Consider the following 144,179-nt stretch of genomic DNA (forward strand, 5'->3'; position numbering starts at 1 on the left):
AGGTATTTTTTGGTTTCCTCTTTGATTTCATCAGTGATCTCTTGGTTATTTAGTAGTGTATTGTTTAGCCTCCATGTGTTTTTATTTTTCACAGATTTTTTCCTGTAATTGATATCTAGTCTCATAGCGTTGTGGTCAGAAAAGATATGTGATATGATTTCAATTTTCGTAAATTTACCAAGACTTCATTTGTGACCCAAGATATGATCTATCCTGGAGATTCTTCCATGAGCACTTGAGAAGAAACTGTATTCTGTTGTTTTTGGATGGAATGTCCTATAAATATCAATTAAGTCCATCTTGTCTAAAGTGTCATTTAAAGCTTGTGTTTCCTTATTTATTTTCTGTTTGGATGATCAGTCCATTGGTGAAAGTGGGGTGTTAAAATCCCCTGTTACTATTGTGTTACTGCCAATTTCCCCTTTTATGGCTGTTAGCAATTGCCTTATGTATTGAGGTGCTCCTATGTTGGGTGCATAAATATTTACAATTGTTATATCTTCTTTTTGGATTGATCCCTTAATCATTATGTAGTGTCCTTCCTTGTCTCTTGTAATATTCTTTATTTTAAAGTCGATTTTGTCTGGTATTATAATTGCTACTCCAGCTTTCTTCTGATTTCCATTCACATGGAATATCTTTTTCCATCCCCTCACTTTCAGTCTGCATGTGTCCCTAGGTCTGAAGTGGGTCTCTTGTAGACAGCATATATATGGGTCTTGTTTTTCTATCTATTCAGCCAGTCTGTGTCTTTTGGTTGGAGCATTTAGTCCATTTACATTTCAGGTAATTATCAATATGTATGTTCCTATTACCATTCTTTTAATTGTTTGGGTTTTTTTTTTTTTTGTAGGTCTTTTACTTCTCTTGTGTTCCCTGCCTAGAGAAGTTCCTTTAGCATTTGCTGTACACCTGGTTTGGTGGTGCTGAATTCACTTGACTTTTGCTTGTCTGTAAAGGCTTTAATTTCTCTGTTGAATCTGAAGGAGATCCATGATGGTAATCTTGGTTCTAGGTTTTGCCCTTTAATCACTTTAAATATGCCCTGCCACTCCCTTCTGGCTTGCAGAGTTTCTGTTGAAAGATCAGCTGTTAACCTTATGTGAATTCCCTTTTATGTTAATCGTTGTTTCTCCCTTGCTGCTTTTACTATTTTTTCTATGTGTTTAATTTTTGATTAGTATGAGTCTTGGCATGTTTCTCCTTGGATATACCTGTATGGGACTCTCTGTGCTTCTTGGACTTGATTGACTATTTCCTTTCCCATGTCCAGGAAGCTTTCAACTATAATCTCTTCAAATATTTTCTCAGACCGTTTATTTTTCTTTTCCTCTTCTGAGACCCCTATAATTCGAATGTTGGTGAGTTTAATGTTGTTCCAGAAGTCTCTAAGACTGTCCTCAATTCTTTTCATTCTTTTTCTTTATCCTGCTCTGCGGTAGTTATTTCCACTATTTTATCTTCCAGGTAACTTATCCATTCTTCTGCCTCAGTTATTCTGCTATTGATTCCTTCTACAGAATTTTTAATTTCATTTATTGTGTTGTTCATCATTGTTTGTTTGCTCTTTAGTTCTTCTTGGTACTTGTTAAACACTTCTTGTATTTTCTCCATTCTATTTCCAAGATTTTGGATCATCTTTCCTATCATTACTCTGAATCCTTTTTCAGGTAGACTGCCTATTTCCTCTTCATTTGTTAGTTCTGGTGGGTTTTTACCTTGCTTCTTCATCTGCTGTGTGTTTCTCTGTCTTCTCATTTTGCTCAACTTACTGTGTTTGGAGTCTCCTTTTCACAGGCTGCAGGTTTGTAGTTCCCATTGTTTTTGGTGTCTGCCCCCAGTGCTTAAGGTTAGTTCAGTGGATTGTGTAGGCCTCCTGGTGGAGGGGACTGGTGCCTGTGTTCTGGTGGTTAGGGCTGGATCTTGTCTTTCTGGTGGGCAGGGCCGCGTCCAGTGCTGTGTTTTGTGGTGTCTGTGAACTTAGTATGATTCTAGGCAACCTCTCTGCTAATGGATGGGGTTGTGTTCCTGTCTTACTAGTTGTTTGGCATGGGGCGTCCAGCACCAGAGCTTGCTGGCCGTTGGGTGGAGCTGAGTCTTAGCTTTGAGACGGAGATCTCTGGGAGAGCTCTCGCCAATTGATATCACATGGGGCCGGGAGGTCTGTGGTGGTCCAATGTCCTGAACTCAGTTCTCCCATGTTAGAGGCTCAGGCCTGACACCAGCCTGGAGCACCAAGACCCTGTCAGCCACATGGCTCCAACAAAAAGGAAGTAAAAAAAGAAAGAAAATAAATAAAAATAGAAATTAGAAAAATTATTATAATTATAAATAATAAATTTTAAAAATTATTAACATAAAATAATACTTTTAAAACAAACAAAAAAAAGAGAGCAATCAAACCAACCAATAAAGAAACCTACCAATGATAACAAGCACTAAAAACTAAACCAAGATAAACATAAATATCAGAAACAAATCAGTAGCAGACAGCAAACCCCAAGTCTACACTTGCTCCCAATGTCCACTCCCTCAATTTTGGGACCATTCATTGTCTATTCAGGTATTCCACAGATGCAGGGTTCATCAAGTTGACTGTGGAGATTTAACCTACTGCTCCTGAGCATGCACAGAGAAATTTCCCTTTCTCTTCGTTGTTCACACAGCTGCTGGGGTTCAGCTTTGGTTTTGGCCCCGCCTGTGTGTGTACATTGCCCTCAGGCATCTGTTCCCCGCGCAGACAGGAGGGGGTTAAAGCAGCAGCTGATTAGCGGGCTCTGGCTCACTCAGATCAGGGGGAGGGAGGGGTACGGTGGTCATAATTGGAATGGGGGGCAAGCCTGCAGCAGAAGAGGCTGGCATGACATTGCAACAGCCTGAGGCGTGCCATGTATTCTCCCAGGGAAGTTGTCCCTGGATCACGGGCCCCTGGCAGTGGCAGGTGACACAGGCTCACGGTGTGGGGGGGAGAGTGACCCACGCTAGCACACAGGATTCTTGGTGGCAGTGGCAGCAGCCTTTGCGTTTCATGCCCATCTCTGGGGTGCGAACTGATAGCCATGGCTCACGCCCATCCCTGGAGCTCGTTTAGGCAGTGTTCTGCCTTTTGTCGGCAGATGAGGAAGGAATCCCCTCTCCTCGTGCACCCTGAAACCATGGTCCCTTGCCTCTTAGGCAGGTCCAGACTTTTTCCCAGACTCCCTCCGGCTAGCTGTGGCACACTAGCCCCTACAGGCTGTCTTCACACAGCCAACCCTAGTCCTCTCCCTGGGATCTGACCTCCAAAGCCTGCTCCCAGCCCCCATCCGCCCCGGTGGGTGAGCAGACAAGCCTCTCAGGCTGCCAAGCAAAGGGTCTGACATTTCTAGAACATTTCACTCAAGAACAGAAAAATACATATTCTTTAAAAGTACCATTGAAGCAGTCAACAAGATAGGTCACATGACAGATTCCAAAACAAACTTCAAAAAACTTTAAAAAATTGAAACTATACAAAGTATGTTATCTGAATATAAAGTAATCAACTGATCACTCAATAAAAGAATGATAATGCAAAAATCTCCAAACACCTGGAAATTAAACAACAGACTTCTGAATAGTTTGTGGGTCAAAAAAAAGTCTCAAGGGAAAAGGAAAATAAAAAATTGAACTGAATGAAAATGAAAAGTATAACATACTAAAATTTGTGGGATGTAGCCAATGCAGTTCTGAGAAATTTATAACACTGTTTACATTAGAGAGTTTACAAGTTTACAAATGTTTACATTAGAGAGTAAGAATGGTATCAAATCACAATATAAGCTTCCACCTCTAAAAACAGGAAAAGAAGAGCAAAGTAAATCCAAAGCAAACAGAAGAAAGCAAATGTTCGTTCAAGGTAAAAGAAATCAATAAAATTGAAAACAGAAAAACAAGAGTAAAAATCAATCAACTCAAATGGATCATACATCTAAATGTAAAATTGATGAATATACAAACTGTGGTTTATCCATACAATGAAATATTACTCAGCAATAAAAAAAAACAACTCAATATATGATACAATTAAGATGGATCTCAAGGACCTTTCAGTGAGTGAAAAAGCCAATCGCAATATGTAACGTATTTTAAAATTCTTTTATACAGCATTCTCAAAATGACAAAATTACAATATGGAGACCAGATCAATGATTACTGGGGTAGAAGAGATTATAAAGGGGAAGTGTGACAGAGCGCCTCTGGTGAGTTGGGACAGTTCCATATATTGGGTCTAATGTTGGTTATAGAAATCTAAACATCATTGAGGAAGTTGAGTGAAAATCACACAGGAGATCTCTGCACTATTTTTGCAACTTTTCAAAATAAAAAAGGATCCAACACACACACACGCAACACACACACTCACACAGACACCCCACAGATAAAAATGTCTGGATACACAGGCATGCGCTCAAGGAGAACACTATCTGAAGATGAAGTCAGAGACTGGGGTGATGCTTCTACAAGCCAAGGAATGCCAAAGGCTGTCAGAAAATCACTGGAAGGTGGGTGACAGGCATGGGACAGATTTTCTCTCACAACCCTCAGAAGGAAAGAACTCTGTTGACACCTTGATCTTGGACTGCTAGTCTCACGAACTGTGAGACAATAAATTTCAGTTGTTTAAGTCACCCAGTTTGTGGTGCTTTGTTAAGGCAACCCTAGAAAACTACAGTCGATGTAAGAGGCAGTCAGGTTTTCAGATTATACCATATTCCCAGGGTAAGACTGAACACATCTTTCTGGTGATGATAAAACAGAAAATCTGTGTAATGGACTGTCTTAGTCTGCTTGGGCTGCCATAACAAAATACCATAACACTGTGTGCTTTAAACAACAGAAATGTATTTTCTCACAGTTCTGGAAGCAGGAAGTCTGAGGTCAGGGTGCCAGCATAGTCCAGTCCTGTTGAAAACTATCTTCCTGTCTTGCAGATGGCTACCTTCTTGATGTCTTCACATGGCGGAGAGAGGGAGCTCTCTGATGTCTTTTTTTCACAAGGGCACAAACCTCATTATGAGGACACCAATATTATGACCTCATCTCAACCTGATTATCTCCCAAAGGCCCCATCACCTTAAACCATCACACTGGGAGTTAGGGCTTCAACATATTAACTTAGGTGGGACGGAAACATTCAGTCCATAACAGGCCCAACAGGCACAATTGAGTTAAGCAGGACTATATGGAATGCTGGAGGACTAAGTGACCGTTTATAAAGGGAAAGGATTTACTCGCCACCACATTAATCCCCAAAGAGATTTTAACAATGTGTGACAGCCATAAACTTGATTTGATCCTTGCTGCCAGGCTAGGATTGATTGGTTTTCATCTCTCAACTACCTTTTCAAATTTACGTCCTATTATTTAAAGTCCTGAAGCAGTTGCCCTTTCCAGTCCTGCAAAGCCTTCCCTTTCTTGCTCTACTCTCTTTATTCCAGGCAATTGTTTTCTGAGTTCATCTTTTTTCATAGAAAACCTTGACAAAAGCAGCTAAAAGCATCTAACACACACCACTAATATCCATTTGTTACAGAGTCATCTACTTCTCAAGTTATTGCTGAACAGTTTTACCAAATGTTTTGCTACTGTGTACCATATTCACTATTTTTCCAACAACCACTACCCAACTACTAAGTTGCTGACACATGAGACAGTATTTTTTAGGGTACAGCCATAACTCTATGTACCAATATCAATATCAGTCAGAACAGGCTTAATTATGCTGTGATAATAAACAATCCCTGAATCTCACTGGCTTAACAATAAAAACAGCAAAAAGTTTATTTCTTGTACGTACTGTATGTAAAATGTGGTTGAGGTAAGGGTCTCAGCTTCAGACACTCACAGGCTAAGGCTGATAGAAGCTTTTCCAGCCTGTAACTGCACCATCTGGAGCACTAGACTGACTCCGGCCAGTTCTTAAACTATGTGTTAGATTCTACTGCAGACATAAAACATATTCTATATTCCTTTTGTATTTCCCATAGCACAAAGTAAATATTGAATATAATTACTGTTTTATTGAGCAATAACAAAATAAAAGCCAAATGAAAACAAAACAAAAAATATTGAAACCACTCCCTCCAAATATGAAATCTACAAGCTTAAGTTGCTTATATAGTATTAGATTAAAATAATTGCCTACGTTTTCCCAAATAAAAGTGAAATGTTTCGATTTCTATCTTCTGCTCTGTTTAGACTAAATAATAAATTTATTTATGAATTTATCATCGGTAGATAATAAAACCATGCACTGATCACCCATTATATTCCAGATATTATATTATAGGCACTATAAATACATGAAGAATATAGAGGAGTATTAAGACATTACTTCATAAGAAAAAAATATGAAATATATATCCTATTCTCAATTCCTAAAGACCTTAAATCATTATAAGTTCTACTTGTTTTATTAAGAAAATAAGGTAAGTATAAAAAGTATACAATTAATCTGTGATTTTAGGAAGGGCTAATCTTAGGGAAAAAATCACTAAGTAAATAAAGGTTATTCTTGTATCATCTTTTCTCGTTTTCCCTTACTGAATACTCTTCCTGTCTTTCTACCCCATCAGCCTGGATTCCCCAGAATTATATCTTATTGTCCAAGGTAATTACAGGAAGCTGTGCTAGACATTACTTCCCTGCAGTGAACCATTGTGAACTTTCTTAAATTCTAACCAAAACATGCCCAGAAAAATTCCAATTCCTACCTTATGACATAAATCCACAAGAATGCAAGCAATTGCAATGTGATTGCTCATGAGTTGCTTTTGATTAATTTAAACAAAGACCGTCTCTATTATTAGAAGAAAATATACCACAAACATAAAATAAATATATATATATAGGTTCTCTCAATCTAAAGAAGTCACCAAGAGTATGTTTAAGGTAGTAGGGCAGATAATTTTGTCCTGAAAAGGAAGATGATAAGGAAATTGATTTTATTATGCACATGTGTTTCAAGTTGTGTTATGCTACTTTTACACAGATTCTATCAATTCTGTGTAGACATTATTGTCACCAAATGACAGATGAGGAAATTGAAGATTAGAAATTTGTGCAATAATTAACAGAGCTAAGTTGTTTAACTGTTATTGAAAAGTTTTAAAACTTTTATTTCTATTCCATTACACTTTCAGCCCTTATGAAACTATGTTATATAGGTAGTTAAACAGCAGGCATTTTATAGCAAATAATTCAAGATTATAATATGTACCAATGCCCCCCTAAAATTTTAGCCAGTAGAAAATATATTTTGATATAAGAAATTCACATAAGAAAAGCTGAAGAAACATATTAGTTTTCTATTAGTATTGTATCTAATTACCAAACATTTTGACACTTGAAACAACAAGTATTTATTTCTCACAGTTTGGTAGGTCAGAAGTCCGGCGTTCTTTGGCTGGTTTTGTCTACTCTGTCTCACAAGGCCAAAATCAAGATTTCAGCAGAGCTGTGCTCCTCTCTGGAGGCCCTCAGGAAATCTGTTTCCAAGCTCATTTTAGTTGTTGGCAGAATTGCACCTTGCAGCTGAGGTCCTGTTTCCTTGCCGGCTGTCACCTGAGACCCACCTTGGCTCCCAGGGGCCTCTTCCCCTGTACTTACAAGTGGGTCCCTACATTTCAGAACTAGCAACCGTGGGTGGAATGCTTCTCACAATTCTCTGTCTCCTCTGCCTCCCATTCTGTTGCATCATCTCTCTCTCTCAACCTCAGCAGGAAAAGGTACTTCACTTTAAGGGCTCCTGTGATTGGATTGGACCCCATAACAACCCAACTCAAATTCTATCATCTTAATCACATCTGCAAAGAACCTTTGGAACTGTTTACTGTATTAACAGGTTTCAGGTATTAGGGTATGGATATCTTTGGGAGATGAGTATTATTCAGTCTAACACAATTTCATTAATAACCATAAAATGGGAACAGTGCAATCTTTTCAAACTGCAAAGAAAATCACCATTCAGAATTACTCCAATTCTCCCTCTATAATAGCATAACATCCTATTCTTGTGTCTTTGGACAATTCTTTTGAATCAGTTGTCATAATTACAACTGAAACTCATTTAAGTGAATTAAAAAATAGTTTGGCGTTTGCTAAATATATTCAAAACAGACTTGACTACATATTATTGAAATGAACTCTTTAATACGCTAAATTCTGGGTCACAAATATTATTTTTTCCTTCCAAGTATGTTTAGCACCCAATTTTCTATATTGCCATTTAAAAGGAAAGGATTTGCTTAGAACTGTATTATGATTTCTTTAGATGTAAATTTCAAACATAACTTCTGTTTAGTCTGAATGAGAGAGGTGTATGTCATGAAAGTTACCCATCTACATTCTATAAATAAAAGGGAATAACACAACTATAATGGAATAAATGCCAGAAGATGTTGCTTTCAAAAACAGTAGATTACTAATTCACCTTTTTCTGAATTTATCATTTCAGCACTTAGCTACCTTCTGACAAGGGAATTTCTTAAAAATGTGTATGACATTTAACTGGAGAGAGTTATTTGTCATTGAATAAGTTAATGTCATTTCTTATTGCCTCAGTTTAAATGGTTGATCTAATTTTTATTTGCAATGTACAATTTAGATGACTCATTATATTGGTTAATGTCTAAATACTTTAAAGATTTAGATAAATGTGCTTTCAGTTGTCAACATAATCTAATGGGGCATATGGTAAAGAGATTAAACAGTTGACTACATCCCATGATAGAATACATTTACTTTATACTCTCCCTTCCATCTTGTTTATTCACATCTCCTCTAAATCTTTTCTAGAGCCCACTTTACATCTCCATATCTACAACAATTTCATGAAATTATCAGCTGAGCTCCTTGGATTGATATCCCAATTTTCTTCTTTGTTTTATTCTAAGTTCCAGGGTTTATATTTATTCCTTCCTTTTATCTTCCTCATTCAAATTACACCTCCTTTCATAGATTGCACTGAAAATGAATTTCAGTGTTCTTTATGAAAGCTACAGATAACACTCTCTTATTTATGTACCTTTTACTCACTATAATTTCCATGGTTTATTAACATTTATATATATTAATAGGTAACTTATTTATATCTATACATTTCTCTTGACATTAACGTCTTCAATACTTTTTGATAGTTTATATACTACTTTTCTGAAGATAACACATCTTTATCACCCTTTTCTGATGTATTTGCCATTAAATATAGTTTTTTAAATTGTAGATAAATTGTCACAATATTAAAAGTGTGTTTGTGTGACAGAGACAGAGAAAGAGAGAGAACTTGCTGAATAAATCTGATTAATCAGTTTTGTCCTGCACAGAGAATGCTGCTGTAAGTTATTTCACTACTAAATATGATAACTCATTCATTTATTTCCTCTTTGCTACTTTGCTTATATCCAGTAACATTCAGGCCAAATAATCTTTCATGGCACCATTACATTCCTCTTTCAACTTTTTCTTTCTTGGAAGACTGACTTATACTGGCCACTCTCACTAAACCAAATCATCATTGGTTGCTAGCATGAAATATGTCTGTAACTCCCAAACGTGACCTGACATTTCTCTTTCCTCAGTCTTCACCCCTACCTATTAATTTGCAACGCAAATAGCTATACCCTCCATATGGGAAGGATCTTATCCCTATTTATCCTCACACACTCTGTCCATTCAAACTCTCATTTTTCTCATACTAGTGGATGTATATAGTCACATATATTGAGAAAAATATTTTATAAGGTGTTATCTTCTTACACAAACGAAGAGAAATGGCTTACAAAAAATATGTATGAGCATTTAATGAACCACAAAAACACAGAAATAGTAAGTTGGATCAAAGGAAAGATAAGTTGCTACGGTTAAGTTGCAAATTTATTTCTGATTTCCTGAAAGTCAATATGAAAAAAAAAAAATTCTATTAGTTAGTGGCTGTATAGCCTAGGACTTTGTCCTCAGAAATGTCCACTTCATGTTGGCCATGAAGTTTTATCTCTTTTTTTGGATAAAACTCATGGACTTTTTGTATATATGATGGGTTGAAATCCATTTATTAATTATTCATTTTTATTTTTCTGTAATTATCCTATTTTAGTTTATCAGGAATATCATGATTGTCATTTTTATTTCTTTCCTTTGTAACTGGGCTTTCCTTTGCACATCTTTGTGTTGGGTTATTTATCTTTTCCTTCTTAATTAGTAGGCCCTCTTCATCCATTAGGAGTATTAAATCTTCATTTGTATTATGAAAGTATATTTTCCAGTTTTTCAAATCTTATTTTTATTTTTGTGTACTTTTGTGTACTCCTCTTTGGGTATTTCTTCCCATGCAAATGTCTTTTTTATGTTCTACACTGTCAGATTTATGTTCTACACTGTTTTCTTCAGTTCCTTCAAGTAGGATAAAAGGTATGGCTAGAAAAATCCTCCCTACACCTAGGTTGTAAACAATTTCACTTAACTATTATGATTATTTTTAATACTTCTACATTTACTTTTTAATCTCAGATCTATTTGAAATTTATCACAACATATTTAACAAGGAATGTATACGACTTTCTCTTTACTATATGGTCAGTTACCACTTCCAATATTATTTATTACTGAAGAATTGATCATGGCACCAGTTAAATATTAAGATCTAGTAGGTGCTTGGACCTATCCTATAGGATGCAATACACATTTACCTGAATCTGCAAACAATATATGATACCATTTCTCCTTTAGTTGGAATACATAGGTATAGGAACCAAGAGATGGAAAAGAAAGTAGTTCCTCTCACCTGTCTCTCCAGTGTCCCTTCACATTTATTTCCCCATTTTTATACTTTCACCTGTTAGTTTAGAGATCTAGTTCTAAGAGAATAAAGTTTCTGCCCAGGGGCACAATAATTGTTCCACTTAGCTTAAAGTCAAGACTTCTATCCTAGCCATTTGAACTTTTTGAGTCTCTGAGGGTAAGAGAAGAGTTTACTACACTGATGTGGGTGATCAATCCCTATTATCAAGGGGAGTTTGGGTTCTGCTACATAATAGAAAAAAAGAGAACAGATGGATTCTAGAGGATTCTCTAGGGTACCTTTGGTACTGTACATCCAATGGTCAAAGTTAGTGGGAATCTATATCAACTCAATACAGGCAGGAATACTAATGCTCAAAAGTTTTAGGAATAAGGGTTTTGAGCCACTCGATCAAGCACAGAGCCCTGAGTTGGTATCCTGCTGAGAACAAAGGAAAATATAAAGGTTAGTGGATGAAAGAGGTCATAAATAACCATGGGAAGATTATAAGAACTGCCTCAATGTCCAAATTCAGGGTACTATTTAGACACCACTCACACTGAATTCTATGTAAATGGCACACACTTGGAGCACAAAACTAGTCATAGAACACAGTGTAAAAGGTAACCCCTGAACTATGTATGATTCCCTAGCTAACAAGGACTCTGATAATGACACAATTTTCTTCCTTGCTGTATATCGTGTATGTGCCCCACTGGTGCCAATAAAAATTAAATTAATAGGTCACAAGATATCAATTTGAGATTGTACCTGAACCATAGGAAAAATGATTACCACCAAAAGATGAATGCACTCTTTTGTGAGGACAAAGTGAACCATCTCTGTTTGTAGGATAAATACATACATTATGTTACTCTTGCCATTTTGGCTTCCTATTAAACTTATTTTTTGTTGAATTTCCTAATGAGTGAATTTGGGCAGAGTCTGTGGAATGGTTGATTCGAAGATGATTCCAACTCCTACTGAGTATGTCTTCCAGTGTTGCAGATTCTGGAATGCTAATTTCTATCTTTCCCAGATTCCCACGTAGCTAGGGTCATGGATATGATTCAGAGTCCACAAATCAAATACTCTCACGGGAGCATTTAGCTGTAAAACAGGGTTAAATGTGAAGAAAAGCAAGATGTGAAGCACTGCTTTGCTGGGACTGATACTGTCAGAAGTGGCATGGTTCTGCTCTCAGTACACGCCTGAGGATTTCATACCTTTCCAGAGGAGTTATCGAGGCTTTAACCATCCTGCACGGGCAGAGTGACACTTGGGTCTGAAAGCTATTTCTGGAGGCATGAACTATAGCCTACTATTCTGACCTTCAAAAAATTCTGCGAAAGATCTAATATGTGACACTAAATATCTTCAAGCTTACTAGTCACTATGATTTCTGTTGTGTGAAACCAAACGCTGAGTGAAACAGACAGTATTTTCTCTTTATAAAATTTGTACAGCCTTTACCAAAACAAATTTCTTTTAGAGATACCATACTAAGCAAGGGAAGAAAAAATTACCTATTGAATTCTAATTTTAAAAAATAATAAAATACACTCAAGAAATTAAAGAGGAAATAAAAAAATACCCAGAGACAAATGAAAACAAAAACATGATGATAAAAAACCTGTGGAACACAGCAAAAACATTTCTAACAGGGAATTTTATAGTGATACAAGCTTACCTCAGGAAACAAGGAAAAGCTCAAATACACAACCTAACCATACATCTAAAGCAACTAGAGAAAGAAGAACAAAACACAAAGTTAGCAGAAGGAAAAAAATCATAAAGATCAGAGCAGAAATAAATTAGAGACTGATAAAACAATGGAAAAGATCAGAGAAACTAAAAGCTAACCAGCTTTATCTGAAAAGATAAACAAAATTGATAAACCTTTAGCCTGGCTCATGAAGAAAAAAAGGGAGAGGGTCAAAATCAATTAAATCAGAAATGAAAAAGTTTAAGTGACAACTGACACCACAGAAATACAAAGAATCGTAAGAAACCAGTACAAACAACTATATGCCAATAAAATGGACAATCTAGAAGAAATGGACAAATTCTTAAAAAGTACAATCTCCCAAGACTGAACAAGGAAGAAATAGAAAATATGAACAGACTAATTACCAGTAGTGAAATTGAACCAGTCATTTAAATACGACTGACAAACGATAATTCCCAACAAACAAAAGTCCAGAACCAGATGGCTTCACAGGTGAATTCTACGAAACATTTAGAGAAGAGTTAACACCTATTTTTCTAAAACTATTCCAAAAAATTGCAAAGGAAGGAACACTTCCAAACCCATTCTATGAGGCTACCATCACCCTGATAGCAAAACCAAAGATATCAAAAAAAAAAAAGAAAAGAAAAGAAAAAGAAAATTACAGGCCAGTATCACTGATGAACATAGATGCAAAAATCCTCAACAAAATATTGGGTGGGCCAAAAAGTGCCTTCAGTTTTTTAAGTAAAAATAAAACACACATTTTTCATTTTCACCAAGAACTTTATTGAACAATGTATTCACCCTTTTGTTCCACTGCCTTCTGCTATTTTTCAGGCAACTTCCATTATTCCCTCTTCCCAAAACTTTTTATCTTTTTCAGCAAAGAACTGTTCCAGGTGCCTTTTACAGTCCTCCGGGGAATTGAACTGTTTTCCATTAAGAGAATTTTGTAAAGGCCGAAATAAATGGAAATCGGAAGGTGCAATGTCTGGTGAATATGGAGGATGAATCAGAACTTCCCAGCCAAGCTGTAACAGTTTTTGCCTGGTCATCAAAGAAACACACGGTCTTGCGTTATCTTGATGGAAGTTTTCTGTTGAGTAATTCTGGATGCTTTTCGTCAAGTGCTGCTTTCAGTTGGTCCAGTTGGGAGCAGTACTTGTTGGAATTAATTGTTTGGTTTTCTGGAAGGAGCTCATAATAGAGGACACCCTTCCAAACCCACCATATACACAACATCACCTTCTTTAGATGAAAACCAGCCTTTGGTGTGGTTGGTGGTGGTTCATTTTGCTTGCTCCATTATCTCTTCCATTCCACATTGTTCTACAGTATCCCCTTTTCACTGCTCATCACAATTTGTTTTAAAAACGGAACATTTTCATTCCATTTCAGTAGAGAATTGCATAGGGAAATATGGTCAAGAAGGTTTTTTTCACTTAACTTATGTGAAACCCAAACATCAAAGCTATTTAACATAACCAAGCTGGTGCAAATGATTTTCAATGCTTGATTCGGATATTTTGAGTATGTTGGCTATCTCCTGCGTGGTATAATGTTGATTGTTCTCAATTAATGTTTCGATTTGATCGCTATCGACTTCAACTGTTCTACCTGACTGTGGAGCATTGTCCAGTGAGAAATCTCTAACAGAAAGCTTCTCAAACCACTTTTGACATGTTCAATCAGTCACAGCACCTTCTCCATACACTGCACAAATCTTTTGTTTGTTTCAGTTGCGTTTTTACCTTTCTTGAAATAAGCATAATATGCTGAAAATGTTGCTTTTCTTCTTCCATCTTCAATATTAAAATGGCTACACAAAAATTCACCGATTTTGATAAGTCTTGTTTTAAATGCACGCTGATATGACAGCTGTCACATACAATCTAACAAAATTGTTTTGAGTGAAGTTAAAGACAACTAAGTGCTACCAGAGCCATCTTATGGAAAAAATGAACGAAACTTTTGGCCCACCCAATACTAGCAAACCAATTCTAATAATACATTAAAAGGATCATACACCATGATCAAGTGGGATTTATCCCAGGGATGCAAGGATTTTTTAATATCCACAAATCAATCAGTGTGATACACCACATTAACAAATTGAAGAATAAAAACCATATAATCAGCTCAATAGATGCAGAAAAAGCTTTTAATAAAATTCAACATTGATTTATGATAAAAACTCTCCAGAAAGTGGGCATAGAGGGAGCATACCTCAACATAATAAAGGCCATATATGACAAAACCATAGCTAACATCATATTCAATGGTGAAAAGCTGAAAGCAGTTCCTCTAAGATAAGGAACAAGACAAGGATGCCCACTCTCACCACTATTATGCAACATGGTTTCAGAAGTCCTGGTCACAGCAATCAGAGAAGAAAAATAAATAAAAGGAATCCAAACTGGAAAAGAAGAAGTAAAACTGCCATTGTTTGCAGATGATGTGATGCTATAAATAGAAAATTCTAAAGACACTACCAGAAAACTACAAGCGCTCATCAATGAATTTTGTAAAGTTGTAGAATATAAAATTAATATACAGAAATCTGTTGCAATTCCATACACTAACAGTAAAGTAACAGACTGGGAAATTAAGAAAACAATCCTATTTACCATCACATCAAAAAGAATAAAATACCTAGGAATAAACCTAAAAGGAGGTAAAAGACCTGTACTCAGGAAACAATAAGACACTGATGAAAGAAAGTAAAGTTGACACAAGCACATGGAAAGATATACCACATTCTTGGATTGGAAGAATCAATATTGTTAAAATGACCACACTATCCAAGGCAATCTACAGACTCAATGCAATCCCTATCAAAATACCAATTTTTCACAGAACTAGAAAAAGTAACTTGAAAATTGGATGGAAACACAAAAGACCCCAAATAGCCAAATCAATCTTGAGAAAGAAGAACAGAGCTGAAGGAATCATGCTCTCTGACTTCAAACTATACTACAAAGCTAATGTCATCAAAAGAGTATGGTACTGGCACAAAAAGAGACACATAGATTGATGGAACAGAATAGAGAGCTCAGAAATAAACCCACACACTTATGGTCAATTAACCTATGGCAAAGGAGGCAAGAATATACAATGCAGAAAAGACAGTCTCTTTAATAGTGGTGTTGGGAAAACTGGACAGCTACATGAAAAAGAGTGAAATGAGAACATTCTCGAACACCATATACAGAAGTAAACTCAAAATGTATTACAGACTTAAATGTAAGACCAGATACTATAAAACTCCTAGAGGAAAACTCTTTGACATAAATCACAGCAATATTTTTTTTGGATCCACCTCCTAAAGCAAAGGAAACAAAAGCAAAAATAAACAAATGGGACCTCATTAAACTTAAAACTTTTTGCACAACAAAGAACACCACTGACAAAAGAGACAACCTACTGAATGGGATAAAATATTTGCAAATGATATGACTGATAAGGGATTAATATCCAACTTATATAAACAGCTCATACAACTCAACATCAAACAATCCAAATAAAAAATGGGCAGAAGAACTGAACAGACATTTTTCCAAAGAGGAAATACAACAGGCACAGGGACAGGAAATGCAATGGCCAACAGGCACAGGAAAAGATGCTCAAAATCGATAACCATCAGGGAAATGTAAATCAAAACCATTATATCACCTTACACCCTTCAGAATGGCTATCATCAAAAGGAACACAAATAACAAATGTTGGTGAGGATGTGGAGAAAAGGGAACACTTGTACCTTGTTGATGGGAATGTAAATTGGTGCAGCCACTGTGCAAAGCTGTACAGAGGTTTCTCAAAAAACTAAAAATAGAACTACCATATGACCCAGCAATTCTACTCCTGGATATATATCTGAAAAAAATAAAAACACTAATTGAAAAAGATACGTGCACCCCAATGTTAATAGCAGCATTAACAAATGCCAAGGTATGGAAGCAGTGTAAGTGTCCATCAATAGATGAATGGATAAAGATGTGGTGTACACACACACACACACACACACACACACACACACAATGGAATACTATTCTGCCATAAAAAAGAACAAAATTTGCAGCAACATGGATAGACTTGGAGGGCACTGTGCTACGTGAAATAAGTCATACGAAGAAGGACAAATACTGTATGATATCACTTATGTGTGAAATCTAAAAAAATACAACAAACTAGTGAATAAAACCAAAAAAAGAAGCACACTCACAGATATAGAGAACAAACTAGTGGTTATGTGGGGAAGGTGGGGAGTGGCATTATAGGAATAGGGGAAGGTGAGTTACAAACTATTGGGTATAAAATAGGCTAAAGATGTACTGTACAATAAAGAGAAAACAGCCAATATTTTGTAATAACTCTTGATGGAAATTAATCTTTAAAAATTATGTAAAAATAAAAGATTTTTTAACATAAATTTAAAAACGAAAATACAGTAACTACTGGAAACTGATATCTAGTAAAGAACTGCAAGGTGCAATAAATATTCACTAAAACTTTCATACTGACACAGTGATTAAAGAAATATTTTTAACAAAGCAAAGGATATATTATTTGTAAAGCATATTATTATTTTGCTAGGGATAATATACCAAAAAAGGCTGTTTAGCAAAAGATTTTTGTTATAACTTATTAGTGTCAAGTCATTTTTTTTCTTTTCCAAACTTTCACATTTTTATTTATTTCCCAAGCAATCCCTGATTGTTTCTCCCTCCACTGATTCCTAGTTGATATAAAAGTTGGTTATACTGTGATAACATGGATGAACTTTCTTGAGGGCATTATGCCAAGTGAAAGAAGTCAGACAAAGAAAGACAAATAGCATTTGCTCTCACTTATATGTGGAGTCTAAAAAAAAAAATAATAATAATCAACAAAAAGCCAAGCTCATAGATACAGAGAATAGATTGCCGGTTGCCAGAGGCAGGGTATGGGGGGTTGGGCGAAATAGGTGAAGGTGGTCAAAAGGTACAAATTTCCAGTCATAAAATAAATAAGTCATGGGGATGTAAGGTATGGTAACTTGACTACAGTTAATGATACTGTATCACTTATTTGAAAGGTGCTAAGAGAGTAATCTTTAAAGTTCTCATCACAAGAAAAGACATTCTGTAACTATACGGTGACAGATATTAACTAGACTCATTGTGATGATCATTTTGCAATATATACAAATATCAAATCATTATGTTGTACACCTGAAACTAAAATAATGTTGGATGTTAATTATACCTCAATAAAAAAGTAACTTAAAAGAAGATTTGGTTGTATATTTGTATTACTTTACCTCTTAACTGTCATTTTATGAATCAAATTTTCCAAATGTAAAAAGACAAAGCATTCTCATGAAAAAAAAAAAAATCAAGCAACCAAATGTCTCCTGAAAATCACGGTTCTTTGCCAGGTATTTATAACGCATTTGTTTTATAGGTGGAACCTTCTATACAGGCTTTAAAATGGCATTCCATATTAGAAAACACTTATTTGGAAGGAAGTTGTTCATTCTTTCCAAGGCTGATAATTCAGCCACTATTCACCAGCACTGGCATTTATCCTAGGTACTCAATGTTTTACTGCTCATAGTTTCACTTTTAACAGATTTTAACAAAAATATTTATCAAAAATTTTGAATTTAAAAAAAATTAATAAAATACTCAGAGAAACTTAAACTCTGGAACATTCTGACAAGCAAGGGTTTGTTGATCCCACTTTCTATATTTATTTGGGTTAGTTTCAACCTTCATCCAGGGATTCACCCTATTTTTATTCCATAAATTCCTAAAAATCCACTTCTCAATTCAGTGACCTGTGAAAAATTTTCAGCTAAGATATCACTAGTGAAATGATCCACCTTTGCTCTTGATATCATACATCAGTTGATGAAAACACTGATAGATTTTGGCCACCATGTTCTCATTCCTGGCAAGGGGGCCATACTCTCCAGTACTCCAGAGGGTACAGTTTTATATGACATTTTTGATGATGTGAACTCATGGAGTTTCCACATTGATTAGACTGGTCAACACTCCTGAGCCTTGCCTAGGTCTCTTCAGGAATATTATAGGTGCAGTAGATGATTGGCCCCTATCAGGAGTTCAGGCCACCAGTCCACGACTTGCTGCACAAACAGAAAGGAGAATGATCACAAATTTCCTTCTAATGTTGACCTGACCTACTATGCTATGGCCCTGGTTCTACAGCGGGCATAACATATGCCAAGGTACCTGCCAGAAACACAAACAAGAGCAGCAGTCACTGGGTCCAGAACCATGCCATAGATCTTGCCCCAGATCCCAGTCAGGCCCACGCAAATCTCAAGTTATTTTTTGAATAATAAAAATACCATTTTATGTAAATGGCAAAAGGGATTTTAAAAACCAATAGCTATATATACTCTGAAATAAGTTTAATATATAACAAGCAAAATTTAATATCACACATTTCTGCTGACTTCAAGCCCCTCAATATTAAGGAAAAAATAATAATAAAACAAGAATCACCCTGCAAACTACCCCCAAAATGCCTAGAAAATATGAGTTGTTCATATTTTTTATTTATAAGCATAAACCCACAAGTATCCTCCAAAACTTGAGGAATCTGTTAACATTTTCAGAAGGCGTATTTTAAACTCAGGCAAACCTTTTAAATGGTTCTCTATTCCATCTACAATGCATGGTAATACATCAGAATTCTACCTTGTTGGCTACATTTAGTTTTTCCTTCTTTAATCTCAAGAATTACAAAAGAGAAAAAACACTGACAGCAATTCACATTAAAATATTCCAGAGAGTATTAACAGACTTACACTATATTTTCATAGACTTTTAGGGTGAAAAGTAAAAAATCAAAATTATTTTAATTGTATGATGAAAAGGTGAGACTTAAAGTGCAGAACTTGAGTATTCCTCATCTCATCTCTGGGATTGTACTAAATCCATACACACACCTATACTATTTTGTTTATCTTTAATATGAGTTGGATAATAATACAGACTTCTCCTGAAGTGTTGTGAAGAATAATTAACAGAAAGAACTCCCTGAAGATTAACAATGTGCTTGGGTTCCCAGCTAAAGTTACATAAACACCAAATAGAAGTAATGCAAATAAATCTATCATACGTATTTTATACTGGACAACATAGCCATCTGGGAAGATTCAGGAGATTTATTGTACCATGGTTTCTCACCCATTGTAGTTAACAAATTTCTAAGTTATGATCTAAGACATCTGGATTAGACATTTATTACAACATTCACTCAGGTTGTGGACATTTTTTATTGCTTTGAAATCTATTGTAATAAGCATTTATATAACAAATTTAAGCCCTAAGTGTTTTACTTATATTCTTTCAAGAATCTGCTCAATTTCCCTATTTGCATATTATTATTATTAGTGTTTTCCTGGTTTCAGAATTCATAGATAAATTTATGAAAATCACATTTAATGAATGTTCTTAATAAAATGGAACTTTAACTTCCATTAAGATTTCATTTTCTATAAAGGATTTAAGAAAAATGTTACTGTTTAAATTACTGTTTAAAGCAAATCTTGTTATGTTTTTTACACTTTATGTATTTTCCTCATTTTTCAAAGAATGTATATACCCAGAAAAAAATAGAAGTCTTTAATGCATATCTTTTACTCACTAATTCCTTTTATTGTATCACTAGTACTAGAACTAAACACTAAAGGAGATTGATTTAAAGTAAATCTAGGAATCTACAAGAGATGACTACTAATTCTATTAAAAAAGAAACAGATTGGGGATTTCACTCTGGTTTATAAGCACACCAATTTTCTTACATTTGTGTCTTTTTACAGTTTATACTGACATGCTCAAAGGTGTCTGCTAATAACCATGGAGAAAAAAGACAATAATTTAAAAAGAGCTGAAGAATTTTAAAAACTTGTATTAAAACATAAAACCATTTCTAGAGTGACAAATAAATGTATCTGCACACACAGCTTGCATTTCATTATTTTTTTCTTGTGTGATGATTAGAAAGACGAAAATTCCTCTCTCCTATAATCATGAAGAAAAGAGCATGTGTCTTGTAAGAAAAATAATAGGAGGCAGAGTCAAGACGATGGTGTGGGAAGACATGGAGTTAGCGTTTCTCCACAACTAGAGCACCTGGGGGCCACTGGTGGGGGACTCTGACACCCAAGGAGGCAGGAGGAACCCGCAAGTGAACTGGTAGAACGTGGGGGGACTGAGGGGGGAGGAGAAGTGGAGGCCAGACAGGATCGGTGCCACTGAGGCCGGAGAGCTCAGGAGAGGAAGGCGAGAGGGACTCTACAGGAAGAGCAGGTGAGGAGTGGAGGGCAATCTCCTGGCCCACTTGGGCCAGGGAGCCTGCTGAGCTCCCAAGCCGGTAACGCCCCTCCAAAGACCCATCCAGGCCGTGTGGGTCCTGGGGGCATAGGAAGGAGGCTGGGGTGATCAGGAGAAGCAGGTGGGAGGAGCCATCCAGGAGTAGTGGGAGAGAAGCAGAGGGCAACTGCCCCATCCACTTGGGCCCAGGGAGCCTGCTAAGCTCCCAGGCCAGCCCCCTGCCCTCCAAAGCCCGCTCCAGGTTGTGTAGGTACTTGGGGGCATAGGAAGGAGGCCGAGGGGAAAACAGGAGAAGCAGGAGGGAGGGGCCCTCCCAAACCAGAGGAGCAAGAGAGGTGACAAGGGCGTTTGCTCCATCCACTTGAGCCCAGGAAGCCTGCTGGGCTCCCAGGTGAGGTCCCCTGCCCTCTGAGACCAGGGGTGTGGGGCACGTCTGGGCTAGTTCTGCTCCTTGAGCCTAAGCCCCACCCCCCCCCACAGCCTCCCAGGCCTTTTCTGGCCTGTGGGTCATAAGCATAGGCCCCGCCCACCACTCAAACCTCGCCCTTGCTTAGGCCCCACCCTCAACAGCCAAGGCCTCCCCACTCCTTTTTTTTTCCTTTTCCCTCCTCCTCTTTTTTTTACTATTGTGGTACTGAGGTACCTTCCGGTTATTGATTCATCTGTATTTTTATTTTTATAATCTTTCTAACATATCTGTTACTTTCCTAATCTAATTTTATTTTTTACTTTGCTATTTTTTTGTTTGTTTTTTGCTGCCCCACACAGATTGTGGGATCTTGGTTCATGAGCTGGGGGTCAGGCCAAAGTTCCTGTGGTAGAAACTCTGAGTCCGAACCACTGGACTAACAGAGAACCTCAGACCCCAGGAAATATTCATCAGAGTAAGGGCTCACGGAGTTTCCCATCTCAGCACCGAGACCCAGCCCTACCCAATAGCCTACAAACTCCAGTATCAGAAGGCTCAGGCTAAACAACAAGAAAGACAGGAACACAATCCCACTCATAAAAAAAAAAAAAAAAAAAGAGACAGCAAAAAAATATGTCACAGATGAAGGAGCAAGGTAAAAACCCAAAAGACCAAATAAATTAAGAGGAAGTAGGCAATCTACCTGAAAAAGAATTCAGAGTAATGACAGTAAAGATGATCCAGAATCTCAGAAACAGAATGGAAGCACGCATTGAGAAAATACAAGAAATGTTTAACCAAGACCTAGAAGAACTAAAGAACAAACGGAGATGAACAACACAATAACAGAAATGAAAAATACACTAAAATCAATAACAGAATAATGGAGGCAGAAGAACGAATAAGTGAGCTGGAAGACAAAATGGTGGAAATAACTGCCGAGGAGCAGAATAAAGAAAAACGAATGACAACAACTGAAGAGAATCTCAGCGACCTCTGGGACAATATTAAACGCAACAGCATTTGAATTACAGGGGTCCCAGAAAAAGAAGAGAAAAAGAAAAGGTCTGCAAAAATATTTGTAGAGACTATAGTTTAAAACTTCTCTATCATGGGAAAGGAAATAGTCACCCAAGTCCAGGAAGCACAGAGAGTCCCATACAGGATAAACCCTAAGAAAAACACACCAAGACACATAATAATAAAACTAACAAAAATTAAATTCAAAAAAATAATATTAAAAGCAGCAAGGGAAGAACAAAAAATAACATACAAAGGAATACCATAAGGTTATCAGCTGATTTTTAAGCAGAAACTCTGCAGGCCAGAAGGGAGTGGTAGGGTATACTTAAAGTGATGAAAGAGAAAAACCTACAACCAAGATTACTCTACCCAGCAAGGATCTCATTCAGATTCGATAGAGAAGTCAAGAGCTTTTCAGACAAGCAAAAGCTAGGAGAATTCAGCACCACCACCACAAGACCAGCTTTACAACAAATGCTAAAGAAACTTCTCTAGGTGGGAAACACAAGAGAAGAAAAAGACCCACAAAAACAAACCCAAAACAATTAGAAAATGGTATTAGGAACATACATATCAATAATAACCTTGAATGTAAATGGATTAAATGCCCCAACCAAAAGACACAGACTGCCTGAACGGATACAAAAAACAAGAACCATATATGTGCTGCCTACAAGAGACCCACGTCACACCTAGGAACACATACAGACTCAAAGTGAAGGGATGGAAAAACATATTCCATGCAACTGGAAGTCAAAAGAAAGCTGGAGTAGCAATACTCGTATCAGATAAAATAGACTTTAAAATAAAGACTGTTACAAGAGATGAGGGACACTACATAATTATCAAAGGATCAATCCAAGAAGATATAACAATTATAAATGTTTATGCACCCAACATAGGGGCACATCAATACTAAGGCAAATGCTAACAACCATGAAAGGAAAAATCGACAGTAACACAATAATAGTAGAGGACTTTAACATCCTACTTGCATAACTGGACAGATGATCCAAACAGAAAATAAATAAGGAAACACAAGCTTTAAATGACACAACAGACCAGACAGATTTAATTGATATTTACAGAATATTCCACCCAAAAGTGGGAGAATACACTTTCTTCTCAAGTGTACATGGAACATTCTCCAGGATACATCACACCTTGGGTTACAAATCAAGCCTTGGAAAACTTAAGAAAATTGAAATTGTATCAAGCATTTTCTGACCACAATGCCATGAGATTGGAAATCAATTACAGGAAAAAACCTGTAAAAAACACAAATACATGGAGGCTAAACAGTGCACTACTAAATAACCAAGAGATCACTGAACAAATCAAAGAAGAAGTGAAAAAATACATAGAAACAAATGACAATGAAAACCTGATGACCCAAAACCTATGGGACACAGCAAAAGCAGTTCTAAGAGGGAAGTTTATAGCAATTCAATCTCACCTCAAGAAATAAAAATCTCAAATAAACAATCAAACCCTACACTTAAAACAACTAGAGAAAGAAGAACAAAGAAAACCCAAAGTCAGTAGAAGGAAATAAATCATAAAAATCAAAGAAGAAATAAATGAAATAGAAATGAAAAAACAACAGCAAAGATCAAAAAACCTAAAAGCTGGTTTTTGAGAAGATAAACAAAATTGATAAACCCTAGCCAGACTCATAAAGAAAAAAAGGGAGAGGACGCAAATCAATAAAATTAGAAATGAAAGGAGAAATCACAACTGACACCGCAGAAATACAAAGGATTATAAGAGGCTACTACAAACAACTACATGCCAATAAAATGGACAACCATGAAGAAATGGACAAATTCTTGGAAAGGTACAATTTCCAGGAAGAATTAGAAAATATAAACAGACCAATCACAAGTAATGAAATTGAAACTGTAATGAAAAAATCTTCCAACAAACAAAAGCCCAGGACCAGATGGCTTCACAGGTGAATTCTATCAAGCATTTAGAGAAGAGCTAATACCGATCCTTCTCAAACTCTTCCAAAAAATTGCAGAGGGAGAAATACTTCCAAATTCATTCTATGAAGCCACCATCACCATGATACCAAAACCAGAAAAAGATATCAAAAAAAAAATTACAGACCAATATCGCTGATGAACACAGATGCAAAAATTCTCAACAAAATACTAGCGAACAGAATCCAACAGCACATTAAAAGGATCATACACCATGATCAAGTAGGATTTATCCCAGGGATGCAAGGATTCTTCAATATACGCAAATCAATCAATGTGATACACCACATTTACAAATTAAGGAATAAAAACCATATGGTCGGGCTTCCCTGGTGGTGCAGTGGTTGAGAGTCCGCCTGCCGATGCAGGCGACACGGGTTTGTGCCCCGGTCCGGGAAGATCCCACATGCCGTGGAGCGGCTGGGCCCGTGAGCCATGGCCACTGAGCCTGCGCATCCAGAGCCTGTGCTCCACAACAGGAGAGGCCACAACAGTGAGATGCCCGCGTACCGCAAAAAAAACACAAAAATAGAACCCATATGATCATCTCAGTAGATGCAGAAAAAGTTTTTGAAAAAATTCAACACCCATTTTTGATTAAAAACTCTCCAGAAAATGGGCATAAAGGAAACCTATCGCAACATAATAAAGGCCATCTATGACAAACCCACAGTAAGTATCATACTCAGTGGTGAAAAAAATGAAAGCATTTCCACTAAGATCACGAATAAGACAAGGATGTCCACTCTCGCCACTCTTATTCAACATAGTTTTGGAAGTCCTAGCCACAGCAATCAGAGAAGAAAATAAATAAAAGGCATACAAATTGGAAAAGAAGTGAAACCGTCAGTGTTTCCGGATGACATACTATACAGAAAAAATCCTTAAAAATGACAACAGAAAACTACTAGAACTAATCAGTGAATTTGGTAAGGTTGCAGGATATAAAATTAATGCACAGAAATCTCTGGCATTCCTATATACCAACAGTGAAAAATCAGAAAGAGAAATTAAGGAAACACTCCCATTTACTACTGCAACAAAAAGAATAAAATACCTAGGAATAAATCTGCCTAAGGAGGCAAAAGACTTGTACTCAGAGAACTATAAAACACTGATGAAAGGAATCAAAGATAACATAAAGAGATGGAGAGCTATATCATGTTCTTGGATTGGAAGAATCAATATTGTGAAAATGACTATACTACCCAAAGCAATCTACAGATTCAGTGCAATCCCTATCAAACTACCAATGGCATTCTTCACAGAATTAGAGCAAATAGTTTTACAATTCATATGGAAATGCAAAAGACCCCAGATAGCCAAAGCAATCTTGAGAAAGAAAAACAGCTCCCCAACTTCGTACTATACCACAAAGCTACAGTAATTAATACAGTATGGGCTGGCACAAAAACAGAAATACAGATCAATGGTACACGATAGAATGCCCACAGATAAACCCACGCACATATGGGCACCTAATTTATGACAAAGGAGGCAAGAACATACAATGGAGAAAAGACAGCCTCTTCAATAAGTGGTGCTGGGAAAACTGGACATCTACATGTAAGAGAACGAAATTAGAACACTCCCTAACACCATACACAAACATAAACTCTAAATGGATTAAAGACTTAAATGTAAGATCAAACACTATAAAAGTCTTAATGGAAAACAGACGAAAAATACTCTTTGACGTAAACCACAGCAAGATCTTTTTTTGACCCACCTCCTAGAGTAACAGAAATAAAAATAAACAAATCGGATTTAATTAAACTTAAAAACTTTTGCATAGCAAAGGAAACCATAAGTGAGACGAACAGACAACCCTCAGAATGGGAGAAAATATTTGCAAATGAAACAACAGAAAAAGGATTTATCTCCAAAATATCATGGAGCTCAATATCAAAAAAAAAAAACAAAAAACAGTCCAATTAAAAAATGGGCGGAAGACCTAAATAGACATTTCACTAAGGAGGACATACAGATGGCCAAGAGGCACATGAAAAGATGCTGAGCATCATTATTAGAGAAATGCAAATCAAAACTACAATGAGGTATCACCTCATGCCGTCAGAATGGCCATTATCAAAAAATCTAGAAACAGTAAATGCTGGAAAGGATATGGTGAATAGGGAACCCTCCTACACTGTTGGTGGGAATGTAAATTGAAACAACCACTATGGAAAACAGTATGGAGGTACCTTAAAAAACTAAAAACAGAACTACCATATGACCCAGCAGTCCCACTACTGGGCATATACCCTGAGAAAAACCTAATTCAAAAAGAGACATGTACCACAATATTCATGGTAGCACTATTTACAATAGCCAGGACATGGAACCAACCTAAATGTCCATCGACAGATGAATGGATAAAGAAGATGTGGCACACAGATACAATGGAATATTGCTCAGCCATAAAAAGAAGCGAAATTGAGTTATCTGTAGTGAGGTGGATGGACCCAGAGTCTGTCATACAGAGTGAAGGAAGTCAGAAAGAGAAAAACAAATACTGCATGCTAACGCATATATATGGAATAAAAAACAACAACAAAAAATGGTACTGATGAACCTATCTGTAGGGCAGGAATAAAGAGGTAGGCATAGAGAATGGACTTGAGGACATGGAGTGGGAGGGGGAAGCTGGGGCGAAGTGAGAGTAGCATCGACATATATACACTACCGAATGTAAAACAGCGGTCTGGTGGGAAGCAGCAGCATAGCACAGGGAGATCAGCTCAGTGCTCTGCGATGACCTAGAGGGGTGGGATAGGGAGCATGGGAGGGAGGCTCAAGACAGAGGGGATATGGGAACATGTGTATGCATATACGGCTGATTCGCTTTGTTGCACAACAGAAACTAACACAGTATTGTGAAGCAATTATACTCCAATAAAGATCTATTAAAAAATAATATAGTCTGTGTCTTGGGAAAGGGATTATGATGCATGATTTGAGAGGGAAAGATAAGTATACGGAAGTGCTTGAGATCTGAATTGTGGCTGGATAAATTGGAAGACATCACTTCACACGTCACAGAGGACTGACTCAACCAGAGCTTGATAATATATTGCATTATTCTCTCTCACACAGGACTAGAATTTGTGGAACAAAAATGAATACAAGATAATTCCTAATTTCAAGGAATTTATTATCTGATCATTCATGTACTCATATTTCACAATATACAAATAGAGAACTACAGATTAGAGTGTGATTTTGTTTTTCTGTTGATGAGGAAAAAATCAGGGAAAACTTTAGGTAAACTTCAAATGACCTTGAAAGATAAATTAGATTTTGGCAGAGAAAAGACATTCCAGGTGGAAGACTCAGCATGAAAATGAACAAAAGATATTGTCTAGAAAGAAATATGGTCACAGGTGTATAATATAGCAGCAACTTGAATAATGACTGTGGATATACTCTGGGAAACCTGTGCATTTTACCTTATTTTCTGAATTAAATTTAAAAACTTAAGAATTACAGAAGGCCTACTATGAAATTTAAGTCTCTCTTTTACATCCCAAGTCAGAGAACCAAGTCACAGGGTTCTTATATAGCTTTCCAATACATTCTTTGTACACACAAGTATATACATTATTAATTCCTGTTTTAACTTTTATGCAAACAGTAGCATAAGACATGTTATTCTCAATTGTGATTTTAAACACAATATCTCTCTCGGATTGATTGTTCCTTATCAGTTACAGTCTTCTGAAATCTATGTAAAATGAAAGTTGAGTTAACTAGTTTTAGTTAAGTAGTAAGAGTTACAGTCTGATTGCAACGATCTGTAGACTGATTATCTGAAAGTGGAGGCATCTTGTGTAGACTACTATCAAGTTGTGGTGGTGAAAGGGAGAGGCAAAATGAGATAACTGCTCAAAGAGCTATTTTAGAAGATAGTAAATACAATTGAACTAAACCAGCTTTGGTGGTAAAAAGGCTGCTATCCAACTCCAGATTCCAACACTTATTAAGTCTACAACTTTGGGATAATTACCATTCTTGAGCTTCAGTTACCATGTGTGTAAAATGGAGAATAATAATAGCTAATTCGGAACTTCCCTGGTGGTCCAGTGGGTAAGACTCTACGCTCCCAATACAGGGGGCCCAGGTTCGATCCCTGGTCGGGGAACTAGATCCCACATGCATGCCACAACTAAGAGTTTGCATGCTGCAAGTAAGAGTCCACATACCGCAGCTAAGATCTTGCGTGCCGCAACTAAGACCCGGCACAGCCAAATTAAATACTTTTTTAAATAAATAAATAAGCTGTTTAAAAAATAATAACTAATTCACAGAATCTTTGTCATGTTTAAGTGAATGTTTAGTTCCTGGCCAATAACAGGCATTTTATGTATTTCATCATTATTTACTAATTATCATTTTAAAACAGAAGCCTATGTTATTAATGTCTCTTAATTATATATGTGATATACTCATGTTTAGCTTTTAATATTGTTTTATATATGTAATTTTTTATTTAATGATTTCAGTTATATAAAGTAGAATACAGTGATTCCTGGTTTCATTAGGGTGATGTTAGCTGCTGGAACAAGCAAACTCCAGGATATCAGTGGCTTCATACAATGGTTTATTTTTAACTTATGAAGTAGCCTAAAGCAGCCCAATGTTTCTGGTTAGTGAGTGCCTTTCCCCCACATAATGACTCAGAGACTCAGATCCTTAACACCTTGTGACTCCCCAGTCTTCTGGGCCTTAGAGTCCTGTGCTTCTAAACAGCAGAAACAGCTGTGGAGAAGCCTCATCTGATCCTTAAACGCCCTCTTTAGAAAAAGATACTCTTTATTGCTGTTCATACTTCACATAACTATAAATGCATGTGAGAAGCCTAGCCGCCTTTCAATGACACTCTGCACTCTCCTAGAAGAAGGATCATACGTTTTCATCAACAGCTAGCCATTTCGATCATAATAGTCCAATAACATCATTCACAAACGAAGAAACTTAAGACCTAGCAATTGTTAGTTCAGCAGGAATAGTTACTGTTTGCTTATGGTGTTTCCTTGATCTAACGTTCTTTGGTAATGCAATGGGTAGAATCTCATTAAACCGTGGACAGTATGAAAGGAGAAAGTGTTAGATTGTAATAGGCAAATAATAATGTTGGTCAATATATTTACATTTAATTATAGGATATGGAGTTTCATTTTTCCTTTTTAAAAATAATTATTTAGTATTAAAGAATTATCATAAAATATGACATTGTTAAGAAGCTCTCTGATTTTGGTGCTGAGTCTTCATTTAGGAATTTAGCACCTAGGTTGCATACATCATGATAATGAAAAAGCTTTATTCTTTTTTATGCTGCCTGCAGTAGAAAAATGGGAATTGCCTGTGCTGCATGAGCCACAGTGTAACTATGAACAATACAGTCTAAAAGGAGGGAGTTTAACATTTTCAAAGCCGTATTTTTAAAATTTATCCCAAAGTTCTCCATTTGTCAGCACAAATATTTTTCTAAGTATACATTTGAAAGCCTTTACATCTTTGCATCTACATTCAATCATTGAGGCAGCAGGAAAATTATGCTCTACATGCACAAAATAATGCTATGTTATTCAAAGAAGACACTATAAAGCTATTTAAAGAGGATATTATGATATAGGAAAAAGATCTATGTACAGGTGTCAATCACTGGCATCATCACTAATCTACTGAGTTATTTATTATGAAGATGAAATTGTTTTCAAATCTTGGTTGAAAAAATGGACAAGGAATACTGAATTGTATAAACAGAAATATTTATTTATTCAACCACCAACTGAACACTCACTACATGCCAGGCACTTTTTTGGACACTAGGGATACAGCAGGGAACAAAATACGTGAGTTCCCCACTTGCCCATTTTTCTTTTATTTTATAAAACTAGAACTCTTTCTTTAAGTAACAAACTAAGAAATACTACACATAATCAGACAGCTATCTTTGAGGAATGAATTTTCTTGGGTTACCTACTTTGAACATCAGAACTTTCACCAAGAGTGAAAACAAAGATAGCTGTTTTAATTAGAATATTAACATTAATTAGAATAGCCACCAATGCCAGCAGAGAGAGTGCACCAAATGGCAAGGGCCAACCCTGTCATACAAAGGCACAGCCAGAAGAGGGAGATGAAGCAGGTTTGTGAGATGCGCTGAGAAAATATCCTTGAACATACTACGCTTCCAAGTACTAGGACTTCCAGAAATACTTAGTGTGGACTTTTAAAAAACTGTAGAACATTATGAATTTTTGATTGTAAGAATTTACCAGTTGCTAAATATATAATTTTTAAGTTATTTTTCTTTGAAGACATTGTCTTCTGATATATGGTAGGTAGTGTATTTAGAAGTTAAGTGAGTTGATGCCAGGTTTCTAGTGGAGAATTTAGTCAAGACATGTCTTACCTCTCTATAAAGTAATCTTGGCTTTTTGGGTAATGAGTTACACATATTTGGATTATAATTCAAAATTACTAGGCAATTTAAAAGTGAATTATCCTTTAACAAAACCAATTTTGAGGGGATAAGTCAGTTTTTAAAGTTAGTAACAAGGGCTCAATATATTTTTAGAAAGTGGAAGACTGGGTGAATGAAGGATACTATAATTTCTACAAAATTCATGATAAGTATAAAAAAATGTTCCAACTGTGCCTTGGCTTATACTTAATACATACAATAGAAAAATATTTTATGCGTCAAAAGTTTATATTTTTCACTCATATATTATGCTATTGCTTATATATTCTATTCCATTATTCACTGGTAAACTTAAAGTTTATGTGCCTGTGTGGAAAATAAATACAAGTGATATTTAACTATAAAATGATATTATATATATTGAAAAACATCTATTTGTTTGGTTTATGGGTCTATTGTTGCAAAGGAATTTACATATTATATTGTGGTTTTTATATTTCTACATCATCATCAACACTCTACATCATTTGCAAACATCATTAACAAAGCAAAAAGGGAATATCATAGGATTAATAGCTGAGGCGCTATAGTCCATAGTTTGTGTCCTTTCTATTTTGTGTGATCCACAAATTAGCAGTATCAACATCACCTGGAAGCACATTAAAAGTAAAATCTGCATTTTAACCAGATCCCCAGGTGACTGTGTGACCATTAAAATTTGAGAGGTCCCAGTCTGGTCTATGCAATAACCTTTCTGTTTCCTCTTTGCTAATAGGACCCATATTTTGTTCACAATTTGGGTCGTCATGTAATCATGATCCCTTCCTAGCCCTGGGCAGCAAAGCTTGATTAGACTAAGCCAAGCATGATAATTTAATTTCCTTTTCCTCTGTTTGAGTACAGGCATGTGACTGCAACCCTAAACAAAGTGCTGTAGGAAACATTCTGGGGGCTTACAGAAAAACAATGTCATTACCCTCAAAAAGGTACACAAAACAAGGACATGGCTACTCTTTTGCTTCAGATATTTTCTTTCTGCAAACAATGTCTGCAATGGCCACCACCCTTTTAAGACTGTGAAGAGAAGACCAGGAAATAGCAGAGAAGCTGAGCTACAGTCTTTAAGACCTAGAGTTCTTTCATCCAGCCCAGGAACCCCTTGGCTGCTAGCATGCTTGTCAATGAGATAATGAACACTTTCTTGTTGATGCACCTTCAGTGGGCCTGTTACTTACCCAAATAGATATATTAACTTAAAATAATCATTGGGATCAATAGCTTGATTAAACACATTACTTGTCTTTAAATCTCCACTTCTAAATCCACAGATAGGATAATTTTTGTGGATCTGTGTTAGTGAATACATACAGATCCTGAGATTCTCCCAAAAGAATGTCAGTCTCTAAATCAGAAGATTCACTTGCTGGGTTATGACTGAACTAGAAATTCAGTTTAAATTTCCCTATGTGGATTTTCCTGCTATTTAAAGATTACAATTAATTGGTTTTCTATATTCTGTTCTATCGACTTGGAGAAAAGAGCAAAACAGTAGCCCAAATTTAGATTATGTTAGTTCTGATTGAACAGATTAAGTTTTTAGTGACTTCCCTAAATAGCTCATAATAATTTAATTACTGCCAAATTTACTTTCTTATAAAAATCATTCCGGGAAAGCTCAATTTAAGAGCACTACTAGGGCTTACCTTCTAATTTTACTGTACATAGCTGATTAGGGTTTTTCAATAGAAATATGTTTTCATTAGATGTATGTTCATTAGATACGTATAATATAAATTCTACTGGACAGTATTGATCTAATTACTATACAAGCCCTTTAGGACATATTTTATTCAGGAAAACTTCATAAATTTTTAGCACACTAGGCCACTGCATGTTCACTTAGTATTTATATATGTATCTTATTTAATTAAATTTATTATTATTTATAAAAGTATGGCAGATGGTATCCTCCAAAATTTGCCACAGGATTCTTTCTGGTCCCAAATGCTAGTTCAGAACATTTTCACTTCCCTTTAAGAGGTACAGTTCATCTCCTCTTCCCTTGAACTCAGGTGTGCTTGTGACTGCTCCAACCAATAGACTAAGGAAGAAGTGATACTCTGTCACTTGTGAGGCCAGGTCAGTAGAAGGACATGCCTCTCTTTGACCGCCCCCTCTTTCTTGATGTGCTTATTACTCCAGGAACTCAGCTACTTACTGTGAGGAAGTCCAGGCTACCTAGAGGGACCACAGGTAGGTCTTAGACAATAGCCAGCATCAACTGCCGGAAAAGCGAGTGAGCAAGCTTTCAGCTGATTTCAGCCCTCAGCTCAGCTGTCTTGTCCATTGACTGAACCCCCAGACATTTTGGTGCCCAACCCACGGAGTGTGACCTGACTGAATCCCTGACCCACAGCATCTGTGAACATAATAAATGGATGTTATATGCCACTAAATTTTGAAATGCTATGAATGCACTCATTCAAATCGTAAAAAGAAATTTCATTCAATGTGTATGTTAATCTAAGACGCCGCTAATAGTGAAATCAGTTGGTCAATAGAAAGAAGCTAGGCTTATTGTCAGATAAAATCAGATATGAATTCTGATTCTATGGGTCTTGTTCAAATTATTTCAACTTTCTGAGCTACAGTTTCCTTATTTAAAAATAGAGATAAATATTCCTATTTCAGAGTTGTGAGGAGATTATGATTAAATATACAACATATAACTTAGTGCCTAGCACACAGTAGATAATTAATATATGTTTGCTACTGTAACATGTTTTGGATGACTAGGAACTTTATAAGAATAACATCAATAGTAAATCTGAGCATTGACTTGAGTGTTTACTATGTGCCAGGTACTAGGCATGATGCTCGGCATGTGTTGTCTCAAGTAGTAGTTAATTTATTTAATACATTACAGCATTTTATACACATTTGATTTATGTCTTAGAAACTCATACAATTAATTAATTCAATAGATAAGCATGTTTTTGTCCCAAATGCTGTGTCAGCTATTGCTAATTAAAATGTATAGGATTATCTTTAAAATACAATTGAAAGATCAAAATATAGAATACTGACAGAAAATCTTAAATTAGTTTAAATATCCTTTTTACAGACAAGGAGTTCCAGTTTAAAGAGTAAATCGACATTTCTAGTAACATAAGAGAGTAAGTAATACTAAATAATTTCAATGTGGTACAGCCAGTGGCTGTCTTGTGCAAAAAATATGTATTACATAACCTGTAAATATTTGGGTTTAAAATGTGTAACTAAATACCAGAAAACAACTGGTTAAGTTTTAATATACTACATATATTAGTATGGACTCTATTGATAAAGACTCAAAATACTGCACTAATGATCCATTATTCCTTCATTTCACATTTGAAAGCATAGGCTGAGAAAACTAATCATAAGAGCACAAGCCCCTTAAGAAACTTGTAACCATCTGGAATACCTTAAGCAGCAGAAAACAACATTTGTGATGTTATTTTCATCACAGGTCTTTCAACAACACTCTCTCCAGACAAGCCGGGAACTAAGAGAAATTAGTGGCCATTCAAGGACATGGCTCAAAGACAATTCTATTCCATTAGTGTATGTGTAGCTTTTCTTAAAGCTGTGATAAATTTCCCCAAAATGTGGTTTGTTGCAGACCAACATCTACTCAGATCATAAAACGGAGGAAAAAGAAAAAACTCCGCAGTTTATTTAAACAGCCTTCTTAATGCCAGAGAATGTTTAGCTGGAGAAAGACATTGCCTTTATTGTTAGCTTATGTTGAATGAATAATTCAGAGTGAAAGCAGTTGCAGCATAACGATAAAATTACATAAACCAAAGGGTAGATGCTCAATCCAAATATCTGTAGAAAAAAGTCACATTTTCTATTCTTCTGTTTACTTACAAAGTTATTTTGTTTGTACAGATGTTCCAAAAACTATCATCACATTTCTTTGCAATATTTATAACCTACTCGAAATGCTTGCTCTAAGAAATTTTTCTTCTCTATTCACTACATCCTTAAGCCTGATTTGTCTTCTGTTGTCCAGCAGAATCTGTATATTAATGACAGGCAAAGTTCAACGTAAATGACCACTCGATACCAGAATAGAGAGTGAGAAGAAGGGAGGGAATTGATAATTATCAGATGTCTCTTTTGTGCTAGGTGGCAGGTGGCCTACTATTTCATTTTTTTTCCCTCACAACAGCTTCCTGGGTTATAATACTTATTCTGATTTTTAGATAAAGATAGCTTAGTGTAATTTTTATCGTCTAAAATCACACAACTACAAAGAGGTGGAATCACATTTGAAATAAGTCTGACCCAAACCTCCTGCTCTTTCCAATACATGAGAACAACCTGAACATTTTAAGTCATCATATAAGCAGAGTAGCTTTAAGACAAAATGTTTTTTAAAAAACAGAAATTACAAAGTTTTTAGGCCCAGAGTTTAGAAATAAAATGTCCAATACTTGGATGATTTAAATAAAGTTTATTTTAAAGGTCATGACTTTTGGGGGTACTTTTCAACAACATGATTTTTCCCCTTGTTAAAGCACAGCCACATTTTAATACATGGATTTCTGGACTTACCTGCACAAGAAATCTTAGCCTGAACTCACTGCTTGGAAGTAGGCCTCTCCTCTGATTAGAGTCACGTTAAAATCCACCACATGTTAAATTGACTTAAGAATAAAAAGTCATATCTGCACAATTGCCTGAATAGCTTATTGATTCAGATTTTTTAAAATAGTGAGTTCAGCAAAATCAGAAGGGCAACAAAACCAATCATTTCAGCCCAAATGGTTCATTCCCTAGCTGCACGCAGTCACAAATAGAAGAGAGGGCTATCTCCATTAACATAAGGCTGCGCATTGTCACTTGCTGTGTGCATTGCTTATTTCCTTACTGAGGAAGAAATCAATGCTGCTACATTTTGCCCAGCATTGCTTGAAATATTCATAGAAATTTATTTTAGAGCAGGTCAATTTTGATGTGTAAATTTTTATATTCTAACTGCTTACCTATTGTAAATTATACTGTTTCTGCATAAAATAGTCATTAGTAATAAAATATTATTGTAGTCACTCTTGGTTTTTAAAATATACTAAGTTCTATACTGTGGTTTTCTTTTTATGAGTCTGTAACAAGGCAAATAATCACATAGAATTATTAAGCTTTCAAGTAAAAGAGTGTATTAAAATTCACCAGAGCCAAAATTCACATGGGTGCATTAAGTAAAGAAATATCTTAGAAATTATCTCTATTACATATTTTTTCAACTTCTGTATGGATGCTCCACTTAAGAAAGTATGTGTCTACCTATGTAGCAAACAGACTGAGTGACTTTTGAAATCTTTAAATCCTTTCCCTCATACCTCAACTCTTTAGACCTATAATGTATTTACCATTAAAGAGGTCTACATCCTGATTTACATGCCAAAATATACTTGATTTGCTATAAGTTAAAAATAAGAACTTATTGGGGTTGGAAAGTTACCATATTTTTGACCTGATAAACAAAATACTGACATAAGCCATTTTCATTATTTCAGTACAGAAAAGTATTATTATTTTATTCAGAGGACCATAAGCAGTAGCGGATCGTTATTTAGAACACTTTGACACTCAGGCATCTGAGTGTCAAAGAAAAAGCTAGAAAACAAGGGGGACCTCAATTTTCATTTAATATATGACATAACTGTAGCTAAAATAGAACTAGACAAAATCATAATTTCTTTATCTTCAAAAAACCTCAAGCAATTATTGCCCAGACAGTTAACCTTTAGCAGAAGATAGAAATGACCTTCTGGCAGCTAATACGTATTTTTTTCAAAATTTTGTTTTTAAAAATTTGTGTAGTCAATACTAAATAGCCTATTAGTCCAATTCTAAATTATCACCAGTAAGAACAGTTATGCCTTTAACTGATCTATATTTTATATTACATGAGATACATTTATATCTGCTACATCAAAATAAAAAATAAAGAAGCCATTATATAACCTGTTATTTTATACATTCTTGTCATTTGAAAATTCATAGAAAATGAAGACTTGCTGCTCTAAATCTGAGATGCAGTTGCCATGACAACCGAGAGGCACAAGTGGTACTGCATACCACTATTCAAATGGTATTTGAATATCAGAAAGAATCTACTACATTATGTATTATTCTTTCTCTGCATTTAAATAATAATTTAGTCCTTTGTTTTTAAATAGGTATATTTGTTATAATTTTAACACAGGAGGTTGGTTTAAGATAAAGTATGTAGATAGGTAACAAATGAATCATTATAACAAATTCTATGCTTTTTCTGAAATTTCTGATTTGCATACATAAGCCACAGTGAAACATTTCTTCTTTGTATAAAATAAAAATGTAAATAAATATAATATTCAGTGATTTAAATGGTTCTGTGATATGATATTCACCCTTATGTAAAGCTTTCAATGCACATATCTAAGCCTAACCTCTCCTCAAATCTTTATGATCACACTTCCAACTATGCTTTGTTGTCTCCACTGGAGTGTGCTCATAAGCACTTCAACCTATTTCCAAACCGAATATATTAGCTTTCCCTAAACCTGCCTCCTTGCATATTCCTTAGATTTTGCTACTGGCAACACTGTCTTCCCAATTACTCAGGTTCAAATATCAGAGTAATATTTGACTTTTTCTTCTCCTTGTCATCATTATTTAATTCATTGACTAATCCTATTGAGTCTACCAGGAGAATAAAAATCTATTGTTCTTTTAATTTCACTATTGGTTCAATATTTATTTTGTACTGTAAGAAAAATTAATTTTATATATTAATAAAAGTTTACCTATTATATGTTAAATACATGTATTCCCTAAAATAGGAGTTATTGTAGTGACACAGGAATGGAGAGATGGAGCAGTGGAAGAGGTCAGAGGGGCAGGTGACAAGGCTGGAAAAGCATCCATATTATGCTGCTTGGTTTTATTCTGTGGTTATGAACAAACCAAGAGAGATTTTTCAGAAGAGAAATTACTTAAGAAAATTTTAGAGAAATTAATTCTCATAGAAATATGGAGAATGACTTAAAGAGAGAGATTAGTGGCAGAAAACCAGATAGAAGTCTCCTACTATAGTTCAAGAAACAGACAATGAGGATATGAAAAAGGTGCTAGTAGTGAGATTTTAAAAGATTTGATGAATTGAAAACTTGTCTTGGTGCTTTAAAGCAAGAAGACACATTGAGTAAAGAAAAGAAGAGAGCAGTATTGTGTCTTGAAAGATAGCAATTTGATAGAGAAATGGGGAAAATGGAGAGTCCTTGATACAGAAAGGAGAAACACACAAAAGAATTGAATGAGCAGTGCAGTGCTTGTTTAGGGACAATAAGATTATTTTTATAAATGAGAAACCTAGAAAAATTGGCAAACTGGAAAAATAAAAATACACTTAATATCTGTATTAAAAAGTCAGATCATAAAGAGACTTTATAAAAATCAATTGTGAAATAAATATCACACACTCTTCTTTAGGATTCTGAATTATTTTAATGTAACAGAATTTGATTAAATGAATAGCTGGTAATCTAATTTTACTAGGCAATTTTGATAAACTAATTTGAAATTTTACTAGCTATATTCATGTAAAATAAGAAAAGAACACTGAACACAACTACAATAGATGAAATTTCAACATTTTTTCAAGATGAAATAAAGAATGAAGAGGAAAGGGAATGGAGAAAAGCTGAATACCAACTGACTACAGAAGGGGAAGATAGTGAGAAGCATGGCGATTCATACAGCCGAATTAGAGAAAGGCTTAGGAACTGAGGGCACTAGCTAAAGGTACAAGTAGAGGAAAAGCTAGATACTGAAATGAGGATTGCTCAGAATTGTGTAATAAGGATTATTTAATGGAACAAATATGTCTTAGTCATGATACTAGAGTGTAATAATTATTGTTTTATTAAAACTACTTCTGACATCACTTTGGATATCTAAACACAATACTTATTATTGTTGAACAGGCATCCTAAAAGACGGAGTCATTTTCCTTAGGCATTACATATGTGCTCATTACTGAAAAACTAACTCCTTTGAATAAAAATTTTGTGATAAGTAAATTAAGATTATTCTGTTCATAAACACAGTATCACAGAAGTGGTAGTACTAATGATAATAACAATAGTAAAAGCTAATATATAAAGGTTAACCACTATGTTCCAGTAATACATTACTTCAGGCATCCCCAACCCCCTGGGCCGTGGACCAGTACCAGTCCGTGGCCTGTCAGGACCCAGGCCGCACAGCAGGAGGTGAGCGGTGGGGGAGCCAGCAAGGGAAGCTTCATCTGCTGCTCCCCATTGCTGGTATTACCACCTGAACCATCCCCCCACCCCCTGTCCACGGACAAACTGTCTTCCATGAAACCGGTCCCTGGTGACAAAAAAAGGTTGGGGACCGCTGCTTTACATGCATTATCTTATTTATTCCTCGTGACAATCCATAAGATATTATCTTCAGTTTAAAAAATCTAGAGCAGCCTTTAGAACAGGAAATACCAAGTCATTTCTACATGTTAAAAGATACTATTTTTTTAATGTATGTGACTGCCCAAGATTCAAAATTTAATATGCACTGTTTTGGACAAAGGAAACAGGTTTTGTCCTGCATTGTCAATGAAGTGTAAGTTATTTATACTTCAGCAGGTGGCAATTTGGCAATTTGACTTAGCAATGTTACTTTTTAGTACCACATTTCATTGATTCTAAGATGCACAAATTGTTACCATATTTCATTGATTCAAAGACATATTTTAACATCTCTAAAATCCAGGTGCATTTTATAACTGATATCATATATTATTTTTATGATGGTGTCTTTCTCTTTCTTCATGATGCAAAAATTAGTGGCTTATCTTACAATCAATAGTAAAGATTTGGTGAAATGTGTCATTTATCTACAGATATATTCATCTAGGAAAACACATACACACACAAATACAAGTTAGTACCATCATCGGTTGTAATGCCAGAATATTGGAAACTACAAAACTCTAAAAAAAATTGTGATATACACAAACAATGGAGTACCTTGCAATCTTTAAAAAGAATAAGGCAAAACTATGTGACCTTTATGGAAATATTTTACATTATAATATGTGGAAAAATGTCAAAAAACAATGTTTGTATAAAAATGCTATCATGACTGCTTCTGGGAGGGGAGAGTTTAGGTGATCAGAATAGGGGAAAAACTGATTTTTCATTGTACACCATTCTGTAAATACTGAATTTTTCTCCAACTGCAAGTTTACCTTTCAGGTAATCAAATACATATTTTAAAATACTTTTAAGCTATTATCCATAACAACTTACTTCTAATTTTTAAAATTCCTTCAAATTTTGAGATTGATTACTGTCACATGCTCCTGAAGTAGAATTTATTCTTCTTAAAATTAGAGTATAAAATTATTACTTTTCTTCTTCTTTGCATGTTTTTCTAAAGCTAGGTTAAATTAACTGTATGTGATGTATACTACTTATCCCATAAATATTTGGAATGCTTTGTTACATATAGTATTGGGTTTTATTTGTTCAGTTAGGCAGCTAAGTATGATGTCATTGATATGATTTCTATTTGGAAGAGCAAAATATTTTTCTTAAATTATTTCTGTTATGACTATCCTTTGGAGATAATTAAGTTTTTATTTCAACACTGGCCAATGTGATATCACTTTGCCTTTAAATTATCTGGGGTACATTTTATATCTACGGCTTTTATTGACTTTCTCCCAGATCTCTGAGGAACACCTACTTCATTTTTTTTCTCTAGTTTTAAATTTTACTTATAATGTTTCACTTGGAAATAGTCTGATGGTCCTCAAAGGGTTTTAATACATCTTTTTGAAATCTACTCTGTGGTATCTGGGAATCATTTATTTTCTTTGAGAAAGTGAAATGTACAGCACTGAATGATTATCAATAACTTCAGGGCCAAGAACCTCAAGAATTAATTGTGTATATGATGTTAACCCCAAACAGGCATCAGCAAGCTTCTAGAGCCACAGAAGCCCAAGAGCAAAGTCTTTATATATGGAAAAGAACGGATGTTGTCTCAGCCACACTGTTGCCTTCCACTTCTATTGCTTGTCTAGGAAGTACTAAAAAGCCTCTGTGGATACATCCTGGAGCTGTTTACTATCCCTAAAAAGACAGAATCTTAGTTTACAGACTTATCTAAACTTCTTCATTGACACTTTATAGTATGTGCTCCGGTGGACAATAAAAACGCTCAGTTCATTGTAAAAAGACACATCTGCTTCTTTAGGAGGTCTGTTTTACCCAGAGTTTTATATGACTATTGTAACTTTCCTCATGTTGTTCAGTGCTTTCCATTTTTATTTTTCCTTTGGAATCCTTTGGAAAAGTAGAAGTTGGTGTCCTTAGGTTTCTTTAAATTTTTCTGTCTGCTTTCACCAAAAAGTAGCAATGATAAAATCATGCTGAGGTTACTTATTTGGAAAACTATAAGTATATATACAATATTTAAAAGTTTAAATTAAATCTGAGAAATCTCGCAGAAGTGACTTAGCACAAATAGAAAGCTATAATCACATGTTGAAATGAAAAACACAAAGAAAACGTCATGCACTACTCCTCTGCTGTATTTAAGTGTAAGTGTTCCACAGAAAATGAAGTGCTGGCATTAACATCATCAATGTGTTTATTCTTGTGAAGAGTGAACATCTTAATGTCATCCTGAATAAACAATGTGGTTTGTGCTGAATTGATTTCTGAAGAGAGTACATGAAATGTAGCTAGAGGGGCCTCATTTACTCTGGTGAATAAACTTGCATGCTTCTGTGAGTGTCATATTTATATGCAGATGAACTGAACACCTGGAATATTAAAAATAAACCTTAAGCTACTTACAAACTTCTCATTGCATTTAGTGTACTGGTATATAAATACCTGCAGAGGAAAAATCATCCCTTAGAAACTAATATTTTGTAATTAGATTTTCTAATATACAAGAACATAGACTCTCACAGGATTCAGAGGAATTACACCATAAAGGTTTAAGCATAACCTTTCTTTACTGTCCTTACTTTTTTTTTTTTTTTTTTTTGCGGTACGCGGGCCTCACTGTTGTGGCCTCTCCCGTTGCGGAGCACAGGCTCCGGACGCGCAGGCTCAGCGGCCATAGCTCACGGGCCCAGCCGCTCCATGGCATGTGGGATCTTCCCGGACCGGGGCACGAACCCGTGTCCCCTGCATCGGCAGGCGGACTCTCAACCACTGCGCCACCAGGGAAGCCCATCCTTACTTATTTTTTAATTGACGTACAGTTGATTCACAATGTCACGTTAGCTTCAGGTGTACAACACAGTGATTCAGTTTTATATATATATACATATATATGTATGTGTATATATATATATGTATATATATATATATATATATATATATAAAATTTTCCAGATTCTTTTCCCATATAGGTTATTAGAGTATTGATTAGAGTTCCCTGTGCTATACAATAGGTCCTTGTTGGTTATCTATTTTATATATAACACGGTGTATATGTTAATCCCAACCTCCTAATTTATCCCTCCCCTACCTTTTCCCTTTGGTAACCATAAATTTGTTTTCTATGTCTTTGAGTCTCTGTTTTATAAATAAGTTCACTTGTGTCTATTTTTTTTAAGATTCCACATACTTATTTATTGAATTATGTATAAATCCTTCATTTTCCAGGAGTGGTACAGAACGAATTGTACAATACTGACCTTTCCCTTTTCTAAACTTCCTAATGCAACTTCAGTAGAATGATTCAGAAGAAAGGACAAAACCAGTCCTCTAAGATGTCTGAATGCAATTCAAAATAGTAACCATCAGATGGTGATGGAAGCTGAATCACCAAGGAGTTTACTTTTGATACTAAACATAAAGAGCTCTGGATATACAGGCACCCAAATTATAAACAATCTGTAAATAACAAGACATGTCAGGTAAGCCCAAGGTCTATTGTTAGTCATATTTGGAATTGGTTACATCCAAACTCCAGTATCTACATTTGAATTTGATGCTTAGAAGATGTTAGCAAGATGGAGTTTCTCCTTCCCTTGTTTCTACATATTGATTTATATCTGCTAATTTACATTATCAGCTGAAGAGTCCTTTGGAGATAGAGGTGAATTGGACTCAACCCACAATGAAGCTGTATCATATAAACATTTTGGAGGTGAACCTGAACTGACACCAGTTAAACATACTACAAATTAGGGCTCTGTTCTGATGACTGAAATTCTACCAAGATTAGAAGGTTTAAAGAGAACCAGTAATATGTCCAGTATCAAAACTAAATGTCACCAAGTCACTGGGTCACATACTTTGGTGATGATGCCGGTGGAACTTTGGGATAATATCTGTGTCTTTTTTTGTGTGTCAGTGACTCTGCAAATTGAAAGGAATGCATCATTTACAGCTGTAATTTTTTGGTCCCTAGGTAATTTTGCTGTGGAATGCTTCCTGTGTGTGACACAGACCTACACAGCTTTCAACCTTTTTCATTAAAGCTAGCAGTGATGTGTATTAATTGAAACACCTCTAATATTCACAGTTTCGGGGCTTGGTAAGGGGGTTGGGGGGGGCGGGGGGGGAGGACCAATGGCTCCTAGTTCTGCCACATTACAGAAGAAGCCTGGAGCAGTTAGTACTCAGTGAGATCAACAGTGTCTTGGGGGCTCATTGTTCCTTCAAGCCTTTGTGAAGAAGCTTGCTTTACCACTGTAATCAAAGCTGGTAAACAACAGCTTAGTTTCATTTGCAGCAATTTTGGAGATTTCCAGAAATTTAAAGGCAGAAGTTCCGGGTTAAGGATGGCATCCCTATCGTCAATCAGGTGGAAGACCAGCACATAGAGAGTCAGATTATTTCTGCAGATGTAGCTTCTTCTACATCCATGGACATGTGAAACTTGGGATTCAGAGGCTATCCATAAATACAACTAATGATTAAAATATTCAAGTGGGGAATTTTTTCCTCTATATCCCAAGTAAAACTATCTTCTGTTTCTTAATTCTGAAGCACCAGTGAACACAACTTAATTAGGTTTTCTTTCTTTCTCATATCTGTGAGTACTTCTGTTGTTTGAATTCTGAATGTTATTTGAACGAAGACCAGTTTCTGTTCCAACTTAAATCTCACACATCCTTTACCCCTTCCCTCACCTCCCAAATAGTGAAGACACTAATTTCCTTGCTAAAACTTCCCAAACTGAGTATCAGAATATGTTTAAGTATTAAGAAAAGGTTGATTTGCCTTTAAAATGCCACTGAAATAGGGCCACATTGGACATATATGCTATAGATCTAGCTAGAGAGCTAATTTTAAAAGGCCAACAAAAGGAAGACAGGATTAGAAATACATAGGACAGAAAGAATCAGACATGAAGAGATCTATGTGGACAAGAGGAGGTGGAGCAAGACACAGTATAGGACAAAACACCCCAAGTGGGATAACTGAGAGAAAGAAACAGAATCTCACAAAGTACTAAGATTCTAGTGTTGAAAATGAAGAAACAGAACATAACTAATAGGCAAGCCCATGAAGATTATTGGTTTCAGAGATAAAGTCAGAAAGGATGATCATATATGGGTATATAGGTGAACAGAGGAAAAAAGATATCAATCAATCGATCAATAAATAAATAAATTTAAAGGAGGAAATTATGTGAATTAGAAATTAGAATTAAAACTTTGCACATATTTATATATTAATCTGTTATAAACATTTGTAAATAACTAGCACTTTATAATGACCATAATGTACTTTTAGGATATAACAAGCTCTATATAGACTATAATGAATATTAACTCTATTATCTGGATATAAGTACTATTAAAAATGGTGACAAGAGACACTAGGAATTACTTTTGTATATAAAAAAATAGAAGATTCTTCTATTTATAAGATATTCATATAATTATAGGCTCAAAACGTATGAATTTAGTATGAAGATTCCTTTTACTACAGTGCCAAAGAACTTACCAGAAGTAACAACGTAAAGTTCACACCAGTGAATGCCGCCAAAACATGTTTTATAGCATCTAGTAATGTACTTTAAAGTTTTTCCAATTTCTGAGGTGAACATGATCTTGTGACTATAACAGCATTTCTTTAACTCCTAGTGAGCTTGAAAAATTTCTCAAATGCATATTGGTCATATGTATTTAATCTTATAATTGTATGCTACATATTTTATCTTTTTAGATTTTCATATTTAAAGTGTAGCAGGTAAGTAATCATTAACAGTATCTACTGTTTTTGGAAATTTTTCATTTAGCAAAATGTCCTGAAAGGTCACGCAGACAACATGGCTTGGAAGGAAACAATAAAATGATAGTTAAACTACTCTGCATAAGAAATGAACAGTTAATAAGGGGAAGGTAATGCAAAGAAAAAAAGGAAGGGGGAGTAGAGAGAAGGAAGAAAAACGGGATTAGGAAGCTCCAGCTTGAAAAAAAGGTGGCAAGCAACAATCTTCTAGTATCAGGATGACCTAGGACTCTTAAGAATAGAGAACTGTTCTCATATTCACAGCTTCTGTTGCCATAAGGAATACCACCACTTCAACGAATCAAAAGCAAATAATAATATAAGCCCCCCAAATTTGCATAACATTGGGGACAGCATTGGCCTTACCATTAGAAGCAGGATTATAACTTTAATCTCTACCTTATTATATTTTTATCATGAAGAGTAATCCCAGTTAACTTGTAAATTGGCATAGTAATTAAGGTTCTGGACTCTCAGTACTTTGTACATATCCTGGATTCCACAATAAGTAGTCTTATGAACTTAATCTTTCTAAAACTCATCTCATCTGTCAAATGAAGATAATATTGGTACCTACATTATACGGTTATTTAGTGAAATAATCCTGATAAAATCCTCAGCTCAGTGTCTGAAACAAAGTAAGCACTCATTAAATGTTAACCATTATTTACATCTTTCTGCATACATGTTTATATTATATAATTGGGAACAAAGAATTTGTCACAGAAGAGAATTTTGTATCCTCTGTTTTTCCCTAAATATTCCAATATGTGTCTTTGTTATGTGTTTCAACATTTTTCAAAACTACAATTTTGATATTATATGGATATAACTTATTTAAATGTTGTAAAAACTAACTTCTCCAACTTCTATGTGTGTATATATATGCAGGCATAGACATATATATTTGCTTGTAATATAAATTATTATTTCAATATGTACTTGTTGGATAACTAATAATAATGAAATGTTTTTATCAATTACTGGCATGGGATTACTTCATTTTGAATTGGCTATTCATATTTTGTTTTTGTTACTTTTTTAAGTTGGGCTATTGGTATTTAATCAATATTTTTAACATTACTGAAATAAGAAAATATGTATTATGCTCTAAACAAATAACTAACAGATGTACTTGCTGTATTCCATCTGTTGACAATGTGAGGATTACCTGATTTTCTCTTTCTTTATTCATTTATTTGTTTGTTTATATTCCAGAGATTTTTACAGACATAATTAAGGCAGCTTACAAAAATGTTAGCATTAAAATTATAGATCTAAAAGCAAGTTAGGACTGAGTCTAAAATAAATAACATATAATGTAACAAATGGGTCTAAACTGCAATAGAATGCAAGCTCCATGAGAGCAGAGAATCTTATTCAGTAATGTATGCCAAGATTCTACAAGAATGTCTGACACAAAATTGTTGCACAAAATATACTTTTGAGTATAAATTTTAATGCAAACAAAAATTAGAGCAATGAATAAACATATATGTACCATCCAGCCACAAGTGGCCTGAAGTGTCTAGTAGACACAAACACTACTGAATCCTCCTTCTGCAGAAGGACTATCTCGAATGTTTTATTTATGCAGTTATTTACAAGTTTACTACACATTATTTTATTCCTAAGCAATAAATTATATTAATTCCCATATCTAAAAAATTTATACTTGCTTTTTGTGTTTAACATTTATTTGCTAAGTTTCATCCTTATTGATAGTTTATTTACTGTTACTGCTCTACAGCAATCCACAACATGAATATGTAAATGTTATGGACTGAATCATGTCCCCCTCCAGATTCAAACCCTAACCCCTAATGTGACTGTATTTGGAGACAGGGCTTTCAAAGAAGTAATTAAGTTTACTTGAAGTCATAAATGTGAGACACTAATCCAACAGGAGTGATGTCCTTTTAAGAGAGACAGACATCAGGGATGCACACACACAGAAAAAAGGACATGTAAGGACACAGGAAGAACATGGCCATCTGTAAGCCAGGGAGAGGCCTCAGGAGACACCAAACTACCGACCAACTCCTTGATCTTGGACTTTCAGCCTCCAGAATTGTAAGAAATAAATATCTGTTGTTTAATACACCCAGTCAGTAATTTTTTTATGGCAGCATTAGGTTAACTAATACAGTCACTATTTTTCTATTTTCATGTTACCAGACATTGGTATTGGATTGTTTCTAAGTTTCATCACGAAAAGCAATAGTATAATTATCTTTCTTTTACTTGTTATCTTGTATATTTATGCAAAAATTTCTCTGGGCTGGGTTCAAAGAGGTGAAATTGTACCTTAGAATCTGGTCATCTTCAATTTTATCTTATATTACCATATGCTTTCTAATGTGGTTGTGTCAGTCTACACTCTCATCATGAGCATATGATTTCCCTGTTGCAACATATCTAAACATTTGGTATTGTCAGAATTTAATGTTTCCCCAATCTAATGACTGGAGAATAGTATCCCATTGTGCTTTTAATTTGTATTTTCCTAATTAGTAGTAAGACTGAATAATTTTACACAGGTTAGTGTCCATTTACGATCTCTCTTATGTGAACATCTTTATCTTTTGTCCATTTCACTACTGTGTTATCTTCCCTTACTGAATGGTCAAAGTTTTCTGTAATCTTGAATACTAACCATTAGTCAATAATACAATACAAAGGTTTTCTTTCTGTGATTTGTCTTTTATATTTTATGAGGTCCGTCACAGAATAGATATTTTAAATTTTGTCAGGGTTGTATTTATCAATAATTACCTTTGTTGTTTATACTTTTAATGATTTTAAAAACCTTTTATTATACCCAGTAATAAAAATAATCAAATTTATTGATAACATTTGTTAAATTGTGATTTTAAGTTAAGACTTTCATCTACCCAGAGACTGTTTAAATACTGTATGAAGTGGGGACCCAATTTTATTTTTTAACTTTCTAATCTAATACATAGCAACATTTATAGTTCATATTTTCCCACAATGGTACATTTAACATTTTTTTGAAAACTACAATTCTTGTGTTGCTGCTTTTTAACTATAATTTATTTTTGAATATTTATTTTGCATCAAAATCTCTTATCCAGTATTTATTAATTTTCATAATTTGTCCATAGAGTCCCTTAGGTTTTCCATATTTGCAATAATTGTTTGCAAATAATTAAATTTTTGTTTTATTACAAAACTTTTGTTGAGATCATATTATGTGAGATGATATCATGAACTCCATAATGATCAACAGTGATTAAAAAACAACAAAAAGATGAAAGTCCTTTCCTGAAGATTACATTGACACTTTTTTTCTGGTTAATTATGCAAGGGTTTTTCCTTACTTCATTAACCTCCCCTGCATCACTTCTCCTACTAATAATGCTGCCTTTCCTTTGGGGTTCCAATTGTTTCTGGTTCCATTTGTTTCCATTTATTTCCAGGAATAAATAAGAGAAGAACCAATCAGTGTTTTCAGTTTCCTAGGAAGCAGTAATTGTTTCACAGGTTGCAGAGAATATATCTAAGAATTCATTTTCACTCACTGATTTAACTGGTGTTTACTAAATCCTTACTAGTGAAGGAAGATACAAAGATTTTAAGTCAAGGTGTGTGTCTTGATGTTAATCTCTAGAGTGAGAAAAGTAAACAACTATCAATAACATTGTTCACCAAGTGAAATAGGAGCCAAGCAAGTGGGGCTACAAATGCTGCCTGAGTATATCAAGAAATGTTTCAAATAAGGGGTGACAGAAGAATAAAAATTCATGCATATTTTAGATATCAGGAACACTGAGAGGGAAAAAAAAGGCACCTGCTTTTAAAAATGCCCTAGTAACTCAATCAGAAGACTTTTCAAAATCAGTGGTAGAGTTGACCTCTTAGAGAAGAAAAATATATATAGTATACTAAAAGAGATGTTCTGGTAATTGAAAGAAAAAGGTTTGAAGATCTAGAATTTTAAAATGTGATTTCCATTCATATGGCTTTTACCAAATTTACTTTCTGTGCAACTATTCCAGATAATTCAAAGGGAAAAATCTATAATACTGGTTTCTAGCTGTCTTTTCACAGGATTGTTGAATTAGCTTAAGGAGATACATCTGCATTAGTTAGCAGTTATTTCTAAACCCTTTGAAATGATTTCATAATATTTTCTTTTATTTTTCTCTGAAAAACAAAAGAATTCAATAAAGAAAATTATAGTGGATAAAGTAAGAAACGTGGACCCTATAAAAAATGTTCAGGAATGACTTGGAGCTATTATAAATATCACCTATGAATTATTTACAAGCCAGATGAAATATTTTGCTTCCTTGGGATGAGTGTGACAATGACTTTTTCCCCCAGTCTTTTCTTGGAATGTACATTTTGTTAACAGTATTTTTTGTTTAATTCTTTTTTTCCAACCTTATTGAGGTATGATTGGCAAATAAAAATGTTATTTGTGAAACATATCATTTTTTATGACACAAAAAAACAATCAATAAAACAAACATCCATGCATTTAAGGACAAGCTTTATCAAATCTTAATACTTTTTTCTATTTCACCTGACAATTTTTTAGCTGAAAATCAGTTAACATTTATCGAATGCCTACTAAGGAAAAAAGACACAGACCTACTAGAGAATGGACTTGAGGATATGGGGAGGGGGAAGGGTAAGCTGGGACAAAGCGAGAGAGAGGCATGGACATATATACACTACCAAATGTAAAATAGATATCTAGTGGGAAGCAGCCACATAGCACAGGGAGATCAGCTCAGTGCTTTGTGACCACCTAGAGGGGCGGGATAGGGAGGGTGGGAGGGAGACGCAAGAGGGAAGAGATATGGGGATATATGTATATGTATAAATGATCCACTTTGTTATACAACAGAAACTAACACACCATTGTAAAGTAATTATACTCCAATAGAGATGTTAAAAAAAAATTTAAGTCACATAGATTCACATTTTCCACAAAAAAAAACAACAAAAAAGTTGTATTTAGCTTTACTTAGGATAAAATATTTCAACATGCCTGTAAATGCACAAAACAAAAATATACAGCCCAAGATTTATCACAAAATTATCTTGTCACCATCATCCAGGCTAAGAAACAAGATATTTGCTGACACCAACAAGCTCCCTCCCTGTCCTCTTCCGTTACTAGCTATCTCCCTTCTTCCCTCCAAAAGTAACCACAATTTTGACAATTTCTATTGGGGATATAGGGGAAATAGCAAACCCGAATAAACTAAATCAAGTCTTTCTGACTAAAGCTAACTGATGCTGGGCTTCACTCTCTCAGAAAGTCATCCTACATCTAGCTAAAAAACTTGATTTTTTATTTTAACACTTCAGGATCCCAGCCCAAAGACGGTGGATTTATCTGGGATACATTATTCCTCAAGGAAATTCCTGTAGTCCAATTTTTATGTTGCTAGTACACAAGACTGTCAGATCAGTTAAGAGTCTTGGCCTCTCAGTCACCTCTTCCAGAACTGACAAATACCGCCAAGGCTAAGGCAGCCCCAAATGCCAGATTCCCATTGACTGAATTACAGCTTCTCCAATGCTTGGTTCATTAATTTTTCAGTCTTGCTAACTTGCCAGTTTCTTCAAACAGATGACTTTCTATGCTTTGTAAACCAGCTTTTCCAGGTGTTTTCAGCAGGACTGCTGATTAAATTTACTAGTGCACCAATTCTGGAAGCTAAAATCTCATCAATATTTTTTAATAGAATTACTATAAATACAACTAATATTCCCTGTGTTCTATTTCTTTGATCTCATGCCCCTCATTTCTTTCCTTTGTCAAGACAGAACTGCTATCCTGAACTGTAGTTTTTCATTCCTCATATTTCATAATTTTACTCCATACATAATACACAGTATTGTTTTGTACATTTTTATATTTTTAAATATGTCACAATACTGAAAGTTTCATTCTAATTTTCTTACTTCAAATTATATTTGTGAAATTGATCTTTGTTGATGCATGTAGTCCACTTCAAATATTTTAACCGCTAAATAATATTATTTGTAAAAAGTATAGTGCAAATAAATCATCCGCCTCCTTTTTTTTTTTGCCACACCATGGGGCATATGGGAATCCTTCCCTGACCAGGGATCAAACCCATGCTCCCTGCAGTGGAACTGTGGAGTCTTAACCACTGAACTGTCAGAGAAGTCCCAACCCTCTCCTTTTGATGAACATTTAAATCATTTCAAATACTTTGCTCTTATACCCAATGTTCTAATAAATGTTCTTAGACATATAAAAACTTTTTTCATGGAATTAACTATGAGTAGAAATGATGAGCTGTGGAATATACATATCTTTAATTTTACTAAATTTTGTTCAATTACTGTCTAAAATGCTTTATTCTTTATTTATTCTCATCAGCCTAATATCTAAGTTTTCTTTGCTCCATATCCTTGATAACAGTTGGTACTTTCAGAATGTCAGTATTTTATTTCCAGCCTGACAAGTAAATATTTGACATTACTTTGAATTTGCAATTCTGTACACCATTCATTTTTCTTTTCATAAATGTACTGGCTCCCATAGTTTCTTCTTCTCTGAATTCCCTTTTAATATGTTTGCCAATTCTTCTACTAGTTTTTTTGTTTTTTCTTTCTTACCGGTTTATAAGATCTGTATACACTTGACATTTAGATCCTTTTTGCTTTATATTTGTGTAACACATACTGTCTTTTAGCAGTTGTTTAAATTTGTATTTGATGGTGTCTTATTTTAATAGTCATATTTATCTATGCTTTCATTTATGGTGTGCATTTCAAAATTTGTTAAATAAATTTCTCATGGGATACATAAAAGACATAGGTTAGATTACACAACAGTAAAAAAATAATCCACAATGATTTAACACTACAGTGGATATTCCATACTCATGTAAAATACACTGTGAGACACAAAGATACTGTGGGTAGTTCTCTGTGTAATGACTGCGATGCAGCCTGTTTATGCCGGCTAAAATGACATTATTCTTCTGTAACTCCTTTGTTACATTCACACCTCATGACCTTTTAACCAAAATACTTCATTGTAAAAGAAAAAAACACTATAAATTGTTGCCTAAATCTCTCAAATAATAACAAAAATAGCTCTTTGCTATGTACAAAACACTTTCAAGTAAATCATCTATTAATCCTTTCAAAATTATCCGAAACTAATGCTACTGCTCCATTGCATGGCTGGAAAAACTGAAGCTAAAATCATTTAAGCAACTTAGCACAGGTTATTCAGTTGTTAAGTAGCAGAGTGATGATTCAGTCATGTTTTCTGACTAGTCTTTCTAGTAAGTCGTAGATGAAATAAATAGTCTAACACTTACATCTTCTTACAAAAGAGTGACTTGGATTTGGGAGATCCAAAGTAGTAACTCAAGAAATAAGGTTCCTCATTTTCATAATTGAACAGTATATAAGATTATGTCAAATATATTTCCCAACTATGTTTGTCGGCGGGTACATAGCCAGCTCAAGATGTTATTTAAAACAACAAAGCATATTTCAATTGTGCTGATTTAACTGAGAGAGGCAGGAACCACCCATTACAAGTGTAACTCTATGATCTTTAGCAAACAGAAAAAAATTGAATATCCATTTATCCCAACTAGCTTGTCTTTGCTGTGCTGAATCAAAGTCATAGCAATCACTGAGAAGAACTCTGCCTCTTCAAAGTATATTAGCAGAGAGATACAAGCAGACCATGAACTGAAAAATGGTTGGAAAAAAATCAAAGTGGTTAGTCCTACGTAGTAATTTTATTTATCTATATTTCCTTCATTTCAAATGTTCCTTCCAACATATAATAGAAACATGAAGAGCATGTGAATGTTATCATATGTCATGTTTCCATTCTAAGAAAAGGTACTGATGATTTTCCTTTGATGAATAAGAACACATATTTTATGCTCTATATTTCTCCTTTATACTCTATAACTGAGTAACTTTTAGTCAAAAAGAGTTTTGTAAAACGGTTTCAAAGCAATAGTCTGAGGTTTGCTAACACATACTGTTTCCTGAGCTTTGGAATCAGATATTTTTTAAAAAAAACAAGACACAAAAAAATTCAGGCATTCCCTAAAATTCTTCAAAATCTCTAAAAAGCAGGTGAACTTTCCTATAAGGTAAAAAACTTAGGGGTATTTATTGCAAATTATAGACTTCAATATATTTACACAGAAATATTTGTTTTGCATCTGGTGATATTACCCATTCACTTTTCTCCTGAAAATTATCCCTCATTTCCCAGATCATAGTGGTCAGATGATATAAGGGCTAATAAAACAGTTTAAGAATGTTTAACTTTATCCTAATGACAATGAGAAGTCACTAGAAGGTTAAAAAGTGAGTAACATGACTGGATTTAAGTTTTAAAAATATCATTTGGGAATATCTATAGTATGGAAATTTGATCAGAGGAGCACCATGTAGTTGTGAGAAGCCCCGTTAAGAGGTATGCCTTAAGAAAAGATGGCTACCTGGAGGAAAGAGGTTTTGCCCCGGAGTTGGAAAGGCTTGAAGAGAATTAAAAGCAATTCAGTTATGCCCCCTATCCTCATCCCCTGCTCTCTGACTGTATGGAGATCAGTGACTGACACATTTGGTTAAATCAGAGAACAACTTCTCAAGCTGCATCCTTCAGTATCACAGAAGGACTGGCTGTGAAAAAATTCTCCCTCTTCCTCTGCCACCAATTTCAGTGAGCTGTTGGTAATAGTCTAAAGATTAAGTCAGAAACCTTTTTCTTTTCCATCAGAACTTCAAATAATCAGATAGGATCTAGTGATCACAGCTCACAAATGGTAGAGATGAAGAATCTTAAAGTCTCAAAAAATACTTCATATCCTAGGGGTAATATACATTTAATTTTCTTAATTTCTAAGTCTTTTGTGTGTCTTGTGTATGTGTGCGTACACATATGTGTGGTCTAAAAAATAAAGAACACACACCTCATAAAATTACTATATTCATTTTTTTTAAATGTAAAACATATAATACAGTACCTGGCACAATGGAGATGTTCAATAAATACCTAATCCCTTTTTCCCAACTAACCCTTTCTCAGCTAACAGCCAGAAGATCAGGGTTCTTGTAGAGATACTAGGTAAAAATATATACTGGTAATCCCTAAAGAATAGAGACCATAAAGAACTATAACTTTCAGTTTGCCTTAGAAGTGTCCAAGTCTAATTTGTCATTCTAAATACATCTAGATTCTTTGTTTTAACCAAATATAGAGTGGATGTTCTTTCTTCTTTAAGCCCCTATATTTAACTAAGGAGTAGCTATGCTATAGCGACCTTTTTATATATTGAAATCTTGGAGTAAAATATTTTAACTTCTCTTCCCTGGGAGTTTTAAAACAAAATTCTAATGAAAGGGAATGGAATAGAAAGTTAAAACCTAATCAACCTCCATACACTGCCAAAAATCCGATTCTCAGACACATTATTATCCTCCATACTCAGGGAGTTCCCAGAAAATCCAAGAAGAGATACTAATTCGCCACAGATCATAGAATAACTCTGGCAAAAAAATTTTAAAAGTCACAGGCAGATTGCAACTAGGCAATATAAAGAAAAGTGAACAAAATAAGGTTGTCATTTTTTAACAAGATGGCAAAGACATTGATACTCAGTGATCTGGAGATGCCATAACAGTTTGCTTCCTCTGCTCCATCCCATCTACCCCTCTGTTCCAACTCAAAGGTAATCAGATCACTTCCTTGGGGGACGTGGGTAATGGGACAGAGTTTCCATCCTATTTATATCAGATAAAATGACCTCTATTCCACTGCCACTGTGATTAAACTTGTTATAACTATGAAACAAGAGACCAGACTTAAGTATTAGAAATTGGTAAGAAATTATTCTTTACATATCACTTTACTCTTGAGATTCTTTGACACTTCTTTCCGTGAATTTCTTATGCCTATTTTCAAATCTTTTACTTTTCCTATTAAAATAATTAAAGAGATTACTAAAAAGGTCATAAGGATTTAACAAAAGAACTATTTGTCCTCCATTTCTCTTGTTACTATGGAGTGGATAGGCTCTGCTTCTATGCAATGCTGAAGATATACTCAGGAGGGAGTGGATACTGAGTGTCACTTAGCATAAAAAACATGTCCAGGAAGCTTGAAATTGGACTTCTGCCCCTTTATTTACACTCTCCTTCCCCCCAACACGCCATCCCCACTCTCTCTCTCAGGCTATATCTTAAAGGGTACTGGGGGCATGATGTTTATATCCAATAATTTCTTTGTTACAATATAACATATCACTCCTGTAAATTCCCTCAGAATGCTGGGAATTAATTAAAACCCTAGTCTACAACACTTAATTCTCATAAAAAGTCCCTTCAATCTGAACTGTGATGAAGGGCAAGGGGAATTTCTAAACTAGATCCATCCTCCCAACTGCATCTCATTACCACTCTGTTCTTTCTTGGGGGTAGGATTACCTCACTGTTATGAACTCCCCATCCAATATATGAATAATCTTATATCATAGTGGGGAAAAAAGTCAAAAAGTACCACTAGGCATACAAGAGCTAGGAAACTAAATAAAATATGCAACTTACATCTAATAAAAGCTAACAATGACCTAGAACAAGTCATTAATTCATTGTTAACTGCCTCTGCATCTGAAAATGAGTTTGACTCTGGCCTCTAATATCCCTTCAAAATGTTATAACACAAATTATATCATTAAATTTCAGTATCTTATTGATATATTGGCAGTTTCCTGAAATGGTTTTCTTTCCTTTGGTTGAAAATTCATAGTAGGCCAGAATTTTATCACACATCCTAATATTTAATAATGGTCAGTCTCTAGTATGAGAAAAAAACATGGCATATAGAACTAGAATTCAATCTTCAAATCAGACAGATGCTTAACTCAGTGTGCAATCCTTTCTCATTTCTCAGTCTGATTTGAAGGCTTCCCTTTCTGCAGCTGACGTCATTTGGGAATTATCTGAAGAAGTGAAGAGGAAGATAAAGAAGCAAATTTGGTGTTTATTAGTTTACAACACTACGTGCTGCTAGATGAAAATTCCCACATTATCCCTGCCTCCACCACTACTACCATTTCCCAGATATGTGGTTGAGTTTGAGTACAATAAAAGAAGTGCTTTGACTCCTTTCTTTCTTATTTAATTCTTATGAAAAAATCAGTAGTTTTTTTCTGACACTTAAGGGAAATAGGAATGCAGATTATGATAAAAATATTTCCAACACAGGGCTTTTCTGAAGGTCACAATCTTCTCTTATGTTGCGTGAATATACATGAGAATTTATTTTTATATTTGTCACATGAGACTACTTTTATAGTGCTAATATATGCTACATGTATATTCAAAACATGTATCTTCAAAACTAGTTATGTAGTGATAGACTGTTAAGTAATATTTATATTTTAACCCTCATGGATACATATTTTATGTTACTTCTTAATGTGATAAGAAAGTACTAAAAATGACTTCCATTGTTAGGATCAAAAATAAAAATTCTTATATAATTATGTTTGAATAAGTAAATGGCATGTTGTTGGAAACGGAGCATGGTGGGGAAGTGTGTTCCAGAAACTTTTTTAAGAAGGAGGAAGATTAAGTGTCTGAAGTCATATATGTGAGTTTTTTACAAATTTCCTATTAAGTATATACATAGTTATAAAAAATATATATTTATCCACTATAAATACTCCTTCAACGTAATTTTTTCACATATATGCACATTGGAGGGCAAGAAATACTCATTTAAATTTCTACAAAGGACTTTAAAAAAACTTAGACTGGGCTTCCCTGGTGGGGCAGTGGTTGAGAGTCTGCCTGCTGATGCAGGGGACATGGGTTCGTGCCCTGGTCCGGGAAGATCCCACATGCCGCGGAACGGCTGGGCCCGTGAGCCATGGCCATTGAGCCTGCACGTCCAGAGCCTGTGCTCCGCAACGGGAGACGCCACAACAGTGAGAGGCCCGCGTACTGCAAAAAAAAAAAACTTAGACTATTCTAATGATGTGAGCTTATACCAACCTGAAAATGCAAACATTTGTAAATTTTTTAAATGGTGCTAAAGATTAAAAAGAAGTTTTGTAACTAGCAAAGTGAAATATGTAGGGTTTACAAGATCATATATAGCATTGTAACCCATCTATACTTTTAATTTTCTTTTTTTAAAATGGTGTGTAACAAATAATTTACATTATATATAACCATTATAAATAACCTTCTATACAGAGTCATGCTAAATGATGTCGTAAAAGTATAACTTGATATATTTGCTACATTTTTCTCTCCTTTGTTTTTGAAAAGATTTACAGTTATTTCTCTATTTAGCCAGCAGATGTGAAGTGATTTCAGGATGATCTGTATCCATCAGAAAGTGCCACATGTTTCTTATTTAACTCCATTTCCGTGGGAACCTGAAGATGCCTCATGCATCGTCTCTTCAGTTTCCTGAAGAAAAATAACTTTCATTATTTTGGTACAAGGCACCCGTAGAATGTCCTATATCAAGAATAATTAGAATTTTACTTTTCAGCATCTCTCCTGCAGTATATTGACTGTCTAAAGGAGCCCTGCTGTCTGGTGTCTGATAAATGTGTTCTTGAGTGTATGAACTGAAGTGAATCTGAATCAAACAAGTTAGAGCTGTCCATGTGAAAGTATAAAGATGCACAAATGTACATATTAAGACATTCATTAATTTACTTCATGAGTATTCTACTTATTAAAATAGAGGTTACTTTGACAGACTAGCTCAAATGCTATGTCTATAGAGAATAAGAAAATATATCTAACTACATGGTTACCATGGTGTTTGCAAATTGAGTTTTAACAGCGACTATCATTTCATGAAAAATAAAGCATCAGATTAGTATTGGTTCTAAAGACTTCTGCAGACTGTAAGGGTAACAAAGGAAAGTTCATATGAAATACTGGAAGAAACAAAGACAGTAAGGGGGAGAGAGCAAATACTTTATACAAAGTGATACTCACCACGCCTGACTTCACACTGCTTTTCCACAAGTACCTGCCATTTTACAAGTGATCCCTCTGCCTAAAAGGTTTGTGCCGTTTCCCTTTCAGACAATCCCATCTTCTCTTTTCCCCTTATAGCATTTCAAAACCTCTGAAGGTTATTTTTTCATAGCATTTCCACCATACCTTAATTGTGATACTTATCAGCACTGCATGTTAATTTTATATTTATTTTCTTGCCCCATTACACTTAAGCATTTTGAATACAGTGACATCTTGTTTTTATATACATTTAAAAGGGTTTGATATAGAGATCACCCTCAAAAAACTGCTTGATGAATGAGTGAATGACTGAAAAATGATTGAATGAAGAAAAATACAACCAACAGCACCTTCACAACACTGGATAAAATGAAAGCTCTGCATTCAGTGCTAGTGTCAGAATGGATAAAGAGATTCCACTGATTCTTAAGTCAGATATGGATGGCAAAATTCTTAAGAAACTCATCCCAGCTATTATTTTAACATTAGACCATATTTCTGTATAAAAACTGTTCCCCATTTTTATTATTTAATTTGTAAAATTACAGCACTTACAGATATGGCAAACAAAATGATGCTGGACTTGGCTGAGCAATATAACATAAGGATTGTGGAGCACATAAGATACAATTGATAAATCAAACTAAGGAGCCATTGGTGAGAAAAATGAATTTAATAGCTGAATCTATAAGTAAGTATTGAAAAGTGAAGGGCTTTTAAATTAAAGAGTTTAGAACTTAGAAGTAACAGGACGGAATGGAGGAAGAACATATGGAAAGCAAAGTTTGTTTAAGGAATGCTAAGATGTAGCTGTATTACAATAAGGTGAGAATAGAAAACAAAAAAGATTAGCTTTTATCAATTAGCCCAATGTAAATTATGATGACTGATGAAAACAGTACCTGCTTAAGTAGAAAAGGAAGAAGAAATTAAGATCCTTATCTGAAAAAGAAAAAGTGGAGGTTGAAACTGGTATGAACACAGCAGAAGGTAAGTCAAAATAGCTCCAGGGTTGCTTTCAACCCATGCCACTCTGAGTAGAGACTGGCATTATGGTAGGATAATCCCAAATCAAGAATTTTCATATGATATATTTCTTAGAGAAGCTAAAAAAGTCAGTCTTGACTTGCTAATTTTGAGGAAGAATTTACAGATAAAGGTGGAGAAACCCTGATGCATTTGAAAGCTCCATCGTAAAGAGAGAGTAAGAATATTTGACACTTTTTTAATTTTTTAATTTATGAAGTTAAACCATTATGGATTTAACCATCATTAAGAGCTGAAAGTTGCAGGCTAAAATACGTTGGGCCAGAGCCAAGGTCTAGGTGACTTCCGAAGTGCTCTATTTTTGTAAAACATGCTCTTGCTGCTAAACACCACACACACACACACACACACACATTCAAATGTGAAAAAAAATACGTTGCAAGCAATGCTCTATATGGATTGAAAAAGTTCTCAAGATCATTTCTAAATGGATCTGATGCATTTTTAAGTAGCAGGTTCATTTAGAAACAAACCCCCCAAATGGTTAATTAAAACCTTGCCTTGCAAAACAGAAAAATCTGCAATAAGATCAGTAGCTCTTTAAAATGAAAAATGATGTCAGTTTTGAGAAATGATGTCCAGATTGGCAATGTGTTTCATGGTGGGCCTTCCGTGGGGACAGTTCCAGGGATGGTCTATCTCCCTCATGTGGGTGATGAGCTTCTTCATCTCACTTGTGTTAACAGCTTAAAGTACATACTTGAATATATGAATGTTATAAAGGAAAGAACTGGAAAGAATAGGAAGAAAAACAAACATAGACTCGAATTAAATATGAGGCTAATTAGTAAGGCAACAAACAGAAAAACAAGCCAGAAAAACACAAGAGGCAGAGAAAGAAGATCTAAGAATCATGAAAGTATAAACACATGTTTCCAAAGAAATATCCAAGTAGAGGAGTTAGACAACTTTCAAATGAGAAGAGGAGCTAATCCTAATAAGAACTGAGTGAGCATAGTAAGTATGTCTATGGTATCACTGATAATTAGTGCTAGAATAGACAAAATTAAACATAAAGAAAAAAAAAAGAGAGGAAATTGAAATCTGGTATGTGCTCAAAAGGGGCTTACTCAATATATACACTTATTTAATTCTCACAACTTTATGGGGTAAGCACTGGTTAAGACTGAAGACCAAAATTACCCACACAATGGGTCCTCTTATGTTGCTGGACATATAGAAATCAACAGGGAAAGATAGGCTCTCTGTGGCTTATCAAAATTCAATTATGAAGGATAAGAGAACTTAAGATATAAACTATCCAAAACTATCACAAGCCCAAGTGCAGTTTTTGTTCTGGACTTTTTAATTTAAGATAAAGCCAAAGTTGGTGAATACCTGAAGGCAAGTAGACATTTGGTAATACAATTCTGGGACAAGAGGGAATAACAATTTATTGTTCTCACAAAAATAGTTCTTGAAAACCTATAGTTACAGAATAAACTTTGAAAAGAAAGCTAAATGCAAAGGCTTTGCAATTTAGACAGAGAAAAATGTTTTATAGCAAGACTTTCAAAATGCTACCTCATATCTAAGCATGAGCAAGTCATATTGCTGAGGTATGTAAGAAAGCCAGCTCCAAAAAAAGGCTTCTGTTTTTATAAAAAACAAAACTGAAAACAACATAAAAATGAACAAGCAATTCCTGGTTTTTCATGTTAAAGTAGATGATTCTGAAAGTTGTTCAAAACAATACCAGCTAAGGTTAATAGGTTCACTGGAAGGTTGGAAGTTAGGAAGTTGGCCAGTTTTATAGAGGCATACCATTAATGATATACCAGCAAATTCTCCACAGTCATTTATGTTTTTTTGTTAACAGAATGTGTACATCACATGCCAGCTTCCTTCATATCACTGAGAACCTTCCTAGAATATTTCTTTTATAGTTTACTTTCTGATTGATAATCAAAACGATTAAACCAAATTTATTATACTGAAGTAGATGATGAGTGATAGTATTAATTATTTGCATTTTGGAGCTTTAAACATTTTGAAGAGTTAACAAACTTTTACTAAGGGTACAGGCATTAGAAATAATTTAATCATGACTTTGCCACTTAGCATCTTGAAAATTTAGTTCATTACGTGTAAAATGAACATAGTAATACCTACAGCATTGAGTGGCTCTTAGAATTGAAAGGACCTGTAAATCTACTTGAATAGAACCTGTTACACAGTGGAATTTGAAAAACAATGACACTAAGGGCTTGAAAGACAAACTGAAATGATACGTATGTCAGTAACATAAAAGCATAATCTTGAAAAAGGTAAAACCATGACTCTCATCTAAATATAATATGAACAAATTTCAAATATATAGTTTAATTCATTAATTAATGAGAGAGCTTGAAAGATGTTACATCTGGTCAATGGATTATCCTAAAGGCAGATACATATATTGTATAAGCAAACAGGAATACTGAAATTAATGGTTAATAGATAAAAGAATTTGACTCGTCCACAGGGTTTGTAGAAATCAACTGCACCTCCACTCATCAAAATGCATCTGTATGTATATGAACAAGAATTATTTGCACCACTAGCAGTTATCTACAATTTACAAGGTTGTAAAAATAGCTCAAAGATAATAAAAGACAGAGGTAAGTAGGATCTGTGCACTAAACAAGACATCCAGTAATAATTTCTGCCCATTTCCACTTGTCCACTCACACTGATTTTTCTGACAGTCTTCCCACCTTATGTTCATCATAATATCAAATAAATTTTATTATTGGTCACAGACAAATAGACTGGTCTTGTTAGGTTTGATCTGGTTATTTATGTAGATCCAGTAAGAGTTCTTACTAACCCTGTAGGCTTCCTTTAGAGTTCTTTTGCAAATCAAGTGCCATAGAATATTGAATAAACCCACAAGAACACAAAATTCATTTCCATGAAAAAGTCTGCATAAAAAAAAACTCAGATCATACTTTTAAATACCTCTATTTATTTGCTATCCAGAGGATAGGAAAACAAACCCAAGAAACTGTCTCCAGCAAAGTTCAACTACAGTGCCTCTACATTTAAGTGAATTCTTCTCTTCCAGAGATGTCAAAATTTCCTAAGGCTCCTGGCTTATCAGGAATTTATCTTCCTTACCACCTAGAAGACTCAGCCCTGTAACCCAGGTATAAGGCCAGTTTTCCTAACCCAGGTATTGGCTCTGTCAATAAAGCAAGCATTGTTATTAAAAACCAGCTTGTCACACCCAATTCAATGAGCTTCACTGAATCATATGACATTCTAGGTGTGGCTGTAATTACACAATTTGTCAATTACGCACCGGTAAAAAGGAGAAGAGATTCTTAAAAAAACCAATGCAAGCTATTTTTATTTTTCCATAAAAAGTAGAGACTCAGATTTTAAGAATTCTGCAAGGTCAGTGAGAATCAGATATCATTTTAAATGTATTATTTCAATTATAAATGCAGAGTTACTGTATTGTTTTGAGTTGCAAATAGCTTAAGAAAAAAGAAAAAGGACTTCCATGCATATCTGGAAATGGCACATTCAAACAACAATATTGAAAATAAATAGACACAATGTAATTTCTCTCCTTGGTTCACTCAATCCTATGTAATTAGTTGGGTTTTTTTTAACTTGTTTGTTTGTTTGTTTTTCTGCTGGAGCCTAGGTTACCCATACGCTTGCAGGTGGCTGACTTTTTGTGGATTAAAATGAGCCTTGGAAATTCCGAGTCAGGTCACTGGTATGGTCTGAAAGTTATCTGAGTGATGTCTGCTCAGAGGCTCCACCTGCGAGTCTACGCTTTAGTGTCAATAGTTTGAAGTGCCTGATGGAGTACTTTTCCACAAAGCTCTGAGACTTTCTTTCTTGAAAGCACATTTTCTGGGGACTGCCCTGGTGGCCCAGTGGTTAAGAATCTGCCTGCCAATACAGGGGACACGGGTTCAGGTCCTGATCCGGGAAGATCCCACATGCCACGGAGCAACTAAGCCCACAAGCCACAACTACTGAGTCTGCGCTCTAGAGCCCACAAGCCACAACTACTGAAGCCCGCATGCCTAGAGCCCGTGCTCTGCAACAAGAGAAGCCACCGCAACAAGAAGCCCGCGCACCGCAACGAAGAGTAGTCCCCGCTCGCCGCAACTAGAGGAAGCCCACGCAGCAAACAAGACCTAAAGAAAATTAAAAAAAAAAAAAAAAAGAAAACACATTCTCTGGCTTATAGCTTGTAGGAGAGTCTTCAAGAAAGCCTAATAGTAAAATAAAATCTAACTGTAGATGATATTGGATTAATTTTTGGTTGTGGTTAGTTTATTTCTGTAAGTAATACTATTAGGATAGGAGACTAAAATTCTCTATGGCAGCATAGTACAAAACTATCTTATAAGAACTGATTAGTACTTTCCCTGAGGGTAAATACATATTATGGAAAGCAGCTTATTAACAAATCTCCAGAATCTTCCCAAAATGCATACAGTTTCTAAAATAGTTATATTAATAATACTTTACCTCTATAAACTTAGGGAAGACTGAGCATATCTTCCAACCTGACAATTTTCTCCGCAATTCTTACAACAGTACAGCACATCAAACAAACCTAATGATTTCTAGCTTCTCCCTTTACATAAAGAGGAAAAGGAAGTATGTATGATTTTCCAGGAGCTGACTGGAGAATCTCAAGGAAAACTTTAAGTGGACTTTTTACAAGTTTTAGTGTAGATTTTGGAAAGCTGAAATCAAAATAGTTGTCAGAAATTTGGGCACTTGATTAGGATAGAATTGTGGCTGCCTGAGAAGCAGTAGTTGGTTTTATATTTAATCAAAGTGACAAGAAAACATTTTAAGGACAAATGGAAAATAACACAGTTGTAAAGAACTACAGCTTTTCCAAAAGTGAAGAAACTTTGGTCTTTTTTCTCATTTCTTTAAGTAGTAAAGAAGATTATAAATTCAGCATAAGACACAGAAAATTAATCTGATACAACACAGAATCTCTACTACTTAGGCAGACTGCATCAAACTGAAAAATAACCTCTCTTATTGTAGCTAAAGGTGCTAATTAGAAACTTTGGAAGTAAGTTCACCCCCAAATTGAGTGAATCCAAATGTTATCATTCATTATGCCCTTTTATTCTCTGGAACCAATGGACACTTTACGACAGCGGTTATCTCATGGGGTCTGCAAGGTCAAAACAATTTTGATAACAATACCAAGATGCTATTTACATTAAAATGTAATGTGCTCATTATCACTATCTTAAAATTAATCAAATTAATCAACAAGTGTGAAAAATGTCAGTTTCTATTTCTAATACAGTAAATATAGAGAGTTAACACATAAACAAAAGCTCTTTGAGGTCCACAAAAGTATAAAAGGTTCAGAGACTAAGATGCCTGAAAACTGCTGCATTAAGAAAACACTATACTTTTTCTTAAATTGATAAACAAAAACAGACACATAATTGTAGTTCTTTCTCACCACTGCTCCTAGTATAGTTTCATAACTTTTAACAAAAGTAACTACTATTTCATAGAAAAAGCAAGGGATTGGATAAATGAGAACTGTCTTACTAGCAGCTCCATGAATGTACACAATAAAACTTTCTAATGTCACACGTATCTCTTTTATACATTCATTACCCAAAGCTATAGCCTCTCTATAGAATGTTAAAGTAAAACGGCATATAGAATCAAAATGATGCTTAGTAACTAGGCTTTGGTAACCTTATTTAAAAATTATTTAGGTATACAATGAATGTCCATTAAGTAACTTAGGGGAATATGAGACTACGGTTTTAAATTATTTAAAGATCTCAGAAATTTCCTTTGAACTGATGTACTACAAAACATAATTACTGTAGGAATAAAAAGTTTGACAAAATATTCAATTTAGTTTAACAAATTTAAATTTTTCTTAATGTTAAATATTAACCCATGAGTAATCATGGCCTTATTGGATCAGTAAGACTATAAAAGTTTGGGAAAACAAACCCAAGTAGAATAAAATATATGTTTTTATTAAACTTAACAATAATAAATCAGCAAAAAGATCAATGAAACCAAGAACTAGTTTTTTGAAAAGATAAACAAAATTGATAAACCTCTAGCCAAGAAGGCTCACCAAAAAGAAGAGAGGACCAAATAAAAACTAAAAGAGGAGAAATAACCACCAATACCACAAAGATACAAAAAAATCATAAAAGAATACTACAAACAGTTATATACCAAAAGATTTACATATATAGAAAACAAAGTAGTGGTTACCAGTGAAGAAAGGGAAAGGGTGAGGGGCAAGATAGGGGTATAGAATTAAGAGATATAAACTACTATGTGTAAAACAGACAAGCAACAAGGCCATATTATATAGTACAGGGAACAATAGCGAATATCTTACTTTTAATGGAGTATAATCAGTAAAAATACTGAATCACTATGCTGTGTACCTGAAACTAATACTATAAATCAACTATACTTCAATTAAACAATAAAAAGTAAATATAGATAAACTATAAAAAAGAATAAAATCATAACCCTCATACAGAAAATGAACACATATCAACATTTTTATTTAACTCATTAATTAATGACAGAACCAGTAATGTATTGCAAAACAGTTCAAGGAAGGATTAAGAGACACATATTAAGTAATCAGGAATGCTGAAATGAATTTGATCAATAGATGGAAAACTGACTTCTTTGGGAGAGAGGAGAAGGAAATCAAATGGTACCTCTATAGAAGAAAATTTACTTTACCTGCCTATGAGAAAATTATATCCATTGCTATCAATTATCTACAACTTAGAGTGGTTACACAGATCAAAGGTAGTGAAGGATGAGCTAGACAGAACACCCAATGATTTTTGTGCATTTCAAAGTCATTCACAATTATTCCTGAATTTATCATTAAGAACAATTTGCCAAATTGTTCTTATTAAATGAACTGATCTCTAATTTTAGATACAGATGAATTTAATCAACAAAATTCCTACCAATTATAACTCAATGAAAAACTTAATGAAATTTACAAAATTAATACACTCAGTTCATTGAAAAATTGGATGTGGTAGAATGCAATCAGGGAGAAACTTTATTCTTCCTCATAACTTCCCCTTCCAGTGCATTCTGTAGATTGACTGTCTTTCCTAATTTTAAATGAAACCTCAGGAAAATCTCATAGATTTCTGGTTCCTTTCAGATAATATAAATCCCTGTCTGTCTAACATCAAATCTTTAACTTCTCTTCAAATCTACAATTTCCCTCTCTTCAGCTGATAAGCAATCAAAGGAAAGGAAACGCATATTTGCTTTGTCTTGATCTCCTGCCCCAAACTTTAGGGAACCCTCCAAGTTGAAACAAGAGAAGTGGGGAGAGATAAGGGTAAGAAGTCTCTGTTGCCTGGAAGGTTGTAAATCAGCACTAGTACCATTTGGATTGCCAAAAGCTCTTTCTCTTGTGAGACCTTCTTCATAGTTGCATAGCTTCCTGGAGTTCCTAAAGTGGTTGACCGTGTTCCTTCTGTCATGTGGTTGTTTATGTCCCCATCACTCATGTCCCATCTCTTATAGGCCATGCTAGACTTCCAGTCTTTCCTGTGGAGGTTACCTCACTCCTGGTTGGCAGTCCTCTTGGAAAGGGTCTTTTAGGGATGACTCACTATTGTTCAGTATTCTCTAGCACATGAGAAAACCAATACATCTGCTTTGCAGCCAGTGGAAGCTCTCTCTCAAAGCAGTACTTTTGACCTGTTCCAAGGAAACTAGCTCTGGTTTCTTGCATTTAGACTTTCAGACTTGCTTGACTTGAAGTCCACTCTCATTTGGCTTGAGACAAGGAGGAGATACTGCCTCATCATAGGAGGTTAGAAGAAACCCACAGTATACCAGCAGCTCCTTCTCTCTAAAGAAGACCTCCATTACAAATTATAAATTCAGCTTTATATTGCATGTTTTCCCCTGCTCTTTTATAGCCCACAGGTATAATATACAGGCTTATACTGGCCGATGTTTTTTCACAGTATCTTAGAATTTGCATAAATAGAAACTCCATTGATAATTTCCTCCTATACCATTTGCCTTCATAACTTTCTGCTAAAACTTAGAAAAAACCATTCAAGATCACATTTAACATGTTACATGTATTTAATTTTCACATGTCATGATTTATATTGAATTAATTTTTGTAAAGTCCTTATTTACCTTGCTTATAAAAAAATTCAGGCAGCTTGAATTATTTAAGCAAATTTCTTTGGAATAACACACATTACAAACATTTATTCATATGTCACCTTTTCAGTGTGGCCTACATTCAAATTCTTATTTAAAACTGGAGCCACATCCACTTCTAGAACATACCTACTGCCCTTCCTTAATTTTTCCCCACAGCACTTGTCATGACATAACAAATCTAACTATGCTATATATTGTACTTATTCCTCTTATTTATCTTATAGCTACATAGAAAACAGTAAGATTGTATCCCAGTGGAGATAATGATTGTAGAAGTGGAGAAAAGTCATCAGATTTAGTATATACTTCAAACATAGAGGTGACAGGACTTATTGATGTATTGATGTAAAAGTGAGAGAAAGAAATCAAATATGTGTTCTATATACTTTTTGAGCCAGAACAATCGGGTGTTTTTGTTGTAGCTGGGTTTTTGTTACTGTTGCACAAAAATTTACTGAAAAATTGAAAGAATTAAAAATCTGTGAACTTTGGTGAGGACATCAAGAGTTCCCGAGAAACTAGAACATTTGAAAAAAGCTTTGAAGGATGAGGCAAGGAGACTAAGAAGAACCAGCCAGAAGGCTAGGGGGAAAACAAAGAAAGTTGGGACACTGATGTCATTGGTGAGATATCGAAAATAGAGGAAGTAGCCAATTCTGTCAAATGCCACTAAAGTAGCACAAGAAAAAGCTGGGAAAATATCCATTGTATTTACAGATATGAAGATTATGGAATTCTCACACGGATTTGAAGGGAAAGATTAGGGCCAAATCCAGAATGAAGAAGTGAGTGTGAGGTGGGGCATAAGGAAATCAAGCACAGTAATTCTTTCGAGAACCTGAGATGGTGCCGGTCCAGAGAGGGAGAAGGCGGCAATTGGAGGGCAATGCAGGTTAGGAGAAGGGATCTATATTTGAGGAGTATTGTACTGTTATCATTAAAGAAATCTGGTCATGTTTATACACACATGGAAATGGATCAGTGTAATTACAGAATATACAAGACAGAAATAACACTTTTAAGCGTCAGTATTCTGAGCAGAAATACAATCTATGTGCTTTATAGGATAGAGCTACTGTCTATAAACAGGGAAAAGGTGTATCTTTATTACAAATCATACATGTATGATGATGACGATAATCATAATAATAGAAATCATACTAAGTACTAACTCTGTGTAGGAAGGAACAGTAAACATTTTACCTCTCTTATCTTAATTACTCATATCATTAAAATGTGTTAATCAATTATGGTTATTATTTCCACTTATAGTTGGAGAAACTGACATTTAGAGTTTAAAAGATTTGGCTAATCCTGTCACCCAGGAAATGCTTCGATGGAGGATTTAAATATAAGTTCTTGACTGCAAAACACAAACTCTTAAATCCTTGAAGTATAACATTAAGAAAAGCTAAGGGAAAAAAAGGAAGGGAGACTTTTCATCTTCATAACCAAGTCTAGCTGATAATGATATTTGACATGTGGGGAGAATTATTGGGGATTATGAAGTTTTATTTTCTTTTATAATTATATTAGAAAGCTAAGTATCACTTGGTGGATCATAATTACTCTAATTCAGATAATTTCTGGAACTTTATGAAAATGTGTGCCTTCATTTTATAACGATTACTCTTCCAAAATGACTCTCTTGCTTCAATAAAGTTACTGAGTTTCCATAAATAGAAACAACATTTACATTGGCAAATGTATTATGCATGCATATATATGATAATGCATCTTACCTCTTGTTTTTTGATCATGTATAGGAATATAAGAACAGAGTGACAATCACTGAGCATATTTCTACAATCTAGTTTACTAGTTTAATAAAAACAAGCCCATGGAAAGCATACATTGAAATATTTCACCTATGAAAGTGCACAGAACTGAAGCAGTGTCTAAAGGCCATTCTACAAGCAACAAAAATTATCATACATACATGTTAATATGCATGGCATTGATAAAGTGAGCCAGATTTGCATTCCATACATAAAACTGTCAACTCACATTTCCATGATAAATTATGAAAAGAATAAAGGGGTATTCAGGCACAGGTGCACTGCATATTTTCTGGGCTGGCAAAGACTTTATCTCGGTGTGTCTGATTCATTTGTTGGGCTAATTTTCAGAATACCTGACATTTTACCAGAAAGTTAATGACAGGTATACTTTAAAACTGTCATTGTGAAAAATATGGCATGATTTCACAAATCTACATAATATAGGCCACAAAGTATAAAATTTTTAAATTCTTATTTCCTAATACATTACAGAATTGGTAAAATCTTTATCAAAGAATCAGAAATTAAAGAAAAATATTTACTCTAGCTCTCAAAGTATTAACTTGACTACCTTAGGGCAGAACATAAACTTCTCTTATTATCTAATAATACCATTATATAAGTAAGAAGAAAACATAGTGATGTTTTTATTTTTGTATAGCTAGTTCCTACATAATAAAGAACTAGGTGTAAACAACACTTAGCAAAAGAATGTGCACCTACTCACATATTTACAGAATGTCTAATAAACATCAACATCTCCTAAACTAAATTCCTTAGAGTCTCCTCCAAATCTGTCCATTGCAAATTTCCCTGGAATATCTCCACTTACTACTTTTACAGATACTCTGTGATCTGAGATAATGTCATCCCTCTTCTGCAAAATCCTCTTAGTCTCCCTGCTCTATCCCTGTCACTGCTAATATCTATTCTCACCACAATAATTATACTGAGATCCTCTTTTTTTTCCACATTTTTACTGGAGTATAAATGCTTTACAATGTTGTATTAGTTTCTACTGTACAATAACGTGAATCAGCTATATGTATACATATATCCCCATATCCCCTCCCTCTTGAGCCTCCTTCCCACCCTCCCTATCCCATCCCTCTAGGTCATCACAAAGCACCAAGCTGATCTCCCTGTGCCATGCAGAAGCTTCCCACTAGCCATCCATTTTACATTTGGTAGTGTATATATATCAATGCTACTCTCTCACTTAATCCCAGCTTCCCCTTCCCCCCATGCCCTCAAGTCTGTTCTCTAGGTCTGCGTCTTTATTCTTGCCCTGCCACTAGGTTCATCAGTACCACTTTTTAAAATTCCATATATATGCATTAGCATACTGTATTTGTTTTTCTCTTTCTGACTTACTTCATTCTGCATGACAGATTCCAGGTCCATCCACGTCACTGCAAATAACTCAATTTCGTTCCTTTTTATGGCTGAGTAATATTCCACTGTATATATGTGCCACATCTTCTTTATCCATTCATCTGTCGATGGACACTTAGGTTGCTTCCATGTCCTGGCTATTGTAAATAGTGCTACAATAAACATTGTGGTACATGACTCTTTTTGAATTATGCTTTTCTCAGGGTATAGGTCCAGTAGTGTGATTGCTGGGTCATATGGCAGTTCTATTTTTGTTTTTTAAGGAACTTCCTTACTGTTCTCCATAGTGGCTGTATCAATCTACATTCCCACCAACAGCGCATGAGGGTTCCCTTTTCTCCACACCCTCTCCAGCATTTATTGTTTGCAGATTTTTGATGATGGCCATTCTGACCAGTGTGAGGTGATACCTCATTGTAGTTTTGATTTGCATTTCTCTAATGATTAGTGATGTTGAGCATCTTTTCATGTATTTGTTGGCCATCTGTACATCTTCTTTGGAGAACTGTCTATTTAGGTCTTCTGACCACTTTTGGATTGGGTTGTTTGTTTTTGTGACATTGAGCTGCGTGAGCTGCTTGTAAATTTTGGAGATTAATCCTTTGTCAGTTGCTTCATTTTGCAAATATTTTCTCCCATTCTGAGGGTTGTCTTTTCATCTTGTTTATGGTTTCCTTTGCTGTGCAAAAGCTTTTAATTTTCATTAGGTCCTATTTGTTTATTTTTGTTTTTATTTCCCTTACTCTAGGAGGTGGTTCAAAAAGAATCTTGCTGTGATTTATGTCATAGACTCTTCTGCCTATGTTTTCCTCTAAGAGTTTTACAGTGTCTGGCCTTAGATTTAGGTCTTTAATCCATTTTGACTTTCTTTTTGGGTATGGTGTTAGGGTGTGTTCTAATTTCATTCTTTTACATGAAGCTGTCCATTTTTCCCAGCACCACTTATTGAAGAGGCAGTCTTTTCTCTATTGTCTATTCTTGCCTCCTGTATCAAAGATAAATGTGACCACATGTGCATGGGTTTATCTCTGGGCTTTCTATCCTGTTCAACTGATCTGTATTTCTGTTTTTGTGCCAGTACCATACTGTCTTGAGTACTGTAGCTTTGTAGTATACTCTAAAGTCAGGGAGCCTGATTCCTCCATCTCTGTTTTTCTTTCTCAAGACTGCTTTGTTATTTGGGGTTTTTGTGTTTCCATACAAATTGTAAAATTCCTTGTTCTAGTTCTGTGAAAAAAGGCCATTGGTAATGTGATAGGGATTGTATTGAACCTGTAGATTGCTTTGGGTAGTATAGTTATTTTCACAATACTGATTCTCCCAAACCAGGAGCATGGTATATCTCTCCATCTGTTTATGTTATCTTTGATTTCTTTCATCAGTGTTTTATATTTTTCTCAGTACAGGTCTTTTGCCTCCTTAGGTAGGTTTATTCCTAGGTATTTTATTCTTTTTGTTGCAATGGTGAATGGGATTGTTTCCTTAATTTCTCTTTCTGATTTTCGTTGTTAGTGTATAGGACTGCAAGAGACTGTGCATTAATTTTGTATCCTGCAACCTTACCAAATTCACTAATTAGTTCTAGTAATTTTCTGGTGGCGTCTTTAGGATTTTCTATGTATAGTATCATGTCATCTGCAAATAGTGACAATTTTACTTCTTCTCTTTTCCAATTTTCTTTCTTTTTCTTCTCTGATTGCTGTGGCTAGGCCTTCCAATACTAAGTTGAATAACAGTGGCGAGAGTGGATGTCCTTGTCTTGTTCCTGATCTTAGAGGAAGTGCTTTCAGTTTTTCACCATTAAGAATGAGGTTTGCTGTGGGTTTGTCATATATGGCTTTTATTATGTTGAGGGAGGTTCCTTCTGTGCCCACTTTCTGGAGAGTTTTTACCATAAATGGGTGTTGAATTTTGTCAAAAGCTTATTCTGCATCTGTTGAGATTAACATGGTTTTTATTCTTTAATTTGTTAATATGGTGTATCACATTGTTTTGTGTATACTGAAGAATCCTTGCATTCCTAGCATAAACCCCACTTGACCATGGTGTATGATCCTTTCAATGTGTTGTTGGATTCTGTTTGCTAGTATTTTGTTGAGGATTTCTGCATCTATGTTCATCAGTGACACTGGTCTATAAGGTTCTTTTCTGTGATATCTTTTTCTGGTTTGGGTATCAGGGTGATAGTGGCCTCAAAGAACAAGTTTGGGAGTGTTCTTCCCTCTGCAAGTTTTTGTAAGAGTTTAAGGATAGGTGCCAGCTCTTCTCTAAATGTTTGATAGAATTTGCCTGTGAAGCCATCTAGTCCTGGGCTTTTGTTTGTTGGAAGATTTTTAATCACAGTTTCAATTTCAGTGCTTGTGATTAGTCTGTTTGTATTTTCTAATTCTTCCTGGTTCAATCTTGGAAGGTTGTACTTTTCCAAGAATCTGTCCATTTCTTCCAGGTTGTCCATTTTACTGGCATATAGTTGCTTGTAGTAGTCTCTTATGATCTTTTGCATTTCTGCGGTGTCAGCTGTAATCTCGTTTTTCATTTCTAATTTTATTGATTTGAGTCCTCTCCCTTTTTTTCTTGATGAATCTGGCTAAATGTTTATCAACTTTGTTTATCTTCTCAAAGAACCAGCTTTTAGTTTTATTGATCTTTGTTATTGTTTTCTTTGTTTCTATTTCATTTATTTCTGCTCTGCTCTTCATGATTTCTTTCCTTCTACTAACTTTGGGTTTTCTTTGTTCTTCTTTTTCTAGTTGCTTTAGGTGTAAGGTTAGATTGTTTATTTGAGATTTTCCTTGTTTCTTGAGATGAGCTTGAATTGCTATGAACTTCCCTCTTAGAACTGCTGTTGCTGTGTCCCATAGGTTTTGGATCATCGTGTTTTCATTGTCATTTGTTTCTAGGTATTTTTTGATTTGCTCTTTGATTTCCTCATTGATCTCTTGATTATTTAGCAGCACACTGTTTTGGCCACCATGTAGTTGTGTTTTTTACTGTTTTTTTCCTGTAACTGATTTCTAACCTCATAGCGTTACGGTCAGAAGATGCTTGATACGATTTCAATTTTCTTAAATTTTTCAAGACTTGATTTGTGACCTAAGATGTGATCTATTCTGGAGAACATTCCGTGTGCACTTGAGAAGAAAGTGTATTCTTTCGCTTTAGGAGATCCTTTTAAAGCAGTCAGATCATGTCACTCATCGGCTAAAATTCCTGCAATGTCTGCATATTTCACCTAAGTAAAAGGCAAAATCTTTTAAAGGGCTTATAAAGCCCCTAACAATCTAGCCCCTCATTATCATCCTGACATTACTTCCTACCTCACCCCAATCTTCCAAACAGGTCCCCTTCCAGTTATACTGGCCTTTATAATTCAGATTTGTCTTCCATGATCCTGCATTAGGGCCTTTGTACTGGCTGTTTCCCCTGCCTGAAGCACTCCAAGTTCCCCCAACCCCAGGGAAGGATATGGCTAACTCCTTAATCACCAATCTAGTCTTCACAAAAATGTCATCTTCTCAGTGTGGCCTACCCCGATCACCTTATTTTACTTTGCAACTCCAACTTCCTGTTGCTTCCATTTCTCTTACATTGTTTTACTTTTGCTTTTTCCAATCATATTTATTTTCTAACATTCTGTTTAATTAGTGTATTTATTATATTTGCCTACATCAATTAGAATATAATTTCCACCCAGCAAAGCATCTTGTCTCTTTTCTTCAAGGATGCAATTCGAAAACCTAAAATAGGACCCTAGAAGGTATTCAACAGATATTTTGAAGAGAATAAATTATTTTAATTTAATGCTAGTGATAAAGCATACACATACAAATTTAATTCTAAGAAGAGAAAGATAAGCAAGACAAGAAACACATAAAATATTGTTGATCTGAAAGGAAAAAGAATATATTGACTTGGATGGAAAGAAAAAATAAGTGCTTTACAAAACATTGTATTTGAGATAAGCCTTTAAAGCTTGGCATAATTTTGCTAAGTAGATAATCAAGGTGTGGGAACTATAAGAATTAATTAAAAGAGGAATTAAGAATAAAATTAAGTATTATTTGCTTTGTATGTTTTATCACTCTACTTAACAATGGGAAAACAAATATGAATAACCTGATCACTGACTTCAAATCACTTGCTGCTAGTGAACTTTGTGTGTGTTTTAATTCTAACAATCAATCAATAGTAAAATAATGTGCTAAAATAAAGAACATTTAGATGACACCTCTGAGAAGAAGTCTTCTCAGAGGAAGCTGCAAAAGAACAAAATCAAAAAATCAATTTTTCTCCATAGTCAATGAATAGACTTTATTTATATGGAATATTTATTTGACAATACTGCCAAGGAAATAAAATGGCACAGTGTCTAGAAAGGATCTCAGTTCATGCTCAGATGGATGCTCAGTGGCAGCTGATTTTATAAAGCTTATTTACCTAATATTCAGTTTGGACATAATGTTGACACCATTGCAGATTCCAAATCTATTTTTTACCCAAACAATAAGGACTGGCATCCAGGAAGATGAATAAAAGGGAAGCTTCAGACAACTCCATGACTTTGATTCCTGGACATAAAATTTCTGCTATCTTCTCTCCATTTGTCCTAGTCCAATAAAAGTGGTTGAGCAACTTAGAAAAAGACAAAAGAACCCCTAGCATTACTCACAGCTAAATTCCACGCCAATCCTAAGCTTTCCCTCTTCTAAGTAAGTCTCATTTCATCAGAATCTTCTAACATTCTAAAACAAATTACTTCCCAAAGATTTTCCACAGATGAAAGAAAAAATGGAGAAATGAGAATGACTTACATAATGCCTCAAGACCCCACAAACAGCAAACCCACTGTATCACACACTCAAAATTCTGCAATCAATCCCCAAAACTGCATAGAAAAAACCATTCTGCCTCTTTTGCCTGCAGTAGATCTGAGTTTCATTTTGATTCATTTGTTCTTTCTACCAAAGCTAGATCTTTATATGTGTTTTCAACTCCCAGAAGTATTAAAAGGAAATGAAAATAGAGCAACAGCTTCCCTTTCATTTTTTGTTGTCGTTAACCTATTTTCTCTCAATATGCATTCAATAAATTCTGAAAGAATAAATAGAATCACTGTAAAAGAAAAAAGATGCTTCCCTTCAACTTGCATACTCAAAGTGACCAAATTCTCCTTTAAAGAGCAGCCACTACATTTTATCTGTACAAGTTTTATCATTGATAACATGGATATAATGAACTTATAGGTTTTTTTAAGTTGAAGTATTTATAAATACCTTAAATAATTATGATCCTTGTAATAATTCTATAATATGAATGAGTTGGTGCATAATTACCAAGGTGAATATCAACAAAATATTTCAGTGAGGGCATTTTCCCTTGGCTTCCCTCCCTTTTGGTATCAACTGAAAGACACCATTTTCTTCTGATAGCCATCTGTTCTACTACCTTTGGGCTATTTTTTGCAGAACAAAAACTAAAATATACATGCAAACTGGCCAAGTATTTTTAAACCATGTTTAAACTTAGATGAATTAACTAATATTGGAGACAGGAGGAAAATAAAACTCTTGTTTTACCATCTTATTTTCCACTGAAGAAGCTGAAGACTAGAACTACTAAATTACATCCAAAAGAATCAGGATTAGAACCTTTGTTTCCTACACTTGTTCTGTATACTCTTTCCATTCTATCACATTCCACAGTGCCTCCCTATATTTTATGAATTCAAAAAAATCATCAAAATAGAATACTCCATAAAATTATAACTTCTCTTAAATTTTTACACATCAATATAATCTTTTAAAAAAATTTTGTTTAATCTGTAGTGCACCCTTTTAGCTATTTTAGACACTGGAGGTACTATGTAAGATCTTTAATTATTCAATACTGAACATTTTACATAGAAGAATAACATATTTCCGGAGCTTTCAGGGGGAAAAAAAAGAAAAATTCATTTAAGACAGAACTGAAAAATTAAATAGAAAAGCTCTCTTCAAGAGGAACATAATATTTTAGACTACAACTCTAAGTATCACAGGGCCCAAAATTTCATGCACTGCTGCCTTGACATTTTGAACCATACAAGGCCCCTTGCTCTCACCAGGTATGCTTCCACACAGGGAGAAAAGTTCCCACCTGGCCAGATCTTCTATCAGCTGGACCAGCTGGACCCCACCTGATCCTCCTCAACCTAATGAGTTTCACTTGCTTGCAAGTCCTCAAAACTGTTCAGATAAGCCAATCATACCCTCCCACAGGTACCCCACCCTCTTTTTACTATAAACCGTACCTCCTAAGACCCCTGTTTATTCACTGCATTCTTGAGTACCACTCTGTATCCTTGTGTGGCATGCCAAGTCCTCCTCTGGGATGTGAGTATATTTGATTAATAAGACTTCTGTTTGATTGTTGGGTGGCATGTATTTGGCCATGAAACTGTGGGTGAAATCCAATTCACCTGACTTCACTAATCAACGTCATTTTTAAGAATTCCTTGTCCTCCAAGCGGCAAACAGCCTAAGCAATGAGATGTTTGCTCAAGTTATTTTCCAGGAACTTGGAGTCAACTGCATCTAATTCAAACTGAGCTGGTTAAGACAGACAGGACCACCAACCATTCAACTGGGCATTTACAAGTGTCCTCAGTGACTTTTGACATCAGAGGGCAGAAAACCACCCTCAGAACATGCAGAGGCCTGTAGTCCAGTTATGTCTGCAATAGGATGATTACCACACTTTTACCAATCACTTTTCCCCACACTCCCCATGCCTCAGAATACCATGTTTCTTTATTCTTTATCCCATAAGTTCCCAGTGCCCCTTGCCTTTAGGGAGGTGAAGCTGAGATTTGTTATCCTGTCTCCTCACTTGGCTGCCTTGCGAATAAACCCTCTCTTTGCAGCAAACCTCAGTGTCTCAGCATTTTGGCATGTGTACATAGGGCAAACAAACCTGATTCAGTATCAGCCATTTCATACTATTTAGAGCAGAGAATCCCTTACTCACCAGCAGAGTTAATAGGAGGTGATCAAAACACCCTATAATATTATACAAAGAAATGACAAAATAAAATAATTTCTCTAAATCTACTTTGGGGTAACAACTGCTATACTTTAAGCTCCAAGTATCAGATTTTAATACCTTTTTCATCATCTAAGTTTGCATTACCTTAACTTAAAAACGATTCCAACTACAAAAAAAAAAAAAAAGAAACCTGAATTGCATAGAATAGGAGAGTAATAGACAAGAGCAACAGAAAATTCAGACCTTTCCAGATCTGCCCTAAACTCCTAAAACAGATACGCAAGTCCAGCTTGAAGATTTCCATATTCATCTAATGCCTTGTAAACATTGGTGCTTCATACAAATGATATTATAAAAATTAAGAAAACACAAAAGAGCAAAAGAAATTTGGTTTCTGTCCATTTTAGTTGTTCCTTGATTCACTGTATTATAATTTAAAAAGTTAGCTTGATTTAGATTAAGGAGCTGAATTTATGATAACAATGAAATACATGTTACAGAAGTGTGGCCAAAAAAAAAAAAATGCAACTCGTTATGACAGAGAGCATGAAAACGCCTGATTTTGATATGAATAAATTTTTCATATAATACTAGAGTTATTTAGAAGAATATAAACCAAGTTAAATTGAAGCTAATGATTTAAAAACTTTTAAAAGTCAATAGACAACATTTTATATTATAAACTTCACATTCATTTTAAAAATATTCAACAACTCAAGATCCTAAAACGTTTGTGGAAGAGTCATTTGTTTTATTCATTTTATTTATACTGTTCTATTGCATTGTAAGTTTTCACTGTGTTTAATAGCACAATCTCACTTCACAAAGCATACATTTTAAACTTGAAATTATGGAGTAAGCCTTTTTATTTAAAAAATGAAAAGTTTTTCACAATTCTTAAAATGTTATTCATTTTATATCAAACTGCATAATTTTTCAAAAACAAATGGCTTATATGTATAAATTTCCTTTCTCAATAAGCACAACCGAGAGCATATAAATTTGTTTCTTCTCACAGACTACACATCTTTATGAGGGATGTCTCCACATGTTATCAAACCTCCTTAATTTTTTTTTCTTACTTCATCCTTGTAGATTAACTTTATGAGTTTTATTTTGACCTATCACATTTATAATATATGATACTTTGAGAAAGGATGCACATGCATTTCCATCTTGACCCTGCACCTGGATAAGCATATTTTCTTGACACTGCAGCCTCTGTTAGGACTGAACTGGTAGAGATGTCTTAGAAAAATCTACTCAGAATTTCAGATGTTACCAATGTACATTACTTCAGTTCTAATTTGGGATGCACTACAATCTAGCTTAGTGAACTTAACCAAGCCATTAAGCCTTCTAAACCTCAACATTTTTTTTTCTCCAGTGAAGTGAGGAGTCTGAAACTATTTCAGCAGCAAAAAAACATTATGAATATATAATTTTGACTCACTGACTTTTAAATATTTATTTCTTCATACATTTACACAGTTCGAAAATCCAAAAGACAAAATTGTAAACAATGAGAAGTCTGACTCACCCAATCAAGATCAACCTAATTTACCTCACCTCATTCCATCAGAGGCAACCACTGTTGTTACTTTTGGGTACACCACTCTGGGGGTGCTTTGTGCAAATACAAATATATATTTATTTTCCCTTTTTATTAAAAAAAAGGTAAACTTGATATAGACAATAACCTGAAAATTGCTTTTTTACTTGGTGATGCAGCTTGAGTTCTGTAATATCAGTATATTGAAAGTTTCCTTATTTTCTTTTCCTGCTTTACCAGATTGGTATATTACTAGTTCCCTATTGATGAACACTGGGTTGTTTCCACTCTTCCGGTGTTACAGACAATATTTTAGTGAATTCCTTTATAGCTATGTCATCCCATCTATGCAGAAATGTATATCAGATAAATTCTGGGAAGTGAGATTAGTTGGTCATAAGATAAAGGTAAATATTTTGATATATTATTATAACTCTTTTTATTGGCATTATACCACTTGTCATCCCACCAGCAATATATGAAAGTAACTGTGTCCCCTTAGCCTGGCTAACAGAATATTTTCTTATTGTCTCATCCTTTGGATTATTGCTAATCTGAGAAGTGAAAAATGTTATATTGGGTTTTTTTTAATTTGCATTTCTCTTTTGAGTGAGGTTGATATTTTTTTTAATTACTCTTTAAAGTATATTTAAATTTGTTCTCTTGTGTTCGGTTCCTTCTTTCATCTTTTCATATATATCTGTGAGATTTTTACATAATTAATAAGATTAGACCTGCTTCTGATAGATGAGTTGAAAATAATTTTTCCTAGTTCGTCACTTGTTTCTACAGTTCACTTAGAGTGTTTTTTTCCTTTATTTTGCCATGCAGAAGTATTTGACCTTGGCATAGTCAAATTTATCAATATTTCCCTTTATGGATTCTGAATATTGAATCGTATTTGAAAAAAGCTTCCATACTCTAAGCTTGTAAAAGAATTTGCACATATTTTATCCTAGTATACTTACTATTTTATTTTTTACACTGAATTCTTGCTCTCTTCTAGCACATTTACTATTGCATTAGCTAGTACTTCTAGTACAATTTTGAAAAGGAATGGTGAGAGAAAACATCCTTGCTTTATAACTGATCTTAGTGAAAAAGATCAAAAAAGATTTTGCAAGGTTATTATTTATTGATTCAGTTTAATAGATATACACATATTCAGATTGTCTATTCTTGTATAAGTTTTGGCAAATTATGTCTTTCAACGAATTGGTCCATTTCATCTAAGTTATCAAATTTGTAGGCACAGACTTATTCACAGTAAATCCTTTATTATACTTTCCATGTCTTTGGGATCTGTAGTGCTGTCACCTCTTCCTCACTTCTCATATTAGTAATTTGCATCTTTTATCTTTTTTCCATAGTTAGCCTGGCTAGAGCTTATCAATGTTATTGATTGGAGTTGGATATTTCTTTCCCCCCCCCCAGATCACTTAGGCTCTGATAATACACCAGCAAGTTAGGCTCAGGTTAACTAGCTTCCCCTGAAGGCAGGCATTGGTAACAAGAACAGAGTACTCTGGACTATTTTTAAATGGGTTCCTCTTCCCCTTTCTCCGTGCCAAAAGCTTGAGGATATTTTTCTCTGAGAAGTAATGTGGGAGGCTGGTAGAGCTCCTGGAGGTAAATCCCAAAATACTGGAGGGGCCTCCGTATGAGAAAGAAACTCCCTGGCTTTCTCTGGAGTTGTTAATTTTCAAATTTGTCCATACTGGGTCTCCAACAATTTGTCATTCACAGTTCAGGTCTTCCTTCCCCAGCACTGGATCCTACAGTGGATTCTGCTTGTATGCCTCTGCTCTGGTAAGCTATTACTCCCTGTATTCACCTGTCTTTTCTCTCCAACCGTGGGGAGAGCAATTTGATCTGTGATCTCCCCTCTCTTTTGGATACAAAAAGAGCTGTTGATTTTTCAGTCTGTTCAGATTTTTACTTTTTCTTAGGACAGAGTGGTGACTTCCAAACTCCTTACTTACTCCTTACAGAAACTGCTCCAATCCTTACTCAGATTTTTTACTATCCGCTTCACTTGCTGCTCCTGGCCAACAGTACTGATGTCAGAGCTCCTAACAGTTTAATATTTTGATAACTATCTTAAATAACTTTCTTTCCAATATAGTAATTATTTTTGTTAAAAATTTTTTTCAATATAACTTTACCTCCTACATACATTATACCTAAAAAATGAAGAAAGAAAAGTAGTTGGGAGGGAGGGGACAGTGGTTGGGCACCAACATCCATATCCTTGCCAAATGCTTTCACTTCCTAAGAAAGTTTGGTAAAAACCATGGTTAGAAAAACACCTCAAGAAGATGAGAAAAGAAAAAAAGTTATTTTCCCAAGGACCTTGGGATTGGAGAAGCTGGGCATATTTCCAGACTCTCCCACTTATCTCTTTTGGCTCCAGTGCAGCAAAATATCTTCCCCTAAACACAACCATGCTTGAAGGACAGAAGTTATTTAACTCTTTGATCACCATATATTTAGACCAATTTAGTACTACACATCATTTAGTATACATCATGAATCACTCTGGTAATAGTGAAACTGCTTTAACATGTTAGGCAAACAGACACTCCCAGAATCTCCCTAACTGGCCATGTAGCATGCATTCACTTATATCATTCAAAGAGAATGGTGGGGGTAAAATATATTATATAATGTATACATTATATAATGTATATTATATACATTTTAGCAATGAAAATGCTATGTCACCTAAGTACTTCTAACTCTGCACTGGAAGAGACATGGTCCAAATACGAAATCATTTCTGACATCCTGTATTCTGAAGATAATTTTTAAAAAGTAAAAAATGTGTATGCATGTGTGCATGTATGTCTGTAGTAATTAGTTTCTTAAGTCATAAAGCTCCATATTTGCACGTCATTCCAAAAAAAGCCTGTAACAACAGATTAACTACTCATCCCATACTTGAAATTTTCTTTTCCTGACTCTGTAGTCTGGTTCTCTCTTTCTTTTCCCTTTTTCAGAGAGCTTCAACTTGGTTAAAGTCAAAGAACTTCTCAGCTCTTGTATGTTTTTACTTATGATAAACTTCTATTTCAGAGAGGATGGGGTTGAAGGAGTCCTCTGAACACCAACATTTCTAACATTAACACCCCAAATATTTAGTCACAAAAACATAAGGATCCACAGTTTTAGTTCTTGTTTTACATACCTATAGATTTCTGATTTAGGGCTTCTTAGTTTCAGTCTCTGTTGGAAATTCTCAGGCATCTCTACTCCTTTGGTTAAAGCCAATGAACCGCAGAATCTAAAGGAATAATATACACTTTACCATTTTGAACTATAATTTATTTTTAATCCAGCATGATAAACTTTCTCAAATCTTGGGATATAATGGTCATATCCTACTGAAACAATCCTTTATCACTGATAAATATATATAGGGTATTTGCTCAGAATGGTCTGGGTGCAACCCTAGCCTTCTAGTATCATTTTCTTGCCCAAAGATTTTTTTGTTGTTTTTCCTAATTCCTCCAAATCAACCTAATATTTAAGTTCTAGGTCTTTGTGCTAATCCATATTCAGACACCAACCTTTGAGGGTGATGAAAAGATCGACGGAAAAATGTCAACTGACAAAGATAAACTTTCTTAAGTGAAAAAATAAGTGAAAAACTACTAAGACAACCATACAAATTGGGAAATCCAGCATCTTCAGGCTTTCTAAGTCCCCAGTTCCCAAGAGGGTCTATTATTTCGGCAGAAGACTCTTCCAGTTGTAAAAAACCTGCTTTACCATTATGAAGAGGAATTTGTTCTGGTGACTCTTCTGGAAAACTTGGCTATGATGATGGTATAAATAACTAATGTAAATAATCTCAATCCATTTTAAAAGTTTTCTTGGACACTGAATGAATCTGAATAATCAGTCTTCAAGACAGTCCAAGGCTTTATACTTGCTTGAAATAAATAACTTGCCGGGGGATCCACAGATGAAACCAAACCTGGATTCAAAACTAGGTCACTATCCTTTACACACTCTGCTTTCCTGCCTGTGCACTGTATCGTCACTAACTTTTACAGAACTGATTTCACCTCATTAAGCTTTGAAAGTTCACCTCAAATTATACTGACAGAAGAATAGACACAGATGTAGAGTTTGCTATGCATTTATTAAAAGTCCATGAAAGAAATTCCTTTAAAATATAGGTATTTAAAATTTTTGTCTCTACTTAGCACATATCATTTTCTCATGGACACAGAAAATTATGCTAATAGTCATACTTTCTTATTTTGTTTTGGCTATCAAGAGAGAGTCAGATTTGGGAACACATTTTGCAATGCATAGGAGATTCTGGCCTCAATCCATTTATACTTTCCTTGAAGTTGCCAATTTAACAATTTTTTTTAACAATGTTTCATAAGACCAAAAACATCCATAACTTTTATGTGCATAATAATAATTTAATAACTAACAATAACTGGTTTTATTCTGTTACACATAAATTATCTTATTTAATTCTCAGATTATCCTTAGGAGGTATAGACCATTAATTTTCCACTCAGTAGAAATAAAGAGACTCAAGGGCAACCTTCTTTAAGGCTGCCTGCATGCAACTGGACTCAATGTATCCTTTTAAGGATAGACTAGGGATGCAGATTGCAGACCAGTGGCAATCCATTTGTATAACTAAAAGTAAAGAAGAAATAATGGACTATGAGGGATGGAAGAATCTATCAGACCTTTTTATAACAAATGGAAATAAATAAAAAAGCACCTAAATTGATATTTATTTAAATATGAAATAATCTGGCCTGAATTACCCAGTTAGACTATTTACATTGCCCACATAAACCAGTAAATTTTTCCATTTCCCTCAAGTTATTTCTATATATAAGATTAAATTATGCCCTATCAATCTTTATTCTAAAATATGCAATAATATAACAACAATGATTTAAAATTGCTTGAACATACTACAAGTTGTTTGAAGAATATCCTATACTTAATTTGAAAATGCCCACATCTCCACCCAGGCTTTTACTATAATTTTAGCTTCCTTTCCTATAAAAAATGCAGACATGCCATTTACTGATTAATATTTTATATTGAATATGATTTATAACATTCTCTTTTATTGGGGGCATGTCAAGCACATCAGATTTTAATGCAATGGCTATCTTGCACCATGGTACATAATTTATTTTTACTCCACCAGTCATAAATTTGACTATAAATTTGTGTCATGAAGCTGTTTTTAATAACTACACTGAAATTAATTTGTATTGACCTCAATATATAAGAGGGTTTCTGAAATATGTTATAACTGTAGATCAATAACTAATAAAATTCAAAATCACTCTGTTTGTACAAGTTTTTCCTTACTGGTAGATCCTATCAAATCAAATATTTATTGGGTACTGGAGGGGATATCTCTTTTATGTCTTAGTATTCTCTTAACTTCTAGGTGGTTATAAAAACAGCAGGAACCATGGCCTCCTTCCAGAGATACTCAGAGACTGAAGGCTCCTAGGAAGTTAGACCAACTTAACCAGAGACGTCCTGGCCAGTTTGACCGTGTCTCAGTATGGGGATGGGTTACTTTTCAAAAGGAAAACAGGAAGACCTTCAAGATGGGGGAGGAGTAAGATGTGGAGATCACCTTCCACCCCACAAATACATCAGAAATACACCTACATGTGGAACAACTCCTACAGAACACCTACCGAACGCTGGCAGAAGACCTCAGACCTCCCAAAAGGAAAGAAACTCCCCACGTACCTGGGTAGGGCAAAAGAAAAAAAGAATAAACAGAGACAAAAGAATAGGGACGGGACCTGCACCAGTGGGAGGGAGCTGTGAAGAAGGAAAGGTTTCCACACACTAGGAAGCCCCTTTGTGGGCGGAGACTACAGGAGGCAGAGACTACAGGAGACTACAGGAGGCAGACTACAGAAGCCCCTTTGTGGGCGGAGACTACAGGAGGCAGAGGGGAAGAGCACAGCAACAGGGGTGTGGAGGGCAAAGCAGGGAGAGTCCCGCACAGAGGATCGGTGCCGACCGGCAATCACCAGCCCGAGAGGCTTGTCTGCTCACCTGCCGGGGCGGGCAGGGACTGGCAGCTGAGGCTCGGGCTTTGGTCGGATCGCAGGGAGAGAACTGGGGTTGGCGGCGTGAACACAGCCTGCAGGGGGTTAGTGCGCCATGGCTAGCAGGGAGGGAGTCTGGGGAAAAGTCTGGACCTAACTAAGAGGCAAGAGACCACTGTTTCAGGGCACGCGAGGAGAGGGGATCCAGAGAACCGCATAAATGAGCTCCAGAGACGGGCGCGAGCCGCGGCTAACGGCGCGGAACCCAGAGACGGGCATGAGACACTAAGGCTGCTGCTGCCGCCACCAAGAAGCCTGTGTGCGAGCACAGGTCACTATCCACACCTCTCCTCCTGGGAGCCTGTGCAGCCCGCCACTGCCAGGGTCCAGTAATCCAGGGACAACTTCCCCGGGAGAACACACGGTGCGCCTCAGGTTGTTGCAGTGTCACGCTGGCCTCTGCCGCCGCAGGCTCAACCTGCATTCCATACCCCTCCCTCCCCGCAGCATGTGTGAGCCAGAGCCCCCTAATCAGCTGCTCCTTTAACCCCGTCCTGTCTGAGTGAAGAACAGACGCCCTCAGGCAACCGACATGCAGAGGCAGGGCCAAATCCAAAGCTGAACCCCAGGAGCTGTGAGAACAAAGAAGAGAAAGGGAAATCTCTCCCAGCAGCCTCAGGAGCAGTGGATTAAATCTCCACAATCAACTTGATGTACCCTGCATCTGTGGAATACCTGAATAGACAATGAATCATCCCAAACTTGAAGTGGTGAACTTTGTGTGATTTTTGTCTGTATAGCTTTGATTTTACCATTTTTCCTAGGGTTCGGTCTGTCCGTTTTTTGGGGGGGGGTTTTTAGTATAGTTTTTAGCACTTGTTATCATTGGTGGATTTGTTTTATGGTTTGGTTCCTCTCTTCTTTCTTTCTTTCTTATTACATTTTATTTTTTTTTACTTTTAATAACATTTTTTATTTTAATAACTTTATTTTACTTTATTCTTTCTTTCTTTTTTTCTCCCTTTTCTTCTGAGCCGTGTGGCTGACAGGGTCTTGGTGCTCCAGCCGGGGGTCAGGCCTGTGCCTCTTGAGGTGGGAGGGCTGGGTTCAGGACATTGGTCCACCAGAGACCTCCCGGCTCCAGGTAATATCAAAGAGCGAAGGCTCTCCCAGAGATCTCCATCTCAACGCTAAAACCCAGCTCCACTCAACGAACAGCAAGCTACAGTGCTGGACACCCTAACAAACAACTAGCAAGACAGGAGTTGCAACCCCATCCATTAGCAGAGAGGCTGCCTAAAACCATAAGGTCACAGACACCCCAAAACACACCACCGGAACAGTCCCGCCCACCAGAAAGACAAGATCCAGCCTCATCCACCAGAACACAGGCACCAGTCACCTCCACCAGGAAGCCTACACAAACCACTGAACCAACCTTAGCAACTGGGGGCAGACACCAAAAACAACAGGGAATATGAACCTCCAGCCTGCGAAAAGGAGACCCCAAACACAGTAAGTTAAGCAAAATGTGAAGACAGAGAAACACAAAGCAGATGAAGAAGCAAGGTAAAAACCCACCAGACGAAACAAATGAAGAGGAAATAGGCAGTCTATCTGAAAAAGAATTTAGAGTAATGATAGTAAAGATGATCAAAAATCTTGGAAATAGAATGGAGAAAACACAAGAAATGTTTAAAAAGGACCTAGAAGAACTAAACAGCAAACAATGATGAACAATAAAATTAATGAAATTAAAAATTCTCTACAAGGAATCAACAGCAGACTAACTGAGGCAGAAGAACAAATAAGTGACCTGGAAGATAAAATAGTGGAAAACACTACTGTAGAGCAGAATAAAGAAAAAAGAATGAGAAGAACTGAGGACAGTCTCAGGGACCTCTGGGACAACATTAAACGCACAAACATTTGAATTATAGGGGTTCCAGAAGAAGAAGAGAAAAAGAAAGGGACTGAGAAAATATTTGAAGCGATTATAGTTGAAAACTTCCCTAATATGCTAAAGGAAATAGTCAATCAAGTTCAGGAAGCCCAGAGGGTCCCATACAGGATAAATCTAAGGAGAAACACACCAAGACACATATTAGTCAAACTATCAAAAATTAAACACAAAGAAAAAATATTAAAAGCAGCAAGGAAAAAACAACAATCAATATACAAGGGAATCCCCTTAAGTTTAACAGCTGATCTTTCAACAGAAACTCTGCAAGACAGAAGGGAGCGGCAGGACATATTTAAAGTGATGAAAGGGAAAAAACTACAACCAGTATTACTCTACACAGCAAGTATCTCATGCAAATATGAAGGAGAAATTAAAATCTTTACACACAAGCAAAAGCTAAGAGAATTCAGCACCACCAAACCAGCTTTACTACAAATGCTAAAGGAAATTCTCTAGGCAGGAAACACAGGAGAAGGAAAAGACCTACCATAACAAACCCAAAACAATTAAGAAAATGGTAATAGGAACATACATATAGATAACTACCTTAAATGCAAATGGATTAAACACTCCAACCAAAAGACACAGACTGGCTGAAAGGATACAAAAACAAGAACCGTATATGTGCTGTCTACAAGAGAGCCACTTCAGACCTAGAGACATATACAGACTGAAAGTAAGGGGATGGAAAAAGATATTCCATGCAAATGGAAACCAATAGAAAGCTGGAGTAGCAATTCTCATATCAGACAAAATAGACTTCAAAATAAAGACTATTACAAGAGACAAAGAAAGACACTACATAACGATCAAGGGATCAATCAAAGAAGAAGATATAACAATTGTAAATATTTATGCACCCAACAAAGGAGCACCTCAATACGTAAGGCAAATGGTAACAACCATAAAAGGGGAAATTGACAGCAAAATAATCATAGTAGGGGACTTTAACACCTCACTTTCACCAATGGACAGATCACCCAAAATGAAAATAAATAAGGAAACACAAGCTTTAAATGATATATTAAACAAGATGGACTTAATTGATATTCATAGGACATTCCATCCAAAAACAACAGAATATACTTTCTTTTCAAGTGCTCATGGAACATTCTCCAGGATAGATCATATCTTGGGTCACAAATCAAGCCTTGGTAAATTTAAGAAAATTGAAATCATATCACGTATCTTTTCTGACTACAATGCTATGAGACTAGATATCAATTACAGGAAAAAATCTGTAAAAAATACGAACACATGGAGGCTAAACAATGCACTACTAAGTAACCAGGAGATCACTCAAGATATCAAAGAGTAAATCAAAAAATACCTAGAAACAAATGACAATGAAAACATGACGACCCAAAACCTATGGGATGCAGCAAAAGCAGATCTAAGAGGGAAGTTTATAGCAATAAAATCCTACCTTAAGAAACAGGAAACATCTCGAATAAACAACCTAACCTTACACCTAAAGCAACTAGAGAAACAAGAACAAAAAAACCCCGAAGATAGCAGAAGGAAAGAAATCATAAAGATCAGATCAGAAATAAATGAAAAAGAAATGAAGGAAACAATAGCAAAGATCAATAAAACTAAAAGCTGGTTCTTTGAGAAGATAAACAAAATTGATAAACCATTAGCCAGACTCATCAACAAAAAAAGGGAGAAGACTCAAATCAATAGAATTAGAAAGGAAAAAGGAGAAGTAACAACTGACACTGCAGAAATACAAACGATCATGAGAGATTACTACAAGCAAGTATATGCCAGTAAAAAGGACAACCTGGAAGAAATGGACAAATTCTTAGAAAAGACAACCCTCCGAGACTGAACCAGTAAGAAATAGAAAATATAAACAGACCAATCACAAGCACTGAACTTGAGACTGTGACTAAAAATCTTCCAACAAACAAAAGCCCAGGACCAGATGGCTTCACAGGCAAATTCCATCAAACATTTAGAGAAGAGCTAACACCTATCCTTCTCAAACTCTTCCAAAATATAGCAGAGGGAGGAACACTCCCAAACTCATTCTACGAGGCCACCATCACCCTGATACCAAAACCAGACAAAGATGTCACAAAGAAAGAAAACTACAGGCCAATATCACTGATGAACATAGATGCAAAAATCCTCAACAAAATACTAGCAAACAGAATCCAACAGCACATTAAAAGGATCATACACTATGATCAAGTGGAGTTTATCCCAGGAATGCAAGGCTTCTTCAATATACGCAAATCAACGTGATAAACCATATTAACAAATTGAAGGAGAAAAACCATATGATCAACTCAAAAGATGCAGAAAAACCTTTTGACAAAATTCAATACCCGTTTATGATAAAAACCCTTCAGAAAGTAGGCATAGAGGGAAGTTACCTCAACACAATAAAGGCCATATATGACAAACCCACAGCCAACATCGTTCTCAATGGTGCAAAACTGAAACCATTTCCTCTAAGACCAGGAATAAGACAAGGTTGCCCACTCTCGCCACTATTATTCAACATAGATTTGGAAGTTCTAGCCATAGCAACCAGAAAAGAAAAAGAAATAAAAGGAAGCCAAATCGGAAAAGAAGAAGTAAAGCTGTCACTGTTTGCAGATGACATAATACTATACATAGAGAATCCTAAAGATGCTACCAGAAAACTACAAGAGCTAATCAATGAATTTGGTAAAGTAGCAGGATACAAAATTAAGACACAGAAATCTCTTGCATTCCCATACACTGATGATGAAAAATCTGAAAGAGAAATGAAGGAAACACTCCCATTTACCACTGCAACAAGAAGAATAAACTACCTAGGAATAAACCTACCTAAGGAGACAAAAGACCTGTATGCAGAAAACTATAAGACACTAATGGAAGAAATTAAACATGATACAAACAGATGGAGAGATATACCATCTTCTTGGATTGGATGAATCAACATTGTGAAAATGACTATACTACCCAAAGCAATCTACAGATTCAGTGCAATCCCTATCAAGCTACCAGTGGCATTTTTCACAGAACTACAAAAAATTTCACATTTTGTATGGAAACACAAAAGAACCCAAATAGCCAAAGCAATGTTGAGAAGGAAAAACGGAGCTGGAGGAATCGGGCTCCCGGACTTCAGACTATACTACAAAGCTACAGTAATCAAGACAGTATGGTACTGGCACAAAAAGATAAATATAGATATATGGAACAGGATAGAAAGCCCTGAGATAAACCCACGCACACATGGTCGCCTTATTTTTGATAAAGGAGCCAAGAATATACAATGGAGAAAAGACAGCCTCTTCAATAAGTGGTATTGGGAAAACTGGACAGCTGCATGTAAAAGAATGAAATTCTATACCTAACACCACACACAAAAATAAACTCAAAATGCATTAAAGACCTAAATGTAAGGTCAGATACTATAAAAACTCTTAGAAGAAAACATAGGCAGAACACTCTATGACATAAATCACAGCAAGATCCTTTTTGATCCACCTCCTAGATAAACAGAAATAAAAACAGAAATAAATAAATGGGATCTAATGAAACTTAAAAGATTTTGCACAGCAAAGGAAATCATAAGCAAGACGAAAAGACAACCCTCAGAATGGGAGAAAATATTTGCAAATGAAGCAATTGACAAAGGATTAATCTCCAAAATTTCCAAGCAGCTCATGCAGCTCAATATCAAAAAAACAAACAACCCAATCCAAAAATGGGTAGAAGACCTAAATAGACATTTCTCCAAAGAAGATATACAGATTGCCAACAAACACATGAAAGGATGCTCAACATCACTAATCATTAGAGAAATGCAAATCAAAACTAAAATGAGGTATCACCTCACACTGGTCAGAATGGCCATCATCAAAAATCTGCAAACAATAAATGCTGGAGAGAGTGTGGAGAAAAGGGAACCCTCATGCACTGTTGGTGGGAATGTAAATTGATACAGCCACTATGGAGAATAGTATGGAGGTTCCTTAAAAAACTAAAAATAGAACTATCATATGACGCAGCAATCCCACTACTGGGCATATACCCTGAGAAAACCATAATTCAAAAAGAGTCATGTACCACAATGTTCATTGCAGCTCTATTTACAACAGCCGGGACATGGAAGCAACCTAAGTGTCCATCGACAGATGAATGGATAAAGAAGATGTGGCACATATATACAATGGAATATTACTCAGCCATAAAAAGGAATAAAACTGAGTTATCTGTAGTGAGGTGGATGGACCTAGAGACTGTCATACAGAGTGAAATAAGTCAGAAAGAGAAAAATAATAGTATGCTAACACATACATATGGAATCTAAAAACAAAACCAAAAAAAACGGTTCTGAAGAACCTAGGGGCAGGACAGGGGTAAAGATGCAGACATAAAGAATGGACTTGAGGACTCAGGGAGTGAGAAAGGTAAGCTGGGATGAATTGAGAGAGTGGCATGGACTTATATACACTACCCAATGTAAAATAGATAGCTAGTGGGAAGCAGCCGCATAGCACAGGGAGATCAGCTTGGTGCTTTGTGACCACCTAGAGGGGTGGGATAGGGAGGGTGGGAGGGAGACGCAAAAGGGAGGAAATGTGGGGATACATGTATACATATAGCTGATTCACTTTGTTATACAGCAGAAACTAGCACAACATTGTAAAGCAATTATACTCCAATAAAGATGTTTAAAAAATAATAATAAAAATAAAAGAGGTTTTTAAAGATAAAAAAAACAAAAGGAAAACAAATTGCTTAGCCTTGTTTATGGAATTATATGGATGTTGTATACTTTACAGAAAAGAAATACCGATGGTTTTTCTTTTCTAATGTAATAGTGCATTTGAAAATGAAATCGTCTGTTTATATCTTTGTCTCATCCCCTCTCTGTAGCTGGAAATCTAGAGTCTTGTGAAAAGAACTATGTCAGGAATGACTGAGGACCTCCAGGTTTGCTGCTCATGCTGCACTTTTGCTGAGCACTCTAAATTAAAAATACTGAATAGTTGCCGAGTTGCCAAAAGGAAAGAATAATGCTGAGAACTGAAGTTTTCCTGCACTAAAGAAAACATACTTTTCCGTAGCAACGAATGAGATGCAGTCTATAACCCAATCATATGTACAGAACAATTTTACCCTCCAATCCGAATTCTTGGTAAACAACTTAGGTAAGCCTGCATTAACTTCCCACTTTTTCCCATAAAAACCCCTACCTGTTTTCCTCTGGTAGGACACTACTATGGGTTCCTCCTGAATCTGAGCTCCCCGAATTGCAATTCAAAGACTCCCAATAAACTGCCTTTTTGCCTCCTTATAGTTCGTGGTCCTTTCCGTTGACAGTCTTAGCACCGATTGAACTCAGTTTTCTATTTTATAAATGAGTAAACAAAACTTCAAGAATATTGAATTACTGAATTGGAAATTGCAATAATTAATGAAGAATATGTCTGTGTATTAATGTAACAGTATTTACTGAATACCACTATACCAGATCCTCGAGCAAGTGTGGAGATAATGTGTGAAACGGAGCAGATACGTTCTCTGCCCTTGTGGAGCTTCGGGGTGTAGTGAGGAAGAGGGACGCGTCAATGAAATACCTTGCCATATGATTACAAAGTATTATTAGTGCTCTGGAAAAAAGAAACAGGGAGAACTACAAGACATAAAGAGGTGACTTCATCAATCTCATAAAACCAGGCAAAGAGTCTGTGAGAAAATGGCCTTTTACCTAAGATACGAAGGAGGAAGAGATGTTTAGTCACTTTTGATTCTATGCTGCACTTTTTTCCTCTCAGGTTTTAAAATTTCTGAATTTAGGATATAACTTACAGTCAGTGGCGCATCTTTAATTGACACTCTCTCTCTCTCTCTTTCTCTGGCACGCCGGCTCCCGCCAGTGCATTCACGCTTTCTCACGAAAGTGCGACCTCCTCAGTGATTCTCGCCGGCGCAGGCGCGTTTTCTCGCGAGAAAACGTCGGGCTCTCGTGACGTCGGGCTCTCTCGCTCTCGCCACACTCTCTCTCGCGCGCTTATTTCTCGCAGTCCTTGGATCCTCACTTCTCAGCGGCACAAAAAGTTTTATTATAAAACAGAAATAAAATATCACTATGCATCTATCACAATGGCTTAAAAATGATCTGAAATGCTGGCAAGGATACAGAGGAACTTGTACGTTGCTGGTGGGCGTGGAATGTAAAATGGTAAGACACTGTAGAAAATGTTTAGCCGGCTTCTTATAAAACAGAACATGCACTAACCCTGTGACGCAGGAATTGCACTTTTGGGCATTTAATCCAGAGAAAATGAATGTTCCCTAGCAACTTTATAAGTAGCCAGAAACTGGAAACAGCCCAGATGTCCTTCAGCCCCTGAATGATTAAACAATGATAGGTCTATACTATGAAATACTACTCGTTAATGAAATGGAACAAACTACTATTGAAACATGTATATACTGAGGACACCTAGCACTCGGATATTTGTTTTTAATGCCATTATCTGATATGAGGAGCCAGGGATCCTTCGATAAATGGCTGGTTCTAGAACTGATGAAGTAAATGTAAAAGATGAGCCTGGAACCTCTTGTGTTGTCAGCAAGTGAGGGACTTAACAACAGTAAGGAAGCGAACAAAACAGTGACAGGTGGGTATGTGAAAGGGACCCAAGAGCCAATTAGATGAGCGCCCAAAGCTGGAACAATTTAAACAACGAAATAAATAGTATTGGAAGAGAATCGAAAATACAGAATAAGTACCCGTGAGTCTATAATGATTAAGTAAATGATCGAATAAATGTGGGAGAAGAAACAAATCTCCTGCAGAAGAATTCCATGTAATTTATGCAGACACTTCACTCTCAAGGAAGTGGTGCATAACTCCCACTCATAAGTATGGACTATGGCTTAGTGACTTCCTTCCTAAAATTACCGTTTTGGAAAGGGAGAAAAAAGACTTTTCACTGGAGAAACCTGACAAATACTACCTCAGGTGATCAAGGTTAATATCAACAGTGATAAGTCATATCGATAACCTGTGCTATCCCTGACAATGAAAATGAAAATGACACTTCACCTCTGTGGTCTTCTTCCCCAAAACCCGTAACCCCAGCCTGATCATGAGAAAAAAAAACATGAGACAAATCCAGCTGAAGTACATTCATCAAAATACCTTAACAGCACTCCTCAAAACTGTCAAGGTTATCAAAAACAGAAAAATTCTAAGAAACTGTCACAGTCATGGGAAACCAAAGGAGATTTGACAACTAAACGTAATGTGGTATTCTGGATGGGGTGGTGGTACAGAAAAGATGACATTTAGGTAAGTACTAAGAAATATGAATAAAGGATCTACTTTAATGATAATGTATCGTATTTTTCATTAATTGTAACAATTATCCTGTATTAATGTAAGGTGTTAATAGTGGGAAATTGGGTGTGGGGCATGTCAGAACTCTCTGAACCATCTTCATAATTTTCCTGTTAAGCTAAAGGTGTCCAAAAATTGTAAAATATATTACCAAAAAAAGTAAAAAAGAGAAAAAATTTAAAAGCTTACATGCATTCCATTTGTACAATATTCTTGAAATTACAGTACTGTAGAGATGGAGAGCGATTAGTAGTTGCCAGGAGGAAGGGAGGTGGCTGTGGCTATGAAAGAGTCTAGCAAGGGATCATTGTGATGGAATTGTTCTGTATGTTGACTATGACAGTAGTCACATGACTCTACACATGATAAAATTGTGTGAATATACACACACACAAGTGAGTGCATATAAAACTGGTGAAAACGGAATAATGGTGGGTATAATAAACACTGAATAATATTTGTATAAATATTAATTTCCTGATTGTGTTATTGTACTGTAATCCTGCACAGTGTTAATTGGCAGGAACTAGGTGAAAGGTTTACAGGAATATCTCTGTATTATTTCTTAGAACTGTATGGAATCTACAGTTATCAATAAAGAGTTAAATTAAAATATTATTGTGCCTTACAATCATGGCAATAGATTTTATGGTGTACAATATGAAAAGTAGGATAGGGACACAAGGTTGTGAAGATCTTTCCGGAGAGAAAGAATATCACATGCAAAAAGAAGTGACCTAGAAGAGATTATGTTGCATTTATTGAACAAACATGAAAAAGAGCCCATGTGGCTGGAGTTTGAGTCTAGGAGATACTGGTTCAATATGAGATTGGTGGGAAATAAATGGTGACCATCTTGTTGAGCCTTTTAGGGCACATCAAAATTTTGTTCTTAGTTTTAAGTGCCTTTGTCAGCCAGGAAAGTGGAAAAGGTTGTTTAGCATTAACTTTTCAGTCAATGCAGCCAGGGATAAATTTATATTTTAGAAATGCTCTGATACTTAGAATTTCTTATTCTTGTAAATTGATTATATGTGCTTCTTGGCCAGGTTTTTCTATATTTATACAACAGATCCATATCCTTATTGGATATTTGACCTTGAGCTAATTACTCAACCCTTTTAAACCTCAGCTTTTCACATTATATTTACACAGACTTGCCTACCTAGTGATCACCAAACCCTCATGAGTATGTGACCAGGACCAAACAAAATAACCCATATGCAGCACTTAGCATAGTGTTTGGCACCTATTAAGCTTTACATGATAGCCATTAATTTCTGTTTCTCATAGACTTTGAAGGATTATACAACTATTATAAATTAATTATATAAAATATCAGAAAATAAGGATGAAATCAAATGAAATACTTGTTCTGGCACCTGCATCCATATCACCCTTAAATGGCCATGTACTAAACTCAATTATAATGAAAAAGGAGGATCGTGGGGGACATCTAGGAGTCTGCCACATCATCAGTCTTCCTCACGAACTGTAAGGGCCGAGAACAACACTTTTCACTGCTATATATCCAAAATAGAGAGGAGCACAAAAAATATTTGCTAAATGGATAGGTAAATTAAAGTTGATAAATAATGGCCTTCATTTTCCCTGTGAAGTAAGGTAAGGTTTTCAACAAAGAAAGGAGTGAGGGAGAGAGGATTTGAGTGGTGAATCTTTGAGATAACAGCTACAGAAACGTAAAATATAGCAGACACAAAAAAAGATTAATGCTAAAAAGTGCTTAAGTTCCAGCTGAACGTGAAGCCCATACACGTGCAGTATTGCATATTAACTAGTTTTCTGTAATATTCTCTCCAGTTAGAGCCTAGGATTAAAATCAGAGAAATGTGTAGCCAAATTGAGCCAGGAGTAAGAGCAGGCAGAACAGGAATGGTGAGAGTAGAAGAAACCAGACATATGGGTATTGATTAAGGAGTGTATTCCACATAAAAAGAGGGTGGAGTTGAGGTGGGGTAGACTGTAGATGCTTAAAAGAAAATATAGGAACAGTATTGATGTATACACAGAGTCATTATAATAGGACTAAGTGAAAGAATAGAACGTCAGAATGCTGAAAATGGTATATTCAAATTGTTCTATGCCTCATCTTTCAAGAGGACGATGATAAGGTTCAGGTAAGGTCTCAGATGCATTTTGTTCACTTTATTATCTCCATTTATTGTCGATTATGTGCCTTGTCTCACATTATTAATAATAATAATAATAATATTAATATTATTATTAAATAAATTATTCGTATCTTGGCCAAGTTATAAATTAGAAACAACTGGTATGAGCAGAATAATTATTTAGATGTGCATTTTTATGTTTACTTAATCAATTAAAATTTTGAGAGCATGCTTCATAATGTATAAATGTATTTGTATAGTACTATTTTATCAAATATATAAATAAGTCAATATAAGTATAATGGGAATACGAATCATGATATGTTTAAGAATTGGTTGCACGATCAAAACAGATTTGAGATTAATATCCAAGAGGATGAAAGAGCAGATGTCGGCATGTTTAATTAGGGTAAAAAATTAAACAGAAACCTCAATTAAATAGAGTTGAGCGACCAGAAGGGGGAGCTCTCACACCCTGAGATGAAAGCAGAGTCCAACAGGAAAAAGAAAGATTCCTCTTCTTTCCTGGCAAGTACCCAGCCAGTGAAAAGCCATGGGCTTTTTGTTTACTACCTCTCCCAACTTTCTTTTCCTCCCTATAAAAATTATCTCTTTCCTTTGCTATGAGAGGACTTGAACGTGTCTCACCATGGTTGCATATCCCTATCTGCAATTCTTTGCTGATCCCAAATAAATCCATCTTTGCTGGAGAAATATCTAGCAGTCTTTTTGTTTCAGGTATACATTAGACATTAATATGAAAATAAGTATTAGAGAAGAATTGGAGATATAGAATAGTTACTGGATATTAACCCTTATTTTAAATGTAACCTGTTATATTTGTTTAGGAAACACTTATGCTTTCTTTAATGATTAGAGAACATCTTTTAGAAGAATCATAAAAAGAAAAACAATTTAAAAAGAGGGCCAGCCTGGGCAATATAAACAAACAAATAAAAACAAAAACGCACACGCCCCTAAAGAAATCATTTACCCTCTCTGAGTCTTACTTTTCTCATCTGGAAATGAAAATAATTGGTTTCTATTTCTAGTCAGAATTTTTTTTCCCAAAAGTTCTTTAAGAAAACATAGGAAATATATATGTTAAAATGTTTTTTTTTTTTTAATTTAAGAAAAATCTGTATAAAGGGGTAAAGAAGGAAGGCAATTAGATGAAGCCAGAAGAAATAACCCTACCTATGAGGAATATGTAGCCAAAATGAGCCTATGAGTAGGATTATTAGTATATATATGTATTTTTTTTAATGTGAAATATTTTGTAAGTCATTGTCTATACAAATGCAAAGAATTATTTTTGTTACCAAACATGTGAAAGAAGAAAGATCAGATGCTTTGGTATGCAGAGAACTGATGTTTCTTACATCAGCCCTAAAGTATCAGCATGACTTAAGCTTCTATTAATGCAAGAAAGAAGTGAAGGTTTTAGGAAGATGCCTGTAGTCCTTTATGTTCTCACACACAAAAATGACACAATTCTTTAAAATGAAGTAAAGGTTATTGATGTAGCAGATCACCTCTAGAGGAAAGGGATAGAAAGAGCAATGAAGCAATAGTGCCAAAGGAGAAAGACTTAGATGGAATGGCCAGGTAAGTCACAAGTTTGAACCAAAAGAAATTTGATAGAAGAGACTGAGTCAGTCTTTTATCTTTTACGCAGCTGGTCAAAGGAATAAACCACTTCTAAAAATATAATCACTGGCTATTTTTATAGAACTCGTAAAAAGAGGAAGACTTTTCAAGTGGCTAAGATCCTTTTCAGACTTTCAATCCCATATTATCAGACATTGCTTTTTTATTCATTTACTTTAACTTTTTATTGAGATTGAACTTTCTCTCTGTATGTATTTTTTCATAGTAATGTATACATAAAACATTGTGCAGCACACAAATATAATTAAATTATATGCACTTCTTGGTGTCTTTGGAAATGGTGCCTGTAGCCAAAAAAAGTGTAATTCTCATTACTAGCAGTTTTGGTATCATTTATTCACGTAGTTGAACAGTAAAAAAAGGAGAGATCTTAAGACAGAGTCTATAAAGATGTGACAGTTTTAAAATTTTAAATCCAAAAATAACAATGTTATTTGCATTCTTTCTTTCCCTTTTTGACTTGTACTAAATAATTTTATCCAGCTAAATACTATATTAGTTTTATAATCATTTATTTACCATTACTTTATAGTTATATTTTATATGACTTTACTATCCATTTATTATTACTTAAAAGGACATTATCAATGAGCACCACTAAAGCATTTTTCTATAGTACATATACATACCTATTTGTCTTTTTGTGAACTTGTAGTTATAATCTAATTGTGAGCATTATTTGAATGAGCTAAACTCTGGAAATGATCTCAGATATTTTCCTGCATTTTTTTTTTCTTTCTCCTGATCGTACATTGAAAAATAGGACTGACAATTCTGAAAAAATTTCCCAGAGTAGCTATTCAAATGTAGCCAGCAGATGTCTTAGACTCATCCAATCAATACATTGTGTTCCTTTCTCCTCCTTGAGTTGGCACACACCATACAATGCAACTTTGTTTGGGACATTTAGATATAATATTACTTACCTGCTACTTGGTCCTTGAGGTACTGTCAGTATAATTTGAACAGACCTCTAAATGTTGACATGACCTGATTTACAAAGCAAGGGGGAAAATAATAGTTCTTTTATCTTTAGAGAGGTAGCTGTGCCTGGTTCAAGAATAAAACTATTAGACATAGTAAGGCTGAATGGTTAAAAGTAATGGCAACTAAAGCAATAAAGATATAATTCACATCTGTGAAGAAATAAACAACAGGTTTATTAAGGAAAAAATATAGCAGGTGCCAACAATATATACAGCATTGTGCAATATTTGGGTACATACAGATCTGGTATGCTCTGAATTTACTAAATTCTGATTTATCAAATAATGAAAAAAATTGCAAGGATTAAAATTATATCTGTATTCAATTGTATGTACGTATAATATGGTGGTTAGAATTTAAAGGCATGTTCAACTTTTTTTTATTTGTAGGTAGTTTATTTATTTTTCAATTTTTAAAATTTTTATACAATTTTTAAAGGTTACTTTCCACTTAACAATTATTACAAAATATTGACTCTGTGCCCCCGTGTTGTACAGTACATCCTTGAGCCTATCTTATACCCAATAGTTTGTACTTCACCCCTCCCATATTGCCCCCCACCTTCCCCACTGATAACTACTAGTTTGTTCTCTATATCTGTGTGTCTGCTTCTTTTTTTTTACTCACTAGTTTGTTGTATTTTTTAGATTCCACATGTAAGTGATATACAGTATTTGTCTTTCTCTGCCTTATTTCACTTAGCATAATACCATCCAAGTCCACAAGTCCATCCACGTTGCTGCAAATGGCAAAAGTTCATTTTTTATGGCTGAGTAGTATTCCATTTTGTGTGTGTGTGTGTGTGTGTGTGTGTGTGTGTGTGTGTATGATATATATATATCTTCTTTATCCATTCGTCTATTGATGGACACTTAGGGTGCTTCCATACCTTGGCAATTGTAAATAATGCTGCTATGAACATTGGGGTGCATGTATCTTTTCAAATTACTGTTTTAATTTTTTTCAGATATACACCCAGGAGTGGAATTGCTGGGTCATATGGTAATTCTACTTTAGTTTTTGAGAAGCCTCCATACTGTTTTCCACAGTGGCTGCACCAATTTACATTCCCACCAACAGTGTACAAGTAAGCGTTCCCTTTCCTACACATCCTCGCCAACATTTGTCGTTTGTGTTCTTTTTGATGATAGCCATTCTGACAGGTGTGGGGTGATACCTCATTGGGTTTTGATATGCATTTCCCTGATGATTAGCAATGGTGAGCATCTTCTTATGCGCCTGTTGGCCATCTGCATTTCCTCTGGAAAAATGTCTATTCAGTTCTTCTGCCCATTTTTGAATTGGGTTGTTTTTGTTTTTTGATGTTGAGTTGTATGAGGTGTTTATGTATATTGGATATTAATTCCTTATTGGTCATATCATTTGCAAGTATTTTCTCCCATTCAGTAGGTTCTCTTTTCATTTTGTCAGTGGTTTCCTTTGCTGTGCAAAAGCTTTTAAGTTTAATTAGGTCCCATTTGTTTATTTTTCTTTTTAGTTCCATTATTCTAGGAGACAGATCCAAAAAATATTGCTGCAATTTATGTCAAATAACATTCTGCGCATGTTTTCCTCTAGGAGCTTTATAGTATCTGGTCTTACGTGTAGGTCTTTAATCCATTTTGAGTTTATTTTTGTATATGGTGTTAGAGAATGTTCTAATTTAATTCTTTTACATGTAGCTATCCAGTTTTCCCAGCACTACTTATTGAAGAGACTGTCTTTTCTCCATTGTTTATTCTTAAAGGCATGTTCAATTCTTGATGTTCAATTTCTTCCCTCTGTAGATGTCTCCACTACTTTATTATAAGCAAAGTAATTTAGTCCATATGCTCCCTTTGCACTTATATCGTGTCATGAACTGTAATCAAAATTAATAAATGAGGATTCATATTTATAAAATTATTGAAACTATAAGTCAGTTGTTGAAGTTTCACAACCTTCTATGTATCATTTTTTTAAGGTTTATCCATTTTTTTGTTTTTATTATTGGTTATAAATCCCTCCAATTAGCTTTTGAAAAACCTGACAGCCAGATATGCATGTACTTTTCCAGAAGTGGAAAATAGCAGTTTTTTTTTTTACAAGTACTATAGTTATGTTAAAATTGGCACTGATCTTTAGATCTGAGTTGGCTCATTCTGTATGTTGGTTTTAGCAGTCATTTTTAATCATTTTCACAAACAGAGCTTATTGTCTCCTATATCTCCTGTGCTTGTCATTAAAATTTTGTTTGTTTTACAGCTAAAATTTATTTCATCCAGCCCTGTCATTTTACAATCAAAATATTTATAAATATACTTGTAATATGATGTTGTATAAGTCAAATAGGTACTATATACTTACAGAAAATGTTAAATAACATTGGCTTATTTATTGATTGGCTTCCCTCCCATTGCTATCTGCCATTTCTCCAGTTTCTTTATCCATAGGCAGGGTTTGTTACTTATTTTTTGCTTTATGAAGGTATTGGATACATTTTAAGCATATTTAACCTTTTGAATAAAAATGATGGAATACCACATGTAGGAAAATAAAAACTAACAATCACACAAAGACCTGGTTAAATCCAAATCTTCACTTTTTCTATGCATACAGCTGAGCACCTGGAACATGGCTGGGGAGAAACATACAATCATACTCATTGCTCTCACTTTACCAAACTCAACCGAGCCCTTAATTGTACTTGGCAAACATACATTTTTCCTTAGTCCAGTCACTTTCTCAATCCCCAAGGTGACTATTTCATCCTTGCTTCTGCTCCATAAATTTCCAAAATCATCTCCTTCACTCTCAGCTGATGACTTTGTTTCTTATTTCACTGAAAAAACAGAAATAACGAGAAGAGAGTTTTCCACCTTTAACAGCCACATCTACACCTGCCTCAGGTACTCTGCCTTCTTTACTATTATTCTAGATGAGTTCCCTGCACTCCTAGCAAATATTTATTACGCATTTGTGTAGTAGATAGCATCCGCTCTTGTCTACATGTCTACATGTCTACATGGACTAGAATCTGGTAAATCTTCTCTTTTTCTACTATGTTACTAATTGTTCCCTTTCTATTGGATTATTTTCATGATATTATTTCTTTTATTTAAAATTATTATATAAGCAACCAACCTCTCTTGATCCAGGTTCCTCTTTAACAGTTGCCTCATTTGTCTCCTTCATTTACAATGAAGTTATTTGTCACCACGTTTACCCTCCTCTTCTGTCTTGAATCTAATTATATATGGTAAATATATTTCTTATATATTATTAACTAATATGATATATGTTTAGATTCAGTGGAGATTGGAAAAGAAGATATTTCTAGCATCAGGTTGATTTGCTATGTTAATCATGTTATTTAGGTATTTTATATCCCTAATTATTATTTTCTGTTTATTTGATATTTCTGTAGTAAAGAGGTAAAATGATGCCTATTATTATTCTCCTTGTATTTTCTGAAGGCTTTGCTTCAGGGTGTTTGATGCTGGGTTCTTTTCTCAGAGTTATTCATAAATGATGCTCATAATTATCTGTCATACTGTATTAGTTGCTAGCATCACCATAATAAAGTACCACAAATGGTGAGTTAAACAGAAGAAATTTATTTTCCCACAGTTCTGGAGGCTAGAACTTTGAGATTAGGTGCCAACAGAGTTCATTTCTTCTGAGGCCTCGCTCCTTGGTTTGCAGAAGGCCACCTTCTCCTTCTGTCTTCATATGGTCTTCCTTTTTACCTGTCTGTGTCCTTATCTCCTCTTCTTAAAATGAAACCAGTCATATTGGATTAGGGCCCACTCTACTGACCTCAATTAACCTGAAATACCTCTTTAAAAGCCGTATCTAAGGGATAGTTTGGGATTAACATATACACACTACTATATATAAAATAGATAACCAACAAGGACCTACTGTATAGCACAGGGAACTATATTCAATATTTTATAATAACCTATAAGGGAAAAGAATCTGAAAAAATATATATATATACATGTATGTATGTATATATATATATATATATAACTGAATCACTTTGCTATACACCTGAAACTAACACAACATTGTAAATCAACTATTCTTCAATAAAAAAAAATTCTTTTTAATTCAAAAAAAGCCCTATCTACCAATAACAGTCACATTCTGAGGTACTGGGTGGTGGGGGTTAGGATATCAATATATGAATCTGGGGGGGAACATGATTCAGTCCATTACATATACTTTTCATAATTAAAATCTTTCCTCTTTGCCTATTTAATTTAATCATAAAATTCACTTTGTTCATGTTAAGATCTCATATTCTCCTGCATTCTAGAGGCTTTTTTTAAGCTATTTTTAAGCTAAATGTTGGCTGTTATTATTTTTCCTGATTATAAGATCTATAAGGCCATATTACAGAGAACTGGGAAATATAGAAAACTAAAATTATGATGACAATATTATCCATAATTCCAGAAGCATGTTAGTGTTAATCAGACACTTTCACATAAACTCACATGTGCATGTATAGGGCTTCCCTGGTGGCGCAGTGGTTGAGAGTCCACCTGCCCATGCAGGGGACACGGGTTCGTGCCCCGGTCCGGGAAGATACCACGTGCCGCGGAGCGGCTGGGCCCGTGAGCCATGGCCGCAGAGCCTGCGCGTCCGGAGCCTGTGCTCCACAACGGGAGAGACCATAACAGTGAGAGGCCCGCGTACCGCAAAAAAAAAAAAAAAAAAAAAAAGTGCCTGTATACACACAGATACGAATTGAAATCATAGTGAAAATTCGGTCTTGTTTTATACTCTTGTTCAGTTAGATGCTAGCAATCATCCCTATGATTGCTTTTTTTAAAAAAATCAGTGTTAATACATGAATACCATTCTTCTATATGACTGTAATTTTGCTGATAATTTAGATTTTCTACTTGTACATTGAATAAGCGTGACTTGTGGAATATATTTTTACATTTGTTTTCCTGTCACTGAATACATATTGAGCAGGCTTTTGGCTCTTCTCAGAACTCGCAGTAATAAAAATACCCAGAGTAATGTATCCTTGTAAAATACTTCCCTGTCTTGATAATTATTATGTCCAGTGCCATGTAATATCAAAACTCTGAAATGGTTTAAATATTAACTGAGGGGCTTCCTCAGGAAGTAGTAGAAATATAACCATTTTTTTTTCTTCTACCTTTTCCAACCTAAACCTCTCATTTTTCATTATGATAATCGTGGTTTCTGACCAGCTCGTGGGAGAATGAGTGGAATAGGACTCCTTACCACTGCTGGCCTCTCCCTGTGGTTTCCTTTGGTTAGGTGAATGCATTCTTTTAAGTCACCTACTCCCTCCTCAGATGCTAGGAATCCAGCATTTCACTTCCAGTTCCTCTTTGGCTGAAGCTCCTCTTGATGGTTTATAGGACAAAATCAGAAAGGCAGTAACCTCCCCCAAATTTTCTTTCGATGTAGTTCATGGATAACTTTGAGATTCTTTGTATGGACACACTGTGAGAGTGGAGGCTGATCCCAAAGCATCACTGAATGTGATCCCAAAGGATCTGGCCAGTATGTCATCTTTTGCTCTGGATTTCCACAAGTGCAAAAAGAACCACAAATCAAACTGCCACGTCCAAATAATCTTGAGGAAGCTCTGCTCTTTTGAGTTAAGATTAGAGGAAGTCACAACCCACCCTTCCTGGTAGGTGGGCTGGAATTTCAGAATACCAGCATCTCTCTCAAAAAAAACAAAAAACGCACAAACATTCTTCTCATGAGTTAAATCCTGTCTCATCTATGTTTATGATCTTTTTGATTAGTGTGGTAGCAGTGATTGTTGGCATAGTGATAGATAGGAAAAAATGATAGGGAATAAAATAAACTTTAGCTATGTATGTAATATTTAAGTATTTAATGAAAACACAGAAATTAAATGCAATAAAATGTTAACAGCTGTTAATATTGGAGGATGGATTATATGCGTTCATGATTTAGTCTTTGATCTTGAGTGCATTTTAAAATTTTCTCAATAAGATAGAAATAAAAGGTTGTTAGTTCAGGTCAGCATTTCTCTTGCCAACCTCTATATTACTTAAAAATAGTTTAAGAAAACTGTCTTTATCCCCACCCTAAGCTCACTATCTTAGTAACATAAAGTAGAGTTTGCAATGGTAAATATTGTTATTAAAAATTTATAGAGGATTTTTTAATGTTTTCTTTATTATTTCTCTTCTTCTCAAAACTTCAACTGAAAGAAGAGAGGACAACATGGTCCCTACACCTTCTACTCCTTACCCTGTACAGTATTCCAAGGCACTGAAGATGCCATGTAAACTCTTTTGACATGTCATTCTTTCTCACTTTAATTCATAAGACTGAAATTAAATCAGCACCTTTCTAAAATACTGGCAAGTTTTTCAACATACCCTGGGATAAACTGTCCTATTCTATGTTATATTACACCACACTATTCTAATATTTCTTTTATCCAATCAAAAATTATAATTGAGCACCTATACTGTACATAATACGATTCTATGTATGAGAATACAGCAGTAAAACCAATATAAATTAAATTAACTACAGCCAGAAATCGTACAGTCTAACAGGTAATATGAGGTACTCCTTACAGCTGGGTCATCAGATCCAGAGATACTTGACATTAATATTAAGACTTAGCTGCAAAAAATGTATTTCAGGGGCACTGTTTCAATTCCTGGAAGAAGTGACCCTTGACAGAACCTTATTTCTGGATAAAATAATGCACTTAAATAGGACGATAAGAACTCAGGTATCAGGAACACCCATGGGCTGTGTTATAGATGTAACTTGTGAGAGAGAACGAGAAAGAGAAAGAGAGAGAGAGAGAGAGAGAGAGTATGTGTGTGTGTGTGCGCGCGCGTGCGCACATGCTGGATGGGTTCCGAGGAATGGAATGCAAGGACTCATGAAGCAGGACTAACAACCTTATTGATTCAACGCTGGGAAGATGACCTGTTTTCCCATTTCAGTGATGCAAAATTTATTTCTTAATATGGCTTTTTCAAGCACACACAAGATAAAACCAGTCCAAGTCCTGACTGATTTTATTAGTAAAGATACAGGGAGTCGCTCTTAGATTCAGAGACTTTATAGAGAAACAAAAATTAGCAAAAGGTGCCAGCTTCCCATGGTCTTTGTCCCAACACCAAAAAGGATGACACTGAAACAAAAGGGGCCAAATGACTCCAGCATGAGTAGTGGGATATTATATTGCTGAGGAGCTGATTCTTGACTGCTGCTGAGCAGTTTTATGTTTTGAAGCTTTATTCTGAGTGTGGAGTTCCAGAAGCCTCCTATCTCATCAGAACCCAGGAGGTGACGAGAAACTGTCTCATGATAACCTCCCAGGGGAGATGGAGGGGAGTGAGTAGGAGATGGCCTTGTAGAAGCTCTTTCTTTATATGTCTTCTATCCTCTTGTGTTCTGGGAGTATCACCAGGCAGCTTCCAAGACTCAGATTAGCTGTGGATATGTGCAAATTTGCCAAGGTGCCATGTGGCATGACCAAAAATTTTGGAAGACATCGAAAATGCATAATGTGTTGCTTTTTCATTTTTGTCCCTATAGATAGTTCTAACATGCTATATAAGATAAATTGGATCAACCATCACATCACGTGTGCTGTCATTTTTTGTTTTTGTTTTTGTTTTGCGGTACGCGGGCCTCTCACTGTGGTGGCCTCTCCCATCGCAGAGCACACGCTCCGGACGCGCAGGCTCAGCGGCCATGGCTCACGGGCCCAGGCGCTTGGCGGCATGTGGGATCTTCCCGGACCGGGTCACGAACCCGTGTCCCCTGCATCGGCAGGCGGACTCTCAACCACTGCACCACCAGGGAAGCCCTATGTCAGTTTTAAACATCTTTCAGATAATCTAAAAGGTCATGTATAAAATAACATTATTACTAGGACTCCACTTTATTAAATGTCATTGGTTATAGACCACACTCACCCACTATTCAGAGGATCTGTTTTACCTAAATGTAACTGAATATTAAGCTCCACTTCAGGATCACCTTTTCAGCTTTTCCAACTGAGTAACAGATATCTCTTGCCCACCAGTTATTTGTGTTGCCATTACTATGCCTCAAACATAAGTCCTAAAAATGGCTAGTGCAACCCCCAACAAGTAGTTTTTCTCTGTATGAATGATGTTTAGCTATTCTGATTAGCCAATACTTTATTTTATGCCTCTTTTTAAAAAATAAATACCTACGCAGTGTTTAAAGTGTAATCCAAAACTGGTTATTCATCATAGATTTTAGTGCCTAGTAGTCTAGTATTTACTGCTACACTTTTTAAAAAGCTTTAAACTTAAATAAAATTGAATCACGCAATTATGCACAATGCATATTGTAAGGACAGTTAATGGACTCTATCATTTCGGTGCTAACAGCTGTTTTCTCCTCATAAATTCTATTCTTAGACTCCATCCACACTACCAACCAAAATAAAAGCAGGAAGTTAGAGGAGAGAAATAGAGCAATATAAACATTTTCTTAGTCTTTCAAAATCAAGACCACTGTCTACTGACCAGTGAAAAACAACCAAATAATTCAGGTATATTTGAAAAAACGTCTCTTTTCCTGTAGAGAGAGAGAAAGAGAGAGAGAAGAATGAGAAAGAGGAGGAGGAAAAGGAGAAAGAGAAGGAAGAGAAGCGGGGGGGGGGAGGGGGAATATGCCTGGTACATTAGGAATAAGAACTCAGATGTAATGATGTAGACATTTTGCCATATGCAATTCTAATATTTGTTAAAGTACTTAGATATTATAAGAGAAGCTGAAGTCTCTTAAGTATCTTTACAATCCCATTTCTCACCTTTACTCCACTAAGGTGAACATTTTGTTGTTTTGTGATGTTCCTACTCCTGCTAGAATAAGTTTAACATGTAAGTATCAATAAATTTTCTTTTGTGTATTACTGATATTTATGTTTTTGTAATCTTACAAATACCTTCATTACAATAAGTGTTGATAGCTTTGTGACCACCTGGAGGGGTGGGATATGGAGAGTGGGAGGGAGGGAGACGCAAGAGGGAAGAGATATGGGAACATATGTATATGTATAACTGAGTCACTTTGTTATACAGCAGAAACTAACACACCATTGTAAAGCAATTATACTCCAATAAAGATGTTTAAATATATAAGTGTTGATAAAGCTCCCCTTTACTTTTCTTCTTTACCAATGTTTTTGCTAATCTTGGCTTTTTTTTCATTTTTGCATACATTTTAGTAAGCATTTGATCAAATTCTATGAAATACAATGGATGAATAGAATTGCTTGGCCAGAACTAGCATGTTGGCAATGCTGAGGTGTGCCACCCACAAACACAATATATATCTTCAACTATTTAGCATTCTTTTATTTTTCAAAAGCTTTATAAGCATTTTCCATAAATATATTACACTTCCTGTGTTAGATTTATTCGTTTATAAGTAGTATTCTCACTACAGTTATTGACTTTTTTATTAAATATCTTCTCTTTTAATTTTTGCTTTATTTTCTCACAATTTTACATATAGTAAACTTGAGTATTTTAAAATAATCCCCAAACTCCTTCTAAAAACCAAATAAGTCAACACGACAGGACAAAGAAAAAGATACACTCATTACACCTTTTAAAAATGAGGCAGTGAGAATGCCCACAAATCTCAAAATAAGAATGAGGTTGACTGAACCACCAAAGCAGCAGCAATAGAACAGCAGCTGGTGGTAGGAATGGCAGAGTGAAAATAAAATACAAAAATAACCTTAAATCATGTAAACAACTCTCCCCCTCCAAAAAAGTAGCCAAAAAATTACCACTTAGTGTGGTGTATTCCAGCCTGAGTGGAAACATGAAGAGATGCAATGAGAATGACCAGTGAAACTGGGAAAATTCCTCACAGAGGCTGAATAATTGCAATGCGAAAGCGTGTGAGCAGATACAGAAGATTAAATATTGCTATTACAGCATATCCTACTGAGAATTTCAGATATATCAAGCTAATATTCTCTTACAAAGGAAAATGGCTCACACAGAAACCAAATACTAATTACAGAATTGAAACAGCAGGACAAAACCACTGGAGCTTCAGGTAGCAAATGCTTGAAAAAGCCATAAGTTTGAAAATGGGCCCCAGCTACTTTCCCTGGAAAACCCTCATCATTTAAACATAGGATACTATAAAAATCAGTAAATAAAACAAAATCTAACCCCATGCAAGTGTATTCCAAGAAAAAAATAAACCAGATGTTTCAATAAATAATGGGAAAACACCAGAAATAAACAGCAGCAAAGTTAAAAACAATAATATATATAGGTGGGGAAAAAGAAATTTTTAAAAATTGTGCAGGCATTGGAATATCAGCTAAAATTAGATATATAATAGCTCAGAAATATATATCTAGGAATCCAGAAGGTATAAAACAAGAACTCTCAGATATCAGGAAAAAGATACGGGGTAGGGATTAGTGGGAAGAAACAAAGCAGAAGATATAGGGAAAAAAAGAGTAAGGGAGAAACCAAAGATGGAAAAGAGAAATATATAACAATATTAGAGTAATGAGAAAAACAGAGAGCAGAGAGGAGAGACACATTTTATAACAATCAAACAAAAATGAAAAGTAAATATATTTGAAAATGATAGCTAATAAAACACAAGCTCTGGCCAAAATATAATAACAGGTAACAGATCTGTAATCCCATTTGTAACAACTGAAGAGCACAGACCAAAAAAAAATGAAACAATGGTGGAATTTTTGCATATTTAAAAATGTATTTTCTAAGTTTCTTTGCAGAAACATTTGTGTTAAATTATATTTTTTACCAGTAGTATGTGAGGAAGTCCCTGCCCATTTTAAAGTCTTATCTGATGGGAAAAACTTACTGTTTTAATTTGCACTTCTTGATTAATAAAGTTGAAAATCATTTATGTAGTTATCATTCATTTTCCTCCTTTTGTCTCTTTTACTTACCTTTCAGATAGTGTGTCTTTTTTAATTAAGATTTTATTTTTTAGAGCATTTTTATATTCACGACAAAATTGAGAGGAAGGTACAGAGATTTCTTATATATCCCTTGACTCCACAGATGAATAGCCTCCCTCGTTATTCACATCCCCCACCAGAGTGATATATTAGTTACAATTGATGAACTGACATTGACACATCTTAAGCACCTAAAGTGCATAGTTCACATTAGGATTCACTCTTTGTGTTGTTCATTCTATGGGTTTGGACAAATGTTTTTGCTATCATGCAGAGTGTTCTCACTGCCCAAAAACATAATTTTCAAGACACTGAACACCAGACAACAAAAAACAAAGGAAAGAAGGAAAGCAAGCCAGAAGAGCCTTGCGTTTATCCCAGTTTATTGCCTTGAGGAAGGTTCTAAGCATGGTGCAGAATCCTGGACACTCCCTGAGTTTAGGAAGCTGAGAAGAGCCCCTAGGGAGAGCTAAGTGGCTATAATTTACAAGAGAAAGTACTGGAGAGGAGAAAAATGCATAGGGAGAAAATTCTGGATATCTGCAGAGTCTCCCCTGAGTATTCAATAAAGTACAGGGCAGCACGTGCCTGTGAGGGGAATACCTGAGGATGTGGGGGAAGAACATTCCACAAGATTAGAGAGGACAGTGCCTGGTTCTTACACAGGGCAGTGAATAGTACCTGTTCCCATCAGCCAGACTGAAAAATCTCAAGATTTATAAAGCACCGAATGGAATACTCAGGAGGGTTTTGCCTCAGCAATGGGGAACGATTAGACCAGAACTCAGCACTGTTCGGGAAACACCTTAAAAAAATCATAAAAGCAAGACCAAAATGAATCCAGCTGTTTTTAGGTAACTAAACGAGGCAGTTCAGTTTTGCCTCCTAGAACAAAGATCAAAAATATTTTAGGAAATCAAACAATATGGCACCATTTAAATGTAAAAATCAAAATGTTTGGCATCCAATCATAGAACCAGGAATGATAGGAAAAAGGAAAATATGACTTCTAATGAGGGGAAAAAATAATTATTGGAAACTGACAGATAACTGACAAATGTTAGAAGTTGTGAAAAATGATGTTAAAGCCATTATTGTAGCTGGATTTCATATGTTCAAAAAAATCAAAATTCTAGAGACAAAAACTGCAATATCTGAGATGAAATTATACACTGGATGAGATTAACATAAGATTATACATTGCACTAGAAAAGATATGTGGATTTGAAGACAAAACAATAGAAACTGCAAAATAAAACACAAAGATTACCTGCAAAAAAACAGCATTATCCTTAATATTAAAGATTGTATGCTTTTACCCTAAGATTGGGGCCTAGGCAAGTATATCTGCTTTCACTCTGTCTATTCAACGTTGAATTCATAGTTCTAGCTAGTACAATAAAGAAGGAAAAAGTAAGAAAAACTAGATTGGAAAGGAACAGATAACATTTTTCTTATGCATAGACTTCACAATAGGTTTAGTTTTGAATATTTATGTTGTATCCAGCAATCTTGGTGAAGTCTAATTTTAAGGATTTGGTTTTTCCAAATGGCCTTTGATATTGGTAATTTTTATGAGAATTCTATTTATTTCTTTTCAAAGTTAATGCCCCATATTTCCTTTTCTTTTCTTTCTACACTGGCTAGAACCCTGAGAAGCTTAAAGAAAAAATCTTATTTTGTTCCTGTTTTCCAAAGAGATAGGCCTTAGTCATTATTAAGTATGATATTTTAAAATAAAATTTGTTACAGTATTTTATCAAACCTAACGTCCTTTGTATTCAAAGAGGTAAATTTGTATTTAGGCTATTTCAATCATTTTATTTTGTGTTTTGTCTATCTACTCATCATGTTCATTTTCCTGGTGTTCATTCCATTTTTGACTTCCCTAAAACTGATAGAACGTTTTATACTACCTTTCCCCTTTACAATTTCAGATGTTACATATCCCATATTTTGTGTACTTATACCTAACGTTTTTTACCTCTTTATAGAAGTAGATCACTCTTAATTTTACAACTCTATGAATTTTCACAAAGTGAACATGGCATTCTTAATTATTCTCCAGGATAAGAAGGAGGTCACAAACATCCCAGAAGATCTCTGATGCTCCCTGCCAGTCAGTATCACTAGCTACATAACCTTCCTCTGTGGCATGTTAGGTGATTTCCTTAGATCCTTCTCCCAGTTCGCCAATTCTCTATTTAGCTCTGTATAATCTTCTTTAGTCTTTCAATTGAGTTTCAGTTCAATTATTATACATATATTACTTACAAGTCCTATTTTTTTTCAAATTTGTTCTTTCTTTGTTAGCTCTTGAAGAATTTTGAGCATATGTTTAGTAGTTTCCTTCTTATTATTCTTATTATTTTTAGTTTCTAATGTCACTTTCTGTTTCTTGCATCTACTAACACTCATGGAAGGTTCACTTCTCAGGTTTTATAATTGAGTTTTTTTTTTTGCAATACGCGGGCCTCTCACTGTTGTGGCCTCTCCGATTGCGGCCAGATGGGCAGGCTCAGCAGCCATGGCTCACGGGCCCAGCCGCTCCACAGCATGTGGAATCTTCCCGGACTGGGGCACGAACCCATGTCCCCGGCATCGGCAGGCAGACTCTCAACCACTGCGCCACCAGGGAAGCCCTATAATTGAGTTTTAAGAGGTAATTTTCATCAAATATTTTTTTCACATGATTATATTCTTTCAGTTTCCTTATTTCTGACAAAGTTATATAGCTTCAATGCTCTTGGAAAAATTGTAGGTAAATATTATAAATTTGAAAGCTAGGCATAAATTTTTTTGCTGCAAGTCTTTGATTTTTCCCAGCTACCTTTTCTACCTTTAAACTGAAGACTAGACAGAACAGAAATTTTATGTCCACATCTTTGTGTGTAGTTTTTCTAGTTCACTTTTAATGGATGGAGAATCTCTGTGAAAGGATTTTCAAGTAGTATTTTATGCAAGGCTAGAAAGTAGAGCTTAATTACCTTCAACAACCTATGGCCATCTCCTCTGTCCTCCGATTAGAAGGCTAGGCTTCAGCCTTTAAAGCCTAAGAGGAGGATAGAAATCACTGTGGATTACAGTGCCATCAGCTCACACCATATTGATTTTTATTATTCTTTATGCTCCTTGAATCTTTCCTTTTATTCCTTCGTGTTTGATTAGACAATATTTTTAGAGTTTCGTTTTATCTATGATCTCATGTTTGTAGCAGAAGAAAACTATCTGACTCAGCTTAGGTCATTGTGCTTTTAATAAAAGAAAGAAGTATAAACAGTCAACTAAGTTGTCCAATTAAAGACAATAAGCAGCTGGACTCCACATCTGTGTCTCCTTTACTGTAGTTCTCTCATCCTCAATCCTCATGTCCCCTCTTCTCTTTTCCACATTCCTCTGCTGCCCTGTCTCTCCCAAAACAACCGGAGACCTAATCTCATCATTTATTTGTGGCACTTCTACTATTTCACTCAATTTTCTCCAAACACCAGAATTATTTCTTTATACAATTCCTAGAAATAAGTTCTGTAATTATAGGTTTGGGGAAATTAACTTATGGCTCTACTTTTTTTTTTTTTAGCTCTACTTTTAAAAATTATTTTTTAGATGTTGATTTTCAGGACCTGGTCTAGAAGAGATACTTGCTGTTGGAGAAAACAGAAAAACAAAAGATAAAACCGACAAAAATCTATGATTTATAATTCAAAGATAAGAAAAAAACTTGGAAAATCATGCACACACAACTGTAAGGAGACATAAAGCTATCGTGAAAACCATGGCTTTGCCACAACCCTCGATTAGCCGGAGTAGCACTTTAGTAGATATCTTAGACTATATTAAAAACAAAGATGGGAATCCTTCTAATACCCATTTCAGGTTTCTGTTTTTCTTTCCTTCTGCTTGTTTCTTCTCCAGAGTCAAATATTTTCCCTATCTAGTTTCTTCACACTCTTTGTTTGGATGTTTCAAAGCAATGCTTATTAAAAGTGAAGCACAACATTGTGAATGTACTAAATGCCACTGAATTGTACACTTTAAAATGCTTAATTTTAGGTACTGTGAATTTCACTACAAAAAAAAAAAAGTGGGACTTTTCTCACCACCAATATTGATAGAGCAAAACCAATTAATTTCTAAGTACGCACTGCGTTTGCTCCTCAGTCCTTGCTTACGTTCAACAGTGGAAATATGACATTTGAGAGATTTCACCTGGCATCCCACAATTTTTGCACCCAGTTTCCAATCAATATGTACATTCTATTGAGCTGGAGGAGAATGCCTACCTTAAAGTTGCTCTTTCCACCAGCTTACCTCCTATTCACTTTTTAACCCTCTACAATCAGGCTTTCACCAGTGAAGTTCCAGGAGCTGTCTCATGACAGTTTCCTGCTGTTTAACAAATCCAATGGGTAATTTTTACCATAAGTTTTCTGCAATATTGAAGATGGAGATAACAGTATTCATTTTGAATATCTCTTGCAATTTGGGTTTTTTTTTTTTTTTTTGCAATACGCGGGCCTCTCACTGTTGTGGCCTCTCCCATTGCGGAGCACAGGCTCCCGACGCGCAGGCTCAGCGGCTATGGCTCACGGGCCCAGCCGCTCCGCGGCATGTGAGATCTTCCCGGACCGGGGCACGAACCCGTGTCCCCTGCATCGGCAGGCGGACTCTCAACCACTGCGCCACCAGGGAAGCCCGGGGTTTTTTTTTGTTTTGTTTTGTTTTTTAATAGCCATGTCTGATTCTCCACCTTTCTCATTCCTTAGTATAATTCACTCATTCTAATTTTTCTACCTGTCCTTTTAATGTGGAAATTTCACATTATTTAGTTAACAGACCTCTTATAGTTCTATGTACATCCTTTATGCAATTTAAGGTCACATATCACTTCTAAGAACACCTATTGTTCTGTTAAACCTCAAAATAATGTAGTACATTATGTGCAGTCTCTACTGCTTTCGACAGACTGCTGAATGCCTCTAGATAAAATTAGTCTATTTTGAAGGGTGCCAGTGACATCTCTTCCAATCTCAGCTGTGCTCTCAATTATTCCTTTTTATGTCTTCCATCAACTGCCTACCTCATTTTCCAGAGCAAACATTCTGAACCTCAAACACTCTTCAAGAAAATTCAATTAATGTAAATTTCATGAGAAAAAGGCCATATTAGCCATTCCATAAATACATTTACTTAGTGAATTAATGAATGACAGTCTGCATTTTACTTACATAATTGGCATCTATATTTTTATTCAGTACATCAAAAATATTGTCTTCCCTAGATTTCTTACATAATAATAAGACACTCAATATGTATTTGTTAAATGATTCATTTATGCAGTAGGTACGTGTTGTATTACAAGATGGTCTGTTCATTCTTCCTTGCATCTGTCAGTAAGCCTTAACTGAGATGCAGCCTAATTACTGCTGACAATTACTTCTTAGATGCATGAAAGCTCCCTTTAGACCAATGTCAATGTTTTTACTCTAACATTACTTTTTCAAAGGAAAATTACTGCTATCAAACTTATACTTAAGGAAGGAAGAAATCTTGTAATCATTTCTGGACATTGAATTAAGCAGTGAGTAATAATACTGTTCATTTGAAAGAAAATAGTTTGTACCTGCATGTTTTCATTTGGCTATATAAAGATATCTTTTAAAAAAATTATACAATGATTATGTTTAGTATCTTAATAAAATATCTCAATAGTTATAAAAGAGTATAATAAGATCTTTTTAAATTCAGCTACAGTTAAAACCAAATGTTTTAGACAATGTCATAACTTAGAAGATTTTTCCCAACTTATGAGCAACACCATGTGATAGTAAAGTCATAGTTCTATTCTGTCAGTCTTTTCCACCTAACTTTAAATTAACATCAGTTTGTTTTGCCTTATCATTTTTTATTGCAAAATGTTACCTTTATCATCAACTTATTTTAAAAGATTTTTCTGCTTCTTAGCCATTACTGGAACACACTACATTTTTTATTGTATTAACATCATTGTCATTTTACTTCTGCTGGTTTTATGTTGCTTCTAAGCTGATTCAAATATTCTGACTTTCAAGCCATTCTATTTTCTCCACTACTTTTCTGAATAAATTATTTGTACCTGCATGTCTCTTCTCCTTTTTCTTCTTCTCTTAGGTCACTGAAATTGATTAAAAGAAATACAGACATGCTTTTAAATGTTCTCTCTTTAAGCAGTCTAGAGGGTGTCTGGAGGCTGAAAATTTGGTTCAGAGCTTCTGCAAAACATTGAGTAAAGATGAGCCCAGGCAACACAGCGACCCCAGGAGAGAAGCTTCCCCTCAGGAAGCCTTGCTCTTCATAGCGTCAACTGCCTTGACCAAACCAAGTCTTCTGAGAAACTCTTTATTATTGACAAGTAAAGTAGTGAATTCAGGATGACAATCAGTTAGAAGAATACAAATCAAATATTATTTCACAATTTGGAACAAGAAGAGGAAATACATGATACAAAGAAAAACATATTACAAATCAATATTAATATCTCTATTTTATGGAGTCTTTATTTCCTCTTATTTCACAGACATTTAGAAAAAATTACTGTCACTTAGCTATTTCAGCCTGGATTTGCTACTCACTTATAATTCCATAAAATGCCATATTTTTTCTTGATCATTTTTGCATATAATTAAACATGCTACGTCTGATTTTACAAATTGTCTACCTCACGGCCCCCACGTTTTAACAGCATTTACTTTCTAAGCCAACTTTGGTAAAATTCCATCTTGGCAGATTCATTCCAACTAAGTTATTTTATCAACCAGAAAAGTTTGTTTAGCCATATAAATGGTCCTGAAAATGCTAATATAAACTTACATTAATGTACATTAAAAGAATTAAAAGAATAAGCATGAGTTCAAATTCTAGCCTCAGCATTTAGTACTTGCATAAGTTTACCAAATTATTTGAATTCTCTAAACCTAAGATTCCACAAACTTCATGGGATGCTGTCAGTTGTGCAGCCTTGGAAGTAATGTTGGGCAGCCCAAGAAATTTTTTTTTTTTATCAATTGAATGTGAATGGTAATACAGACTTTGTTATTGTGTCTTTTTTTTGGTGGGGGGAGGAAGGTTAAATTATATAATCTATGTAAGGTATTTAGAAGAGTGTCTTGAACACAGCACTTTCCCAATGATTAAGGGATATTAGTGTTAATAGTTTTTATCCCTCATCTACCTTTGTTGCACAACTACTTATCAAGTATTTTAAACTATAGTATCCTATATTTCACAAACTCCATCTAATCCATTATCTGCTCTGCCATTCATTTTAACTACTCTGTGTCAGAAGTAGCATTAAAATGTGTCCTGTAATCTATTATAATGTTACAATTAAAAAATCAGAAAACTACTCATTAAGCAGTAGTTTGTAAAAAATATTTCGTTATCATATAAGGAATAATTAACCATACTGTAATTTCTGTGGATCTATGAATCTATGATCACTTATTTTAACTTCATCTGACAATATCTTTTTCCAATAACACTTTATAGCTTCAAAACCCTTTGAAAAAGAATAAAGACACAACAGAAATCTGCTAAACACTACTTCATTACTCTAAAATAATTCATCATAATTAACACATAATTTCAATATTTAACTTACCCTTGTTCTGCCTCAGTCTCTTCTTGAGTATTTTACGTTGGAGATGAAATTATATGCTCCATAGAGAAAACTTTTTACTGAAGACAAATTTAATTTGAGATCAAGAGAAGAAAGACAAAAGGAAGTCACAATGTAACCATTAGTGTGGAATTGTCCAATGTCCTTTGTGCTCCTTAGTTGTCTTTCAAAAGTAAAGGATTGGGCTTCCCTGGTGGTGCAGTGGTTGAGAGCCCGCCTGCCGATGCAGGGGACACGGGTTCGTGCCCCGGTCCGGGAAGATCCCACATGCCGTGGAGCGGCTGGGCCCGTGAGCCATGGCCACTGAGCCTGCGCGTCCGGAGCCTGTGCTCTGCAACGGGAGAGGCCACAGCAGTGAGAGGCCCACGTACCGCAAAAAACAAAAAGAATATATAGGATTGACAGGAGGTTTGGGGATTGCCTCTGATTTGTAGTATTTGTTCTGAATTGTCTGGAATTCTATTTGTTTTCTAGCCCAGTGCTGACATGGGGTTGATGGCTGTATGTTTCTCTTCATTGTCCCCACAGGATCCTTTTCCTTATCTGCTCTTGGCAGATTGTGACCATCTAAGGAAAGACTTCTTTACTGGTTTATCAAGCTTATTTTCATAGCTTCTTATTTCCCAGTGTCAAAAAGTATTATGTACATAAAAAAAAAAAAGTTCACTCATCCATGCCAGGCAATTGTAAGTAGAATTGTATTTTAAGTGATACAACAAACAAAATTGACCTTGGTAAGCCTCACGGCTTGTCAGAAATATGACCATTTCTTCAATTCGAGTTATATTTACAGAATGCAAGAGCTAAGCTTAAGGAAAGTGGACTGTTTTACGAAGAGAAGAGCAAAACCGTTTCTTAAATACTATGCCATTGTGCCCTGTTCAGTAAATGACAGCCTGGTATTTTATTTGTACACAATGACTAAAGTCATGTATTCTGTCCTGTTCTACAGAGGTGATTTCCATAGTGTGGCCCCCTGACCAGCCGCAGCAGCATCGCCAGGGAACTTATTAGAAGTTCAGATTCTCAGGCCCCACCTCCCAGAATATAGGGTCAGAAACTGGGGTGGCACCCAGAGTCCAGTTGGCTTTAAACAGCCCTCCTGATGATTCTGAAGCTCAGTCAAGTTTGAGAACCACTAGACTAAGCAAGCCGTAAACCATAATTACAAGTGAAATAAGTTCATGTTTTTTAATTGCCATTTATTTCTACAACTTCCCTGGTTATGAAATTCATCATGTGAAAAATTAATTAATTAATTGTCACTAAAAGCAGTTCTTGGGAGAAAACTAGAAAATGAAAGCTTACAAATTTGCAGCCCATCAATTCACACTAATAAAAAACCACCAAGGGTGGGGGAAGGGTTACTGAGGTGAAAAAATGCATATACTACACAGCAAAACAAAACTGTAGAAGGAGAACAGCAAAGTCAGAAAGGAAAGAACCCCAGTCCAAAATCTTGCAATAATCCTCCTGAGTCACTGATAGTCACAAACAACTCCAATGATCTGTTACCAAACAAGGCAAGCATTCCAGACACACATGTTGACATGTTGGGGATTTACTCTATGAAAACAGTGAACCCATCTGCTGCCATTAAAAAAAAAAAAAAGTTGCGTACTATCCAGAAATTTCTTGAGAAAATATTGCTAGATAGGGTAATAGCTTTATGAATAAGACTGGAAAGTAGAGGGCTCTATGGAACTTAACAGTCAAGACCAAATCAGGGAGTTGGGAAAAAAACGCATTGTCTTCAGTCATTCACATAACAGCAGTTTTATTTTAAAAGGTTTCATGCTGAAACTAGAAAAGCTCTGAAAAGAGAAACAGTGAGAGTCTCCATTTTGAAATGAGCTGAGTAGGAGTGAAAATATTGCCAAGTGGGCTGGCTGCATCTCAGGATCGTTGTAAAAATAAGTTATAGTGAACTCAGGCCTGAGTCAAAGGCTATAGCCACAGAGGGCAGGATAATGGCTGAGTGCTGAGGGTCACATTCCATTCCCATCGCTATGAAAATAGAAAGCAAATATGAAGAATGAAGCTTTGGTGTTCACAGAGAATGGCAGGCAGTTTAGTCACAGAATAGAAGGTTTGCTCTTTTCTCACCAAGAAAGGATACATAAAACAGTGTATATTTTTCTTCAAATTCCTAAAATGTGAATGCTACTAATAACATCATGATAATATCCTTGCCCTGTGCAATCGTTTTTTATGGAAATGAATACAAACACAGTGAATTACAATATTAAAAACGTTACTTCCTTATAATATGTATTTTACAAGGCAGAAGTTCCTTTAATCTTGAATGGCCAAATTTTGAAAATAAGTTTTAATTTGGCAATCAAATGTAATGCAACTTCCAATAATCTTTAATGCATATTGTAGATTTTCAAATCTTCAAACTTCACATAACACTTTTTTTCTAAATGTAGTTCATAACCAGTTGACTATCTCAAAATAGTTTAATGTTTACATAATGTTAAAGCCTGTAATTTGCTATTGGCCACTGCATTTCCTATTTATTGGTAATTTTCTACATCAGTCTTTGAGGTTAACTTTCATTGTTTTATGAAGGCAATTTAGCTGAGAATCTAAATAAAACAAAACATGTATAGACCTCAGTACTTGAATGTAAGCCATCAATTACTAATTTCCTACTTTGAATCAAATCATTATAAATAATGTAACCATTGGAGAATTATTCTCTGGAGAATAATTTTCAACACAGAGAATCTTTAAAATGATAATATTTTAGGACCATAAAGAAATCTTACTGAAATATTGTCTAGTGTAATGCCCATGCATAGATAAGGAAACTGAACTTCAAATTACAGTAATTTGCCCAGATCACATAGTGACAGAATTAAGAGCCAAGTGGATTTCTAGCAGGTTATAAAATCTTTGAGGGAAGGGCACTTTTTTTTCCCTTTAAAGTATGCAGAGCACATAGTACAGAGCCTTGCACATATAACCACAAGGTAATATTTAGTGAATGAAATATACTTTAGAGCTTTCTTCAAGTTGAAAACTGGGGATGACCTATGTATGTCTACAAAGTCAAGACTGAACATTTCATCTCACCAAAATTTAAACTTCTCAAGTATATAGAGATAATATCACATTTACTGTATGTGTCTCAGAACAAAGCACAGTACCTAGTGCATAGTAAGTGTTTAATAAAAAAGAGTTAGTGAATATAAAATATAATATTTTATATATTGGTTGTATTAATACTGATTAATTACTATTAATATCAATAATTAGTTGAATTAATGAATATAAACATATATTATATCTAATATATCTCACTTTAAATGAAAGCAAACTATAAAAACAGATAACCAGATGTTATGGTTAGTTTTATGTATCAACTTGGCAAGACTGTAGTTTCCAATTATTTAATCAAATACTAATCTAGGTGTTGCCATGAAGATATTTTGTAGAGGTAGCTCACACCTACAATCAGTGATTTTAAGTAAAAGAAATTACCCTGGATAATATGAATGAACCTCTTCCCATCAGTTGAAGACATTAAGAGCAAAAATTGAGGTTTCTTGAAGAAGGAATTCTGCCTCAAGACTGAACCATGGAAACCCTGTCTGAGTTTCCAGCCTGTCAGCCTGCCCTACAGATTTCAGACTTGCCAGCCCTCACAGCCACATAAGCCCAGTACTTAATATGATAATAAACACACACACACACACACACACACACACACACACACACACACAGAGGGAGAGAGAGTATCTAGAATATCTATATATCTATATCTATATATTATTGGTTCAGTTTCTCTGGTGAATTCCAACTGATACACTAGAATTATCAATTCAGCTTGGAAAATATTTAGCACCTCCTGTTACCAGTTTTGTTAGAAAATTACTGTCATTCTTAATATAAGAGTATTTAAACTGTTTACCAATACACCATCAAAATCCGGAAAATAATTTAATATTTTGCTGATTAGCTGGCCAAAACTGTGTATCTCATTTATTTATTTTCTCTTTCCTGAACAAAGCATTCAGACTGTCAGCCAGGGCTTTCTGTGAGGTCATGATTTTCACGAAGATATTAGGATCTTCTATAAACAAATGCAATTTAAATATTCCTACTTTGTGACCTGCTTTGTATTCAATTCCTTGAATGTAATCACCTACTTCTCTATTGTTTGGCTAAAACATGTCACATTATAAAACAATGTTTTATGTTATGTTGCACCCAAATATTGAAATATCTTAAATTAACTGATTTACATTTTTAAAAAAATAACAAATTTATAAAAACCAGACACCTGAACTGGTTGGTGTACCCTGGCTGAGTGTTTTGAGAAAAGTTTAACTGAAACCATTTGTTGATGATTCATTCACTGTTGAATCATCTAAAACATTTTTTTTTACCAGTTTGTACCAATGTCCAACAAAATGCCTTCCAAACTTTCTGAATTACCATTTTCCACTAAGAAAAGAAAGTCAATCAAAAAAGTAAGTAAAGAAATAAATGAATTAGTGAAGCTTTTCCTGCACTTGATATGATCATAAGAATTCCTTCATTAGTCTGTTTTTCCCTCTGTGGAGTTTTATTTTTTTATTTTTTCTAGCTTTATTGAGATACAACTGACACATAATCTTGTGTAAGTTTAAGGTATACAAAGTGTTGATTTGATACAGTTATAAATTGCAATATGATTACCACCATAGTATTAGCTCCCACTTCCATCCAATCAGATAGTTACCATTTCTTTTTTGTAAGGAGAACATTAATGATCTATTCTTCTAGCAACATTCAAATCTATGATACAGTATTATTAGCTATAATCACCATGCTGTACACTAGATTTCCCAAACTTATTAATCTTATAACTAGAAATTTGTACCCTTTGACCAGTATCTCCCCATTTCCCCCACCCCTAGCCCCTGGTAACCATCACTCTACTCTCTGTTTCTCTGAGTTTGTCATTTTTAGATTCCACATATAGGTGATAACATACAGTACTTGTCTTTCTCTGTCTGACTTACTTCACTTAGCCCAATGCCCTCAAGGTCCATCCAAATTGTCACAATGGCAAGATTTCCTTCTTTATCATAGCTGAATAATATTTCACTCATATATATATATATACATATATCTTCTTTATTCATTCATCTATTGATAGACAATTAGCTTATTTCCACATCTTGGCTATTGTGAGTAATGCTGCAATGAACATGAGAAAGTTCTACCAGATCCTTATTTCAATTCTTTCGGATATATACCCAGAAGGGGGCTTGCTGGATCATATGGTAGTTCTATTTTTAATTTTTTAGGAAGTTCCATACTGTTTTTGTAGTAATTGTACCAATTTACATGCCCATCAACAGTGCACTGGGGCTTCCTTTTCTCCACTTTCAGTCAGCACTTACTTGATATCTCTTGCCTGTTTGATGATAGCCATTCTAACAGGTATAAGGGGATATCTCATTGTGGTTATGATTTGCATTTCCTTGATTCTTAGTAATGTTGAGAGATGATTCGTGATGTTGAGCACCTTTTCATATACCTGTTGGCCGTTTATATGTCTTCTTTGGAAACAGTCTATTCAGTTCCTCTGCCCATTTCTTGTCTTTTAGGTTTTTTGCTATTAAGTTGTATGTGTTCTATATATTTTCATGTTATTGCTGCTGCTGGCAGCTTCCTGTGACCATGGAGCAACCAGAGCTGGAAGCAGCACTGGAAGGATATTGAGGCCTCATGGGACGGGGGAAGGAAATAGAAGCCTCAGGAAACCGCAATCATGAGGTGGCAACAAAAATAACAGATTTCAAAACTAAGGCCAGGAGCAGAGTTTTAGTAAAGTATTTGGTCAATAATTTGAAGTAGAGGACATTCCTTTCTCTGTAAGAGGTAGAACTAATAGAAATCAACAAGGATATAGAAGAATAAACAACACCATCAACCAACTGGAACTAATTAATATCTATAGAACACTACACTCTACAGCAGGATATACAGACTTTTCAAGTGCAGGTGGAACATTCACCAACGTAGACCATTTGGGGAGTTATAAAAACCACTTCAACAAATTGAAAAGAAATGAAATAATACCAAGTATGTCCTTTAAATATAATGGAATTAAAGTAGACTAATAACAAAAAGATAACAGAAAAATCTTCCAACATCTGAAAATTAAACAGTACATTTCTAAATAATTCATGGGTCAAAAAGGAAGTCTCAAGAAAAAAACAGAAAATACTGAGAACTGAATGAAAGCAATAATATATCAAAATTTGTGACCACAGCAGTTCTTAGAGAGAAAGCACTAAAGCAATGCTAAGGCAATGGAACAGCTAAAGCAATGCTAAGGGTGAAGTTTATAAATGCTCATATTAGAGCAGAAGAAGTCTCAAGTTAATAGTTTAAATTTCCACCTTAAGAAAGTAAAATTTAAAAATCTAAATAAACCTTAACCAAGCAGAAGGAAAGAACTAACAAAGAGCCGAAATCAATGAAATTGAAAACAGACCTTTAGCAGATACCTACATTTAGAAATGGGGTAAATCAGTGAAAGACTAAGGAGTTATGAGATAGGAAAGAAAAAAAAAAGAGAGAGAGATAACTTTCTTTGGATTTTAGGGAGAATTTTCAAGAGAAATATGCTGGTCAGGGATGTTAATACTGCAAATATCCAGCAGAAAAATCAAAAGCAGTGGATTAAGTGTGACAGTTAGGGAGTCATTCTTGATTTTTAATACAATGATAAAGTCAAGGTGGTGTAGAAGTGAGACTTCAATTATCCGAATGGTGAGTAAGAGATAAAGATATGGAAATAACTTTGTTGACTCTCTTGAGGAGTGAGTGGGAGCTTGATCGGGTGCAGGATGAAAGGTGTTTTAGTATATTTTACAACTGACCATGATTGAAGGTCTTAGCAAAGAGCCACAGGGAAGGAGTAAATAGAAGACAAATTATTAGAAGATGAAAGAATAGAAGAGGAAATGATCAATAGAACAAGATTAAGGAAATGTAGGTGTGATGGGTCACCAGAATAGGCTGGAGGTGTCGTGGTTGGGGACGGCAGGAAGAGGCTAATCTGGAAAAGGGGAATGGCAATTCATCCTTTGAAAAGAGAAATGATTAGCAAATCATGGAAAATGTAGAGAGATTTTTACAGAGGTGGATAGCAACCTTAAGTTCATATTAGAGCGTTGTTATTTGTAAATTAAGAGGCAAAGTTAACTCACTCTTTTAGTGGGAGAGTCAGAATGGCCTTAGGGCCTTCAGAGTTGGTGAAAATGCTGCAGTACCTGTAATTAAGACATGTATAAGGATTTATTTATGTATGAATAAAAAGAACACTGTTTAGCACAGAAGACCCAACTGAAGTTAGAGGCAATGACTTTTAATGAAACAAGGAAGCATGACTAAATAATTTCTCCAAAATCTAGTGGCAAAACGTCTCCACCACTTTTATGGTATAAGAGGAAAAGGACTGGAATCTGACAAGGAGATGGACTTTGGATATCAATTAATGGGTACCTAAAATTTACAACCTTTCTATGACAATAATTGAGTTATGAAAGTAATAGGAGACATTTACTATTTCTGAAAATCTAACATAATGCAATATACTTTTAATACTTTCACTCGTATTATAACCTGCCATCTTAGCTCAGTTATTTTCAGTTATTTTTATTTCTCTCCTGTATTTTCCTGGACTTCTTTATTTCTTTTTCTCTCCCATAGTTTTACCTGTCTCTTTATTCCACCACTTTCCTTTCTTTTTATTATAGATTTATAATAAAATTATAAATTTTATTTATAATTCTCTCTCTCCTCATTCCTCCATCTAACTCTCCTAGAAATCTATATTTTAGCTTATTTAAATGTCGGTATTTTCTCCACACTTTAAAAAGTTGAACTCTCTAAGAAAAGAAATACTTATAAAGCTATGATTTAAAAAATTAAGGAAAACGCTTTAATATTATAGCAATCTAATTATACCATATTAATTTTTAACCCATACTCAGATTTTCTGCAAAATCTAATTTAAAAAACTGAAATCATGAGAGCAGGACAAGTTTATCAAAATAATCAATAGTAATAAGTGTCCTTTTCTCCATATTTGATTATTACTTGACATATCATTTTTATCATTTTTATCCACATCCATTAAATCATAGAACTTTTCAAGGAAAAGAGGAAAGCACTTTACTTGAAGTTTTTTTTTTACTTTACTTGAAGTTTTAATTTTTAATCATAAATATTGGTAGCAATGCAGTTAACAAAAAAGACAAAGAAATTCAGCCTTGCATATGAGCAGATTTCTTGTGCCACAAAGTTCTACTAGATTTTCAGAATTTTACTATTGTCTAAGGCGTGATGAATCTGATGATAAGAATCTGCATCAGAACAATGTTAATACTTTGATTCACATTTTCAATTTAATTAAAATTCTTCCCTGTCTTTAGATTGTTTTCCTTTATATCTGAAGTAAAATCCCTTTGTATCCTCTGCCTGTGAGCCCAAACTGATTTATGTAGCTCCGCTGGTAGACAGTTCAAAAACATGCTTAGAATAGTTTATTCCATTTTCGCTGTTTTGATTTAAATACATGCTTCAAACATCAAGGGCAATCACTTCCTGAGGCCTATAGGAAAACTGTACAAAGTTTCTTTCTAGTTTCCTCAGTAATTGTGGTAGTACTAAACCCACTAGCATGCCTAAGCTGTTATGGAACAATTATAACTAGAAATGACATCAAACAAAGCTGAAAAGCATAGCCTGTGAGACATATTTTTCACAGAAATGAGGGCTCAGGCTTATAAAACCTTGTTGAAACTCTTGGACTTGCACTCAAGTTCAACTGAAATGAAGGTGCAAATATAACATTTTAATTTATAAATTGTATAGCCAATTCTGTTAGTAGCAGAGAAGATTACAAAAATGTCATCTCCAATTAAAAGGCAAAGAATCTGAAGGGCACACAAGAAAACAGTAATAAATATCATTCTCTTCATAATTCTACGTTGTGAAGAAGACATTGATTACTCAAAGTCAAATCATAATCTTTGGAATCAAGTATTCCTCCATGTTCAAAATATATAATAAGAAATATACAAAGATTGATAAATTGTTTAATGTGGAAAATCTGATGTGTTCATTTTGGCTGCCATGGAAGATAACACTTTTATATAAAACTATATTTCTCAGTGGCCAATGATACTGCAGTTAATTATGGACTCTTTAACACAAACACAGAACAAATGAGTAGTTTTAGAGAAGCACCCTACAAATTATATAGTGAATTCCCCAACATCAACTTCTTTATTTACTTATTAAACCCTTATCTGGTTTGCATTTGCCAAGCACTCTTTTAAGCACCTTGTGAATACAGACAGACCTCAGGGATATTGCCTGTTCAATTCCAGACCACCACAATAAACCAAATACTGCAATAAAGTGAGTCACACGAATTTTTTAGTTTCCCAGTGAATATAAAATTTATGTTTACACTACCCTGTAGCCTATTAAGTGTGCAATAGCATTATGTCTGAAAAAAAATGTATATACCTTAACTAAAAAATACTTTATTGCTACAAATTGCTAACCATCATCTGACAATGCAGGGCTGCCACAAACCTTCAATTTTTAAAAAACATAATAGCAGCAAGATGCTATAAAGTGCAATAAAATGAGGTATGCCTGTACAAACTTATTTACTGTTCATAAAAATCCTAAAGCTATACACTGTTAGTGCCACAATTTTACATATAAGGAAACTGAAGCACAAAGGGGTGAGTAAATTGCTCAAGGTACTAAGTGTCAGAGCCAGATTGTAAACAGCTTCTAAGATGGGATTCAAATCCAGGTACTCTATGTCTTTCCTTTAGCAGTGGCTATGTCAGCTACTGCTTAAAAGAAAGCAAATTTAGGGCCACAGTTCTCTACGTATTACCCACATTCATCGATCTTGGATAATTAAACATTGTCATCAAGGTGCCCGTCATCTGCTTTTCTTCCTTCCTCCCCCTCCCACTCATCACCTTTTTCTCTTCTTTATTCTTTCAATGCTCAATGAGCATCAGGCATTTTGCCGAGGCTCTGAGGATCCAAAAACAACAAGCTCTCAAAATGTTTAAAACAAATACAATACACAGAGAGGCACATAGACTAGTGTGATCTGTACATAGGTGCTCACATCATATTAAGAGGCCCACAAGATGAAAAACCTTACTGCCCTGGATGTAGGACCTTCCTAGATTTCCTGAAAGTGAAAACTGAAGGGGGCTTTGTGAAAAAGTGGTGATAAAATAAACAGCAGGGGGCTGGATAGCAAGGAGCAAATGATACAAAGATGAGAGAACATGAACAGTTCTAGGAACTGCAAGTATTATATTATAGAATCAGAAAGTTAAGCAGGAATTAGAGCATTAAGACACAAGTTGAGAAGGTAAGATTTTAGTCTCCAGATTGCACAAGATATTGAAGAATTTCAATTAGGGAAATATCTAAATTCTGTGTAGTAATAAGATCATCCTAGAAAATTCACCAGTTAAACATGAGGATACATTTAATCATTCACATGTGAAATTCCTAATGCAGACAACTTGACCAGAGCAGGAAAATGAAGAGGAGCCATGTGCAGAAAACACCAAAAAATTGGTGACAAGTATAGTTTAGGATGTTTATTTTTTGAGGTAACTGTCGGCCACTCAGGCAGTGATGTAGAGTGATATTAAAATAGCAATTAAAGAAAGCCCTAGACTCAAGGTAGACCTCTTGGAGTCTCCAGCTTATGGAGGAGAGTTGAAGTCACTAGAAATGGTAAGAATTCTCAGAAAGATTGTATAAAATGGAAAGAAAAAAGGGCGAAAGATCGAACTGCAGAATGCACTAATATTTAAAGCGTGGGCTTCAGGTGAGAAACTCAGGAAGAAGATTGAGAAAGATTGGGTAGGTAAGAGGGAAATCAGAACAGACAGGGCCAGGGAAACCAAGATGACAGAGATTGTATGAAGTATGGAGAGCTAAAGGCTTTCAGATGATACAGCAATAATAAGAATGGACTAAGTAAATACGGCAACAAAGATATAATCAGCAACAGAAGCGAACAGTTTCGGTGACTGGTTGGAGTGAAAGATATTGTAGCGATGTGAATACTGAATAAGTAAAGAAGAGGAGAAGAAAGCAAGTATATCGTACTTTTCCAGAACGCCTTAGCCACACACTTCCTCGGCTTCCTCACTCCAATAAAGCTTCTCCTCCCTTCACATTCATTCTTTCCCAAAGTATTCCAGCCACAGCTGAAACTTACCATTAAGGGAAGTTTCTTCACCTGCAACCACAGTGTACTATCCACAAGCTCTCTCACACACTATGTGTGATACTGTGGCATAAAAAGAAATATATATATGTGGCCTTCATCCACTATTCCTGGCACAGAGCTCCTAAAACCTGTGAAAATGAGTTAAGGAAACCTCACTTAACACGGAGTCAGGAAGTCCTGAAGGGGGAGCTCTCACCCACGTGACTCTCACCGCAGCTTACAGACCCCAGCAGGACAGATCTTCTGATCCAACAATAGGCTGCCCGCCTTCTGCAGCCAGTGAAGAACCACCACAGTCCTCCCTAACTTCCTCCTTTCCTCTAGAAGAGCAAGCCCTTCTCCTGTGTTCTCTGGACTTGGCTATTTGCTTGTCCTGAATCGCAGTTCTCTGCCATTACCAAATAAACTTATTTTGCTGGTAAAATGACCGCCTCTTTTGTTTTATTACAGGTCAGCAAACCCTTGGAGTTTTCAAAGTGAGGAGAAGGACAGCAATAAAGATATCTTCTGTTATGTTAATGAGGTGACTTTTGGAAAGACCCTAAGGACAGAGCATGGTTACCGGGAGAACCAACCCTGTGATTAGAGGGTTGGAGCTTGCAGTCCCACCCTCTGGCCTCCAAGGAGGACAGAGGTGCTGGAGGTTGAATTCAATCATTAATGGCCAATAATTTTATCAGTCCTGCCTATGTAAGGAAGCCTGCATTAAAAACCCAAAAGGACAGGCTTTGGAGAGCCCCTGGGTTGGCAAACACATGGAGATTCAGAGAAACTGGTGTGTTCAGACAGGGCATGGAAGCCCCATGCCCTTTCCCCATGCCTTGCCCTATGCATCTCTTCAATCTGGCTTTTCCTTAGTTATATCCTATTATTATAAGCCAGTAGTCTAGTAAGTAAAATGTTTCTCTGAGTTCTGTGAGCCACTCTAGCAAATTAGTCGAACCTGAGGAGGGGGTTATTAGAACCTCCAATCTATGGCCAGTCAGTCAGAAACACACACCTGTGCTTGTGATTGAGTCTGAAGCTGGGGGTTGGGGGGTGGTACAGTTTTGTAGGACTGAACCCTTAACCTGTGATCTGATGCTGTCTCCCAGTAGATGGTGTCAGAGTGGAATTAAGTTGTAGGACACCAATCTGGTGTTGCAGAGAATTGCTTGGTGGTGTGGGGAAAAACCTCCACACACAGCGGAATTGTGATCAGAATTGTAGTTTGCAGTTCAGGTGGGTCGGGGACTTTTTATTATGATTCTGATGGGCCCACTAGCCTATCCTTAAAGTTAGCGAACAGGATCAGTCCCTGTAATGCACGTAGGATGAGAATGGGGAAAAGTGGCGTTTGAAGGAAAGAGAAACTTTAAAAAAAAGATGGAGGGATACCACCTGGAAAATAAAGCTAATGTCCACAGCAAAACACTAACCGTACCTTCCTACTTGCCTTTCAATACCTAAAACTGATTTCTTCATTTCTCCAATATAGTATATTGGGAAACTCACAGGTTTGAATCAGGTATACCCAGCAAAGATTAACTTGACAACCTGAGTTCTGTCAGACAGTCTGTCATAAAACGTTTTAGCCTTATGTAAATCTCCATGGAAACCCACTAGGTCCTAGTGCCTAAGGCAATCGTTCACCCCAAATCCACGATCATGCCCGGGGAGATGTTGGCCTATGAGGCATTCTGTCACTACCTTGCCACATCATAAAGCTGCAATTACAAGACTTGGAATAAACTCCCTAATCACACCAAGGAATGAGCTGATTCTGTCACACACAATTCATAACCACAAATCCTGAATGGGTAGGAGAGGGCTGGAGAAAAGGTTCTGTCAAGGCCTGTTGCTCCTGTACCTGACTGGTGATCAAGCCATGGGAGGAGCCAGTGTTTTTCAATCATGCAGTTTACAAAATCCAGAACCCATGGTCATGTTTCCTCTCCCAGAGTCTGAGCCTGAATCAGCTGGACCTCTGTCACAGGCCTAGAATGGACAACAGGCAGTGAAGGACCCACACCCCAGTTTCTAAACTCCATGCTGTCTTCCTTGAGAAACTATGCTCCTGCAAACCTGCTATGTGTGTGGTCCTGCACTTGACTTTGTCCAATGGCAGAATATCTATTTCACATCAAAGTCATTGTTTTTCTTTAGAACAATTACTTACCCAAATGCATCCTTGATTATGGAGCAAAAGAATATTTTATAAAGCTTAATCATTCACTTCTTTGTGTATTCTAAAATTTCCTAAATGTACTCACATTTGGCTTATTTTCCAAGATCTTAGACGAAGAAATCTTTTTGCTTTCCATGCTTAAATCTCACATCTACGTTTTTTTTTTTCGCGGTACGCGGGCCTCTCACTGCTGTGGCTTCTCCCGTTGCGGAGCACAGGCTCCAGACGCGCAGGCCCAGTGGCCATGGCTCACGGACCCAGCCGCTCCGCGGCACGTGTGATCCTCCCGGACCGGGGCGCAAACCCGCGGCCCCTGCATCGGCAGGAGGACTCTCAACCACTGCGCCACCAGGGAAGCCCACATCTACGTTCTTGATCACATATTTGCTACAACATAAAAAACTTTTTACAAATTTAATTTTTTGGTTTATGTTTACAACATATATTATTATTAACACTCAGAAAAAAGGCACAGAATTTAAACAATGCTATGAATTAGCCAGTGTAAAAACCCAAATAACTAAAACCAAGGTCAAAAAATATAACATTGCCATAAATCTAAAAACACCCCCAATTCCTTTCCCCAGTCATTGGACTGTCCCACCACTCCACACTGGAAAACTTCTTCTCTTTTACAGTAATCATTTCCTTGTTTATTTGTATGTTTCTTTGTTAAGAATAAATAGTAACAATAAAATAGCTGAAAATTAAACATAGTGTTTAGGTCTGTTATTATTTTGATGATGTTGCTGTTCTTATAAAAACTCAGTGGTAAAATATTTCTTTGGGGGTTTGTTATTTTTTTCTCAACATCTCTTATTTTTTTATTTAAAATTTTTTAATTAATTTTTTTCCTTTTTATTTCTTTATTGAAATATAGTTTCATACAATATTATGTCAGTTTCAGGTGTACGACATAGTGATTATACATTTATATACACTGTGAATTTATCACCATGATAAGTCTAATAACCATTTGTCACCATACGAACTTATTGCAATATTATTGACTATATTCCCCATGCTTTACATTATGTACCTGGGACTTACTATTTATTTTATAACTTCAAGTTTGTACCTAATAATCGCCTTCACCTATTTATCTTTCTCTGTTTTGACTTCTTTCACTTAGCATAATACCCTCTAGGTCCATCCATGTTGTTCCAGATATATATATATATATATATATACATACACATATATATCTACATCTTCTTAATCCAGGCATCTATCAATGGACAGTTAGGTTGCTTCCATATCTCAGCTATTGTAAGTGCTGCTATGAACATTAGGATGCATAAATCTTTTCAAATTACTGTTTTCATTTTCTCCAGGTAAATATCCAGAAATGGAATGGCTGGGTTGTATGGTCATTCCATGTGTAATTTTTGAGGAACCCTTACACTGTTATCCATAGTGGCTGCATCAACTTACATTCCCACCAGAAGTGTACTAGGATTCCCTTTACTCCACACCCTCTCCAGCATTTGTTATTTGTAGACTTTTTAATGATGGACATTCTGACCAGGGTGAGGTGGTACCTCATTGTAGTTTTGATTTGCATTTCTCTAATAATTAGCAATGTTGAGCATCTTTTCACGTTCCTGTTGGCCATCTGAATATCTTCTTCTCTTCAGGTTCTCTGCCCATCTTGTAAGATTTTTTTTTCATATTGAGTTCTGTGGGTTCTTTATATATTTTGGATATTAACCCCTTATCAGACATATCATTTGCAAATATCTTTTCCCATTCAGTAGGTTGCCTTTTTATTTTGTTAATTTTCTTTCACTGTGCAAATGTTTTCAGTTTGATATAGTCTCACTTGTTTATTTTTGCTTGTTGCCTTTGTCTGAGGAGACAGATCCAAAACAAAAGAACGTTAAGAGCAGTGTCAAGGAGCATACTGCTTAGGTTTTCTTCTAGGAGTTTTATGGTTTCAGGTCTTACATTTAAGTCTTTAATCCATTTTTGAGTTTACTTTTCATACAGTGTGTGAAAGTAGTCCACTTTCATTCTTTTGCATGTAGCTGTCCACTTTTCCCAACACCATTTATTTAAGAGACTGTCTCTTCCCTACTGTATATTCTTGGCTTGTTTGTCATAGATTAATTGCCCATATAAGCCTGGGTTTATTTCTGGGCTCTCTATTCTGTTTGATTAATCTGTATGTCTCTTTCTGTGGCAGTAACACACTGTGTGATGGCTGTAGCTTTGTAGTACAGTTTGAAATCAGGGAGCATGATACCTCTTTCTTCTTCTCCCTTAAGATTGCTTTGGCTATTTGGGGTTTTTTGAGTTTCTATACAAATTTTAGGATTCTTTGTCCTAGTTCTATGTAAAATGCCATTGGTATTTTGATAGGGATTGCATTGAGTCTGTAGATTACTTTGGATACTATTGATGGACATTCTATCAATATTAATTTTTTAACACATGAGCATGTTGTATCTTTCCATTTATTTGTGCCATCTTTAATTTCTTTAACAATGTCTTATTTTTCAAAGTACAGGTCTATCCCTCCTTGGTTAAATTTATTACTAGGTATTTTATTCTTTTTGATGCATTGTAATTGGGATTCTTTTCCTTATTTTTCTTTCCAATAGTTTGTTATTAACATATAAAAAAGAAATATATTTCTGTACATTGACCTTGTATCCTGCAAATTTAGTGAATTCATTTATTAGTTCTAATAGTTTTTTGGTGGATTCTTTAGGGTTTTCTATAGATAGTAGCATGTAATCTGCAAATAGTGACAGTTTTACTTCTTCCTTTCCAATTAGGATGCATTTTATCTCTTTTTCTTGTATGATTGCCATGGCTAGGACTTCCAATACTATGTTGAATGAAAGTGGTGAGAGTGGGCAGCCTTGTCTTATTCCTGATCTTAGAGGAACAGCTTTCAGCTGTTTACAATTGAGTATGGTATTGGCAGTGGGCTTATATATGGCCTTTATTATGTTGAGATATGTTCCCTCTCCCCACCTTGGTGAGGATTTTTATTATGAATGGATGTTGAATTTTGTCAAATGCTTTTTCTGCATTTATTCAGGTGATTATATGATGTTTATTCTTTATTTTGTTAAAATGATATATCACATTTATTGATTTGCAGGTGTTGAACCATCTTTGCATCCCTGGAATAAATCCCACTTGATGATGGTATATGATCCTTTTAATGTATTGTTGAATTAGGTTTGCTAATATTTTGTTGAAGATTTTTGCATCTATGTTTATCAAAGATACCGGCCTGAATTTTTGTGTGTGTGTGTGTGTGATATCTTTATCTTGTTTTGGTATTAGGGTAATACTGGCCTTACAGAATGAGTTCAGAAATGTTCCTTCTCCTTTAAAGGTTTGAAATAGCTTGAGAAAGGTAGGTATTAGCTCTTCTTTAAGTGTTTGGTAGAATTCACTTGTGAAGCCCTCTGGTCCTGGACTTTTGTTTGTTGGGTGTTTTGTTTTGTTATTTTTTTTAATTTATTTATTCATTTTTGGCTGTGTTGTGTCTTCATTGCTGTGCACGGGCTTTCTCTACTTGTGGCAAGAACACTCTTGAGTGTTCTGTTTTAACAGGGAAAAAAAGACTTTTAGATCCCTTTTTGGAGATAACAGTTACTTTTTGATGGATTCTAAGCTATAAATGACTTTGTCATATTTTCTGCATTACATCCTCCCAGAAAGAGAAAGGAATAGTCTAAGTACCATTATTATTTAATCATTCCATGCACAGTGTTATATAGATCTATAATTTCCAAATCTGATTGATTTTTGGAATAGTTTTTTTAAGAATACTGAACCCCATGATGCAACCTAGGCCTACTGAAAGAGAACTCCTGTGGATGGAACCTGACAACTTCTTGTTATAATTTTGTTTTGTTTGGGTCAAAACCCTCCTTTGATAACTGTGATAATCAGCCAGGATTGGGATCTGCTGCATTAGACTGCTTATACCTCTCAAATCAAATCTCCTAGCCAAAACACTTAACACTTCAGTCTTCACTTATCTCTTGCCACATCCTGGTATGTCTCTACTTAAATCCATATTTTTGCCAATTATTTTACCATTCCTAGCCACCTAGGACTGTAATAACAAGCCTGTCATTGACTTTTGTTTCTCTCCTGCTTTTGCCTCTCCAATTTTCATCCAGTCTCCAAGACATATTGATTTTATTTCCACAATATTTCTCTCATCTGTTTTCTCGTTTACATTTCCAGTGTAACTACTCTAATTCAACTCCCATTTCTCTTGCTAAGACTTTTTAGAGAGCCTATTCTTCCTGACTCCAAGATCAATGCCACATAATCCATCCTACACCCTAGTCTCAAAGACCATAGCTTGACCCTGATGTGACTTTTTCAAACATTTTTCTATAGCTCTTCATTTTCTACAATGTAAAGTGAGTATTCACAGGCTAGCATTCAATACCTACTATCACCTGGTCACTATATATACGATTTTACTTTGTCTCTCTTTTTCCCCTTTATGCAGCTACTTGTTTGTCTCTTTCTCCCAAACCTGCTCTATACTTTTCAGCTTTACCTGTTTGCTTTTACCTGGTTTAGTAACCCGTTCATCTGATTTGTCCTTCCTCCTTCCCTATCTGTTCAAATATAATTTATATATCAAGCTAAAGTTCAAATGCCATCTTCTTCTTCAAATCTTACTTGATTTCACATGATTGCAGTGATCCATTTATCTTCACAATCTTATTTCCTTATGTTACCATATTTTGCATGTAGGTTTTCTGCCTTCATTGTTTGTAAGCTCACTGAAAGTTGAAACTGTAAATTATTCAACTTTCTCTGCTCTAGAATGCCTGGCACAGTGCCGTGCCCACAATTAGGGCTCAGCAATTTATGGAATAAGTGGTGGGTGCATGAATAAATGGCTATACTGAGAATCACAAAATAGCAGTAAAATGACTACCCAGGCATCACTAAAACCTGCTTACAAGATTCTAATGGGAGAAATTGAGAGTAATAGAGCAATGAACATTAATATTTTCTAAGAATTATTTCCCTTTAATGAGATGAATAAGTGATTATCTCTGCCTGAACGTATGGTGACAGAGTATGTAGAAAGCTCTACTTAGTGATTATTTAAAATGAACTTATTTCCATCATAATATTTAGGTAAATGAATTTCAGGTATAAGATATTACATAGACTCGGGCAAGATATTTTTCGTTTCTATTTTTAAACAATTCTTATCTGGAAAAAATAACTATTTTTAAGATTAGGTAGTAAATATTTATAAACATTTCTGAAAGAAAATTACCCAATACATTTGTGTCAGTTTCAGGCAAAAATAAGTACTTATCTCTGCATTTATTATATTAGACCACTAGTAACTTGCTCTTCAAAGTAGTTGTCATTTATTGAGGAAAAACTTGCCTCTTATGGAGTTTGTTTTTACCTATCTTAGACTATGATACTAAAGACATTTTGTTCTTTAGAGGTAGTAATATATACATGCTATTTAAATACAAACAATTTGGTCTGCATATTGTCAAGAGTTTATGTTTATCAGCAGTGAATAACAATTATTATACAAGTGCTCTGCAATAGACCTTCAGATAACAGGAAATCTATTCTAAAAAAATGCAATTCATTGTTCATGGTTTAGATTTTAAGGAAATATTTTTGAATATTAGTTTAAATAAATAAATGACCTCTGAGGGTCTTCATAGAATCCATGTTAAGGTAACCTGAGGCCAATGATTACAATCTTAGATTTTCCCTTATGTTTCATTCCTTTCTGTTCATGCTCTCTTAATAATAACTCCGGTTACTATCATTCCTCCCCAGGCTGCCAGAAACTGCTAATGGACTATGCTCATTCTTTTTTGATCCCTAGATGTTGTTTATTTGTTTGGTTTTGAAGACATTATAATATCCCTTAAAAAAAACAACTATGGATTGCTGTGAAAGCTCTGGCTTCTTTATCATGCTACTAAAGTTAGTCCCCTCCATGTCACAAAATAAACTCATTCTGTGGTGCTTCTTTTCCCTCCATTTAAAAATGTTCTTTATTACAGAAACTGTAAATTATTCAACTTTCTCTGCTCTAGAATGCCTGGCACAATGCCGTGCTCACAATTAGGGCTCAGTAATTTATGGAATAAAGTACATACCACAGCATACTGAGGGAGATACAAGTACTTCTATACCACTGGTGTGTGATAACAACAGGTTAGGGAAGTTACTGCAATTGAGTATTTGCCAAATACTTTAGTACAATTTACTAAATTATTAGTAAATAATTTAAATACATCAGTAATAAAGACATCAGTCCTTAGTAAAAAAATAAAGTGTTATGCTTTTGTTTGTTTTTTTTTCTGACATTCTACCTATTTGATGTGCAATTACCTAGCATGAACTACATGACTATATAGGGTGATAGTTTTCATGTGCCTAGGAGCAAGCAAGAATTTAATCCACTGAAACTGGAAAGACAGGTAATTTTATTCATTTTTTGTAGGCATCAAGTTAGCTGAGATCCTTTTGTTTACAACAAAAATCTATCTCAAAATAGATTAAACACCATAAAAGGAAGTTATCGGATTATATAGCTACACTCTAGGCTAGACATGGCTTTAATTTGGGCTGGATTCCAGGACATAAAGGATGCCATTAGTATGCCAGGTCCTTTCATTTTCTCTTTCCTATGACTAAATTTCCTTCAGAAATGTAGTTGTAGCTCACACTCTCTTTATGATTTGTGATCCTAGAAAACATAGTGGTATTTTCTGATAGCCCCAGTGACCCAGGTACAGCTCTGGTTCAGCAAAATGTTGACAGCATGGACAGCATGATTGGTAGATTTACCAAGTGGGAGGGGAAGTTTCCAAGAATAAAATCATGCAGGGATGACAACAAGCATCTAATATTGATGATAGGTAGGTGTCAATCAGCAACTCTAAAGGTGCAATAATAGGTAAACATCTGAGGAAAGAGTCACCAAAAATGGACCACCTGCTAAAATACTCTAAATACTCTAAAATAGGACGAAGTCTTATTGGAAAGACTAGAGACATTGAGAATTAGATTTTGCCAATAAGTGCTAATTTCTTTTCTTCTCTGAGATGAAACATCAACTTCCTTGCATAATGTCTTTTTGACCAGGATATAGTTCATATTCTTTTCTTCTAATACTCCCTTCTCTTTTGAGAAATAACCCTCTTCACATGTGCTTACACTTGTTTCTACAGTAACAGCTAACTGGAGAGGCTTTCTGTATCTTTTCCACCTACCTTTCTTTACTTAACTAATCTATCACTATCTTATCTTTTAAATGTGTCTTGAGTACATTATCATCACTCTACCTGTCATGACACTAATTAAGGCTGCCATCACAGAGAACCTCCACTACTGAAATTATCTCTAAAGTATTCTCAATGCCTTCATGTTTCCCCTTCTTACATATGGTCACAGGGTGAGGGTGCTAAAAAGCATATCTAAAGCATATCTAACCAAGTGACTGGCCTACCTTAAGTCTGTAGATGGATAGGTGGCTCCCATCAACTACATTCATGATTTGGCAAATACTCAATTGCAGTAACTTCCCTAACCTGTTGTTATCACACTCCAGTGGTAGAGAAGTACTTGTATTTCCCTCGGTATGCTGTGGTATTAGGTAGCTCCATGTAGTGATTGCTCCAATGCAAACATAGTTAATACCTCTCGCTTCAGTTCCACTTTCCTACATATATTTCTATCATTGCATTTACACAGAGTAACATCTGTCTACATGCCTCACTTTCACTACCCACATTAGGCTCTGTTTCTTGTAGGTATAATCTATGACCTTGCTATTCAAAGTGGTATTCTATGGACCAGGAATATTGGGTTCAACCTAGGAGCTGTTTAGAAATGAAGAATTTTGTGCCTCATCCTAAGCTTATTGAATCAGAATATGAATTTTAACAAAACGTTCAAGCAATTCAAATGTACTTTAAATTTTGAGGAACACTGATTTATGACATATTCCTTGAATGTTAATACCAAGCATCTACCATTGGTACTTATACTTGGTGTATAGTAAATTATTTATATATTTTGGATTTAATTGAAATAAGTTTATTTACATCATGATTTTTTTTTTTTTTTTGAGCCTCTGTTAAAAATCCTCACTCTTCCTGGGGTGTTTTGCCTCCTAAGAAAATAAAGATCCTGTGATTATGTCATATTCTCAGACAACAGATTTAATATTTGGCTACATCTCTTCCTCTAAACCCCAGAAAAATTTTCCCTATTTCCTCTAAGCTCACTAGTTAACCCTGAAATAGAAAGCAGTGGTAAGGAAATATATTAGTAAGAGTCCAAGCTGAGGTGCAGCCCGTTGCAGGAGATTAATTGCATTATCGGCCTTCAGTTTTATAGCATTTGGTCATGCCCTCCCATACGGACTTTGAGCTTGAGCACATGATTGCTTTAGCTAATGGAACAAGGACACGTTTGATGTGAGCAGAGCTTGTGCACTTCCATTTCCTTCTTGCTCTTTGCCTTCATTATTAGAACAAGGAACAGAGCCCAGTAGGCATAGTTGTAACAGTCGAGGCCTAGACATGACAGAAGGCTTAGCCAAGATCAGAAAAGCCAACTTGTAGCTGATGAACAGCTGACTAAAGACAGGATTGAATCCCATGGTCCCAGGTTAGGTCAGCGGGACTGTCCAGCTGACACACAGAACCATGAGCAAAAATATTTATTACAATATTGTTGCATGTCACAGAGATTTTGTGGTTGCTTTTTTGCAACATTATTGGGATAATAGATAACTGCTACAGCAGTCAGAAGTATAACTGTTCAAGTACACTCAGTTTCCTTTGAGGTTCATTCATAACTTGAATAATTTTTATAGTGCTTAAACTTGAAAATGAACAAAAAGTGTTCTCTATACTTAAAATCTTAGTTATAAATCTCAATAATAGGAATAAAAAGAGAATTAGTTTACAGATATGATAAAACTGTTCTCAAAAGTCTTTGAATCTCTGTAGGGACTGGGGTAAGCATTCTTTATTTTCTTCTAGTTAGAGGATCCCTACCTCTGGGTTCAGAAGGTCAGATAAGATTGCTTACCTAACTATTGGGTAAGAGTTGCTGAAAATTACAGATATATAACATAGATACAGCAAGAAATTTGTTAAAATTGGAAATGAGGTAGTCGTATGACTAGATACTTCTAGGAAAGGAAGGACAGAGGGAAGTTTTGCTATTTAAACACTTTTCTTATTAGGGGTCTCATAATTCTTAATTGGGAAGTCTATTATTTAGATTGTACTTTTGCTAATTAATCTTTTATCTTTCAGATGGTTTGAATTATATTTATTAAAGAAAAAAATCAAAGATTTTTGTGAAATCTAGTGGCTGTACTTGTTTCTTTAAGATACTTAAACAACAAATGGCTGAAGTATTCACACAGCAATGAGGTTACAATGAAAATTACTTTTGAATAAAATTATATGTTAATTCAGTCAAAGCATTTCATTCAGCCATTGGCCAAAGCCTGGAGATGGGAGTAGTAAGGTGGAGTAGGCAGCAGCTGGGAGTTATCTGCCAATACTCACAGCAACTGTGGAATGGGCTTATCACTAGTGAAGGCGATCTGGGCAGATCTGGGAGTTTCAATTTTCCTGATTATAAATCTGAAGTTTCTATTCCTGAATATTTTCCTACTCAGTCTCCTTTTATGCAATCAAGTATCAGTATTGCTCCTGATGCTTCAGATGACTGTGACTCTCTTCCCCAGATGGAAACCAAAATATCATTATTTCCCATCCAGTCTGCCTAGGTGAGGCGCCATAAGAACAAACAAAATGACTCTCTGATTTTCAGGCAAAATTCTACCACAATGCCTAGGAATTATTGGTGATTTTTCTTCTCTCATATTCTTAGGCTGTTCTGTAACATGCATTGTATGGTATGCATTTATCAGTTTCAGCTTGGCCTGAGTCTACTATTTACTCCAAACTTTTCCAAAATTAGATTATAGCAATTGTAATCAAATCAGTGAAAAGTAAAGTACAGTTTTCTTCCTTAAACTAATGAAAGTTAAGTAAATTTTATTACTGTGGCTTATATATTTTTAATTATAGAACTACAAAATAGGTTTCATTTATCTTTTAGATATTTTTAATAACCACTTTTATAAAATAGAATAATTATGTTTTAGCTGTTCTTCTTTAATTGGATCTTCTAGTACATCTGTGTAAATAGATCAAGGAAGGAATGTGAGAGTACTTTTTACGTTTTTTGTTTCCTCTACATCCCTATAAGCTAAATATCTATGCTGCAAGAAGCTTACTAATATTTCAGAGAAACAATGTAAAGTGGGGGTTGATTTACTTTTTCCTTTAAATGTGATAACTACTTACTAAAGACTATGTGTCTTATGTGTAGGAGATTAGAGGTCTCAAGATTGCACTAAGCAAAATCTAAAAGAAACATAGTATTGATACTTAACAAAATGACGACACCAATCATGGAATATTACCTGTTACAACTCTATCAAGTCATTACTTATAGATTAATCCATTTTCATTCTAAAATATGTAGGCAGGGACTTCCCTGGTGCACAGTGGTTAAGAATCCGCCTACCAATGCAGGGGACTTGGGGTCGAGCGCTGGTCCGGGAAGATCCCACATGCTGCAGGGCAGCTAAGCCCGTGCACCACAACTACTGAGCCTGCGCTCTAGAGCCCGCGAGCCACAACTACTGAGCCTGCCTGCCACAACTACAGAAGCCTGCGCACCCCCAGTGCCTGTGCTCCGCAACAAGAGAAGCCACCTCAATGAGAAGCCTGCGCAGTGCAATGAAGAGTAGCCCCTGCTCGGCGCAACTAGAGAAATCCCGTGTGCAGCAACAAAGACCCAGCACAGCCAAAAATAAATAAATTAATTTTAAAAATTATGTAGGCATATTATTAAAAGAAAAGGTGTATTCTGAAAATCGAATAGAATTATTTCAGAAATGTTGTTTTGTGTCAATACAATGGTTGACTTCTATTGTCCAATTTCAGTTTTGAGAAAATTTCTAAAAGAATCAATATTTCGTTTGCTATTTTTAGGAGTTTAATATCTTTGACTACTTTATCACTTCATATCCACTTATGTAATGTTCATCCAGTGTTCAGATGAGTGGAATATCCCTAATATTCTTCATACTTTAATAGCTGAGGAAAACCAATAAATTTCTTAGCCTATCTACAGAAGTTACACAGAGTCTTAGGCAGACCAATAGTCTAAGAACATGAAAGTGACAGAATTCTCATCCAATCAATTGCTCTGCCTCTACTCAAGAATTGACCTATTTCATTACAAATTGTAAAATGCTATACCAGCCAGGTGAGTTGGATAATACAACAATTATCTTCTGATATAAAGAAAACTGGCCATCTGGAGAAATTAGGCACAAAAGCCAACCATACAACCAAAACAAACACAAAAACAAAAAATAAAACACACGCAAAAAATTAGCCTAAGTATTACACTTTCTTACCTAAAGTATTTGTTTCATTGAAAGCATCAATTTTCATATATATATTATTGTATTTTCATGTATATCTCTACTTAACATGCTGATAACATAATAGTTGTGTTCACATAACAAAAAAGGATAAATTGTATATGATTCCTGTTTTTCCCTTGAAATCTTTATGCAACTATGGAAACTAAACAATACATTTTAAATATATTGTTAATCTTGGTCCCAAATAAGTAACAGCTAAATATAGAGAGTATCAACACAATCACTTAAGATGTCATTAATAAAAATTTATTCAATATTTTATGCTAGCCATTGTTTTCACAGAATTTGCTTCATCTTGCATCTTTGTGTTTCATAATTTCAGAGATCACTAAGATAAACCTACAAAATAAAATTTTACCTTTTGATAGAAATTAAATGCTTGACTCCCCCAAATAAAGGTGTTTTGAAAGAAATGGCAAAAAAAGTGCTAGTATGCTGAGGATATATTAAGACTCAAAATAATCTGTTCATAGTTTTAAAAAAAGTTGTTCCCGGAATTTTCTTCATAACAAGATGAACAGAACATAAAGTCCAGTGGGGCCTCTTAGTCATAAAAAAAAGTGCATCAAGAGGTGAAAAATGAAGTTATTCTCACACCATTATTTCTGGCATACTACATAATGCATATGCATTAGTGACAAAAATTGTTATGCTTCTTTCACAGATGAATAAAAATACAAATAATCTATCCAAATAAATTTGGTCAAAAGGAGAATGGCAAAAATATTATCTTATGCCTGAAAGATAAACAATCAAGGGATTGATTAAACAAGAAAATAAAAAGCTTTTAAAGGCCAACCACAGAACTCTCCCTGCCAATAATCCTCTATTATCCAAGCTCAGGATCATGAGTTAGAATTGTCCTGCCAGTACAAAGATAAATTGTAGTCCAAAATGTCTATGCCAAGAAATATCCAGAGCTGGAATCGGAAATATCCCAGGAGGTTAAAAGAAGAACACTTTCAAAGGCTTTTTAGCAGAGCAGCTGGTGTCATCACATGGTCAGAGAAATCTTAGGCGGCATGGTTGCTACAACTTTATTGTTGGGTTCACCTGCTTCATTCAGGGTTGATGGAATCTCTATCCTTAATGCTCCTTGTCTAGACTTCAGTATTTTCAAAAGTATTCTAACAATTCCAGTCAAAATCTTAGGTCTTTAAAAGAGATATACTAAAATATTTTACCAGTTGGTCAAACGTCATTTTGCCATCATCTCACAGAAAGCAAATGTTCCAGTTATTCAATTCCTTTATTTTGGAATTTTCTTTATCCTTCAC

Source organism: Monodon monoceros, unplaced genomic scaffold (genome assembly GCF_005190385.1).
Source record: "Monodon monoceros isolate NGI ecotype Baffin Bay Population unplaced genomic scaffold, NGI_Narwhal_1 Super_Scaffold_20, whole genome shotgun sequence".
Lineage (NCBI taxonomy): Eukaryota > Metazoa > Chordata > Mammalia > Artiodactyla > Monodontidae > Monodon > Monodon monoceros.